Below are 144,179 nucleotides of genomic sequence, written 5' to 3'. Positions count from 1 at the left end.
AGTGTCGTTGTGCGGACTAGACGGGGGTGGGGGGTGGGGGAGGGCGTGGCAGCAAATATATTTGTCTGAACGATGTCTCCAGACATTTTTCATAAAAATTTCTAATTCCTTGCAGTAAGCACTTGTAGCAAAATTATTACCCATATTTAGCCCCCAACCCTTATTATCGTACGCCTGTATTTAGAACAATTCAACTGGTAATGTGCAGCATATGTACATATAATCTGCATGTACGATTATCCATAATTGCTGACAGGCATGTTCTCCAGTATCGGCTCATCCACAGTGGCCGATCAAACCCTCCACATGTTTCAGAAAAGAATAGTCGCAATTTCGCCCGCAAGGCGAAGCAGGGATTGCCAAAGCAAATTAGTAGGCAGGACAGTCGCTTAAGGCGAAGGACAGCAGTTTCATCGGCCGTGTAAACTTGGAGACATTCGCTTACTAACTGTATTAATAAGCATGGTATCAGCGCGCACAAACATGAACACATAACACTCCATGAAGGCGGACACTCGCTGTCGAAACGCTGGTGTGAGCAAGCGTGGCGGCAGCAGCTAGCGAAGTGACTTTCGCGCTGTCTATCGCTCCAATGCAAGAGCGGCGATAACAGAGCGCGCATAGAGGTATGAGCCATCTACAGATCTTTTTCAAGATACGGCGCGCCCAACGGCGCGCGGCGCCGCCAAGTACGCACTTGGCGGAATCGAATCCGCCCCCCTCCCTCCCGCGCTACGTGCCTGCTTTCCTGTCTACCGCGCGCGAGATTGAGCCGGGATTCTCCGTTCCTCTTGCTCCCGGTCGCAAAATACGGTGTAGCTGCCGGAGCCCAACGCGGACCACCCTGCCTCCCTCCCATGCACCCACCGCCCATCGCGCGACAGAAGACGGTGCTTTTGCTCTCCGCCTCCCTCCCTTGTGCGCGCCAGATAGAGCCGCTATCGTCGGCTCGCCTCGCGTGCTTTTTCTCGCACATACAGCATACGGCGTACGGCGGTGGCGTCATCGTCCTTGGACTTTATACGGAACATCACGGTGACGGCGACGGCAAAAAGTCGCCTGTAGTGCCCACATGATTCCGGCTACACCGAAAGTTACCTTCGTCAGGGCGACGACGAAGACGAGCCCACTTGTTGAAGCGTTTCTTTCGAGCCCCGGCCAACAGTTGTTATCACACCGTCCACCTTACAAAACCTGGCCCTTACGGCTGTCTAGCTCAGCGAACCTATGTTTTGCAATGGGCTTCGATCTACTACTGATATTATATACGCTACGCCAGGTTGACATTTCTTGCGCATTTCATACGAAAGTAAACTTTTGTTGCTATGATGACAAGTTTCCGACTCCTGGCTTGTGAAAGAGGCCAATGAATTCGTCAACGTGCTTCTCCAGCTTTTTTTGTCGGCCCTCAACTTGTAATTTTAGGTAAATGAAATTTGAACTATGAATAATTAAGCGCTGGTCCCTCCATAGAGAAACAGTGCACCTGTTATGGGCTTTGGAATGGTAACTTGATCAACTTCTGATGAAAAAAAATTACGCTTTACAATAGCAAGGTGTTCGCGTTAGGACGGACTAAAGTGAGCATGCAGATAGAAATCATAGTGTTATTAGGGTAATTATGTTTAAATATAGCTACCGTTTCTTTTTTGCATTGCAGAGTGTATCCTTTGGTCTTTCGAATTGAAAAAGGACTCTCTGCCGCAAGAGTGCATGGACCAGTTTGCCGATATCTGCGGCGGCGGCATTCAATTATACAGCAACGATTTATGTCCGACTGATGCAACCAACTGATTGAGAATTTCGATGTGCTGGCTAGATAGGAGTGCACAAAATAAAAAGGGGAGATTCGCTGGAATGTTCCCCTGTAATACAGGCAGACTTGAGCATGTTGAGTTTATTGTGCTGATTAACCGGTCTTTCTGCATCGAAGACCAATAAGTGACCTTACGGATGATCACTGTGCTCGTGAAAGGCGAGATTGATTTTACGTGCTTTTGTTTCCAAACATGCCTTTGGATAGAGAAAAAATAAATTTGAAGGAAGAAATATGGCTTTCGCTCAGATCTTCTAATAATTATATTCATCATATTTTCTGTTCATGTATCTCGCATTCGTGGACGTAAATTCTAATCTTTCTGCATGGCGCTGACTTGAGATGCCCCTGCACTACAGCAATTTAGCGGTGGTCGTCAGAAGCAGGACCTATGTACGTGGCATGTGCGCCATTTCAACTGCTGAATTCAGGTGTCGGGTAAAATGTAAAAGCCACTGATGCGCACTTAGTGCTAAGTGTTAGAGAGTTCACGTGTTCTTGAAGTGCTAAATTCTTGGTGTCGTCTATACCATTGTCGTGGAACGGTGCCTTAATGTTTAGGCATCATTTAGCCTAGTCGATAAGTAGCACTCAATTGGAATCCGGAGAGAAACAATAGGCAATTCTTGGCGAGTGTACACCATACTCGCACACAACGTGCTAAAGCATTCCTCCTGTAACTGCTTCCAGAAACAATGAACGAGTGAAGTTTTCTTGTTCACCTAGCGCACGCAACCGGCACTCTTAAAAAAGCTTGCGACCTTTGGGACTTGTTACTCAAGAACAATCGTCATCTGCCTTGCGCGCCTTTCCTTTCTTTAATGCTGCTCGCCCGATACATGCTGGTGATGAACGGCATGCGCGTTATCAGCGTGACACAGCATCCTCGACAGGAATGTAGAGACCGCAGAGTTTTCATGAAAGGAAACCCAATCATGCCAGGTGACGTGTATTGTTGTAGGGCAAAGTAAGGCCTAAAGGGTGCAAACGTTTTTAAGGGCGTATGACAGATATCACGATTTGGCACAACCAGATATTATGTAGTCGGTTGCTAATTCATTTTACAACAGCAGGTCAAATTCAGCTCCTTTAGTGTGCTTGCTCTTGACGGCATAGCTTTTCCTTTTGGGAGTGAGAAAAAGATATCCGCACATACCCGCACAGGTTGGAATAAAGAGTACACTAATGTTCCGAGCCACCTCCTTAGAGTAACGAAGAAACGATGATCACCGGGAGGTGGCGCGCGTTCAGCCATCTTGGCTACCTCTGTAAATAGTCTGCATGTAAATCGTGCCTTGCTTTTCATGTATTTAACGACACCACGCATTGGTGGAGGTCAGCGAACACGCTAGTAGTTTCACTCGTCCAGCTCATTGTGGGAAACGAACTCGCGTATGTCGCTGTTCGCGCTGCTTCCGCCTTGGTAGGCTGCGACATCGTTCCTTCGTTATCAACAGTTCGCTCCCCGATTTCGGAACACCGCTGATTGGATAACTGAAGGCGATTGGCCTATCTGCTTTATTTACCGCCGTGTCGGTCACGTTGCGCACTACTGTAGAAACCGCTCGTCGCTCCCACGACGTCCTCCAGCCTTTGCGCACGCACGCCGCTTGGAGCGCAGCCTGTTAGGGTCACTGTCTGCGACACAACCATACAAACATGGCGCTGCCAGGAGATGGTCCAGCCGCTCGGCGTCATTGAGAAGTCACCAGTGGCGTTCGCAACCTTTCCACCGTCCTTCCTCCCGTTCCTTGCCACCTCGCCGCCCGCCATCCACGAGCAACTGTGGCTAGTTTACGCCAAACAACTACGCGATGCAGGGCCTCTATTATTCTCCAAACTCTCTATTATCTGCCGAATCGACAATTAATGCTGGAGGTTGACGTTGATGGCGGCACCATCTCTGCCCTTGTCAACACCGAGGATCATGTTTTTGTCAAGAGTTCTGGCCTTCGCTGCCACCTAACGAAAGTCGCCGCACTTGTTCAATCCCGAGCTGTAACAGTGGCTAATGAAGGAACTCCTGCTGTCTTTGGAATGCGAACGCCCGCATTACCATCGCCGGTCACCAAAATTCTGTTTTCCTCGTTGTTCTTAAGTAATGTGCGTATGACGGTTTCCTTGGTATTGGCCTTCTAACAACTTAATCTGCCCTAATTGACTGAATGACTGACCTCCTGCAGGTCGAATTACGATGATCTCATCACGTCTCTGTCTCGACTCTGCTCTCTCGACTATGTGCGCATGCGTCCCAAGCCGCCATGTATATCTTCATGACCTCGAGCCCCTGTGGTGGCTGGTGGCAACTACGTGCTTTCCCTGGTAACAGACGTGATCCTTTCCAAAAATATCGCCTTGCCGAACACGCTTGTGACTGTAACCTGCAATCGCGTCTCCATTCGAATTCTACACTGTAGTGGGCCTGCTCTAATAATTCCGCCAAGTATGTCGCTCACTGCCATCGCTGCTTCCTTGGACTGTGAGATATAAAAGAACATTCGATTATGGAGGTTTACGTGCCGAAACGGCTATCTCATAATGAGGCACGCCGTAGGGGGCGGCTCCAAAAGTACTGGCCACGTGGGAATATTTAGCGTGCGCCCGATGCTCAGCAAAAGGCTGTTTTTAATGCTTAAGCATTCCTTGGCGAGTTCCCCAGTAGTGAGTGGGTGAGTAAAGACTTTATTTGAAAACAAGGTATTGACGGATGACCTTGTTGTTAGGCAGCCACGAGCCCCTGGGCCCGGGCGGCTTCTTCAGCTCTCTCGATGACCTTGGCCTGCAGGTCAGGGTCGGAGCTGAGCAACACGGCCTCCCACTGCTCAGTACTACTTATTTCGTGATTTGTGTGATTTTCGGCTGGGCACGACCACATAATATGGAATAGATCCGCTTTTTGCTTACAATGCTTACAGGTATTAGGGTATTGGTCCGGGTAGTAGTAGTGATAGGCTACGGGGTTGGGGTAGGTGTTCGTCTGTAGTCTTCTCCAAGCTACTTCTTGTCGCTTGTTAAGCGATTTGTGTGCTGGCGGGTACACTGCCCTGGCTAACCTGTAGTGCTGAGTTATTTCCTGGTAACTGACCATGCGATTCCTCCCTGATCCTAGCGTGAGCCGTCCGGGTGCTCGGTTGGCGAGTCCTCGAGCGGCGGTGTGGGCGGCATCGTTGCCGGGTAGGGAGGAGTGTGCTGGTGCCCAAATGATCTGGATTGGTCGTGGGTGTTGGTTGGTGTCTATTATGTGTTTTACGGGAGCTGAGACCCGACCTTTCGCAAAATTGCGGACTGCTGCTCTGGAATCGCTAATAATGTAATGACAATTTGTGGAGGCTATTGCCAGAGCGATAGCCGCCTCTTCCGCTGTTTCGGAGCTTCTGGTGCGAATTGAACCACCAGCGCGTATTTGACCTGAGGAGTCCACCACTGCAAGGGACATACAGTTGCGTTTTATGTATTCTGCTGCGTCGACATAGACTACGTCTTTGAAGGCGTGGAATTTCTGATGTAGGGCTTTGGACCGCTCGGCCCTCCTTTCCTTGTGGAATTCGGGGTGCATGTTTTTAGGGAGTGGAATAATTTTGAGATGGCGCCTCTGATCGTGAGAAATGTCTACTTTAATGCTTTGCATCGACTCGTAGTTGATGCCGAGATTCTGGAGGATGTTTCGGCCGGCGGCACTCTGAGCTAGCCTTTCATATTGAGATATAAGGTGCGCTTCTACAAGTTCATCGAGGGTGTTGTGCACACCTAAGGCTAGCAATTTAGCGTTGGCCGTTCTTATAGGTAGCCCAAGAGCCTGTTTATAGGCCCTCCGGATAATCCCCTCTATTTTTTCTCTCTCAGCCGCTTTGAGGCAGAGGTACGGGGTGATGTAGGTGATGCGGCTGAGAACGAAGGCTTGTACCAACCTTATGAGGTTGGCTTCTTTCATGCCAGAGTGTCGGTTGGCAATTCTTGAAATGAGTCGCATCGTCTGCTGAACGCATGCTTCCAGTTTATGAATTGTGTTTCCATTGCGCCCGTGAGCTTGCATGAAGAGGCCTAGTACACGGATGGTGGTCACCACCGGAATCGCGCCTCCTCCCCAGTAAAATCTGTCCATCCGGTGACGCCTCATATCTGCAATAGGAATGTACAATCGGTGAAGTTAATGCATGTAAATAGTTTAATAGTAGATTATCGGTAACGTTGTAAGAAAAAACAATATTTCTGACCGGTATTCAAACCATGGACTTCAGCGTGACAGACAGATGTCTGTGTGAGCCACATTACATTCATGTGAGTGAAAGTTGCTCCAGTAGTTTTTCATTACACCCGTGTCAAGTAAGAAGGACATTAACAGGTTCCTCTCCGTTTCCTTAGTTGCCTACAGCCCTACAGTAATGCATTAGCATTATTTCGCGAGTGCCAAAATCTTTCCATCCCGTGACGCCTTATATCTGCAAGTTGACCCTTTGAGACGCTGTCTACAAAATTGTGCACAGCAGGAGAGTGCATCAATAGCAAAAGCACTGATGAAAGTAATGGTATTTCAAATGTGTTTCATACATCTTGAAACATTTATTATTGGAACTGTGCTGCAACTTCGAATAACGTGCAGAATGTTTTAGCAATATGAGTGGGAAGGTAGACGGCTGGGTGTTTTTACTCTGTGTCAGTATGTTGTATGTAGCGGGTTCACTTCTTTCATTGTTTTTTTACAATATCGTGCACCAGGCATAATTTTCAAGTGGCTGGATAAGTGCTTTTCAAGCTTTTCAAAACACGAAATAGTACATGGTCTCATATTTTGTGTTCCTGCAGTGAGTTTTCGCATGGAGTTGAAATTTAGGAAACTTGACAAAATTCGCTAAACAAATAAAAATTCTTAATATTTTCTGCAGCTGCACACTTTCTACGATTCTGAAAATGCAAGAGATTGGGCGAAAGCAACTTTTCAATCAACGGGATAAAGTGGCATCTGAAAGGGTTAAATGCATAATTGGTCAAGTTGACGCATGTAATCGTTGTATTAGTGCTATTGTAGATAATTGGTAGCGTTAGAAAAACAATAACGCAAATAGCTGGTTATGTCACCGTTGCCGCGTCAACGTCGTAACACAAAGGAAACAATAAAAGCGTTAATACACGTAATCGTTATATTATTGCAATATTACATTATTGCTACATTGTTCGAAAACAAGTGGCAACGTTGCCGTCGCCGCGGCTGGATCGTAACAAAGAAGGAAAATAAAGAAGAAGTGGAGGACGCTTAAGCTTCGCCTTCAAGAGTGGAACGCGACAGCGTTATCGCACGCCGTTCGCACCGCCCACTCATTCGCTCGGCATGCTCATGACGAGACGAAGGGGAGAAGCGGGTGAGTGGCGCGCAACCTGTCGGGGCAGCGCCGTACATTGCGAGGAAGGGGTCGTCTGTGTTTGCCGCAAGATGGCTCTGCGTTTGCGCCAAGCGCAGAATAAATGTAGCGGAAACGTACTTCGCTACTCGTTTAACTGCGACTTCTGTAATTTACATGCTCATAATGACCGATATACACCGCAGTATAACATTCTAGGCCACGTTTCGAAAGCAACACCGCATTCACTAGAGGCGCGTTTTTCGCGCTTTGAACCATTGAAATCATGGCTGAGTAGTAGCGTCTCCGTCTCACTCTCCGGAAACCCTGGTTCGACTCCCACCAAGCCCATCTTGCAAGTTGTTTTTATTTATGAACTGCCTTCCCGGATTTTTCGCTCATGGCCAACGCCGCCGACACCGGCTTTTCTGCGACACGAGCTCCTTAACGCTGTAGCGTTAAAAGGAACATAATAAATCAGCTGTGGTGCGGAAAAAAGGAAACGTGCCGTGACGGCGTTTCTGGTCAGATGTACATGTACATGTGGGCTACAGCAATTCCTTCTTGTGGGCTACAGCAACTCCTTCTGGAAGCAGAAAGTGTGTTTAATAATACTGGTCGCCAGCTCTTGGTGTTTGAGATCCTCAATTTACGCACACCACACTTCCCAACAAAATTATTACAACCGTGAGATCATGCACTACCGTTCTGTTCACAAAATGACGTTAGCATGGTATGCTTTGCTCCTGGTCGTCAAATGCTCTCTTGCATTGATTCAGAAAATCGGATCATGTGTGCAAAAAAAAATTAAAACAGGCAGCATCCTTTGAACACGCACCATAACGCATGATGTAAGCGTTATTTGAACCTCTTATCCATACTTCCTAAAAATCCAATGTACACCTATTATTAAAACCAGGCACAAGAGTGCAGCAAAAAATACTAGAACAAAATGGCACTTAGTACATGACTTCTTAAACAACATTGGTTCACCTGACCTGATTATACCCTCATCTTTAAATGAGGCGCTCATAGCATCACCGGATGAGATAGCTAATGCCTTAAGTGATTGCTTATCGACTGCTACTACTCTCGTTCACAGTCGTAATTTTACCGCTTCGTTCGCCCGTCAATTATAATATTATTCTCCCACGAACCCTGAAGAAGTTGAATCGGTCATTATGTGCTTAAGATCACCTGGCCATGGTCTGGGTAACATCTCCGCAAAACGCACCAAACCGATTGGTGCTGCAGCATTACTCACGTTAATGCACATATTTAATCTTACTTGCAGATCTTGTATTTTTTGTCGCTAAATCAAAATTGCGAAGCTCATACCGGTGTGAAAGAAAGGTGACAAACTTCTCTTGAAAATTACAATTTGCTTTCTGTGCTTTCCTTCCATGACAAACTTCTGGAAAAATTGACAGAAGCAAGACGGCACAAGTACTCCATGCAATTTAGCATACTAACTTTTTAGTTTGAATTCCGCTTAGGGTTGTCTACAGACGCTGCCATCACACGTTTCCCTGACAATTATTGAGTCTCACATTGATCATGGAGATATTGCAGCCTCTGTTTTTATAAATTTCAATAGTGCTTTTGATTCTATTGGACATAATATTTCTCTGGAGGCCGAGCGTTATCGCAATGTTGGGCGAAAACTACCCGTGCTAAAAGCGCCCTATCTAAAACAAAGCAGCTTGTTTTTGTTGATGATTCATTTTCAAACCCCGCATACAGATGTTCCCCGAGCATTCATTTGAGTACGACTTTTGTTTGTAGCATACATTCATGACTTGCATTCGTGCGTTTCTCGTTCGAAGTGTATCTTTGCATGCCGACGGTGCCACAACCTTTGCTCGCAGATCTGATCTTAAGGTTTTAATTTCTCGTATACTAGCACAAGATCGAATATCTGGTGCACTGGTGTGCTGCGAACCGGCTATAAATGTGCTCTTCGAAATCATATTTTATGCTTTTTATTGCAATAGCGATAATACGGACACTCAAGGCACAAGCATGTCAGCCGTCACCATCGGCGTCGGCGTGATGTTCTGTCTAACACTTCGCAAGAAGATTTCACAAATTTTCGTTTTCCATAAGCCGTATTATAATTTTCCACACCTCAGGAGCACTTTCCTACTTCCACCCAACCGCACATCTCACCTTTAGTATAACAACCTGAGTCTACAACGTCTGCATGGTACCTCTAGCCTTAAACGAATCTTCTTTTTACCTACAGCTATTCGACTATGGAACGCGCTACCCAACGATATAGTATATGAAAGTGATTAAGATAAATTCAGACATCTATTGTCATGTTTTTTTTAACCCTTAACCTACAACTACTGCGCTCTTACTATAACGTCTACCTTTATTACTGCTCTTTTATACTGCCGGTGGTGCTATCACTTGTACCTTATTTTTATTACTGCATTTTTTTCTAGCCCATCGTCTTCTAGCATGTATAGTAAATTTACCGTTCTTAAGTAAGTTAACCTATCTATAGTAATTACTATAGTGTTTATTGATGCCTTTGCCTCCCCCATGCCTTATGTAATACCGTGAAAGGGGTCTTTAAGGAACAATAAGTTATTATTATTATTATTATTATTATTATTTTAATTATTATTATTATTATTATTATTATTATTATTATTATTATTATTAACTCCCAGTTCGATTTCACCTTGGCTGCGCGCCGTATGCTGCAGATGCAAATGAAATCGGCGTCTGAGGATGGGCCGTGGAGAGGGGCTTGATCTGGGCGGAAGGTAGGGAGGAAGCACGCCGTCTTCCACCGCGCGCAAGGCCCTGGGGGGCCAGCATTCTACTGCGGCGGTGGCTGCGTACGGCCGGCCTGAGTGCGACCTCGCGGCTCTTGAAAGCGATCAGTGATGAGTACAGCTCGCTGCTGCTAGCGGTCTTGTTCACGCCAACGTTTTCACAGCAAGTGTCCGCGCTCATCCAGTGAGATGTGTTGATGTTTGTGGGTGCGCACGGGACACCAAGCTTGTTATTTTAGTTAGTAGGCGAATATTTACAAGTTTGTGCAGCCAATAAATCTACTATCCTTTCTTGGTATGGCTGTCTACTAATTCGCTATCACAACCGTTGTTCCAGCTTTCGTGCGAAACTGTGACGTCTTTTGATTTACTATGCAGAAGAACTGTATCCTTATCTTTTCATCAACAATCAACCACTAACATTATTCGATGATGTAAGTTTGCTCGGAATCATAGTTACCGCTCAACACACGTCTCATAACCGCATTTTTTCAATCTGCATTAGAATATCTTTTGGCGTACGTGCCCTCTTAAAATTCAGGATCTACTTCTGCCTCCGCATGCTCACATAATATAACGCCGTTATATACCGCCACGTGAACTACTGCATCACATTATGGGGTAATACATAGTCCGTTCATCTTTACGCCTTCATTAAACTCCAGAACGAAGTAGTTCGCAACATCAATTTTGCTACACGCTTGTCCCTTTCTTCAACCATTTTTCTTGATCTAAATATCTTGCCTTTTTCGTTTAAATTTATGTACGGGCACTATGTTAATTAAAATTTATAACCATGTTCTCACTTCAGACAGTTTCCCCATCTGCTCTCTAATGCTAAATGTCTTCACATCGTTGCATAAGGTAACTTGCTCTTGCCTAGTTTTCTTACTAACTATGGCTGATCCACATTATGTAGCTTCGTTGCAAAAGAAACCTGAAACAATTTTTGTTTTCAAACCATCAAGAATTCCATCTCCCTGCGATGGCTATTGAAGACATGTGTCTTATGTATGCTGTCCTTCGTCTGCCTTACATTTTAGTTAGCAGCATTACTCATGTTTCTTATACCAGAGGTCCTGCAAATGATTGAAGATGTGGACCGCGTTTTGTATATTCCCAACAGAGTACTAACTCTAATATACTTAGTAAATTTGATTTAGAAATTGCCAAAATTGAAGAGACGCACGTGGAAAGCCCTTTGAAAGTTCTCAAGTAGAGCATCCGTATCACCGCGTTAGCTTTGGGCACGCCTACAGAAAGTGTTCGTTCTCTTCTGTCTCATTTCACGAAGTGCACAAAGGAGAATTGGTACGTGCGGTCTTAAATAATCACTCAAGGCTATATGCATCCCTTGTCCTGATTCAATGCAGTAGCGGGGCTCCCTCTCAACGAAACCATCTGGTTACACAGGTGGTTTCGTTGAGAAAGCGATAGGAAACCATAGAAAGTGAGGGTGGTTGTAAAATTTCGTGGCTTCATTGCTTTTAGGTAATTTAACTTTAGAGGGATATGAGAGTGCTGCCTACACAAGAGCATTACCTTTGTCCCATCCAGCAATGCCACACTGAGAAGGGATCTACTGAAACTTCACATCGCAGCCTAACGCAAGAGCGTCAGGCTTCAATACCTAACGCGAGAGCATTGACTAGAGCAATGCCACTCTGAGAAGGAACCCACTGAAACTTCAGATTGAAGCCTTTTTTGTTGAGCTCTTTCGCGAATGACAGTGACTTGCGTGGGAACTTTCTTAATGGTAAACCGGGTATAGTTGTTTCAAAGCCGCCTTCGAGTCCGCAAGGAGCACGCCATCTTTTGCAGGCAGAGCTTTTGTAAGGCATCAGCTATTTCCACACCTTCGACAACTGGCGACGCTACATGGTCCAGCCGGCCAAACCATGTAGCTCTCGAAGACAGTACACAAAGCGCAGCTGCGCAGTGATCGGCGTTCGCTTTGGCAAACACATCTCTGTACACTTGTATGTGATTCTGACAGCTAGTCGCCAAGTGCTCCATAATGAGGGAAGGGTTTTCCAGTTGAAACAGCCTTATTTTAATGCAGACTCGGTACGCGTAGGCTAAGTCTTCAAATGCCCAGGACAGGTCTATCTTTAGCCTCTATTTTCATCAACTCAAGCCTTACGCTCGAAGTATGATAGCGCAACACAAAATTGTAAATGTGTCCAGGTGAGGCACCTATGCGTTGGAGAAGGGTTGTGCCAGGCGATGACTCATTTATTCGCCAGCATTTCACTCAAGAAAACACCTGGATCTGGACTGGACATCAGTCAGCTTCGTGCGAAAACGCACGAAGCTGGCGCAGGAAATCTTAGACATAGTCGAAGGCATTTTGCTGTGTAATGCTTCTAGGCGCTTGCAGTGGCAAGCCGATAGTGCCATGAGAAGAAGCTAGCGTAGTACCCTACCTGTAACCAGCACTGAATGTAACCGTAGCATGGACGTCGGGTGATGCTGTCCCATTAGTAATTTTATTCGACCCAGTGTCCCTACGTTGTGGAGGAACTCCGAAAAGTGAAATAGCTTTATTAAAAGATACGCACAAAACATCACCGAATAGTAGTCGTTGCTGGTAGAAAGATAAAGCGGCAAAATTTGTCGCCGTCAGATTTGCCAAATTTGCCTATATTGACAAATTTTCGCCATCTTTCTGACGCCGTGAGCTAATACACGATCTTATGAAGAGCATGGCATATACAAATATAGAGTTCCTCTTTAACCGGACATATGCTGAGTCCCGTAAAACGACAGCTTTAATTCAATTCTAATATTTTGTACTGCTTCCTTTTCGTTCCTATATATGTCTTTGTTCTAATTGATCAATGGTTGTCTCTTCTATGCATTGCTTCACCCCTGATAAACTCAACTTATAACTCTGAAACGCGAGCCGGAATGCCACCAACGTTTTATGCCAATGCTGTGCAGGTTATTTATTTAAGTCTCTCCTTGCCCAGCCCTTAAATGAGTTCTGAAGCTTCATTATCCCGAAAATTTCCGTTTCTTAGGTTAACACTTCTGCAATGGCACGGATTTTATATATTTCAAGAATATCAGCAGCCCTGAAATGAAGACTATGAAGTACATTCTAATGGCTCGCGAACGAGATTGTAATGTCTGAAAATAGTCTCTTAATTATTGCTGTTTTATTTATTTATCATGAATATACTGCACACCATTCACTAAGGTCAAAGCAGAAAAGGGCATTTTGGGGATCCAGTAATCAGAAAAGAGGCGTCAATGGTTATGAAGGTAGTTAACACGCCAAGGCGGCTGACTAACGAGTACAATAACACAAAAAGTCAGCAAAGCACTCATAATATGGATATAGTTAGAAGACGTCTCCAATACAAAGGAACGCAACAGAAGTTAGCAGGACAGGTAACAAAAATCTTCAAAAAATATGAAGGAGTGGATGGCTGTCTTTACAGCGACAGTAACAGAAGAAATGAGTGCCTGAGTAAAGGATGAAAGCGGTGGAACTTTGCCATAACTAGCTAAATGTGAAAAAGGTAGGCAGTTGAATGACATTGAACAGAGCAGTTTTATTTGCAAATGCCGCTATGCGACTGAAGCCCAGCCTCACAGTGGGCCGAAACTCCAGCTTGCTGGGTCAAGTGATGTAACTAAGGACGAATATGAATACGGTGGCCAAATTTGAAATACCTGCGGGACACTGTCGCTATGGTTCATAAGCATGGCAATCTAAGACCGAATTTTTGTTCACGGGAAGGAAAAGAGAGACTAGAAGGCCAGATCATTCAGGGGTATGATCAGATTAGGAAGTTACAGGTACATAATGCACACAAGTGACGAGAGACGGCATCAATTTGAAATCGCGTGGCACAGCTTTCATCTTACAGCACGATTAAAGGCGTTGATGAATATGATTATTATTATTATGTGTAAATTCGCGCGCACTAATGCACTTTCTCGCAAACTCTAACCCACTAAGATCTTGTTGGCCAAATCAAAACTCCATTATCTCACTATGAAACTAACTAAGACTGCTGATAATTTTTTTACATGTGTCGGAAAGAAGTGAGAAAATGCAGCGGCATTATGGCTGCCTAACAGTAAAGTAGTGGAGAAAGAGTCCAACTAAGAGCACCATCAGCCTGCAAAGCATGATTACAGGAAAGTGAATCAACCAATTTTGATGTGTGCGTGCATCTAAAAAGAAGCAAATCATACTTATAGACGCGCGCTATTGTGCTTTAAGCAATTTTTTAGTTGACGCACAAATTAAATAATGCTAAGCGCGTGTGTGCGCCAAGTGGAGAGGCGAGGAGGAAAATGGATGGAGGCGAGGTTCTTATATGCAGCTTATTTTTTCCCGATTTATAATTAATAAAAAATATTGTGGACACATTCCCGCCACACAGGTGCCGGAAAATCCGCTGTAAGGTGTCGCGAAGATGCGTCATGCAAGTAATGAACCTCATGTCACAAATGAGTACTGGCGGCGCCAGAAGAATCGCACCGCATATTAAAAAATGTTACCCTACATTAGCTGTATGCAACTAAAATGACGTGAAATGCGCGGGTTGTCCGACCATTTTTCGTAAAACGCAGTTGATGTGGAACCCACCTGGCTGACAAGAACAACTCAATCAAGGAACGTGCCGTTCTACCAGACAATGCACGCACGTCCATGACGTCATTTTTTAAGCGCAAACGTTTCATGTAATTTGGGTTTAGCTAATTGCGCCAGTTGCATGAGATACTTCATCAGTAAAGTGACCCATGTACAAAACATCTCTGAGGCATATAACTGAATGTCATGATGCCCTTCCGGAAGTCTCCGAAGCAAGGCATATTATGCTCCTCATAATTCGGCATGTCAGTTCTCATGCCTCACTTGTGTGACAATAACCATAAATGAAGCTCTATAATGTTTGCAAGCTGAAGAATATGGAAGTCTTTGTAAATAAAAGACCCTGTTCCAGCCCAGTGTGTTCGCGAATTCCTCGGTGAGCTCGCAAAATGCGGTCCTTCTCCTTTGTGGCATTTTGCTTACTCGTTGCCCAGATTTTTCTACTTTTCTGTGAAACAGAAGCGTCAAGAGGACCAAATAAACTGCAGAGGGAAACTCCCAACAGCTTCAAGGTGAGATTCATATAGCATAGCACTTGCGTATGCCTCCTGGAATTAAGTACTCTTCACCTCCGTGCAGTGAAGAGGCACTAAAACACACACCGTTACACACAAGCACTAAATGTCTTTAGTGTATCTTTATGGTGTTGTCGCAACATCTCGCAAAACTGATGTATCGCTTCTTTACTTGCTCGGAGCTACGAAGTGTCTTGCGTAAGTGTCTGAATTTGTGCCGTATATGTGTATAACACGTGTGTGCATGAGGTTCAGGCTAGCAATGACACAAGAGAAAGCAAGCCTTCAGCGGATGTTTTTGTGTGATCCACCACAGCTCATTCTACCCTGCTCATTCGTTTCGACGTGATGCTTCCCCGATTTGAATGCGATTGGTTTTACACAGTTTTCTTTTTTCGTCCTTTACATTGCGATTCAACCGTGGGAGTATCTAAAGAAGTTAATCAGCTTTAACTCTTTTGCTGGTCTTAACTGAAAGACAAGCTTCACACCATCGCTGATACGTTGATCGACTTAACTCCGTTTTTGTGGTGCTTGATATAGCTCGATCACAGACGTTCTCACTTTGCTCTTATCGCCATAGAGCCAACCACGTGGTGCTCACGATGCTATTTTGCCAACTTGGCTGGCGCATTCTCTTTCTGGTGCTTGCCCCATGATGTGTACATTCGGCATACCATGGGGGATTTTATATATAGGCTTTTGGAAATGTCAAAAACAACAATATGTCCTCCATAAATACTCTCAATCAAGATTGCTACATAAGCATTTCAATAGCGAAAATGTTTCTCAACTTTTGCTCACTCCAATATTTCCGTACCTTCTCCCCATCCATAACTGCGTTTTAAATGTGACAGAAAGCCATCCACTTGGCATGTAACCTGAAGCACAAGTACGGTAACACTTCAAGTGATATAGGAAGAAGCTACAAACATTAAGATGTTTTTACGAAGGATTTAGGTGCCAAACCTTAACGCACAAAGTAGTCACCATAATTGTATACAGGACGCAGAAGTGCAGGAGCGTACCATTTCACTAGAAGAATTTTTATCTCTTCAGATATTCGATATTTACAACAACGCAATTGCCGTCATGGACATTGACGGGGACGCAATCCTGGACTGCTTGTCAGCACGCAGAGAAGACTATGATCCCATAGCCAAGTCCGTCACCTATGTCTGGTCCATCGCTGCGCCAGATGGTAGTGGAAGGTAAGCGCATGATGTCGCATGTCAATAGTGCGTTAGCAGGTATTGAGTTGTCCCTGTGGTAGCAATTGGAACGGTTCGTTCAAAGGACCGACAAATGCCTTCTTTATGGCCACCTAAAGACTAGCATTATGGCAGAGAAACCTAACTGATGAATACACAGAAGCGTCTGTCGAGGCTAGCAAAAATTGACTTCTCCATATAGCTTTGAAGGTCCACTGAGGAAGCCTTTTTTCCGGCGCTGTGGTAAGTTAGAGATTTCTTTGCAGAATGTTTGAGTCTGAATGCTGCCGAACTCTTAAAGCACGTAGTACAATGGTTATAGAAGTTAAATTCCATATGCTCGATAAAGTACAGTTCTTGCGCTTTTTCAATGGCAGTTGTCCATCGTTCAGCAGAGGATAGTGCTATTATTGAAGTAGCTGACTCGTTTATGTTCATTTGGTTACTCGTGCTACCCGCCTTTAGCCTATAATAGCGTTTGAACTTATTTCCTTTATTTCTAAACTTTCCGTTGCTTAAAACAATGCTATGTTTTCGCATACACGCTGGTCGTTGCATTCTTCTCGAATAAGCAAGCGTTGCTTTTTTTTTTTCTTCTGTGCCTGCTTGGTTTCAGTACCATTAAATTTATACGTATGCTTGTTTCGGCGAAATAATGCAGACTATGGTACGGGTGACATAATGCATTGTGCTGCTTGTTTTACTGATCCCATTGTATGTGCATCTTGGCCATAATGAATGCGAACCAACTTGCCAGCTTACAACCTTTCTGCTATGTGAATGTGAAATTTATACTGTGTCTGTTACAAAAACACTGGCTGCACATATACCGGGTGTTTCAGTGAACACTTTCAAAACGTTATAAAATTGCCTGTGGCAGTAGGCAAAATGTTAGTCCATGAGCTGATCTACTAGAAGAAGCGGACATTACTTGCAGAAGAAATTGTTGTGCGTAATAAACGAAATAGCAAGAAATTGGTAATAGACTTTTTAACTAATTACCTTATGGCACATGCTGAAATTTACACATTGTAGCTAAGGCGTTCGCAAGGTGGTCCACTTAAAGCAATTTCTCGGCATGACACCAGTATCGGGATAATAATTCCGGAACTTTCCGCAGAACTGCGTTCCAGCTACTTTCATGTTCCAATGCATAAAACTCCGTTTTATTAGAAAGCAAGTGGAACTACAGTGAATTTTTAGGGCAAGCTTGGCGGCGCATATCTCGTAAGTTGTGTCGTGCACACAATTTCTTCCGTGTGGATATGCATGCCATCTTACCTACTAGAATTTGTGTATTGCCATATGTGCTATAAAGAAACTCGTTAAAACTTAATTAGCGAATTTTTTAAATTAGTGGAATATGTAGTTACATATTTTCTGCAACTAATGTCCGGCTCTTCGAGGAGACCAACCCATGGACTGGAATTAAGCTATCCGTCACAAGCAAGTTTTAAAAATGTTCGAAACTGTTCGCTGAAACCCCCGCCATAAGTACAGCCGGTGTACCAGTTTGCAGTGCCTCCTTGTATGAGCGGTTTCTTCCCGACGTTTCATTGTGGTACTTACGGAAGTTGCGGTGTTCTAGATGTCTGCGTTCAAGACGTGCCTATTCAACTGCACTTCATAATACGCATATACAATATACGTCTGCCTCATTACTTGGAGTTAGCTGTGATAGCGTACGTAGGGACTGTTACACTTTTAAAAGATGTTCGCTGTAATCGGGACCCTTAACTGAATTGAAATAATCAAGCAAACCAAATTCATTTTGTACTCAGTAAGAGTCAACAGCAAGTGCAGAATATGACATGTGATTCAGACGAGACCTCAATTGTAGGTGAACCCGAGTTTACGTCGATATGATGGCGCCATCTATTTAGGGCATCTAGAAACCCGCATCCTCACGCACAGTAGCCTGCAGAGAACTAAATAGCTGTCAGAATTTTCTCAAAAATACAAGGAACAAAATTTACATGCTACCTGTGCGTACGTACTGCGTACACGGGATATTTTAGCATTAATTACCCAATACTGTTAGCACAACCGACAGTTATTTTTAGGCATTATAAAGATAATGACGCTGGTCAAAGTGAAAATTATTAACATAGCGGTGCATTTGCAGTTGCCACTTTTTACTTCCTGATTCCAGATCCAGTATAGTAATTCTATGTACGCTGTACTAAAGGCATTTGATCGGTTTCGTAAGAAGTCCTGTTTTCCCAACTAATTACCTATATAAACGAATACAATAATATTGCAGCTGTCGTAACTAAAGGGGCACAATCCATAGCTTTGCTGTGGGCCTGACGTGTACCTTGTCTCCTTTCATTTATTGTGACTTATTTTTGCTTTCTCTCCACCGGCAAGTACTCTCGTAATCTGAAAAAAAAGGATCAAAGTGCTTCGAATATCATATGTATCTGTAATTGCACCTTTATGGCTCAGCTACTATAATCAGCATCGCCTCACCAGTGTGCTTCTAGTTTTCATCTTGCACTTTTGCGACCGAAGTGATCCATACAGAATGAATCTTCGTGGACCAAGCTCTCCGTTTTTTTTTTTTTTTTTTGCGTTATGAAATCCACTTATGCTCTTCGCTTGTACTGTGCAACCAATCTTTTCTTTTTCTGCTCTCACAGAAAATACGTTCCATTTCACTTCACGGAAGGTGACACTACAGACACCGTAAAATTTACAGTCACCGCAGGTAATCTTTTTCATAATTTACCGGGTTCTATAGTTTCTGCAAGAACTTTGACACCGTCTGTGGAAGCCCACTTAAAGGCTTACTGGCAACGTCGTACTCTTAAGATACAGAAAACTGAACCTATAGAAAGCAGTTTAGTAGAGACCAGTTTAGTAGAGTTTAGTTGTCCTGTCCGTTTCTACTTACTTGTGCTCGCGTCCGTACTTGCAGGAAACCATTATACGTGAACCTATAAGCTTTAGGAACACAGATCTACACAACGGCGCAATTGCGAGTCATACCATTCAAATTCATAACCTGGCAGCTACGACGCTCAGCTTATGACCCAAGAAAACAGTCTGGCATTTATTTTTTGTGCTAGTCACTGTCTTTTTTTTTCTGTTGAAATCAAATAATTTTTGAAAGAATACTTGAATATTGTAAAGTATGGTCACATCTCTATATTCATTCGCTTTAAAAACTGCAGATTTTGGCATTGTTTTAAATTATTACCTTATGAAAACACGCAGTGCACGCGTATTAACATGACCAATTTGAACGCGAGCCGTGATTTCACTATATAACATGGTCACTATTTAAATAAAACGGAATGTGAGGACACGCGACACTCCAGTGAAGAGCCGTCCCCCTTTCATGGTCCGTGTGTTTGTATGTCAGTTTTCATGACGCAATAATACAAACTCGCCCAGTATACTGTGTTGCACCAAGCAAATCTCAAGGGTTATGAATGATGACACTTGTGCATAGCAAAATCTAGAAGGTGGCCGACAGATGTAGCACTCTGTAGTATGAAAGTTACAAACAGGAATAATATGCCTTAAAAAAATTTGCCAACGCTTCGATAGGACGACCTCTATTCGTCAAAGTTGGCCTGGGGATCCTTGGCTGATAATTTTTAACAGTTAAGTAGGGTGGCGTCAAGTGCGGTCTTTGTTGGCGGCAGTTGGCGCGAAAGGAAGAGACTGAAAAGAAAATGAGCGATGTCACTTGCCATTTCTGAGCGTGGTATTTAAGACAAAGGACAAGAGTGTGTGAGTGGGAAGGCAGCACGAGGGAAAAAAAGCAAAGTTAAAAGGTTATACAAGGGTGCTGGGGGAGCAAGAGTCTAGGAAGTCTTTATATAACTGGAGAATAACCGTATAGGTGTTGTAGGCAGCTAGCGATCGTGGTTTTAGAAGAGCCGGCCAGCCAATCAGCACGAGAGTAACAAAAGGACGAGTTGAAAGGCTCAATTGAGTAGCGCAGCATCAGTGCGCCGGACATTTTCGAAGGTGTTAAAATGGCACCTTTAGCGCTAATAAGACTGGACACAACAAGACACGCAGGAGAGACACGCTGCTTTGAGTCTCCATGAGTCCCGTCTTATTTGCGCTAAAACCACAGATCAAGATTCCATACTAACAAGCCCACATTGCTAATCAGGTAAAGATGGCCAAATAGTGCCTGGGAGTAATGGACGAAGGCGGTCGGAAGGGAAGGGCTTCGTCTTCCGAGGGATGTTACCCTCATGAGTACGGCGTAGCTGTCATCGCGGCGCTATACAGAATTGGCGTGGCCCTTTTTTTCTTATGCCTACACTGACACACTCCAAAATTCCAGACGTCATCATTCGTTTTTCAGCCCCTCTTTCACTCAGGGTCAAGCCACCTTTGTGTACCACCGCGACAACACTTACGTCGAACTAATTAGGGTGATATCTCTTGAAAGACCAAGCCGCTCCCGTTAACCCACTCCCATCTAGTGGCCCCAGACTCCATGTTACCATTTAATTACCTTCAAAAATACCCGGTGCTCAGATTATGCGGTACTAAAGTCATTCTTTCAACTTACGAGGTGTGTTTAAAAACAAACCCAACTTTTTCTATAACATGTTTGTTGCTTATTGTGCAAGATTTTAAGCATTCTCCCCCTCAAAGTGGTCCCCTGTACTGGTAATACATTGTTCCCATCGTTTCTACAATTTTTAAGCATGGTTTTCAGTATGAGAAACAGCAACAAGTCTCCTGGAGCTAAGCCTGAAGAATACTGTGGAAGGAGCACAACGAGAGTGCGATGTTTTATTAGAAAGCTGCGAAAAAGGAGTGAAGCGTGGGCCGGTGTATTGTCATGATGCAACATCCAAGTCTGGTTTCCTAATATCTGAGGCTTCTTACTGAACACAACATTCCTCAACCACACCAGAATTCCCTCGAAGACATCCTTGACTACCGTTTGACCACGTGGTACAAATGTCTGAGCGACAATGCCTTTGCATTCAAAAAACACAACCAACATCTCCTTGAGCTTTGAGCCACTCGTGCGTGCTTTTTGTCCTGCGATGACTGCACCTTCGTTTCAATATCATATCCATAAACCCATGTCTCAATGCCCTGTGATGATTTTATTAAGGAAGTTTTCATTGTCATTGGCAGTGCCAGGCAGTGCCTGGCTGATTTCAACAACCATCTGTTTCTGATAATCAGCGAACAAACGCGGCACAAATTTTGCACTCAGGCTACGCACCTCAAGTTTGTCCCTCAACATTTGATGGCAGGATCCGCGGTGATGCCCCCTTTATCAGCAACTTATCGAAACGTTAACGATTTGCACGAATCACAGCAAGAACTTTCTCGACATGGTCATCCCTGTTGATGTGGAAGGTCGTCCAGGCTTGGGATCGTCACTGACCTACATTACACCACGTTAGAAACGCTTTAACCACTCATAGCAGGGTGTGCGAGTCATACAGTCCTCTTCGTACACTTGGCGAAGCAATTGAAATGTGTCTGTGAAAGTTTCGCCATGTTTGTAGCAAAATTTTAAACACACGCACTTTGTTCTTCAAGCTCTTTCATTGTCAAAGCTCAACGCTGCAAATTGCAGTTTGTTGTCAAAACGTGCCACTAGGTGCGCGAAGTAACCGCAGCGCGCTGCCTTCGCCGTTGGCGGGGTATTTGAAAAGTACGGTTTCTTTTTTAACAGAATTCGTAGGTCGTCGCTTTGCTTGCGCGTTGACTGCCTCTTCTAGAACCGCAAACGCAGGCCACCTAAGGCGCTTACGTTTCTGTTTACTTTCCTGTAGGCTTCCTAACCTCTCGCTCCCCCATCACCCTCCTCTGACATGTTTATTTTCTCTCCTACTACACTGCCACTGCCCTGCTCTTGCCCCCTCGTCTTAGAAACCATGCCTAGAGTCTCTTCCTTTACAGCCAGCCACTGCCGATGACGACCGTACTTCACGATGCTCTAATAACCTCTTAAAATCAAAGTGCCGAGGATTGCAATGCTGCCTTTGACGAAAATAGGGCCTCCTGTCGAAACGTTGGCCAGCATTTCTTAGACACCTTATGCCTGTTTGTAACTTTTACAACACTGCAGCATGTCATTCATATATGTCCATTCGACTGTTTCTCAGCCTACTATAGTCTTTAAAAATCTCATGAAAGCAAAAAAAAAGCAACTGAAGCGCAATGGCAGAACTTTTGCTGGTCGAATATATGGCTTGTCTCTACCTACGTTCTCTCCAAACAGTGATATCTTGAAAAGGAGAGATGCAAAGAAAGTGTCGCCTTAAGGTAGCAGCCAGAATTGCGTGAGTCATTATGAGCTGAGGGGTTTCGTATTTCCCACTGGCGCGTTCTCACTGCATGCGGTTGCATCGTTAAGTATGTGAACACATTGAGAAAACAGCGGACGCTTGTTGTCGTTCTGAATTGTACTTGGCGTACATGACCGACCTGCTCCCCTGTTCCGTATGTAGGTCAATCATGGGGTGGATACCTCTCTTGCTAGATTTAGGGAAAATTACCCTTGCGGCAGCATAGCTCCGGTGAAATAACCACAAATAAAATTGGGTCTTTGCCTCCGCTGGCATATGAACGGTTTCACTTTGAGGGATTTGAAAATATGAGAGGCACCGCAGACTCTCATCCCTTGTTCTTCATACCTCATTCAAGGTGACCTGAAGCGCCATAGTTCGTGGCAGTTTACATTACTCAACTGGTTTCTGGCACGACTGCCATAATGCACATGCCGGGAGTGTGAACAAAATTTCTGCAGTGCAGGCTATGACACAGGGTATAAGCTAATTCACGATTGTCGTGTAAATGTTCCATTTCTTTTACCGTCCGTAAAATTAGGGAACAGAATATCGAATATTATATTGTTGGTAAACAATATCTCAAAAGGTATTTCACAAATTTACGTAGCCGCAGAAAGTTTTTTCTCTAACTATGCCGTCGGAGACGAAGAGAAACGAAATTGAGAATAATTAACAAATTAAATTAAATTATGGGGTTTTACTTGCCAAAACCACTTTCTGATTATGAGGCACGCCGTAGTGGAGGACTCCGGAAATTTAGACCACCTGGGGTTCTTTAACGTGCACCTAAATCTAAGTACACGGGTGTTTTCGCATTTCGCCCCCATCGAAATGCGGCCGCCGTGGCCGGGATTCGATCCCGCGACCTCGTGCTCAGCAGCCCAACACCATAGCCATTGAGCAACCACGGCGGGTAAAGAATTAACAAATGGAATTTGCATTAGAGAAATTAGCTACCGCCCGAAAATACAATTTCCTCACAGCTTCTAACAAATTTATGCACCTGTAGTAGGCTCCATTTAGGGCTATGTTCAAATGCGAGAGAGAGAGTAAGAAAGAGAGATACAAATGAGAGAAAGGCAGAGAGGTTAACCATAGTTAAAGCCTCTAGTTTGCTACCCTGCACTAAGGGAAGAGGCAGTCAAAGTAAAGACAGAAAGAAGAGCGGGCACAAAAAGAAAGGCGTGACAAAAAAAAGGACGGGATCATTACAGTCTTTCTAATAGTCCACTGCCACGTAAAAAGGTCAACAAAGCCTTATGTTCAAATAAGCGACAAATATGCTCTATGATAATGTTCTTCTGCGCTTGCTTCATTCATTACTCAATATGTAAATATTTGATGAGCTTAAATCCCCTCTTATGCCTTTTTTGTAATAAATGCCTAATAATTAAACATAGGAAAGAAGTGCCACCGACTCACTGTGTGTGTTTTTTTTTAATTCTCAGCTTTAACACTTATAACCACAATTGAGCACTGACATATTGCTTCCTTAGTACACGCATGTTGCATAATTGAACGACTACTGTCGCAAAATCAAAGACAACATTTTCTCTTTCATTTGATTTCAGACGGCGATGAAGATGCTGGTATTGCTAAATTCGTATACACGGATTACAAGAACTGTGCTATAATGGAGGTGCCGCACTTTGGAGACCGTAAGGCAACCTACATGCATATTTAGAACAGCGGGACTCCAGAGTTACTATATCAATGCCAAATAAGCGTCGTAACTGCAGGACAAATACACAGCAAAATATTTTATCGAAACTACAGAAAACGCTTTTATACAGTGGTACCTGCCGATGATTGTTTGATTTAGGGTCCTCAGATAGTGCGCATCAACCCAATTACTGCGCATGGTGGACAGTAAACCATTGTGCGACGCAGCAGTAAAGGGGCCGGCCCTAATACGTATACACTTCGCAACAGTAAAGTGTGCACTCCAACTTTGGCCAAAATGTTAAATTTGTATTTCTCTTCACGACATCCACCCCCCCCCCCCCCCCCCGAAATAAAAGAAAGTAGAGACGCCACGTCCATGCATTTCTGCGTTGATTAGCTTACTACAGTTAATCAGTATCGGCGGCATCACATCCCTACCCCTGGGCCCTCCTTTAATATGTGTTTGTTCTTCAGATTGCATGCTCTCTGGCAGTTTTTGAACACGTGCTAGCAATGAGCACGCTCTTAAAACTTCCTAACTTACGCAAAGCGTGAGCGATGCCAGAAATGCGGAAATTAACCAGGTCACTGACAATTTCTTTCGTTTTTAATAGGTTGAGATCATATGTTTGGCCATAAGTCAAAACTGGAATCCATGAGCCTGAAGTGTCTTGCCCTACACAAGCAGTTGAATTGTTGCTTCTGATGTGTTTTTTACGTGCTTGCCACAGTAACCCCATCAGAATTTTAAAGTACGCAAAATATATCAATACTCTATGCCAGACAGCGTTCTGTAGGCATAAATTACCTCATCGTCGCAGTCACCTTTCCTTTATTTATTCAGCCGTTCCTTCGTTATATCGTCATAAATTGGTTTTCGAAAGTTTTCATACACTCACACAGTCGTCAATGCTTTTGGTATATTTGACGTAAATTATACACCATTTACTACTTTACTCTTGAGAATGTAGTTGAAAGCCAAGCAAAAGCTTTGAAATAGCCTGGTCGGAATTTGCTACTACTTTATTTAGTGATCGTAGAAGGGGAGAAAATACATCATGTTTCTTTCGGCTGTAAGTTAAAATCTGCCGGCGGACCTCACCGACCTCCACTCATGTGTACGATTGCATATGCATACTAACGCATGCATACTGTCTGTCGCATTCTGCTTTTTAACCCTTGTAGAGCCCAACATAGTTTGACAACCAGAATTCTTATTTGGGCATCGGACATTTAGCGCATTGCTTATGTTAGCGTTTAACGCATTGTGAATAGAAGATTTATTGTGGATAGGGCAGCAGAGAACGCAGCAAGTAATCAGCTTAATTATAGCTCAAATACTTCTTCAAGTTCATGTTTATTCATCAACGATGTCAGTTTTACAAGGAATTGTATACAGAATTAGCACTAGCATTTGTACAAATACACTTCTTTGATGTGACTATAATTAAAGGTGAACCAATTCTAATTTTTCCTCGTGTGAAACTGGACTTGGACATTGCAGGAATAGTTTTCATGCAGTGAACTTCTTCGTCAGATTACCCGGTGTCTCACGCGACCTACAAGCGTTCAATTATTTATTTTCTTGCAGAATGCACACTCTGGGTGACAGAGGATGTGCAGGATTCCATCCCCGAGCACTGCCTCGAACAGTTCGCCGACACATGCGGCAACGGTGCATCCCTCCACGACGCTGACAAGTGTAAGGGCGTGGACACACCAAACAAGTAGACGACACGATTGTTCAAGCTCATGTCCACGTATTTACAGCTTGGAAAACAGCAATAACCCGCTCCTGTTTTAGTAGCGTTAGGGTGCAATATGCACAACATCCTGTTTATTCTGTTATATTTAGGGAAACCAAGAAGAATAAAAAAGCACACCTTAAACCATTACTGGCAGCCTGTCTTATCGTGGCATACGTGTAGGTCCTAAGGTATCGTACTTTTCCAGTACACTGATATAGACAAGAAGCATTTTCCTTCAAGGAAGCAAACATACGAGCGTACTTTTGTCCCTTATAGCCATAGATGCTCATGGCAGAAAATTTAGACAACGAAACATCTTGATAACAAAAAAATAATTTTGTTGTCTTGTTATCTTGAAGTGAAGAGAACGACGACGGCTCCGAAGACGACGAAAAGTCGACACAGCCTTGTTAGGCTCTCCGCCCATCTCTGGGAAAGTTCTCAATTTATAAATGCATCTTGTATATAGTCTTATACGTGTAAGATTTGGTGGAAATGTTGCATACCCCATACTTTTCAACGGTGCTCCGCAGTGGACGTACATCAAGCTTGTGATTATGCTTTCTCAGGACTGCACGTTATCTACGCCTACGCCTGGATTGTTGGCGACGAAGTCATAGTGCGTTGTCCTTCCACATCCCCATGAACCTGGCAGATTCTCCGGCCTCGGCGGTATGGCCGTAGAAGAATGTCTGAGCATGTACGAACGTGTCAGGCAGGGGAATAGGCGAGACCTGGCCATAAACGTGGCCAATATTATTTCATATCTAGACATATCTCCGCGCGTGTGGTTCCAAAGACATGAGGAGGACCTCGCTCGCAGGAAGCTGTTCAAGAAGCTGTCTGACCTTTTCGGCAATCCATCAAGTCATCAGCTAGCCACCGAAAAGCAGCTCGCAGCCCGCACCCAAAGTGCTACCGGGACATACGTCTGCTACGTTCAAGGCATCCTTACGCTTTGTCACAAAATCAGTACATCCATGGCAGAATCCGACAAAGTTAAACATATCCTCAAAGGAACTGCGGATGAATCATTCAATCTACTGGTTTTTAACAGCGTCTGAATTGGCAACTCCGTCATAATGGAAAGTCGCAGCTTCGAGCTATCGAAGAACTGCCGTCTCACCCGCCAGTTTTCCCGTCTTCCGAATACCGCCGCGACAGCCTCCTGAACAAACCAAGGCAGCCCGCCACCCTCATGCGACATCGCGACTTGTGTTGTGCTTCGCGAACTCAAAACTGTCATTTCCCGTCTTGCTCCAGCAGACGCGCTTGGAGAGTTCCGCAATAACGCTCTTTATACCAGTCGGTCGTTCGCCAGGAGGTATCGAATTTGGCGAGAATGTCAGGCTCTTGTCTCGGCGGTTGCGAAATTCCGTATGACTCTTTCATTTGTATTGCCACTGACCATCATGCTCTCTGTTGGCTTTGTTCCTTAAGTGACCCAACAGGGAGGCTTGGGCAATGCTTTGCAGCTTCAGGAGTATTCACGTTTGGTGGACTACAAATCGAGGCGCCAGCACGCCGACGCCTACTGCTTGCCTTGTTGACCCGTAAACACGCCCACCGACGACGACGCGGACGCTTCCGCTTTCATTCTTTCCATCTCCCAACATCTGCATATGGTCAATGAGCAACGCCGTGACATCACCTTGCGTACGCTAATTTAGCGAGTTGAATCTGCGTCTGCTGACCCATAGTGACTGGTTCAGCCTCCTGGTACATCCTTCAGGACGGCGTTTTGTAGCGCCGTAATTTCCAAGTCTGAGGTCTTTGCCTTTTTCGTAATGTCCTTCGACGCCTTCGCTCAATCGTTGTCTATGAATTTCATAGACAACCCACTGCAGGCGAAGTTAGTGTCACTCGCACTTGCCAGCGTGTACGACGTCGCTGGCAAGTGCGAGTCTGTCTTGAGCGGCAGTGTGGTTTTCCTCTTACACTTTCGCGGTACCCAGGCTGACCGCTCGTGGTCGCCTGCCCGTACTCGATGGTTGGAATCCGAAGGAAATCAAAACCGAGAGTGCAATCACTGCCTGATGACGTACATTTTTCAACAGGTTTGCTTGTACTACTATGGTCCCCTTCCAACCGAGTGGGGCCCTCGCAAAAACTCCTTTTGTACAAGGGCCCACGCCGCGTCTCACGTCAAATGATGACCGATGTCATCTATGAAATCATCATCATCAGCCTGTTTTATGTCCACTGGAGGACGAAGGCCTCTCCCTGCGATCTCCAATTACCCCTGTCCTGCGCCAACCGATTCCAACTAGCACCCGCGAATTTCCTAATTTCATCGCTCCACCTAGCCTTTTGTCGTCCTCGATTGTGTTTTCCTTCTCTTGGTACTCATTCTGTAACCCTAATGGTCCAACGGTTATCAGAACGGCGCCTTACATGACCTGCCCAGCTCCATTTTTTCCCTCTTTATGTCAATTAGAATGTCATCTATACGCGTTTCTCTCCAATCCAAACCGCTCTCTTTCTGTCTGTTAATGTTATGCCTAGCAATCTTCGTTCCATCGTTTTTTGCGCCCTCCTAAAACTTGTTCTCAAGCTTCTTTGTGAATCTACAAGTCTCTGCCCCATATGTCAGCACTAATAAAATGCACTGATTGTACAGCTTCCTTTTCAATGATAATGATAAGCTTGCAGTCAGCAGCTGGCAATGTCTGCCGTATGCGATAAAACCCATTTTTATTCTTCTGTGAATTTCCTTCTCATGATCAGGGGTATAAAGTTTGTAAACAGGGATAAGGTGCCTCAGAAAGGCTGGCCAACGTTTCGATATGAGGACATACCTTCGTCAAAGGCGGCCTCGTCATCCTCGGCATGTTAGTTTTAAAGGGTTAGAGCAGTGACGTCATGTGCGTTTGTCGCCGGAGGCGGTTGGTTATAAAGGGAGAGACTTCAGAGGTAATGAGCGCTGTCGTCTGACGTCTGTGAGCGTCGTTCCCAAGACGAGGGGACAAGCGCGGGGTAGTGGGAAGGCGAGGAAAAAAGATAAGAAAGAAAATGAATGGGAAAAGACGGGGAGGGACACCAAGAGGGAAAAAAGGGGGGACAAAGAACAAGAAAAAAAGGAAGGGGGCATGGGAGGGCGTTGGGGAAGCGAAAGGTTAGGGAGTATTGGTCATTGGCGGCATGTTTTTGTGGCATTAGAAGAGCCGGTCAGGCGGTCAGAGCGCGAGTAACACAAAAGACCCCCCCTCCCCCCAAAAAAATCATGAGTTGAAAGCGTGACTTGAGTAGCATAGCAGCAATGCGGCGAGCAATTTTGAAATAGTATTGAATTCTGAATTTTTCAATTTGGAAGTAGACACACCTCATCCCTGTTTACAAACTTTATACTACAGTCTGCTATTCCATCTGTCAGCCCCTTTCTTGATTTTGGACTTCTCATGATCAATGTTCCCTGTGATCAATTGGCCTAGGTAAACGTACTCCTTCACAGACTCTAGAGGCCGACTGGCTATCCTGAACTCTTGTTCCTTTGCCCGGAACTATATTTGCCTTCTGCATATTAATCTTTAAACCCACACTTACGCTCTCTCTGTTAAGGTCCTCAATCATTTGTTGTAACTCGTCTGCCTTGTTGCTGAATAGAACGATGTCATCGGCGAACCCAAGGTTGCTGAGATATTCACCGTTGATCTTTACTCCGAAGTCTTCCCAGCTTGAATAGCTTGAATACTTCTTCTAAGCACATAGTGAATAGCATTGGATAGATTGTGTCTCCCTGTCTGACCCCTTTCTTTATAGGTATCTTCTTACTTTTCTGATGTAGAATTAAGGCAGCTGTAGAATTTCTGTAGATATTTTCCAAGGTCTTTACGTAAGCGTTCTGTACTCCTTGATTACGTAAGGCCTCTATGACTGCGGGTATCTCTACTGAATGAAATACCTTTTCGTAATCTATGAAAGCCAGATAGAGAGGCTCATTGTAATCTGCGGATTACTGAATAACCTGATTGATGACATGGATGTGATCCATTGCAGAATATCTCTTCTTGAAGCCAGCCTGTTCCCTACTTTGACTGAAGTCCAGTGTTGCCCTTATTCTATTGGAGGTTATTTTGGTAAATATTTTATATAATACTGGGAGTGCGCTAATGGGCCTATAATTTTTCAATTCATGAACGTCTCCATTTTTGTGGATTAGTATAATATTTGCATTCTTCAAGTTTTCTGGGACCCTTGCAGTCGATGGGCACTTCGTATAAAGAGCCGCCAATTTTTCAACCATTATGTCTCCTCCATCTTTGATTTAATCGACCGTTATTCCATCTTCTCCTGCCACTCTTCCTCGTTTCATGTCTTGCAAGGCCTTTCAGACCTCATCGCTAGTTATAGGAGGAGTTCCTGTATCCTGTTGATTCATAGATGTACCGGTAAGGTACACCTATGAAATAGTTCCAAGTAAAAAATTATGTTCGTCACCACCACTGTGGGACCCCATTTGTTGCGGCTACTGACCCGCTCATACATGGCCAGCCACCCGTCGACGTCGTCCCCATCGGTGCCGCAGAAGCTTCCTGGATCTCGCGGATGTGTGAGTACGACAATCAACGCGATCGACGCAGTCATCTCCGAACTAGGCACCTTCTCCTGTGACATGGGTGAAGAACCGAAGCGGCGGCCACTGCGAAGCTCCGTTTTTAGTCGTTATCCCGTATGTTCACAAATTGTTAGGAAGAGGAAGCCCGACGCACAAATGTATGTCGAACTATTTACATGGGGAACGTTAGTGGTAAACGCGCAGGCTGATACACATGTCCCAGCTCCAGGAGACAATCTACCTATTCCTCTTCGTCTCCCTCTTGTGCACACGGTCCTGGGCAAATTCATCGTAAGATTATGATTTATACAAGCCTAAAAAATATGTTTAAACATTTGTCTGCAGCTGGGTTCCCGCATACCATTCATGTTTCTGCAGCAGAGCGTTTGCTTAAAAGGTTTCGTAAGAAAAGCAGCATTCAATGTACATTATTTGAATAGGCGTGAAATAAATAAAAGAATGTGGTTGTACCTTAAGTACTCAGGATGGCGCACTGTATGGAATATATTTTTAGTCGCGTTAACCAAAGAGCCATGCAGCCGTTACGAGAAACTACAGAAACGAGTAGACAGCCTTGAGAATAGCCTCGAGGAACGTTTTGCAAAACAGACGGCACATATGAACGAAATATTGAATAATGCTGAAGGTAAGCTCTCTGAGTAAATCACACAAATATTCGCCGGGCACTTGGCGCGCATAGACGACATAGAAGCGAGGCTGCTGTCAGCTGCAGGCGGACTAACCAGAGCGATGAGAAAGCCGCACGCTATACAGAAACAGCACAATCAGCAGCAGCAAAACATGCTCACACACGTAGAGACGCAACCGCAACTGCAACCGCAGCAGTAACGAAGTCGCCTCGATAGCCATGGATTAAATTAAACGCAAGTATCACCATGGCTACACACCGAAGCAACCACACTAAAACTAGAAAACAACAATACACACTGTAGCAATGGAACTGGCGGGGCTACAGGAGAAAGCGCGGTCATCTCCAGCATTTCATACGCAGCCGCGAGACGAAACCGAACATGATCCTTTCACAGGAGACAAACCATCCCGTCAAACTAGCTGGCTAAAAAGCCATAGAAACGACCGCGACGGACAACAGGCAAAGAAGGAAACGGGCTACACCCCGCGTGGCGGGTGGCGCGGGGCCAGGAGTGGTGGTAGCGCGCCAGTCGCCGCCATGCTCGTTCGACTTAACGTCACTGTGGCGCATCGCGAACTTTCCTGCGTAAAGATACCTCACGTATTCGTAGAATTAATTCCTAGGAGCGGCTGAGGACTCTTCATCCTTAACGTGTATATACAGTAAACCCGCGCTGCAGCACCGATTCGGGGAACTGCTCCGGGGGCGCGCGCGGTTCCCGACGGCGTGACTCTACTTGTTGCGTGCGACATTAGACAGTTTTAGTTACACGTACGTAGAGTCTTTGCGTACGTAGAGCTTCTACGTGTCAGCAGTGCGCATGCGTACAACGTAGCGGGCGCGCGCGCGTCTCACGGACGTACGTGAGATTCAATTCTTTGCGTGCGTTTCTTGCGCACGTAGACAGCTTCGCGTGGGAGTTCCCCGAGATCACGAACAAGTGATAGCGGGCCGCGCGCGCGCAGACGGCTTGCATCGAAACGCGGCGACAGGATTGAATTGGCTACCGCCGTGTTCACATTTCCCGATAGATGTAGCTACGGGGTCCCTCTTGGCGTGCGTAGCGTACGTGTAGCTAAAAGCGTTTCAGATGGCGTGCACGTAAGGCACGTAGGCTTTTCACGTTTGCGTACGTGAAGCCTCTACGTACGTGTAACTAAAACTGTCTATTAATGCGCCCCACGGAGCCTGAGGGTACGCCCAAGAAACACCCAAGGGCAAACACCTTTGGGAGACCCACGAGACCAAATTTAGGCTTGAACTGATCGCGAATCCCGCCGATCCTACACGCAGAGGGAACAGCGTGAGTGTCGACACGCTACGAGACCTCGCATTCTTCTCGAATGTAACCACAGCGCACTGGCAAAATACGGAAAAAGATTTGGGGAGGGACCACGCGTTGATTGAGATCGCCATAGCCATGGGCCCGAGCGGCCGTGGGATTAATCCTGAAGGCAAAGGCCGTAAACACAAACTTGTGAAGTGGGACGCGTTCCGCAAGAAACGAGAAGAAGCAGGGTGACCCGATGAGCCGATTACGAACATAGAAAGTGCACCGAGACGCTGAGAAGCGACGTATACGCGGCAACGAGTGACGTTCCGCCTGAGGCAAACCTCGAAATAATTGACAGCAGGCTCCTGCACATGTGGGAAGGAAAGCGAGCACTCCTAAAGAGATGGAAATGGCAAAGACATAATAAGGCATCGCGCAAATGCATAGCACAATTGGACAGAGACATCGAAGAACACGCACTCCAGGTATGCAGGGCACAGTGGGAATACACGTACAACGGCCTCGAGAGGCAGATGACCGGGGCGGGCGCTTGGCGCCTCTTTCGACACCTATCAGATCCGGAGGAGACTCGGGCCGCTAAAGGCCACAAGACTCGCCGACTAGTCAGAGATTATCAAGGCGATAACATCCTCGGCGCAATACGTGACTGTTAGTTTAAGAAGGCCGAAAGCATCCAGCACGCCCGATAGGACGGCATCTCCAAGGAGAAACTGGACACGGAATTTAGCGAAGCAGAAATTCGTATAGTCCTGTTCGAACTAAACACCCGATCGGCGCCCGGCGCGGACCGGGTTACCAACAAGACTCTCCGTAACTTAGACGACCAGTCAATCTCCCGACTCGCCACGTCAACGAGTGCTAGCGAGGCGGCTCCCTTCCCGATGCGTGGAAACGTGCCCGCGTTATCATCATTCCTAAACCTCGCAAGCAAGTTACGCTCGATAATCTAAGACCGATTTCGCTTACGTGTTGCGTCGGCAAAGTCATGGAACACACAGTTTTCACCCGCGTGACCGACTTTCTCGAAGACCGTGACACATTACCACACACCCCCCATCCTAGGATTCCGCCGTAATCTCTCCGCACAGGGCGTGTTGCTTCACCTTAAACACCAGATCGTAGACAACACTACCAGCTCCAGTAACGCAATTCTCGGCTTAGATATTAAAAAGGCCTTTGGCAACGTTAAACACCAAGCGATTTTAAAAACAGTTCGAACATTCGGACTAGGCCAAAGAACGTATATTACGTTAGAGATTTCCTCGCGAGCAGGCGCGCATGACTCGTCATCGGCGACGAGGAATCGCCAGAATTTCAGACGTGTCCGTCCGGCACGCCGCAATGACCGTCATATCACCATTACTCTTTAATTTAGTTCTACTCGGTCTACCCGATAAATTTACAGACGTACAAGGATTGCATCACAGTTTCTACGCGGATGGCATCACCCTCTGGGTTCACGAGGGAGGATGTGACAGTCGCGTCGAGCGAACGCTACAGACAGGAGTAGATGGGGTCCAGAATTACTTGCGTGGAGCGGGCCTCAAGTACTCGGCTACCAAGTCCGAACTCTCAATCTACAAACCCACAAGCAGAGGTCGTAAAACGCTGCGTGACGAGGAACGGGAATACTCCAAAATACGCTATATATTGGCAGATGTAAGTCCCGTACCGCACGTAGAGAAAATTAGAATGCTGCGGTTACACTTGCAGGCTAGTGGTCATAACGGAGAGACGGTGCGAAGACTTCGTCGTTCAGTAGATGACGCGATCCGTCTCCTGCGTCGCATCACGAATAGACGCAATGGTATGCGCGAACACTGCACAATCCGTCTCGTGCAGGCGTACGCGATTCAGGTGGACGCTGCCCACCTGAAGTGGACAGGGCGTGAAAAGAACAAGGTCGAGTGCATGATGCGAAAGGCTTTCAAGAGGGCGGTCGGCACTCCACTCAATGCGAGCACCGACAAGTTTCTAGAACTCGAAGTGCCACGGTGACCACGGTAAACACGGAGGCGGCTGAAGAAACCGCGAAAGGCCTACCACTCGCCGCGATGCCGAACGCTGCGATCGTGATCAGCGACTCGCAGACGGAAATCCGCGGCTTCGCGCGCGGTCGCGTCTCGCACGAAGCGGCCCGCATACTCCAAATTTGTGACGACGCTAACTCGTCATCGCCCTTGCAACCTCAAAATTCTACGGTCTTCCTCCTCTAGACCCCGGCACACACCGATGTCCAACTCGCGGGCAATGAGGCGGCCCACGCCACGGCTCGAGGCATCACACGCCGAGCCGCCGCTGATTATGCGGCCTCCGCCTCCGCCCCCTACAGCGGGGCATCGGATCTGCTGGATCGGGACACCACGACAGAAATGCAGCAACAAGAATCACATTGGAAGTCAGCGCTTGTCTTCGTTGTTCTTTCGGTCCCCTGTTCTTGTGTGCGCTGTAAGTTACGTTTGAATCAATGGAATACCCACTAGCCAGTACCAAAACCTTGATCCCATTGCTTGTCCTGAAGCACCATAGTATAAGCTTCTATCTGTCTTTCCAGCTGCGATATTCTTTTTCTAAGTGGTCTGTCAAGCTTAGTCCTTCTCCGGCGCTTCTGTAGACTCAGATGCGCCTCCAACGTGTACGGTAGTTTGGAGTCGGAGATTTGCCCTTTCTCTTGCATAGACATCTCCACCGTGGTTTTGTTTACGTCCCTTTTCAGTGACTCTACCCATTCTTTCAGGTCGAAAATCTCTGCTTGATCAACGCGCCCCCTTAGATTCCTGAATTTTTCCCAGTCATGGTGCGCGACTTGGTCGGGACTGTCTTGTGTCTGGCCGTTCCGAAGGTGGTAGACAGGATGCAATGGTCACTGCCTAACGTGCTTCCCATTTTGACCCATATGGCATCTTGAATGTTCGTAAGCATGGTCGCAACCTGGGAAGTGTCTACGCTGATACTGTTACCCAGCCTCGTGCATTCCTGTGCATTGAATGAAACGGTTAAGCGCAAATTTTGAACCACCTGCCACGCTTTATTACCCTTCGTGCTGGTTCTGACGTAGCCCTAATCTGTGTGCGGCGCATTAAAATCCCCTACAATGAGCAACTGAGCCATGACCGCTAGCTTCAGGGTCCTGGCCAAGACCTCCAGTATACCCGTATCCTTGTCTTTGGGTGGGCTTTAAGCATCAAGAATAAAGAGGTTTGCATCACCGCTTTTCCCCGACACAATTTCAAGAAGGATTTAGTCCTTCCGTGACCTATTCAATGCTATGTTCTAATGCTGTGCTGCTCGAGAAAGGCGGTGAAGCTCCCCGTGACGGTTCCGGCATCGTACCCTGGCGGTAGATACGCCTTATAGCCCGGTTGTTATACCGCGCCACTGGCTTCCTGTAATACTATGACGTCCGGTGGACCCTGGAGGGTTTGGACCCTGAAGGGGCCATGATGTTGCACAGTTTCTTGTTGCGCTGCGGCTAAGCCAGACACTGGAGGGAGCCGAGCGTCCAACGTATTGGGCTTTTACATCACTTGTTGCAGCAAAATGGCTACCTGACTATGGAATACCGTAAAGTCATTGGTTAAGGCGTCGACTCTTAATGTCAGCGAATCCAGTTTCGCTTCCGTAGCGTCCTTTCAATTCGAGAGCACATTCACGTTGGCTCTCAATTTCCTAGGGGCCTTCGCGGGTTGTGGCGTGTCTGCGCCTGATGCTTCAGCCATGCATTTAGTAACATACGTCCTTGACGAGGAGGTGATCTTTTAATCGTGGTGCGGCACTCTGTTTCCATTTCGCCCTTTCGATCAGAGGGCTGGCAGGCGAGCCTGCGTATCCTTAGGCTGACGCTTCTTGGACGTTCACCTAAATCTAAGTAGACGGGTGTTTTCGCCTTCCGTCCCTATTGGAATGCGGCCGCCGTGGCCGCGATTCGATACCGCGACCTCATGCTTAGCAGCCCAACACCACAGCCACTAAGCAACCACGGCGGGTAGACTTTTGAAGTGTGAGATGCTCAGCCTCCATACGCTTTGTCCATGTCTGTTGCACACCTCATTTCTTCTGTCGATGAAAATATTCTTTAAGAACCGCAGACGCTCCGGAGGTGTCAAGTAGAATGCCATATTGAAAAGCCCGCATGACGACGATATTGTTTGCTTCTGTGATTGGCTGGCGGAGTAACACAACCCCGCGCGGTCCGTGTACCTTGGTTGCGAATTGCTCTTTTTTTTAAGTTGTATGCTACTATAGAAATCTACTACAGGGAGAGGCCTTCGTCCTACATAAAATTGACAGATGATGCTGACAGAAATCTTCATTTTGCTCTTTAGTTTGTTTACTTGTTTTTGACAGTGTTCTTCCTGCGCTTCTTTCCCGCGAAAGTCCATTCGATATGGGTCCTTGTTTGCCAAGAAGAGGTGTATCTCACTGGCGTACTACCTGTGAGATACACCTTATTGAAATTGTCTTCTGCGGGTTTACAGGTCTTAATGACGAATGGCGGGCGTTATTCACATTTGCACAAGTAAAGGTACCCCTCCTCAATTGCATAGAGAAGTTACCTTGGCTGCCTCGCCCCCCCCCCCCCCTGAAAAATAATTCTGGGTACGTGCCTGGTCCTTTCTTTCCGTGTCCATAGTGACCACAGGAATTATGTTTTCTAAAAACATAGTACGTCCCATATATAGAGTACTTTTTCATTTGTATACCGTAGACCAAATATTGAACGGAGTAGCTTTCCATTGAAGGCCTCAACAATGAAGGCTTACTTTCTTCTTCTGGGGTAAATCATTATTGAAGTCCAGTTACGAAAAAGAAATATTCCTAGCATATAAATCTCTCTTATAGAAACATCCATAGACCGACACTGAATCGATATGGGAGAAATCTTTGCAACTGCAGCCGTTTTCTGTAATGATTCTGCATTACAGTGTTTGAAACAAAGAAGCCTTAAATACAAGGACAAAATTTTCTACGACAAACGCTAGAGGCAAATTCTGCCTGCCAGCATCTGCTCATTTGTCACCAATATGGCTTCTATCTTTCCACCAACAGCGCAAGACCAAACTTCTGGCACCTTCGCTTTGAATTTGTGCTTCAGCGTCTTTTCATTGGCTTGTCTGTAGCGTCTCCATGATATGTCTGTTGCCTTTTCACCTCGCTCGAGGGTCAGTCGGAAGTACTTGCCATAACTTTTAACGTAAGCGTTGACTGACACTACATGCCAGAAAGAAAAAAGAAATTTGGGCCTAATAAGAAACCATCAATACTTCCAAGCAAACCTTTATTTGGTAAAGAACCTGACCACCATTATTTAGCAACCGTGGCATCCGTGTTTATATCAGCAGCGGCTTATCCAGTGTGTGCCTTCGGCGCCTAGTCGTCGTCGTCTTCCTCGTCATTCTCGTCATCCTCGCAGAGGTCGCTGTCGTGAAGAGGCACCACGACACCACATACGTCGTGAAACTGCTCGAGACAGTACGCAGGTACAAGGTCCTCCACTTCTTTGGACACCCATAGGGTACATTCTACAGAGCAAGAGAAAAAAAAAAAGATCAAGGTTCTGAGAGCTCAGAGATCCATTCAGTGCTACAAAAGCACGCTGCTCGCACTTTGAATAGAAAAGTTGACCCGAATTTTATGAGTGCAAATATTGTCAACCGCACAAAACATGCCGGCTACACTTCACCGACTCATTAGCACCTCCGAGGTATCATGTTGATTTACAAGCACAATAATTAGTGTTAACACGAAGTATGAGAAAAACAGACGGTGTAGACTTGTGTGATAGTTCTCAGATGGGCTTTAGTACTCATTCTCATCGCTTCAATGGATTTACTCCTCTTGGCAAGAGGGAAGAAAGATGGCACGTTTAGGTGTTGTCTTCTTTCCGTTCTCTAATAAAAAAAAGTGCATGTAAATTTTTTTAGAAAGGGGGGTAGAATTGTTATGAGGGGATTTCGTGTAACATTGTAACATAATAGAATTGTGCATTTAGCATCCACTCTAGAATGGCCCACCACCTTTATTTAGTACACTGTGTGTGAGAACGATGTAGCCGATGTCACGTAATCGTAACATAAAAATTCATCAGTGAGCATGACTTGTTATGTGATATCTTTGATGAGATGGCCCTCGTGAAATCAAAACTTCATCTGTTCATTCAGAAAAAATAGCAGTTGGAAACGACCCTCTTTTACGTTATCTGCTTCTTAGATCGCTTACTCAATGAGCGCGTATGTATTAGTCCATCAAAGTGGCTAAGAAGTATGGAAGACTCTTAACAACGAATATATTGACCACTGGCTAAGTGTGCCTCACTCGCTGTTGTTTGTGACAGTTGACATGCGCGGCTTGTGGGTCGTCATTCTCGTAAATATCTGTTCTACATTAAATTACAGGAAGTAATTACCTCGCTCAGGATTGTGGCTCTAGTATCCGTGCAAGATGCTCTATAAACATCGCCTTCAATACTGGGAAAACAGCGCACGGAAGCAGGGAACATTGAGGCTATATTTTTTTTCTCGAATTTAAACATTCAAAGGTCGTTTTTTTTCATGAGATATTGCTGGTAACAAATGCTTTATAAAATGGCGCATTGCAGCAGCAAGTAGGATGTTGTATTCATAACTGAACAATTTGCACGTTGGGCAAATTGCTCGAGACAGTAATTAATTAAGCTCCTCCGGTTCTATATGCAAAAAATGTATCATTATAAGGAGCGCCACAGATGGGGACGCCGGATAAATCTTAGACACCTGGGTTTTATTAGCATGCACCTGAATCTAAGTAAACAGGCGTTTTTGGATTTCGCCCCCATCGAAATGCAGCCGTGACCAAAGCCGCAATTTAGGGCTCAACCACGCAGCGCCATGGCTACTGTACAACCGACGGACATAGAGAAAAACGCGAAAGCTGAGGCGTCTAAAAGCTTGATGCCATCCCAGTTCTTGGAACAGGGGTTCTTACTATCTGTAAATAATTTAGTGACTCCATATAGGGTACGCCAAATCTGATTACCTACATCCCATATTTTAGGGAGCTTCATATCAGAAAAATCTGCACAAATATGTATGGTGCATTTGTGTTGCTACCTGTAAGCGAGCCTCGTGCTTTGTTGGAAATGTCTAAATCGTGTCCCTTCAAGACAGAGTATCGACGAATTGATCACTTCTGCTCACTTTCCACTCAAAGCTTGAACAAGTTTTGCCAGTCGATGCAAGGGCAGCGGTCAGGAGTCGCTCGCCATCAAAACAGCAAATAGAGCTCTCAACAAATTGCGAAAAAGTAAGGTTTCCTCTTTCGCACTACTTGAGATGCCCACACACATTGTCAATGGTGTATAAATGGCTGCATACGAAAGGATATTCTGTCCCTCTACCTTTCCCTTTATTTCCATGATTACTAAGTTATGGTTATAGAAGGATGGGCCCCGCTGTCACGAAGAATGCTGAAACATTTTTCTGCGTCGTGCCACACGACCTTGCCTGCGAGCATAAGCACTTTTTTTTTGGAAGCGCGCTGCTTTCTAATTCTTCTTTTTTAAGCTACAATGTTTAGTGGCACAGGACTACTAGTATTGCGAATAATTGCCAATCATTGATTTGAAAAGAGGACTACGAAAAACCTGTGTTATGATATATGCATACAGCATCTTCCTTTCTTTTTTTAGCCCATCCCAGCTTCTTCGCTTAGTAGGTAAAGTAGTACTGTCAGAACTGACGACTTCCGGCTTGCTTGCTTGCGGGGAGAACTGTACGATTTTTGTAAAATTTTTGGTAACATATTTCGTCCGCTTCGAGGCTTCGACATGCACTTGCTTTAGGTAGGAAAGCTGTCATGAAATGCTTGTTTCTGATATAAATAAATATTACAGTGCTTGCAAAATCCCAGTAGTGGCAATGTAATAAGTACAGATGGCGCTGTATTGAACTTTCATTATTTCGCGAAATTGTAGGGACCGTCCACCCGCAGATATTACACACAAAAATGCACTTTCGCGTCAATTTTTTTTAACCGTGGCTGAATTTACTTTTTCATTCATATTTGTTATCACATAGGGGGTGCACTAGCCCAGATATACTGTTAAGCTTACAAATTCTTTCACGTTTAAAGCGCAAAGATGGCCGATTTGGTAAGTCCCATGTGTACCTACTTGCTACTATATTTATGGTATGGTGTAGTGGAGGAGGGCTCATTGCTTGTTTTACCGGAAATCACAAACATCCGGCACTTAACTTTAGTTGCGTGAATGCCATTTGAGTAACTGTTCAACACCTTCTGTTTAATTTATTGCTCACTCTTAATGGTGTGTGCGCCACAGAAGCTTAGCTTAAACCGCAAGAAATAATCCCATTCAGCGATGGATTGAGTGCACTTTCACTTAATTCTTACGGTCTCCGAAGTGGGGAACTTCCGTGATGGCGCAGTCTTTGTAGTCGCTCCAGGTTACATACCCCACTTCCACAGTATTGGAATCTGCAAAAGGATTGCGTTATGAGAAACTGAAACCACAAGGAAACTTCTAAAAGCTAGAAAGTTTACAGTGCACGTACTTCTTTACAGAATTAGAAGGTAGTAAGCAGTTATCTAATATTTAAAATGTCCCGGACAACAGCCAACGATTTGACAAAGGAACTCGTTTTCGCAAGGGCAGCAACTCATTTACTTGGCAGTGTTGATATAACTAGCACTATCTTACTCCCGATGGGTAGGAGAATAACAGCGCGCTTTTGAGTTTATTTTTGACAGCGAGGGAAATGATCGGAAAGAGAGCGGGGATGAAAGTTTTGGGGGTTTGTGCAAGAAGTAGGTGTGAGATAAATGCGTAACATTATTCTCGTGTTGGCAGGCCATGCCCATACAGATTGATTTTGTTTTCGCCAAAAATTTGGAATTAAGAAGAGAGAGACTTTTGACAACTGGAAAACAAGCATTAAATAACAAACACGTACCATGATCGTTGCCTGCGTAGGTAAATTCGCAATGTAGAGGCAAAGGTTTTAACGAAGAGAGAGAGAGAGAGAAACAACTTTATTCGGTCCACTATAGACGTAAGCAAGCTCCACGTCACCTGGCTAGGCCTACTCGGGGACCATCAGGTGAAACCTGACGGCCCTCTCGCGAGCCCTCTGGACTGCCAGGATTTGAGAGGTGTGATCCTGGGCTTTAATTAACTTCATCATTTCCTCTTGAGTGAAAGGGGGACCGGATTGGAACACAGGACCTCTAGCATGGACGCCCGATACCGAATTTAAACCACTACGCAACAAACGCATGCACCGACAAGCGACATATAGGGCCCTTCTAAATTTATGGCAGGGAAGCCAGTGCCTTGAGACGCTTGGCGCGTTTTCATTTGGCCACCTAGGCAAGCTGACCCCTTGCAATTAGTAACGATTCTGCGTGTTCCCAGCGTCTTCTGCACTTAGAAAAGTGTAGCTTGCCCTGAAATTTAGGACAATGAACGAATACAAAGAGTAATATTTAAACGAATCCACATCTGAATCCACAAGCACGAAGATCAAGCAAATCTACGTACTTCCCATCATATCCCACAAAGGCATAACGATTGCGGCGCCAGAGTTTCCTTTAGTAATTCTTATAGGAAACTCTATGGGTTGAGCTATGACGTTGAAAAAATTACCGACGATTACGTTACTTCCTAATGCGAAATTTGAGCGCAGCAAATAAGCTGTTTCCCCTTTTCGATAGATTGAGACAAAGAAATCGAGCAACACATGTATGCGCTATCACAGAATTTTTTTTTTATTTTTCACACGTATTCCTTTAACAAAGACTCCACTAACAGTTCTTGACAGTCATGAAGGAAGCTTTGTGGTCGGAGAAATAGATTGATATATGTTCGACTTGGTACACCAATGCTTGATTCTCAAAGACGAGATCTATACAAGTGCCTCGCGAGGTTGTCACAGCCGTGGGACGCGTTACGAGCGAGAGGAACGGGATGTTCTCCCGCATAAGTGTTAGGAAATTGCTGTTTGTCTTTATGTCAACATTAAAGTCCCCCACTACTAACATCGGTGTGGATCGATGGACGGTTAATGCGAGTTGCAGGAAGTGCACGACGTCTTTCGTGAGTGCGGTAGGGGCGAAGTAGGCAGCTACTACCAGCAAGATAATTTCGCAGTGGCGAACGGCAGCGGCAATTTCGGCTCGGGCGGTGCACATATACAGATCCGCCGCCACCGATCTGGCTCTCTGATTGCCACCGCACAGGGCGAACGGCAGCGGCAATTTCGGCTCGGGCGGTGCACATATACAGATCCGCCGCCACCGATCTGGCTCTCTGATTGCCACCGCACAGGGGTTGCATTGGAGGAGGAGCGAAGAAAGGAATTAAGTTCGAGCCGGCGCTTTGACAACCGGAGACTCGCAGGAAGAGGGGGGAGGGGGGCGGCGTGTACACCCAGCGGCAAACGATGGGGGCAGAAGCGCGCGCAGCAAGCGGACAACACGATAAAGGGGGGAGGGAAGAGATAGCAGCGACTGACTGATGCCGCTGACGCCGATAGTGAGTCAACCCCAGCTGCGGAGTTGGTTTCAGGGACAACGCCGCCGATGCCGACACAAACAATATGATACCCTCGCTTCCGCAGCGCTAAGAACCAGGTCTAGCCGTGGGAAGGTGGTCACGTATTCGTCGACGTGCCGGGGCCTACGTGAAATAACCGGCGCGTCGGCAACTGAAGAGCACCCTATCCGCCACACAAGAACAGGGGGGGGGGGGGGGGACCCTTTCCTCCTCTTTCTGCATGGCGGCGACGGTGTTCTATGCAGTCACGTTATCTTGACTCTCTAGCGGCGTCAGCGGCATCCAGCGGTATCAGTCGGTCGCTGCTAGCGCTGGGGGGATGAAAGGGGCGCGGAGCTGGTTACGAGGCCGACGACAACGCCGACGACGACGCGAAACCCAGGAACGGACGCCAAAGAGCTGCGCTCTAAAATATCACATGGAGACTAGCAGAATGCTAGGCCACAATAGCTGCAGTAGTATCGCAATACATCTTGTAGGCTGGGTGTTGTCTCTCCATTTCAAATACAGCGCCGTTAGAATTAATTCTCACCAAACTACACGACACTGGAGTCGACGTGGATAATTTTTGTGTTGCAAGCGGCACAAACGAAGACGACGATATTCAGTTGAGGTAGGACAACCACAAGCTGCACCTGCAAGGTCTCATGACATAAGAAGTCCGACGTTTACACGTCCGGCTACGGCGGTCTAGAGCATACCGACAGCGTTGCGCATATACATTAGCGGACATATCAAGTACGGGAGCTACAACGTAGAATGAAACCTTCAATAGAAAGTACCGACTGAAGATGTATTCGAGGTATAATTTTTACACCTGCATTTTTACACAGGATTAATCAAAACATTTTGCTGTAAAATACGGAGAATTTCTTTCGGCGATCTCAGTTCATGTCTTTATGTTATGGTACGAAAGAAAACATTTCCAGAAGTGTTCACGGCTATTTTTCGGTGAGCACCGGACGACAAATGCAGGCGCGCCTCGTTACGACACAGTCGAGCAGGCGTTGAGTTTGACAAGTACGATTATGAAATGAGAAAATATAAATTTACATACCTTTGCCAACTGTGAAGTTTGTGGCATCTGGCGTTGCCCCAGCGGTGTGATGAAAACCAACATGCTTCCTGAAAGGCAACATTCGGCATTGAGCACCCATCTTGTGCCACGCCTAATACAGTTCATATCCTTTCAATAAAGTTCAGACGCATCAGCATGCCCGTGAACTCCACATGTCATCGCTACAAATGCTAAAAAACAAAGAGACAGAGATTCAAATGAGAGAAAGGCAGGAAGGTTAACCAGAGTTAAAGCATCCGGTTTGCTACCCTGCACTAGAGGAAGGGAAAGGGGAAGTGAAGACTGAAAGAAGAGCGGGGACAAAAAGGAAGGCGTGAAAAATAAAGGGGGGATAATTATAACCAAATGCTAGAAAGTACGATTATAAAGTGAGAAAATTAGATTTATGTACGTTTGCCAAAGTAGTGGTACTCCAAATGCTAAGAAAGTACCCGAACTTTGTGCCGAGCGTATTATGAGAAACAATACTTTGGCTGCTGCAGGTACCTGGGTACATCTTTCGCGCGATGCACCTCGAGACGGAGGATCTAAAAATGGGTCAAGCATGGGCGCCACAACCGCCGTCTGCTGACTTTCCTTATCAGATTTCCCTTCAGTGCGCCTGAGCGTATTGGATAGATAGCTCGATAACACCTGGATAGCTGTCACAACTTTTAACGGAAACTGTTTTTCCCTTTCCCTTTCCCAACATTGGAATTGCTGCTGCTGGTTCAGGTACACCGGACATATAGAATACTTCCCAAGGTAAAGTAGGCGCCTATATAATGAACTCATCGCTATCTCTGTAGCAGATAGAGCTCTTAAAGGCGCCCTCAACCACTTCTTATCGAAGTCGAGAAATACATTTGAATGTAAATTAGGCTATTTCAGAAATACCTTGGCGCATAACTCGGCAACAGAAGCGGGGTTATTGGAGATGACTTCGCGGTGCTTCCGCACCTTCTTCAACGCTTTGCGCAGCGAAGGCTACGGCGGAACGTGGTGTGCTGACAATTATCCACCTACTGAACGTCACCGTGGCGCGCAGTACCGGTTTGATTTTGAATGTTCACGCAGACGCGACTATTTCCGATGTTGGCGCCTACGACGCGCCGAACGCGGTTGTCCTCGGCGAGCTACAATGCACTCAGTCTGTGGGCTGGTCGCGACAACCCAAGGCGGTCACAGTATCTAGGCTACGTAGCAGACCACGGTTGCACGCAACTGCAGCGTTTGCTTTGTGCATGACAGGCCTAGGGCGTGCGCTCGCGCTCATATGCTCCTTCCTCGCAGCTGTGCTACGTGGTGCGGAGCGGCTTTGTCGTGCTTAAACTTGACCGACCGAACAGCAGCAATTTCGAACTTGCCAATTTTGAATATCATTGCGAAGCGAGCTCTGCCAAAGCGTCTCACCTGGAGCAGACAGCACTGAGCGCGCGCTGACCAGCGTGCGTGTATACTGACCTTAACATTGGCGTGGTTGGAAGCTAGTTGATTGTTCAAAACTACTCAATAAGAGAGACCCGAAGGCTAGAACAAAACTAGTCAAAATTAGGGAGACACGAAGGCTGCAACACCAATAAGCAGGGTGTCCAAAGTGTAATTCCTGCGCGGTAGGCCGCAGGCGAACATGAGCAGACGACAATCGGCTTTTTCCGGGAGGACGTAAGTATTACCGAAATTCAAAAGCAGATTTTCACTTGCGTCAGCCTGTTTAGTAAACTGTGTCAATAAAGATACAAAGCAACAGTAGGAAGAAGCGTTGCGACATAAACACCCTTCTTGACTGATGTCAGCTATTGGCCAATAGCAGCCGCATGTGGGTAACCGCTATATTACGAAATAAAGCATCCAGAAAAGAGTAAGGAACAGACTTCTGTTGAAAAGAGAGCATTTGAGAGAAAGGTGACTTCGCGCTCCATTTGTGAGATCCACAGGCCGCGTGCTAATGCAAAACTTGTCTCATGTTTACAGCCGCGCATGCTATCCGCTGACGGTGTTTTTTCACCGAACCCAAGCGATGGTTCGGAGTTCATTAAAGTAATGTGATAGCACCGACAATTATTGTAGACCACCTTCGTTCTTGTGACGCCGCTGCGCTAGCGTCTGGAAATCTCTGTAGACTTTATTTGGTGTTTGCATTGCGGTAAAGCTTGCCAACGCTCTAGTAAATTAACTGAAATGGCGCTTAAACTCGCAGTTGTGACTTGCCCCATGAAAAAACAAACTTAACATCACATAACGTTGCATTTGCCTTGGCTGAAAATAAACTAATTATACGCTTCGGAATTATTTGTATTGCACTTACTGATTTACCAATTCCTACGGTTCAGATGCACTGTAAAACATGGGTTAGGTCTACAATATTATATTGATCTTGTACCGCAAATTGGTGCTTTGAAACTGCGCTTATGTCAATGCTTTGTACCTGCAGACAGTGCCGTATAGTTAGGCTCTAGCTCGTGCGCGCCCTTCTACTTGATCTTCTCTCAGAATGAGTATTTCATTAATTATTAAAGGCAACCTGCAGTGACATTTAACTTGCGTGTAATACGTCGAACTCAATGAACATCGCGAGCGCGCGACGGGATTGACACAGCGCACGCAGCAATCAGCAAAGTATAGGTGGTGGTGGTGTAGCAAGAGGCGAGTTTAGCCCGGCGATCAAAGCTGGCAATCGCTCCGCCCGAGCGTCTCCTATTACGTCACTGTGGTGTTTCACCACAACAGTATCGCTTAAGAATCCGATAAGGAGACGTGAAATTTCTTTGCGGTCTATAACTGGCCCTTCGGGGAACACAAGGTGTTGCAGGCACGTATGTGGAAGGTCCTTTTGTTGCAGATTTTTTTTAGGAGAGCGTCCCTTTCGGCTCAGAATTTCGGCACGATGACAGAAAGTGTTCAACATCTCCTGTCTCGTGGCATGTCACACAGTTCGGAGAATTCATACGCCCCGTCTTACATAAGCATGCTCGTGTACTAGCAGATCATGTCCTTATTCGATGTAGGAGTGAGGCTTCCTCTCGACGAAATCTCTTAGCTACGCCTGGCACATGTGGTGCAACCCAAAGAGACCGAAAGTGATTTCGAATGTCGTATTTCTTAACTTGATTGCCCTTGGGGCCCTTGACTTCGGGAGGATGATGGAGCGCTCCTTATGCAAGAGCATCAGCTTTGATTTGCGGGAGAGGTTAATGGACGGTAGGCCACGGTAGAGGTGTTGCAACGCAAGTGCGTAGGGCAGACCACATTTTCTGGAGGCAGTGTCTGTAGTTTGTGCAGAGCGGCAGCTATTGCCACGCCTTCAACGGCTGTCGACGAAGCTATACAGCTCCAGGCGGCTACACCACGCGTACCTCAGTGAGGGAATATAGAATACAGCCGCGCATTGGGATCTTCGCTACATTTGACAGAGCCATCTGCGTATATTTGAAGGTGATTCGAGTAAGTCGTATACAGCATAGTGTACTAGCTCTGTGACCAGCAGACATACGGGACATGTTCGCTGATACACGGTAACGGAATACCAACTAGGGAAGCAGACGCCCCGGGCACTGGTTCACTACAATCTGCATAGTGTGTCACTTCTTGCCACTGGTAATGGCGGCGTTTTTTTGCAGTTTCGGTATGAAAAACATCGAGTTTTGCGAGCGTTTTGGGAAGTGCCCACTCATATTTCAAGCGTAAAAGGTTTCACGGAGGCTACTCTATATCTATATTATTTCAAACTGGCTTTTTACGCGGTCATTGTAGTTGGCCAATAAATACATCCGAAATTACCTTCAGCTTGACCCCCAGGTCAATTCCAAGTCGCAGCTTTAAATACACAAAAACACAGAAATTGTCTCATTTTACGACTGTTAATCTGAGTTTAATAAGGTTTCTTCCATTTCATAGAACTAGGCTAAATCTAGAGAGAGGAGAAAGCCGATGTTATAATGGGTCTCAAACGTTTTTTTTTTTTAAATTTTCAATATTTTAGAGTAAACTTTACATATCGAGAACTCAGTGCCAAGAAAAGATACCGCAATAAAGTGGCCGCGTAATTGAGATGTCATAACTAATTTTGTGTTGTAGTGTTGTAATCGTGATGCCAGAGATGTCTTTCGCAATATTCAAGAATCCTTGTGAAATGTTCATTGGCCTAACTTCTAACCTCCTTTCAGTCGGTATATTTGATATTTCACTTTAAAATGCCGTACATATAAAATGTAAGGCATGGAGGGTGAGCAAAACGATGCGCTTAGATAGAAGCCTCTCAGAGAAAGTTTTCTTATAACATCGCTTTTTCAAGCAAATTTATATGAACTTTAAGTATTCTTCCTCCACTGGCATTTATTTTACTGCCTTTCGTTGGGACGGAGAAAAAATGTGTAGGGAGGCCACTCAAATTTGTATCACAGGAAATTTGCACCCTATAATGTACGTGATATAATTTTACTGCGCCGCACACCACTGCGTTTTTCTGTATGAGCGTAAAGTTCTTGCTTCATTTATTAAGATGCCGGAATAAAGTTCCAGCAAAAAGAAGCAAACACAAACATTTATTTGACCCAATAAATTGACATAGATATTTCATCATATTTACATAGGGGGCCCCTAAGAGTGCTCTGGCGCTAAAAGTATAAGCTTGTGTAAATGAACAGTTTGGCAAAAATAGAAAACGTGGGAAAATAATTTCGATTTCTACCTCGTTTTCCCGTGTTACCGTTTCATTCCAATGTAACATTGCGTAACATTGTCCGTGAGTGCGAGAAAATAACTAGTGCTGCTAGAGATGAGGGATGTAAATCATACGTAGCTCACCATATGCAAGCAACTATAGATGACACGTTAGGTATTAAGAAGCGGATCTTTGTTTTAATCACTGTTAGATAAGTGTGAACTATTCATTACCTATTACCGGGTACTTCGCGGTAGTAATCTTTCCATTCTGCCGCATAAGCCGGAATCTTTCAACGAAAATAAAGCGCGGCTGGTGTTGGGAATGTGACCTGAGCCGCCATTGCCATGGCCATGGCCATGGTCATAGAGGCAGGCATAGAAGGCGTGACTGAACCGTGCTACACGCAACACTCGTTCCAGTTAGCGCTTGGAAAAAAATGGCGCGCATGCTTCGCCATGTATTCGCAATTTGGACCACGTTTTCAGAACATCTCCGAAGCGAGAGGCTATAGTGCTGCTTAAAAGCGGGCCGAGTCATTGCCGTTGTCGGCATCGTGTCGTCGTCGTCGCCATCGTGCCCCTGGCGTCGTCGTGCAGGAATTGTCACGCACAAGCTCGCGTTACACACATAATTGCTCGCCCTTCGCGCATATGTGCCACCTCGTAATATTTCGCGCAACCCTGAAAGAGGTTAGACAACCAGCTTTCCACAAAATGCTTCGTGTGAGATTTATTGCCTCCTCAAAAAAGGCGCGGGATGTGCGGTTTTAGTTTAATGTAACACTTTTGATTACTTGCTGAAGATGGCGAAACTGAGTCTACAACGTTCGGTTTATTGTTCTCTTTTTCACTTTATACCTGCTACTTTTTGGAATATACAGGACGCAGAGAATTTTGTACGGACACTGAAAAACCCTCAAATGACCAGGGTATTTTTATAAGGCTACTGTATTGTTAAAACGTAGCATGAAATCTTACGCATCTCTACAGCAAGGATGAAGCTAACGATTTTTTCACAGGCAATGTTCTGCCGAGCTATGGCACCTTTGTAGCGCTGAAGAGCGCAAGCGCGTTTTTTATTTCATTTTTCCGAAACGAATGTTACCCAATTCTTACCTCTTTCCAGGACCCTCATTTATTGACCACACATAGGTTACTGTCTTCGCCTCTGGGTCAAAGTCCTTGCGCGTAGTAGTCAGGCACTCAAAGATGGTATCATTGTCAGCGTCGGAAATGGCGACAGCGTAAGGGAACGCAGCGAAGACCTAAGAATAAAGAAACGAGAGTTCAGGTATCGTAATATAATAATATATGGGGTTTTACGTGCCAAAACGACTTTCTGATTATGAGGCACGGCGTAGTGGAGGACTCCGGAAATTTCGACCACCTGGGGTTCTTTAACGTACTTCAGGTATCGTGCCTGCTGATAAATATCGGTGGTAGGCTTTGAGTTTAGGAAATGACGCGTCTCTCAGAAGATCTAGGGATGTCACACAGCAGACTCTACGCTCAAGTTAAGTCAACTCAAGTTTATTGCAACAGTCATGTTGGAGTTACGTGGTAATAGTATTACAGCAGGAGGTCCCAGAGTTTTCAACAAAAAAATTGCCAGGAGGACCTCCTATGATTGCATAGATACGGTTATTATCTAAAATCACCAAAGAATTACGGGCATGCCAACGATAGAAATAATAATTTGGTAAGTTGGTCATTTATAACAGGAAATTGGACACATAAGTTACTGGTAATGCTAATTATTTAAAAAACATGAAAAATCATCGAAAGCGTGTGAGCAAGCAGTATAACAACGAATAATCATCCCGACATGAGAGCCCGCAAGCTCGTTTCATTATGAATAATATGAATTAGTTATAGAAAAGCAAAATGTAAAAAGCAAAATGAGATAAACATTGATAGTTACTTAAGAAATTGAAATGAGTCTGTTGATTCCTGAATTAAATATTTCTTAATGCATGCGGACAATTTATGGGCGCTGTGTGATGAGTTTATTAAGAAAGGTAATGAATTCCATATTGCTATGCCAATGAAGAAGGATGTGAACTTGCCGTAATTCCTTCTTATGGCAACTAAAAGATAATTGCTACTATTATTGTTGGTAATGTGTTCAGCGTCAATACATTCGACGAAGATGTCGTGTGCGATGAGCCTATATGCAATTACGGATAGTTTCTGACGGAATAATTGTCGTAACGGGAGAATGTGATGTTTAGAAAACAGTGACCTGCAGGACAAATCAAATGGGCTGAAAGTCATTAGTCTCATAGCTTGGTTCTGAAGTCGCGGCAGACATTCAATATGCGTAGAGTACGTATTGGCCCATGACGATACACAATACGAAAGATGGCTATGGGTATAAGCAAAATACAAAGACGGCACGTTAGCGATCGTAAATATTCATGGTGAAATCTTCGTAGAAACCGTATTTCACATTTGTTGAACCTGTAGATCTGCGTTAACTTTGATGACAAAACGTCTGTGCAATGATGACAGTACTCATAAGATAAAGAGAAAAAAAAACCTAAATAAGGTATCGCCGTCAGGAATTGTCGCGCTTACAGATTCACGCTCATTTCCACCGGCACTCTTCATCTTCATGGAAACAATAGACTCCGTGACCAACCTAGGAATTCATTGCAAGTTCCGCCCACAGTACCAGACTGCGCCAGGTATCGCGGAACCTGCGCTTAAATGCGCAGAGAGGAGCATTTTGCCCTTAATGTTGCAAAAAAAAAAGTACACAAAATATTGCGCTTACGAATACTCTGGGACGTGTTCACGGACGATCACTCTCGGCGACACTATCGCTTTCGCGTGACGTAATGGTCAACCAGCGAATCAGCTTATCTGCTTTTGACCAACCACCCAAGAAGCGGGCAGTTAAAGTGCTATAACAGAAAGTTATAGAGAGAGAGAGATGCAAATGAGAGGAAAGAAAGTTATGATTCTGAAATGAGTCCCCTGCTCTTCCTCTTATTTTGCTGCAAGATTGTATCTTACGATCCGCATTGTCGGGTATGACATTTCGCTTGGTTACTTCCCTAGTTTCTCAAAAATTGCAAATATACTGTCATTTGCACTCTTGTTAATGTCTACAATGCGCGCCCCAGCGGCTAGTAAAGACATATGTCCAATGCTCCGTTTCACGGTACAGCAAATGACGGAACGGCAATGCGACATCATAGCCGCCATGTTCTGGATATAACTTTATGTCGAGACCTGGGCAACACTAGGAAAACGTTTTCCCGGAAAGCGGAGCGGTAACAGTACCAACTGCTATATCTTCCGATCTCTGCCATATAGTGGAACTATCTTGTGAAATTAAAGTATGAAGAGAGCAGCCGATACCGTGAAATGATAACTTTATTAGCATGCACAGGAAACCGTACGCCTTGGTATTCCCCGAGAGGCGTCGATAATGCAAGAAATTCGTCTCCACCGGCCCGCCACAGAAACGGCCAAACTCAATTGGCTGTCATTTTTGTGCAATGGTAAGGGGTCCAGTAGCATGCTTGGCAATGTTTTCCCAATGTGTCACCGCCGGGAGCCCTATTAAGTGTTACTTTTTTAAAGATGTTTGCTATGTGCTTTCATTTTGCCAAGGCAATCGTCTTTTTTTTTCTTTTTTGCGTGCCTTCAACGTTATCCATCAAACGACTGAAGAAAAGAACATTCCGTAACAAGTAGAAATATACAAGATGCCGACTGAGTGGTTTGCTAGAACGCTTTACAACTTTCTCATTGAAAGTTGCCAAAAGGTTAATGTTTGTGAAGGTGGTTAAATAATGGTAAATAATTATGCGATTAAGCTGCATACAAAAAATTATAGTTTTCTTGCTTCATATAATAGAGAACAACCTCCGTCTTGGAGGCTTCGGCAAATTTTGAACCTTCACCAATGTTGGCTGAGACACTCTATATATCTAGACAGTCGTCTCTGAATGTATATTCAGAAACGCGGGCGCATTGTGGTGAAGCCACTAGATCCACGGTGTCCACGGTGTACCGAGACAGAGCAGCGGGGCTGCAGTACAAGCCTCATTCGTAAGGTGTTCCGGAGGTGGCAAAACCGTGTGTCAATAAGCTGCATTGCTGTAATCGAATTAAGGCCGTCAACAATCCTGAAATCGTTTGTGTCGGAATATATTTTACCTTAACGTAGGAAATGGCAGAGTTATATCTCCCGGATGGTAACAGTCACTGCATGTGCCAAGACAAGTGGTCGACCATATAAAACAAGGTACGGCTTGGTTGAGCTCATAAACCAAGGGACAGGCCTGTTTTAGAGCAGTCAGCAAATCATGTGCTCGTGCACGTATCCCACTGCCACCCATGGGCACACATTCTTCCAGTAGAATGTTTTTTTTGCGAAACCGTTCGTCAGCACCTGCTAAAAAGAGGCTCCGACAAAAATAAAAAAAAACATTGGAAGACGCTTAAGCTTCACCTTTAAGACTGTAACGCGACAGCATTCAAAGATTCTTGACTGCTTTTACGCTTCCCGGCATCTGGAGCCTATGTAACCGTAATGTTTACTGAGAAACGCTTCCGGCGAACGCTATGCACGAAGGCGGGCTTTCTGGTAGAAACGCGGCCTTTTGCCAGGGCGGTGATGTGGCGGAGGCGAGCGCCATCTGGAAGCGTTTCAAGGAAGCGGGCGCGCCGCTACGTGGACTCCGAGATATTCACGCGCCGGCACGCGGAAATGGCGGACGCCGTCGGCGGTCTATGAATTGTTAAAACGCTAGAAAAGGGGCTTGTTTAAGTTTTCGCCTAACAGAATTATGTTTTCTCGTATGTTGAAATTACAGTCCGAGAGCTATTATGTCTGTAGGTTATGTTCAAATCGTAGCTCACTATTTTTCTACGTTTTTTAGCTTGAGAAACACATTTGGTTCAGTAAGTTCATCGCCACATGGAGAGCCTGGTTAGGTTGGGTGGTCCGGAAATCTTTTTGCCGAAGCGACCTCTGACGCCGACAGCGTATTTTCTCCGACACGGGAACCTTGACGCTATCGCGTTAAAACATATATCTCAAAGGCGTCCGACCTACTTTACGTACAATACGACATTGTTCTGTCTGCGGCCTGAAACATTTTCTTAAAGTTTAGTCAGCATAAGATTAGCTTAATAGAGAAAGGAATTCAAGAAAAGGTGACACTGGGCGAAAACTGGCAACAGAAAACACATCACGCCTAGCGGTAATCCCATCCGTTAGTTCACGCGAGCATCAGAAAAAATAATGTGAAATTAACTTACAGACAACGTTTTATTATTATTATTATCCTTTCGCGCTAAAACTAAAACTTTTTGCGCATAAATGAACTTATACTTTGCGACCTATATGTTTTGCCTTACCTAGCAACACGCTAACGGCACGCCAGGCGCGACAGATGGTTGCATCATGCGCCAGACAGGCCACCGAAGCTAGCGAGGCCGGTTGCGTGTGTGAAGTCTGCCTGTTCGGCAACCCGTCTATTGGATGTAGCCTGTGTGTTGGGTTCCCGGCGTATTCTTGCGTTCCTTCTGCACTTCGACGTGGCGCTACTGCACTATTGTACTACGGTAAGGTGAGAAATTTTCTTAAACACTCTGCGACGCATTTCAAGCGATTTTGGCTTTTACGGCTCGGAATACTTGTGACGCAATTGACTAAAAACACCTCATTGGTCCTGCGGAAGTTAATTTGAGTTAATGACTCGTACTGGGAGAATTTTCGATGCTCTGTTATGAGCCCCAACATTATTATAACTTATTTCGGTAGTTTTTAGGCACGCTCGTCACACCCGTCTTTATGATGCTGTTAGCGAGAAGCACCTCGGCCGTGTGACGCAGTTTCGCGTGAGCTGATTCTTACTGGGCCATGTTTTGGAACTTTATCTGAACCACAACGTTATTGTAACTAATTTAGTTACTTTTTGGGCTAGTTTTCATGCACCGTGGCCGCGCGCGGTGTTGTGATGCAGTTAGCGAAAAACAGCTCGGCCGTGTGAGGCAGTTAGTTTCGCGTCTACTCAATCTTACTGTGACAAGTTGGTGACGCATTCTCTGACCCCCAAAATTATTGTAACTAATTTCGTTGCATTTTTGTATAATTTTGAGGCACGCTTGCCGGACCTGGGGTTGTGACGCAGTTAGCAAACGTGCAAGCAGGCCGTGACGACAGTTAATTTGACGTGTACTGAATCTTAGTGAGACAGGTTTGTGATGCTTTCTATGGCCCCGCAAAATATACCATCTTTCGGTACTCACGCTTGTTGTAGACGCGACGAGCGATTGCTAATTGTAATAACACTGGAATTAGTTGCTTGCGCTTGATGAACGCGCAAAAGATAACGCACAGGAGCTCAAAAACCAAGAACTCGAAAATTCTGTCTTCGAAACGGCTGAAACCACTGTTTGCACCGATTTCTCTTGGGTGGGGGTAGAATGCATTCGTCGAGCGTCTAGCATGGTCTAGCTGAGAGCCTGTGTTGTGGCCACCTTTGGTTAGGTAGTCTCCTATTACCATATATTTAAGAGCGAATTGGTTTTGTTTCTATTGTTACCTACTCACCACTTTCCACGTTTCCCCTTTACACGCAGTATTCCTATAAGGTCTGAATACAAAAATGAGACGTATTAGTAATTTACTCCTTTAGCTGATACCATTCGCTGCAGCTCCGTATGGGAACTACTGCTGCTTACCTGGGGCCACCAGCGTTGGATCAACACACAAAAAGCCCGGAGCGAGCATTTATATAGAACGAAATAAACATTTCCTCATTTACAAGGCGTTTTGCGTCTACCTTAGGAAATTGCACGTGGTACAGATTCGATGGAGGCTAGTAAAGATCCTTCGTATTCATTTTAATTAAACGATCTCACACTAATACCACGCGCGATTGACCAGCATAAACAAAAAGAAAGCGCCGAGTAGCGCATCCGGCGCCGCGCGTGGCAGCTAGCATTCAAACCAAACCGAAACCGGAAGGAGTTAATGCCATCCTCTTAGTGCGTTACAGTCAATTCGGCCACTGGGCTCCATAGCAGTGTCCGCTCTTGTTGAATGTCTTTGTCTATGTCAGCTTCGTAGACCGCATGTAACAAAACATGATATAACGTTGGCTGTGGCTAAAATTGAGTCTGACATCTCTCTACAACTTTCTTTAGCGGTGTCCTTGCGGTAGTCGTCTGACGTTTCGCATCGATTTTGCAATGGCTCACGTTTGCATATGTAGGTCACAAGCACGCTCAACCGCTGAATGCATGTTTCCCTTGTGTTGGTGTTCATTTGGTGCGTTCTGTGGGGACGAGTGCCTGCTGCTGTGCAGCCAGCACTGGTCAGCGTGCTTATCATTACTGCAACTACAGCCGCATCTGCTTCTCTAGGGGTGATGATCACTTTGGCACCACGAGAAACCCATTCCATTCGATGCCCTTCTACACGATACTACTTAAAAATTATTTCGGGGGTCTTGTGTGTCAAAGCTACGATCTGATTATGAGGAACGCAGTAGTGACGGACTTCAGATTAATTTTTACCCCCTCGGGATCTTTAACGTGCCCCACGGTACACGGGCGTTTCTGCATTTCGCCCCCATCGAAATGCGGCCGCCACGGCTGGGATTTCATCCCGCGACCTCGTGCTTACCAGCGCCACACCATAGGTACTTAGCAACCACGGGAGTCTCTAAGCAAATGCCTGTTTTAATTTAGGCAGCAAAGGCAACAATAAAACGTATTCTATCTGTACCGAGAATATTTTCGAGATTGTCGCCCACTGCGCGATAATCGCGTACCTCAGGACTCACAGTAAAGTTTTTCCATCTATTCATCAGCACGCCAGCGCGCAGCATTCATTCAGGCTGCATCTAAGCTGCCCACATTTTCGAACAATTGAAACTGTTGCTCTATATTGGAGTCAAATTTGGAACACAATCCGCTTCTGAACGACAGTTTTTTAGCTTCTCTATTCACACCATGCGTACGGATATGCTTTTTGCGAGAAACAGAAACCAACAGAACTCATGTAAACAATAGCGCTATTCATAATTTAACTCTCGCATATAAGCAACTCCAACAAGAAACTGGTATAATCAAATTTTCGCTGATCTTATAAGGCGCCAGTATTGCCAAAGAGAGTAAGCATTCGTATTAATCCCTTCAGAAGAGCTAATCGCACTCTTTTATATACCGTTCCTTCTTACCTTGAAAGCGTCTGCAACGTCGCGCTGCAGGACATTGGGTCCCTTGCCAGCGTCCGATCTGGACAGCAGCACCACGGCCAGAGCAGCCAAAAACACAATCAGCGACTGCTTCATTCTGTTAGCAGACTGTTCCCACAGCGCTTCGCGGCGGGTCCTTTATACCCTTTCCGATTAGTTTGCCGCTGGCCAATGACTTCCTGGTGGCTGACTTCCAGTCGTTACATTTCGCGCTGATGAAGCTGCCGTTTAAAACTGTCACCCTCGGTTCACAATGAATGCAACTTTTCTTTTTTTTTTTTTTCTTGTTCTTGCCAGCCCGTCGTTCCTATGTCCGCTGCGCATGTTTCGCTCGTGGGTCTCCGGGACTGACGCCGCTTATTATTAATTTGGCAACCTTTTGGCGAACAAACTGTACAAAGGTAAATGAGGTCGGCCGCAACTGGGGTCATGTTTCCGAAAAAAAAAAGCACTTTCGTTTTTCTTTGTGGTGTTGCTATGCGTGTCAGATTACCTCGACATTTCTGTAAGGAGAGCAACATCACTCCTGTTTCCGGTCACGCGTTATTTTTTTTTTTTTATGCTTTAATGTCCACGTGTATGCTAGCCCGATGTTTTTCCACTTAAAAAGACCCTCTTGTCGTTGATGGAAATACCTGAGACCTTGATAAGCCCACACCGTGAACTGGAGAAACAGAACCGCAAAATTAAATTATGGGGTTTTAGCCCAAAAGCATTTTCTCATTATTAGGCACGTCATAGTGGAAGACTCCGGAAATTTCGACCACCTGGGGTTCTTTAACGCACACTTAAATCTATGTACACGGGTGTTATCGCATTTCGCCCCCATCTGAGTGCGCCCTCCGTGGCCGGGACTCGATTCCGAGACCTCGTGCTTAGCAGCCTACCACCATAGCCACTATGCAACCACGGCGGGTAAAGAGAACAGAAGCTATAGACAGTGGGTTCATAATGAATTTTTCAGCCATAGACCTACGCGAATAAAACACGCGTGATTGTTCCTGGAATGGAATTATTCTCCTCTGACAGTGGCTTGTGTTCTAAAAAAAGACGACGGATCGCCTTTAGCCAGAAAGTGACAGGACATGCGCGTATTCATTTTGAAATCCCGCAATTTCAAATTCCGCGTTTCAAGCACGTGCCGCGGAGGTTGAAGTGTTTTGGCGGGGTCTGCACGTGGAAGAACACAGGATGACTACGCGTGTTCGGTAAAGCTGCTCGCTAATTACCGATGGTGACCCTGAGGCATCATATACTCTTTCCAGCGACAATTCTCTCAGAATAATATAATCAGTAAGTCGCAGACAAAATGTCAATTTTCAACAGCCACATCGTCATATCAAAGGCGGAAACAAGTATTTGCGTGATAAATTGCCCATATGATTAGCGAGGCTTTGCTAAATAGTTTTTCTTCATAGCTTTAGCCGGCATGCTGCAATTGTAAAATTTAAGTCATGTCATACTGAAAGAATAACATCTCTATTTTTCCAAGGAACAATGTACTCTGCACCATTTCTACAACGGGTACCCAACATTTCCCGCGAAAGGCATTGCTTTTCCAGTAAATATAATTTCACACTATAAAAGAGCAATACCGCAGATACTTAACTGGTACAGCCATGCGTTCCCTTGCAAACTATCGCTCCGTATTCCTCAAAACCGGTGCGGCACACGAAGTATTTAGCTAGAGGTTTTTGTTCTGACAACTTACTGACTGCAGTTCAGCAAATGCAATATGCCTTCTACAGGCACTAATCAAAGGTTAAGCAGCGCATTTTTCCTCATGTTTGCTCTCTTCGCGATTATGACGCCAATTCTTTTGTCGACCACTACAATGCGGCTTCGTGGCGGAAAGATGCTACATTGCTTTCCGTACAGCACCACATCCAGGACAATGCCACGCACTCTGCTGAAACTATCTGAAATCTTTGAGTATGCGCAGTGAAACAATCAGGAATTTCTGATTACTTTTCGTTAACTTAAATACCACATTTGCATGGCATTCTTATGTTGACATTTTGTGTGATAGCGACAAAATTATAAATTATAAATAAAAAATTTCCCACTCTCCTTGCGACTGAGACACCTGAGCAATTCCGTTCTGTAGAGCAGGTGCCCTCTTCCATGTAGTTCGAACTTTATGGGCGTGGTAACGGCTCCTTCAACGCATGCCTGTAGCTGCGATCTCTGCTCTATCGCTTAAGGATTCATGGCAGAGTGTGCGTTGCTCTCGAAATTATAGTGTCACTGAAAATGGGGCAGAGCAAATTTTCACTTGCTAAGATTCGCCTTGTCCTTGTCGAGTCGGGCGCCTTCTCTGCCCTCACGTCGTTCTGCAGACTCGTTATGTTCAAGAGACGGCACAACAATGTTCTGTGATACGTGAAACTCGAGATAACGTGGACCCGACTTAAGGGTAATTATGCGAAGCTGTCTTTGCCTACCCCTCGTGTTCAGCATGGGTGCTGCTGCTGGGCCTTTCGGGATTCCAAATAATTTGAATATATGCAAATGCAATACGTGCGCGGGATTTAGGCTCCAGGAAGAGGGCTTATATTAGCACTGTGTGCCTACCGACAAAGTAGTTTCAGTAGTGCATGGCATAAAACATGTCATACTATGTCAGCTCAAGGGTATCCCTAAGCCACACAGACTTCATTGATGTACGTAATTTGATTTTCTTCGATTTTGCCACTGGGAATGCAAGCATTTCCGACCATTCCTATGGAATGAGTCTAGAATTAGTGCGCCATACTGCTCCTATGTACAGGCCTCTCATTACCATTTTTCTCCCCACAAGCCCTATAGATCATCTTCGTCCTGGTGACATCTCTGCTTCATCTCACAGTGGGCATTCGCGTCATTTCGTGCTTCCATTAGGAATAGCTTGCGAACTGTGTATTGCGTAAACACAAATATTTCTTGGAAATTAATGTTCTATACGAATAAAAAAATGACGATGATACGCATGGGTTTAGGTTGCACCGGCATTTACTGAAGTTCCATTAAGTTTTGCTCCAAATAGGTCACACCATCCATGTTCTTGAGGACTAGGTGACGTACCTTACTGTTATGACATTACATAGTATGCCCGGCGCTATGAAAAATACCATATGACGTTTCTTTACGTATGGCAAACAAGCTTGGTGACTCTTAAGTAACATACGGTTATTGTACAAGGCGCAAGCTTAGCTAATTATATTATTTTACACCATGCGGAAGCGCCTGATACTTCCGAGTTGACGATAATTTTCTTTTTCGTTAAAATCCTTCACCTTAATATATTTTTTTGTCTCACTAGCCTAGCCTAACCTCGCACGAGCTTACTCGTCTAAGAACTAAGCAACGTACAAAATCTGCTGAATTTTGCTTGACAGCTTATTCTGAACGAAAAATTATGCGGATCCCAGTCACTGTGGTAACCGATGTAAACGAAGTTTATTGTGGTGTTTGCGTCGATTGACAATAACTAGAGGCGATCTCTAGGGCGACTGTTTATGAGCCTTTAGTGGAACACTACAGTGCTTAGTTGATATTAAACGATACTTGCGTGTTCCCCTTGCGCCAAATTATTGCTCTGAACACACAGCGAGCCGTGTTTTCTTAGGGCGTTGTTGTGCGCAATTGTTCATAGCCTGCAGTAAGGGGAGTACGACCATTGCCTCACATAGCGCAACGCATTGTGGAAGGAGTGTTGAACAATAATTTAAATTTTGTGCTCTTCTTGCCAAGGGCGAAATCTCAATTTGAGGCACGTGGCAATAAGGGCATCATTTCGTTTTGATCACCGCAATTATTTAATGTCCACATTCACTTCACTTTTATTTCCTTAAAGACCCCTCACTGGGGGTATTACATAAGGGGTGGGGTTCGCAAATGTCAATTCTTCTAATCGGTGGCCACATGGGTTCAAACAACTATGTTTGTATTAAGGGTACTCCGTTGATGTGACGAGGCAGGCCGTTCAAGTCGGTCGATGATTGGCAAAAGAAGGATGCAGAGAAGGTTGTAGTATGGCTGCGTGTAGGGCTTACTTGCAACGGGTGCCCTGTGCAAAGGGAACGGCATGGGTGTGAGGCCAGCACAAATGGTGCGTGACAAAGCGAGCTCTAAGAAAACTTATGAAAAAAAGATTAACTAATCAATGCGACGTAGGGATGATAGCGCGTTTAAGGCGGACTGTGCTTTTAGTAGTGTTACTGAACTGGTACTCGTACTGATAGTTATTTCGAGTTGCAGAGAAGTGGGAACGATGCCGCAACCGTTCTGGTACGGCGGCTTTCGCAGCTGCCGATAGGTGGAGAAACAAGTGCAGACTATAACTGGCTTGGCAGCAGCTTTATCCGCGATTTTTTTTATTATAGACGAGACAAGTAACTGTGCCGACTTTTATATTGAACAAATCGGAACATATTAATAAACGTTTATGCAAAATTTCAATTACAGGAGAGCAGCGGTAACAAAATAATTTTTTCTACGATTGTAGGAGAAAAACGCATGTCCCTCTATGAACAGATCACCTTCGGCTAACCGTTCACGCCACTAAAAAGTACCATGAAAACCTGAGAGTTTGTTTCCGACAACAGCCACAAAATAAAGCGTATTTCGTTGTAGAACAGCAACCATTTCATCACCCACGACGCTCACGACTGCCGACCACTGTACATCCTCCGCACTACCATGACTCGCTATGGCCATACTGAAGATACATTCACTTCAGTCGTTGCGCTCAGAGGCGGATAGCCAGTGTCCTTAAATCTGCGGTTTGAAGCTGTACTCCAACTTGTTACTGTCAGATATGTTGTTTGGGAGGGCACAACAGAAGTGCACCTTCATGACTGGAGCGACCGAAACGTGGTTTACGAGCTGCGCGGCGTCGTCTGCTCATGCTGTGCGCGCACAGAAAAATAAGTGCTGGCTACCGTTGCTTGCGCGAAGGTTCATTTCAATGCGATTCAATCCTGGTTATGTGCACAATGCGTGAAAACGTGATCACAGCCGAGTGGAACATTGGTGGAACGAATGTCTAGCTTCGTTTGCTTCGACGAACGTACCGCTTAGTTCAGCTGTGTATGCTGCCTTTGTCGCTGGACTGTCGCCTCTGTCCTACTTGCTGTTGTATTACGCTCTCACAATTTAAATTCGTGTGACATTCCTGTTCGCTGTTGTGTCAGCATTACTTGAGTTGGATTTCGAACATTTTAGTCGTGAGCCCTTAGTCCTAGTGTTAGGAAAGTTTGAGTCTGGATATGTCACTGTATTGTTAGCTTTTGAGTATAGTATTTTTGTTTGACGGAATAGGAACAATGTTTTATGTTAAGTAAAAAGACCTTTTATATCGATCGTGCAACAATAATACGTTGTAGAGAAAATTATGCAATGTTACCGTTTTGGTCTCTGTAGACCAGCACACCAATCAGCATTGGAAATTGGTGGCTAGTGGCTTGAATGTGTTGGCCATTAACTGCTCTTTACTTGACAGCAACCCGCCGTGGTTGCTCAGTGGCTATGGTGTTAGGCTGCTGAGCACGAGGTCGCGGGATGGAATCCCGGCCACGGCGGCCGCATTTCCATGGGTGCGAAATGCGAAAACACCCGTGTACTTAGATTTAGGAGCACGGTAAAGAACCCCAGGTGGCCGAAATTTCCGGAGTCCTCCACTACGGCGTGCCTCATAATCAGAAAGTGGTTTTGGCACGTAAAACCCCACAATAAAAAATATACTAACTCTTACGCGAATGTTGGTTGGAGATGAGTAGCTGGGTACAAGACAAAGCTATAGATATGAGACTGTCGACTCGACCATAAGCGCGTGTATCACCCGCCTTGGTAGCTTAGAGGCTTTGGTGTTGCACTGTAAAGCACGAGGTCGCGGGTTCAAATCCCGGCCACGGCTGCCGCATTTCGAAGGGGGCGAAATGCAAGAACGCCCCAGTACTTGAATTTAGGTGCACGTTCACGAACTCTAGGCGGTCAAAATTTATCCGGAGTCCCCCATTATGGCGTGCCTAATACTGACATCGTGGTACCATGAAATACAACCCCATAATTAAAGCTACCGTGTATTATTTACAGATCCTGGGACCCCACTTTGGCTAAAACATTGACCTCCTGCCTATTCACAACAATCCAGGCTTACCCAGAATAACTGTGCTGTCAGCAGACCGCCAACTCTTGGAAGCTGAGTCTTCATTATCTGAAGTAGCTAACATACGTACTTTTGCTGGGGGCTATGGTTTCCACATGAGCTTTGATATCCTACCTGTCCTTTCTTTCTATTCCATCTGGAGCGGCTGTAATTTTAGGACACGTCAGGCCAGCGCGCTGCGACAGCGAGGAGCACAAAGCCGAAAGTGCGCCTACCCATTGTTGGGTGACATTAGTAGTAAGTCGCCTCCAGGGGCACCTCTTTGCGCTCGCTGCAGCTTCCCAGTTTCAGTTTCGCGTGTTCTGATAGCCAAATTTTATTGTGCAACAGTTGCGTGGGTAATCAAATTTTTCACAAATCCAAAAGGTAGTATAGCTTTAAAGAGAGGTCGATTAACTTTTCCAATTACGTGACCCCACTGATAGTAAAGCTCCAAAAGTATACCCATTGATCTTTCTTTTTTTAATTGGCAACCACTTACCTTATACGACTCGCCACACCATGGTCGGCAATGCGGACAACTTATCTCCGAAGGAACCGTCTTTTTATTTCAGAACTGCTACATACAACGAAGCAGTTAGCCTCTACTGAGCACGAATTTTTCGTGGGCTCGTTCTGTGCTCACAGAAAAACAGCATCTCCACCTAGCGGCCGCGGCTACAAAGACAAACGTCAAACGGCAGGTGGAAAAGTTGTTTGTCTCTCAGTTTCCACGTAAAAGAATTATGTTTTATATCGGAACTACAATAGGAAGCTATCATGCCTACAGCTTGAGGCGTACTTTGCGAATTTTATGACGCTTTTGAGGAATTTAATTAGTTCAATAACGAACTTGGGCTTGGTGGAGGTCTGCGAGATTGGGTGTATGCTACACTACCGCACGCATGCGTACGCATGTGACGTACGTGTACACACGACGTGGCCGTCCTTGATGCATGGGTGATCTGCCCGTTGCATCCTTCGCACAGCGTCTGCTGCGACCATAATCGAGATTATGGCAAATACTGCAACAAAAAAAAAAAAAACGCAAAAAACGGTGGTGCCACCTATAGGTCGTCGCCATCCAGACAGACCTCAAGCGGCTGCTGGTAAAGGAAGGTATTTTTAAGTTTCCGCTCAACAGAATTGTGTTTTCTCCTATATTCGAACTACATTCAGAAGCTATCATGTCTGCAACGTGTGTGTAAGTCGTACTTTATTAATTCTCTGGCGCAATTTGAAAAATTTATCATTTCAGTAAGGCACTTGGGCTTGGCGGAAGGCGGAATTCTAGAGAATGAGGAGAATGTTGCCCTTCCGCAAACGCTCACGGGACGTACATCACTCGTGGTGGTTGTGCTTGTGTAATCTCGTAGAACGCCGGTTGTGCTTGTTTAACGTCACCAATAGCTTGGTTGTACATCCACTTTCACAGGGTGGAACGGAGGCGGATTTCTTAAATGTCACCTGCATCTTCGTAGGAACGCCCGGTGTAGAGTAATGCGCTTGTACTGCTGCTCCTGAACAAAGTGTATTGTGAGTTCAATCTGATTCTACATGTTAAAAAGATGACATAGTGGATATATGAACACGGCTCGACTAAAGAGAGACAGGGATAAAATATTGTACCGAGCCCACTCACTGTGATAATCGATGTAAGCGAAACTCTCTATGCTGTTTGGTTTGACTGTCGATAATTTAGCGGTGTTGTTGCCCGCGAATGTTGAATGTCATCAGCGTTTAGTCTAATACCAGAGTGGTGAGTTGATGTTAAACGTTCTTTGCGTGCACCACTTCTGATTGTCTGCATAGTACAGACTACAGACAGTGATACGTGTTTGCTTGAGGCATTGTTGCGCGCCAGTGTTCGTAACCTCTGACAGGGTTGAGCATTATCATTTCTTCACGTGGCACATCACATCGTAACAGAAGTGTTAAACTTTAATTGAATTATGGGGCTGTAGGCGCCAGAACTACGACCGGATGATGAGGCAGACGGTAGTGGCGGCCTCCGGATTAATTTTGACTCCAGGGTGTTCTCTAACCTGCGCCAGAATCTAACTGCACTAGCGTTTTTGTATTTTGTTACAATCTGTCGAGATGCGGCTGCCACAGTGAGGATTGAACCGGCGACCTTGAGGAATGTCAACACTGCAAAGCTACCGCTGCGGGCACAGAAGTGTTGATTTGACGTGAGACCGCTCCAGTAGTGTCGCCTAAGCCATACGGTGTTTTAATGCGGCTTTGCGTCTGCGCGCCCTGCGTCAGTAGTCCACTTGATAAATTTACATGGTATTCATTTTCCAGAAATAACAGATAGGTACTGTACTATGCATCCAGTTTGCCCACAACCACTGTTTTGTCTATAGCAGAAGCATTTCCTTACCTTCTCAAGTCATACTTTTCTTTGCAGCGTTCTCCCTCTGCATGGGAACTGCGGCAGTGGCAACCCTGTGGTTCATTCGTTTGCTCACTGCGCCGTTCTACCTATTCTCTCCTTCCTCCCCTCCTGCCTCTCAACCATTCTACCTGCCTTCCCTTTCGAGTTGCTCGTTAATAGAAAGGTAAGGGCTGCAGTTTCTGTAATGCTTTTGCGCGGGGTCACAGATTATTATAACTGTGAAGACGCTAATGTGACGACGCCCAGGGAGCTCCATGGGGCATTGTGGACATGCGACGCGTTGGAGAGGTCCGATGGAGACATCGTTTGCGTCGATGTTCCTCTTCCGCTCCTCTTCATCTTCCGCTCTGTCCATGCATATTTGCACTCTGAACCTCCTCCCGATGCGGCGTGCAAGAAGGCGTACAGCAAGAGTAGCAGCGGAAAAGTCGATGGAAGAGGCAAAGAAAGCTTCGCTTTAAATGTGTCAGTATTATTCGCTCTATCTTCACTATTGTCATAGTTCTATGCTGTGTTCGTTGTAAAGGTGTAGTCAAAAGCCGGGACTATTGAATGGAAAGTGCTTGGTTTTTTTTTTACGCGGTTATTCATAATTCGTGTTTTGATACTCCACCATAAGTGCGTGTATCAGCCGCTGCTGTAGCTTAGCGGCTTTGGTGCTGCGCTGCAAAGCACGAGGTCGCGGGATCAAATCCCGGCCACGGCTGACAAGTGCATAGGTAACAATGGTGTAATTTTATTTGAAACTGATTAAGGTATTTCATCCAGCGGATTTCTATAGCTTCTAGCGTTTTATCTAAAGTATACCTATGTTGAATGACGGACTCATCTATCTTCAGGAGGAAGGAGTGTGTATCGGGTCATGGTTGACTCCTGCCCTGAGCGACCTGTTTTCGCCCATCCCGACAGACGTCTAAAAGAAAAACTCGCAACTCTAAAGATATTAAACACGTTTAGATACGTGGACGACTACCTCGTGATATATGATTTCGATGCAAATAACAATGAAAAAGCAAATGACGTGGTTGCCCTGCTCAATGAATGTCTTGACAATCCGGTTATTACACATGAGCTACATAACAATAACGCTACCCAGTTTATAGACGTAAAACTAAATTTGAGCGCCAATCGCTGCTGTTGGGAATATCACCCTAGGGAAACAAAGATGCTGCTTCCGCGTGCCTCGTCACATTCAAAGTTCGTGAAGTGAGCAATCGCAAACCTATGTTTTGTGAATGCGCTCCGCAAATCATGCCCCCACCGGATGCCGGAAAGTTTTATGGACAAAAAGAGTAGCTACTGGAAGCGGGCTACACGTACTTTTATCAGTGGCAGAAAATGCGCGAAAAGAACTAGCTGAACTGGGTGATAAGCGCGAGCGCAGCCATGAAAGGACAAAGAAGGTGGTTTTACCGTACAGGCATGGGATGTCAAAAAGTTGAGGCGGACGTCGCATTTTGAGCTCCACAAAAGCTATCAAGCATATGTAAGGCCACCGATCCATTGAGAAACACGCACCGAGGCTGCGCGAAGAACCATCGGCCGCCGTTGGTGCACAGCACGTAAGGTGTCGTATATCGCTTCCCTTTCTCGTGCGGCATATAGGGCAGACAGGCAGATGCCTCAAACGCAGGCTAAGGGAACACAAGCAAAAATTTAACTGTTATCGAGATGGACGTTTTCAGTGAAACGTATTTTCACATAAGCTGTATCATGTTTACTGTACGCGTAGAATTAGGTTGCAAGTAGTCATCAGCGGCACCCTACCACAGCGCAGGTGTCCTCAACAATTGTCACACAAGCGAAACCTGTCGAATGACTCGCGACCGGGTAAAACGCCTGATGCAACACACACAGCAGCGCCATGTTCAAACCGTACTTATCCTTCCCTCATGCCGACACGAACTACATCTGCGCTCCTCTTTAATAACCTGTATAACCAACGAATTAACCATATCCCTGTTCTTTTGTGAGCTGTGCGCCGCGCGACGTTTACAATGAAGTTGCCTGTATAAAGAAGGATTTGGGACGCCCCAAGCAATACATCATAAAGCCGTTCGAGCGTATTAGATTTCTTTGACATGACTGGCACTTTACGCCGCGTCCGGCAAAGCACGAGCTAGAACACTTGCATGCGCTGTAGCTTGCGCCAGAGCACTGCGCAAATCTGCTATTCCGCACTGACGGTCGCAAACCGAACAAACGAAACTGAACGGCTCGGAGGTAAATCGCTTCGCGACCGTCTTACAGGTTTGTTTGGTGCCGGGCGCCCTGTTGGCGAGCGGCGTCCTGCTGCTCAGTCGCTTCGCTGAAGGTACGACCATTTTGGTCAGGCTCCGTAGTGTCTAGAGCAGCCAGTAGATTTGCAACGCACTCGACTTGAGAAATGCGAGTGGCAGAGTTCACAGCGTGCGCCACGAACGTGCTAAGGCGTCTTGCTTCAAGCTGGCGTGTTTCTTGCCGAACCAAAGCGTGATTCGCCCGCCGACGTCGTTTGCATTCTGCACCGTTTGGTGCAGAATTTTTCTTACTGTCATAGCAAGTGCAGCAGCAGGCGACGTGTAAACACTGGGGATTGCGTGTTGCATCTCCACTCCACAGGCGACGAGGCGTCACAGGCTAATCGGGCGCGAAAGACAAACCATGTGCCAAAATTGCGCCATCACGTCAGCAGGACTACGCCGCCTACGCCAGGCTACACTGCGTTGTGGCCTCCACTACGCGGAGACAACCGAAGCGCTCACTGTCTGCTTTGTTTAGTGTCATGATGTGGCACTTTGCTTCACCGCTTCAAGGGGCTGTGTCATCCCAGTCAAGAGCATATTTTACGCGTTCGCGCCAACGTCACATTCGTCAAGGCCCGTCCCCGTTACCAGCACGGCAACTCACCGCATTCCATTTGCCGTTCGCGCGCCGCTGTTCGACGGTGGTTTTGCTCGCGAACGGCGAGATTTGCAGTAGACAGGATGGGTCCGTGACCCATTTGTGCGGCAGCCGCACAGCGAAGTGCCAATCAGCAGCCGAGGAGTGATCACTCTGGCACCGACAGCAACCTCACCGCCGCTGATCGATGGGCGGCGCCCTTACCCGGTTCACTTCAAAGCTAAAGCTGATGGCGCTTTCGAATAAATCACTGACACTCACAAGCCGCAATATTTTCTTACCTTTATTTTCAGACCTCGCAATAATTATACACAAAGAAGAAAATGCGCTAATATTAGCGGCGCCATCGGCTACGATGCGAGCTCAGTCGAGCCGGTCGTCTGCCGTCGGTGACCGTGCTCTGCAGCTGAGCTCGACAAGTATCGGAGCTCTCGTTCATGTTTAACGTTTGACAGTGGGTATCTTGCCTTCAGAAAATCTACAATTTGCCCATCACTTTATCTATCGAAAATTATTTTGCTTGGAACAGAAGCTGCAGCTTATGTTTGCGTCGGCGGTGGGGAGGCGCGAATCTTCGTGGTCGTCGAGTGGCCCGTCGGTCGTGCGGCGGGCGGTGCACCGGCCGCGCCTTGGACATTGCACTTTGTACACCTCTCGCGCGGCAGACGGTCTACACCACTGGAGGCCCGATGGCCGTTACTGCATGTTCTCCGCTAGCGCGGACGCACCTTTATGGGAAGTTGATTTGGGCGTAATAACATATCATCAATATTTCCAAGTAAAGCTTTATTAGGTAAAGAACTCGGCCGCGTTCAGTGCGCAACCGTGACCGCCGTGTGGATATAAACAGCGGCTTTTCAAATGTGTGCTTTCAGCGCTTATTCGTCGTCGTCCTCCTCGTCATTCTCGTCATCCTGGCAGAGGTCGCTGTCGTGAAGGGGTACCATGACACCACATATGTCGTGGAACTGCTCCAGACAGTACAGAGGTACAAGGTTCTCCACTTCTTTCGACACCCATAGGGTGCATTCTACAGAGAAAGAAAACGAAAAAAGAACCTTCTGAGAGCTTTGGCATCCACGGAATACTAGGAAAGTACGCTGCTGGTGCTTTGAATAGAAAAGTTGGCCCGAATTTAATGAGTGCAAATCATGTTGTCAAATGAGTTGTCAACCCCACAGACGATGCCGACTACACTTTATCCACTCGCCATCGCGAGCAAAATATCAAGTTGATAGACAGGCACAATAATTACTTTTAGTGTGGAGGGTCAGAAAAAGTCGGAGCAGGTTTCTACGCTAGTTCTCAGATGAACTTTCATACTTTCTAGGGATTCAGTCTTTATGGCAAGAGAAAAAGATGAAGACACATTTCAGTGTTGTCTTCGTTCCGTTGTCAAAAATAAGAGTACCTGCGAATATCTCAGAGGAGGGAGCAGTTTTGTTATGCCGTGATTTCGTGCAGCCATGGTTGTAGCTTGTGCATCCTCTGTAGAATAGCTCACCAGCTTTAGTGCACCATGCGTCAGAACAATGTAGCCGAGGCCAAGTTATTGTAACGTAAAAATTTATCAATACGGGCTAGTTGGTATGTGATATCTTCAATGAGACAGCCATATCGATATCAATGCTTCGGCTGTTGATTCTGAAAGAATAGCTCTTGGGTCGTCATTCTCGCAAATGCCCATGCCGCGTTAAATCTGGTTATTCATGATCACTACGCCCTGCTGGCGCATATCCTTCCAGAATGACCAACTAATACTCCAGCAAGACGTATGCAAACGAGTAAATTGGCCCTCTCTTTGGCTCATGCCCCTCAACGTTTCCGAATTCAAGTACATGTGTGTAACCTGCAAGCGGCAAATCATTAACCACAAGTACTCTCTAATTTCTACAGCCCTCACTCAAGTTTATTCTTACCGTTATCTCGGCGTTACAATTGCTAATCAACTTCGTGTGCACACATAACGAATGTTATAAACGACTGCTCTAAATCACTTGACCTGCTTAAAAGATCAATTTTTCTATTTCCTCTTCCCGTATACCAACTCACCTATGAAACGTCCATTCCGACTGAACTTGAGTATGACTCAGCAATTTGGAATCCTCGTCAGACTTACGTTATTAACTCGCATGAAGCAGTACAAAACCGCGCGGCATGTTTCATCGCTTCCAAACTATGACTGGCGTATAAGTGGCATTAAAAAATCCCTCAGCAACCCTAGTCGAACATTTCGTGGGAAGATTTCAAAATTTTTTTTTTATTTCACAACATAATTCCCCATACCTCAGGAACGCTATTATACTTCGACTCAACCGCACTTCTCACCGTCTGTTCCACAACCTGAATCTACAACGTCTGCACGGCACTTCTAATGCCTTCAACAAAGCTTTCTTACCTACTGCTATTGGACTATGGAACGCGCTACCCAACGATATAGTAAATGAAAGTGATTCAGATAAATTTAGGCACCTATTGCCATGTTCTTAAAACCCTTAACCTGTCACCACTGCGCTGTTACTCTAACGTCTGCCTTTTGAACTGCTCTGTTATACGGTCGGTTGTGCTCCCAGTTCTACTGCCAGTGTTGCCATCACTTGTACAGTTTGTGTGTGTGTGTGTGTGTGTGTGTTTTTTCGCCTATCGCGTAACATGCATACTAATTTTGTTTGCCGTTGTATAAGTATGTTAGCCATTGTATAATAATGACCATAGTGTTTATTGATGCATTTGCCACTTCTGTTGCGTAATACCCTGGGTGTTTAAGGGATACAAAATGATGATGATGATGAAACATGGCTCGTTTTCGCTATGACCTCACCTCTAGCTTTGGTTATATGCCGGGGCATAAAGATGTTCATCTGCTCTAAAATGGCGGACCCTATGAAAGCGTAAGCTTTAGTCTATAGCGTGGCTAGAAAATATGGAAAATCCTTTACAATGAATTTATTGACCAATTCCTAAAATCGAGTCACTCGCTGTGGTTTGTAAGTAACACTGGGCGTGGCTTGTCGGTCGTCATTCTCGCAAATGCCCGATCTACGTTAAATTGCAGAAAGTAATTACGGCCCTCAGGGTTCGAGTCCAAATGCCCGTGCTACAGGTCTATTTACTTCATCGCCTTCTGTACTATGACAACAGTACAATGAACGCACTGTTTGGGCTATCTTTTCCGATGTAAACTTTCAAACGTCGTTTCTTTCCCTTGAGGCATTGATAGCAGCTAACGCTTTAAAAAAGTGGGGGTTGCACCAGCAAGTTCGATGCTATAATATTAACCCAAAATTTGCACGTTGCTAAAATTCAGGTTCTGGTGTTCTACTTGCTATACCTATTGTCATCTTATGAGGCATGCCGCTGCGGGGCTCACTATAAATTTTAGCCACCTGCGGTTCTTTAACTGCACCTAAATCTAAGTAGACGAGCGTTTTTGCATTTCGCCCCCCCCCCCTCGAAATGTAGCCACTGCGACCAATGCTGCAATTAATAGCTGAGTCGTGCAGTGCCTGTGACACTAAACAGCCGAAGGATATAGAGAAAAACACACAAGCTGAGACGTCTAAATGCTTGCCCCCATCCGATTTCTTGGCAAAACGATTGTTACTCTCTGTAAATGATTGATAGACTTGATCCAGGTGACACCAAATCTGATAACCTTCAACTGAGGTTTTCAACGGCTTCAGGTTTTAAAAAATGCACAAGTTTACATCGTCAATTTGTGCTCTTTCATGTGAATAAGTCTCATGCTTTGCTACAAATATCTGAGTCAGTTCCACAGAGCAGTCCATGCATGCCTTCAGCGCAGTGTCAGATGAATTGAGAACTACTGCTTACTTCCCTCTTACGCTTGAAGAAATTTCGCTGATCGTTGCAAGGGCAGCGAACAGGTCTCTCTCGCCACCACAACAGAAAATAAAGCTCTCAATAAATTTCGAAAAGTAAAGTATATTATTTAATACATGCGATATCCGCGCACATCGGGAATGCTATATAAATTGTTCCAAATGAAAGCACATTGCGTCCCTCTATCTTTGTCTCTCTCCATGGTTACTAACTTATGATGATACAATAACGTGTCACGCTGTCATGGATGATATCCAAACCTTTCTCTTGGTCGTGCTACTAACCCCTGCGTCCAATCTTATGTGTTTTTTTTTTTACTTTAAAGTGGACTGCTTGAAAATACCTTGTTTTTCTTTCTCCTACAATGTTTCGTGGCACAACGCTATTATGAGTGGAAGTAATAGCCAATCGTTGATTTAAAAAAAGGGCTACACTAACCGCGGCTTATGCTATATGCATACAGTGCCTGCCTTTATTTTTAGCCTATCCCGCCAATTTTGTTAGTGGATTATATACCACTGTCATAACTGAGACCTTCCGTCCCGGTTTTCTAGCTAAGACAAATGCCCAATTCTCGACGAATTGCCCGCAACACCTTTCGTTCGCTTCGAGGCTTCGCCATGCGGCCTATTTCAGGTAAAGAAAATCGGCATGCAGTGCTTATTTCTGATCAAAATTACATTTCCAGTGCTGACCAAATCCACTATGTTGGCAATTTCATAAATACAGATGACTTTATATTCATGTTTCTTTCTTTCATTATATTGTAGAGCACGTCCGCATGTAGATATTACACGCACAAGAACTCGCTTTGGCATCGCTTTCATTTTTAAGCTAAATTTATTCTTATTTAATTCTTTTTAGACAGCGGCGCTACGAGCCCAGATTTACTGATAAGCTTGCAATCTCTTTCGCGTTGAAAGCACAAAGATGGACGCTTTGGCAAGTTTAACATGTACCTCGTTAAAACAGACGTTTGGGCGAGTTGGTAAGATATATTTGAAACAGAACAGAAACTTCAGTTGCAAGTCAGCGCTCGTCCGTGTCGTTTCTCCCTGCTTGTCCCCATGAAAACCGCGCTGTTCTGTTTCAAATTAATATGTACCCACTTCATTTAATATTTATGCTTCGATGTAGTTAAGCAGAAACGTTCGGCACCTAATTTTAGGAGCGTGAACGTCATTTCAGAAACTGTTCAAACTGCTTTTGTTATATGTTTGGTCAGTAATAACGGCATATCCATTACGTAAGTTTAGGCCGAACCGCAAAAAGTAATTTCACTGGGCGATTGATTGAGTGCCCTTTAACTGAATTCTTACGCTCTGTGTAATATGGAACTTCCGTAATGGCGCAGTCTTTGTAGTCGCTCCAAGTTATATACGCCACTTGCACATTATTGGAATCTGCAAAAAGGTAGCAATTCGAAGTCAATCAGTCAATCAATGCGATAATCAAAACACAAAGAAACTTCTACAAACTAAAATAAGGTTACACTTATAAGTTATAAGTTTAACTAGCAAGTTTACAAACGAAATAAGTTTACAGTATGTGTATTCTTACAGCCTTATTAAGTCATCGCCAGTGATCGAACGTGGGAGCGTCCCAGACAGGAGCCAACGTTTCTACAAAGAAATTTCCTATCTCAAGAGCAACAAGTAATTTACTATACAATGTTTATATAACTAACACTATTCTGCCTCGTCGCCATGGGTAGTAGAATAACAGCGCGCTTTGAGGAGGGTCAGAGAAGTTGAAATAATAAAAACGAAGATGTTTATTTGTGAAAGCGAGGGGAACGATCGGAAGGAGAGCGGGAAAAGAGGCGTTGGATGTTCCTTCAAGAAGTACGTGTAAGTTAAAGATGAAAGAATTTTTCGTGTAAGCAGGCGTTGTCCATCCAGATTGGTTTAATTTTCGCCGAAAATTTGGAGTTCAGAAGAGAGAGGTTTTGGACAACTGGAAAGGAAGCATTAAATATCATGACCAGATACCGTGGTCATTACAGTTGTAGACGAATTTGAACTATAGAGATATACGTTTTAATAAAGAAAAAAACATGAACTAGAGATTGCCACAATCCTTAACTGCAATTACTGCAGTAGAATGTCCTCTGACCGAGTAGGCCATGTGTTGTCTTCCCACTTTAAAGGCAGTGCCATTAGAACTAATTGTCACCAAACTTCAGGACACTGCAGTTGACTTGGAACGTGGATGAGTTTCGTGATGCACTTGCCATGAACAAAGACAATCATCCTCGCCTGATGTAGAACCGCCACAAGGGACTAGCTGTACTTGAAAGCTCTCATGCCATAAGACACCTGACGTTTACACGTTCAGCTCCCGCCGCAAGTACGTGAGCTATAACGCAGGAAGGAACCTTGAATGCAACGGGCCTGCTGGAAATTTTCAGCTATGTTCGAGCGTTTAGCGCTTACACTTGCACCTTCACACAGGAGTGACTGGCACCTTTTGCTGTAAAATTCGCAGAATTTCTTGCGGCGATATAAATTGAAGTGATTGTGTTATGACACGAAAGAAAACATTTTCGCAAGTTTTTATGGAACATTTCCTCGTGGCTTTGTGCGTTGAGCATTGGATGACAAAAGCAGGCACTGTGGAATCGTTACGACACAGTCGAAGAAGAGTTGAGTTTGACAAGTACAATCATGAAGTGAGAATGTTAAATTTCTGTACCTTTGCCAACTGTAAAGTTTGTGGCATCCGGCGTTGCCCCAGCGGTGTGGTGGAAACCAACACGCTTCCTGAAAGGCAATATTCAACAATAAGCACCCACCTTGCTCAACACCATTACATTTTTTTTCCTTTCTAGAAAGTTCATACGAGTAAGCATGACCGTGAACTCACACCACATCTCTTCAAATAATACAAACTGCCACTACACTGTTGAACGACACGATATTTTAGCGCAAGAGCAAGGAAAAGAAATATTCCAATTAAGTTACAGACAGAAGAGCAAGAAAGAGGGTGCTCTCACAGCTGTTTATTAGGAACAAAGCTTGCTGCATATATACCGCGCACTCTCTCGACACCATGGGGCCGCTAAGAGCAAGCGACAACTCATGTTGTTTGCGACAAACCAAGCAATTTCATTTCCTCATCATATAACTAAACAGATGTTTCGTTAACACGTGCATGACAACTGATATGAATGTGATATGCCTCTAGTTTTTACCTCTACTCCTACCTAAGATTCTCACATCAGAAATACAGCGGCAAGTCACATTGTTTGGGCCAAACCTAACAATTTCGTTTCTGCATAATATAACGAAACAGATGTTTGACTAACACATGCTTGACCACTGATATGAACGTGATATGCCTCTAGCAGTTCCCACGCGATTTTATCTCTGCTCCTACTTATGATTCTCGCATCTCGAAAACAGTGACAAGACGTTTTGTTTGAGACAAACCTAGCAATTCCAGTTCCGCATGATATTACGAAACAGATGTTTGACTAACACATGCTTGACCACTGATATGAATGTGATGTGCCTCTAGCAGTTCCCGCGCGATTTTATCTCTAATCCTACATAGGATTCTCACATCAGAAATGCGAGGCTTACAGCAGCACGATATGCAGTACGCGAAGAGACGGGTACTCACATCTTTTTTTTCTTTTAAGTTGCTAACGTGTTCTCTAATGCTGTCGTTCACACAACGACCGGTAAGCTCGAAGTAGGTTTTTCCGCAACTTAACGGTATCTGGTAAACCATAGCAGTGGCACACAGTTTTGGACGTAGCGTGTTGCGTGCTTGACTTCGCATGTTTGCAGAGCACATCCCATGATTCGGTGGCATAGGCGAGCAAATTTGTTCGGGGTGAAAACACGACAGGTGCCGCATACCTGTTCGCCGCGTTTTTGATGTTGTGGCTCACATTGTGGAAATAAGGTACCACCTGAGCCTTTGTTCGGGGATACTGCTTACTTCCCTCGCCAACCTTGGGATTACTGCTGCGTTTGAGCTTCTGCAGCAAGTTTTCTGCCACTGATGTGATGACGGAACGAGTAAATCAGACATTTACAAGCCGCTGTACCTGCTGTTCGAAACTAGACTGCAGCTGGTGAACACACGTCCTTCCAAGCGCGGACCATAGGCAGAGCGTCGTTGCACCGCTTTTAACAATCTTCGAGTGAGCAGAGTCGTGGGGCCGCCTTTCTTGATCTTATGTCTGTCCCTTAGAATCTTTCTTTTGCAGTATTTTGCGCTACAATATAATGTTGTTCAGCAAACACCGACTCGCCCAAGAAAAAGCTATTGTGCCACCAAATTGTTCCGAGCTCGCTATGGTAAATCATACTTTACCTTCTACGTTGCCTGAGTTCATCTTTTGGACAATACACTACAAGAGAATGGATCTAAACATGAGTCAAGCATGGGCGATGGAGGCCCGGTTTGTTGACTAATCAGATTTCGTTTCAATGCGCTTGGGCATAAAGCAAAAAGATTACTACATGGAGGATGATCGCTTAGACTGCTGTCATGGGGTTAAAACGAAACTTTTTTGTTCATTCCCACATTCCCAGCATTGGCGTAGCTGCTGCTGCTCCAGGTTCGGTCACTTTCTCAGATGATGTATAGAATACCTCACGACATAAGATATACACCTACGTTTTGAACAAAAATGTTATCTCTAAAGCACGAAGAACTCTTAGTGGTATGTAATAGTATCGACAATTATTATAGACAATCTTCGTCATTGCTAAATCACTGCGCTAGTTCTCACAACGTGTATCGACATGATTTGGTGTTTGTATTTCGGCAACGCTTGTCAACGCTGTAGCGCACAAACTAAAACGGTGCATAAAGGGAGTTATTACTTGTCCGGGGCAAAGGCAAAGTTAGCATGGCATAAAGTTGCATTTGCGTATGGTGAAAATAAACGATTTATACGCTTCACAGTAATTGTTTTGCACTTACTAACTTAACTAAACATTCAGTTCACATGTATTGTAAAATGTGCTTTAGTTCTCCAATAATGTTTTAATGTGCCGTAAATTGGTGTCCTGAAATTACACTTCTGCTAATGTATTTTTTTTCTACGAGGTAGTGCCCTATAATCAGACTCTCGTTGCAGTCTATTCTTCTAGTTTATCTTTCCTCTGATGTCAGCTGATAAGTATTTCCCTAATTATCAAGTATTATCTTAAAATCATCTTAAGTTTGACCACCGGGTGAATTTCAATTTGCCCAAGGGCGTGGCAGTTTGGGCGAGTTGGTATGTCATGACTGTTTTAGGCTTGTAGCGCAGCTCAGAAAGAGCAAAAAAGGAAGGAGGTAGAGGTAATCAAAGGGAACGGACAGAGCGGACAGAGGGAAAACAGAGCGCTCACTCTGTTTTCCGTTCCCTTTGATTAACTCTACCTAATTCCCTTTTTGCTCTTTCCAATTTGCCCGTTTAAGTACACGTAAAACACATAAATTGTCTAGTTGGGCAACCAGTGATCTCATTTTAATAAGGTTTCTTCCATTTCATAGCACTAAACAAATTCTTGGGGCAGCAGCAAACAGATTTTATCATGGGACCCAAATTATTTCGCACAAATTGGCTAACATATAAAACTTAAAAATTCTCAGCGACAGCTTTACAAATCGAGAACTCCGTGCCGAGAAGAGATATCACAATAACAGACGTCTTGTAATTGTGATATGTTATGTAATGTTGTGCAGCAATCTTGTAGTTATGATGTTAGATATTTTTTTCGCAATATTCAATTATTTTTGGTAAATATTATCTTATTCTTATACTCAAAACTTCTCCTTTCCGTAGGCATCTTTCATATTTTTCTCTAAAATGCACTAATCTTCATAGAATGTGGGGCACAATAGCAGGGAACACAAGTTCTCGGATTCGATGTGCATAGATACAAGCCTTTCGGGAAACGTTTTCCAATAACATTGCATTTTTAAAGCAACTTTACGTCGATTTTAGCGTTCTTTCATCGTTTACATTTTTTTTTACTTCCTCTCGTTCGCACAGAAAAATGAGTGTGTCGGGAGGTCGCTGTAATTCGTTTCAAAGGACTTTTGCGTGCGCTTTAATGTGCATTATTTAATTTCACTGTGCCATACCCCACTTTATCTCTCTCTGTAAGCATAAAATTCTTCCTTTATTTACTATCATGGCAAAATAATATGCCAGAAGAAAAGAAATAAACACGAACATTTCTTTGACGCAGTAAATTGAAATCGATATCTCGTGATCTTGGCGTAGGGAGCCCGTAAGAGTGATCTAGCGTTGAAAGTAAGCGTGTGTAAAGGCACAGTTTAGCAAAAACAGAAAACATTGCAAAAGCACTTCGGTTTCTAGTTTGTTCTCCCGTGCTAGCGTTTCCTTCCCGCTTGCCTATGCGTAACGTTATCCGTGAGTGCGAGAAAACAAGTACTGCTGCTAGAGATGAGGCAGGTAAATGATACGTAGGCCACTATATGCAAGCTACAATAGTTGAGACATTAGGTATTGAAAAGTTGATCTTTGTTTTACTCAAGCTTAAGTTACTATGCACCTATTGCCTTACTACTACCTGGTAATTCGTGGTAGTAATGTTTCTGTCCTGCCTCATGAGGCGGAATTTTTTCAACGAAGGTCAAGCCTGAGTGGTGTTGGGATTTGAACCGGAGCCCTCATCGCCACGCCCACACGCTCCACCAATAAGGTCACAGAGGCAGGCATAGAAGGCGTGACTGAACCATGCTACACGAGACACTCGTTCCAGTTAGCGATTCGGAAAATTTGCCGCGCTTGCTTCGCCATGTATTCACAATTTGCACCACTTTCGCAGCGCATCTCCGAAGTGGGAGGCTATAGTGCTGCTTAAAAGGAGGCTGAGTCATTGTCGTTGTCATCATCATGCCGTTGTCGTTGGCCCCGTGCTACTGGCGATGTCGTGCAGGAATCGCCACACGGAAGCTCACGTCACACGCATAATTTCTCGCCTTTCGTGCACATGTGCCACCTCGCAATAGTTCCTGAAGCCTGAAAATGTTTCCCGTGAGATTCATTTAAAAAAAAATAAGAAAAGCGTGAGATCTACAATTTTTGTTTAAGGCTTTCTGTTACTTACCCAAAAAAGGGGAAACTAAGGCTGCAAAATCCGGTTTCTTGTTCCTTTCTTTTTTACTTGATAGCAGATACTTGTTGGAGAATATAGGAAGCGGAGCACCTTGTACGGACACTGCAGAGCCCTCGAATGATCAGGATATGTTTAGTCGACCATATATTCTTAGAATGTACCGTATTATATATAGCAAGGGTAAGGCTAACAAATTTTCCACTAGCATTATTATGTACTGAATACGGCGCCCTTGTAGCATTGAATACTGCTAGAGCGTTTTTTATTTAATTTTCTGAAACCGAGTGTTTCGAAAGATTTACCTCTTGCCAGGACTGTCATTTAATGACCACACGTAGGTTACTGTCTTCGCCTCGGGGTTGAAGTCCTTGCGTTTAGCTGTCAGGCATTCAAAGATGGTGTCATTGTCCACGTCCGAAATTCCGACAGCGTAAGGAAACGCTGCGAAAACCTAGGAGTAAAGAAAATGGAGTTTAGGTATCGTGTCTGCTGATACATATTGGCGGTAGGTCGTGCGTTTGCGAAATGGCGCGCTCCTCAGAAGTTCTAAGGATGTGACAGAGTACAATCTACGTTCACGTTTTATTATTAAAAGTGACTCCTTCGTGGCATGTGTATGTTACGTTTGTTGAACCGGTAAAACTTCATGCATCTTGACGCACACTGCCTGTAAACGCCGGCGCGATGATGAGAGCGCTCATAAAATGAAAAAAAAAATTAGAGATCTACCTACACGAAGTGTCACGCTTACAGATTCACCCTCATTTCCATAAGCACTTTTCGCCTCCTTGGCAATGAGTTTCTCTCTGACCAACAACAGAATTCAATCAATCAATCGTTTATTTTTGCATTTTCACACAAGTCAAAATGCGGGGAGTGGAGACAAAAAGCTGCTCTGAGGAGAGCTTGACTAGTTCCCCACCCACATTGCAAGGCCGTTTTTCAACAGCTCTACATAAATTGCCCAACTAATCTACGAACAATTCAGAGCAGATGCCATTTTCACAAAGGAGAGCAACAGTGTTTCAGAAAACTCTATTACTAATACAACAAAGAAACACTCGCGTGGCAATACAATTTTTGATCTAAAGGATGAGAGTGATGGGAAACATATTGGCTAGATGGGACGGATAAAAGAAAATTAACATACAAGACGAAACGCAACTACTTCACCGTGTGGTGAAACGAAGTATTTGACATATCTAATTAAACGAAGAAGATGACTGATAGGGTTATTCAATTCCAAAACACTGGTTGATGAAATGAAGTTTAATATTAGCCTTAGTTGCTGTTGGTGGGTGCATTTCGTTTTGCATTAATTCGTTTATTATTCTTGGAAGACGATTTTCGAGGCTGTCGAGAACACGGCCGATTCTGCAGAATGGCACATACCATGATCCCTTCTTCCTAAATGCATATCCCCTCTCAGTGGGGAGTGGGGGGCTTGCAATTTGCATAGGGTCAGAAATGCATCGTTATTCGTTTTGAAGCTATGTTTACCTTATTAGCGGGTTGAAGTCACATAATTTTGGAAAGGGTATTATGTTTTATGAATAATAGGAATCCTGCAATGGACTGTCATTAGGTAGATTGCCTACATAACAGAAGGCTTCCTTTGGATGTTGCAAGTTCCTTTTCGATTTCAAGTTCCGCCCCCAATACCATACTTCGCCAGGTGTCTATGCATTTGCGCTTAAAAACGCAAAGACGTGCGTGTTTCCCTGCACTTCACAAAAAAAGAACACATGAAATATTGCGTTTACCACTACACTGGGAACGTCTTCTCGGACGAACACTTTCACCGAAACTATCGCTTTCGCGTGACGTAATGCTCAACCAGCGAATCAGCTTACCTGCATTTTCTCAACCACACAATAAGCGCGCACTGAAAACTATATAGTGGAAAGTGACTATCCGAGAATACCTCCCCAGCTCTTGGTCAAATTTCGCAGAAATATTGCATTTTATCGTCCGGCCTGCTCCCTATGATACTTTCCTTATTTAACTGCTTAGTTTTCAACAAAATCGCGAACCATACTTTCATTTTTACCCCTCATAATGTGTACTATTCAGGCCCCAGCGGCTAGTCAAAACCTATATCCAGTGCTATACTTCGCGGTACAAGAAATGACTGAAGCTGTGAAGTGACGCCATAGCAGCCATGTTTTGAATATCAGTTAATGGCAAGAGACTTCGGCAACTTTAAAAAACTTCGCTTTCGTACTTCGGTTATTTAACTGCTTAGTTGTATACAAAATCGCAAATTATACTTTCATTTGTGCCCCTCATAATGTGTACTATCCAGGCGCCAGCGGCTAGTCAAAACCTATATCTAAAGCTATACTTCGCGGTACAACAAATGGCGAAGCGGCGAAGTGACGTAATAGCCGCCATGTTTTGAATATCGTTTAATAGCAATAGACTTCGGCAACTTTAAAAAAAAAATATTTTCTGAAAGAGTGACCTGTAACGGTACCAATTATTACATATCCTACCATGTTCACCATAAAATTCTACTTTACTGTAAAATTAGAGTATGGAAGAGAGCAACCGTAGGCGTTAAATTGATAATTTTATTTATAAGCACAGGAAACTGTACGTCTCCACATTCCCCAGAGGCCTCAATAATACAAAAAATTCGGCTGCGCAGCCAGCGCTAATCAGCGTGCTCATTTCTGACACGGCCACATCGCTTCTGTAGCGTTGGTGCGCGCTTTCGCAGCACGAAAAAGGCATTCCATTCTGTGGCCCTCGATGCGATACTATTAAAACAATTCGCAGTTCCGCCCGAAAGGCGAAGCACCGATTGCGACAGCAAATTAGTACATAGCTGTACGAAGTAAGGATAGTAGTTTTATCCGCCGTATAGACTTGTAAACATTCGATTACTAACTAAATTAACGATAATAGAATCTGTAAGCGTGGCTGAACCAGGACTTCGAAAGCACCAGACACACAGAGACAGCGCCAGCTTTGTGTGCCTGCTTCTTTGTAGGTCCTTGTTCAGCCGCGCTCACACAATCTATAATGGATTCAAACTAACTAGCCGGTCAACGTGTTTTAACTAAATTAACTAGCACGTTGTCACGCGTGCACAGGTAAACATGAACACACATCGCTCGTTGACAGCAGAAACTGTCTGTGAAAACGCTGCAGTTAAAAATCGCGGCAGTGGCCGTGAGCAATTGACCTCCTTGCATCTGTCGCTTCAACGCGTGCGAAACCTCGAAAGCACAGCGCATACGAAGCGAACGGCACTACGCGCACACTGCAAACATCGCAGGTCGCTTTGAAGTTGGGGCCCGCGCGGGCGCCCTATTTAGCCATCTCGCAGACCACTTTTAAGACACACGACCGCCGGCAACGCGACCCCACGGCGTTCGCCGTGTGTGTGTGAAGTGATTTTAGGAAAGGAAACGGAAGAGATGAGTGCAGCGCCGTAACTGTCTCTCACAGGAGGACACCTCAACAGCACTGCCGAAAGCGTCTACTATACATACGGCGTCCACGATTCGCGTGGCAAACGCCGTAGTAGACGGGGCGCAGTGTCCACTCTTTACGGAGCGGCGGGCGAAGAGGACATCGAGGTGCGCCCCTCCTCCCTCGCCTCGCCCCCATGCCTCGCGCGCCATAGGAGAGGGAACGCATCCGGGCCGCGTGCCACACTCGCGCACACGAGAGTGAACCGCGTTCGCCGCCTCACCCTCACACCGTTTCACTCATACGGCACCTCACGGCGACGGCGACGACGACGGCAGAAATGCGCCTGGGGTGTCCATATAATTGCCATCGCTGTAAATGCATTTCTGGTGTTTCTATGTGTCAAAGTTCCGAATTTATTATGAGGGACGCTGTAGTGGGCGACTTCGGATTAATTTTGACCAACCGGGGAGCTTTAACGTGCACCCAATGCACTGTAAACTGGGTTTTTGCAATTCACCCATCGAAATGAAGCCTCCGCGGCCGCGCTTTGCTCCCGCGGCCTCATTCTTAGCAGCGCAAGGATAAAGCTGCTAAGCAACCACGGCGGGTGCGTGATACTACCCGATACTACGACAAGGTGTGCTTATCGCAAATAGCGTAATGCTAGGAACATGCTTTGCCACCACCCCACTAGAATGACTGATGAAAATCCGTTCAAATTGCAGCATTACACAATTGCGAAGACCTGGAAGTCGAAACTGCATTGCCCAACCTAACCGAATCGATAGCTAAAGAAATCAGAGAAGCGCAGCTCTTTTTTCCGCAGAGTTAACTCCGCTGAGCGCTCTTGAATTCGCCCAGTTTCCTTTCCCGAACAGACTTGAGGGACCATTGTCATTCAGTGTGTTTTGTCGCACAAATGCGTTTTTTTATGCTTCTTCGGGAGATTGCGTCTATCATAACTCTAGCCAAACTTATAAGAACTTAAATATTGTAAACCCTAATTACAGCGTCACATATGACGCAGTCTTTCTGCATGAGTTTATTAACCTTGTTATCACAATACACGCACTTCTACTTCATGGCTCCTTCGCGTACTTAAACTGGTAAATGCTGTATAGTTTGAGTTCTGCGTAAACATGATAGAAAATGCATTTTCGTTGGTCACTTCTGCGGTATTCAGTTCGAAGGCGAATGAGGGTTCGCTTTTCTAAAGAAACTCGTGTGGTTAATTATTTTCACTATGTTATAAATTAAACGTCAGAATGGACCATACGCAAAGCGCTAAATAATTGGTTTTACAGCGAAGCTGTGTATGGCTGGCCGATTTGTCCATCCGTCCGTCTGTAGCCTGTACGCCGAAATCTCCCCCGACGCGACCCCATGCGCATGCGCGAAAAAAGAACTCGGTGCCTTTCCACTCGGTCAAGAAGGATGACCAGTGATGCTGTGTATCTGGGTCCCTTAATGGCGAAGTGAACCTCCGCCACGGGTCGGCCCGGCATTTCCCTTTCTTCGGGATCGGCGTACGTTTGGGTAATGCTTAAGGCCTGCACCACCTCCGGCGCGTGTCCGCCTGGTATTAGGCTATCTTTGGGATCGGCCCACGTATGGGGTGTGCTTATCGCCTGCTTCACTTCACAACCCCGTATCGGCTCAAATTCACGGAGAATGTCACAGAGAATCTTTAGGAGAAACCGAAGTACCTTCCTGCTAAATATCCAATGTCCTCGCGGGAACAAAATGTAGGAAGAGAAGGCCCACAAAGAATTGCTGTTTATTGAACAAATGACTGTGCTGTTGTCGCGGCTACCATCGTCAAGTCTGATGGCGCTATTCCATTCTCTTCTTCCACCGCAGGGCGCTATGAGTACTGTCCACTACAAGGCTCCCCCCTTGCGATGCAAGCACAGCCATTGAGTGGATTAAGTTGTGGAGATGGCACTGTCAAAGCCTAGATAAGCTGACTTCGAGCGGTCGATAGAAATTCTCGTCTCGTCCGCTGATAAGCAGTGTGAAAAACTTGGCGTCACGCTTCAGGACTTTGAAAGGACCGTCGTAAGAAGCTTGTAAAAGACCGCGAGTAGCGTCGTGACGGATAAATACGTGACTGCTATGAAGCAAAGATGAGCTCATGTAAACATTTCTGCGGTCGTTACGAAGCGGCGGAGGTATAACAGCGGCCATTGTAGGGCGAAGGCGGTCGGCCTGAGATTGTAGGTCAGCAGATGACGGTTCCGAGGCGAAGAACTCACCGGGTACGCGAAGTGTCGTACAGAAGACGAGTTCTACTGAGGAACACTGTGCATCTGCTTTTAGAGCGATTCGATCTACCCTCGCCAGATCGCCCAATAGTGCATAACGTAACGCACGACATTGTGCCTAAAGACCATCAGTATACGCCCGACCTCGCCGTTTAACACCAAACCGTTTGAATATTGCAAAGCAAGAATTCGAACACATGTTCGAGTTGGGCTTCGTTCTTTCCTTCCGCCAGCCCTTGGTCATCTGCTTTACACATGGTGCCCAAGAAGACGGGTGATTGGCGACTGTGTGGCTATTACCGCGCATTAAACAAAGTGACGATTCCCGATAGGTACCCTATACCTCACATCCATGATTTCACCGCATCGTGTCATAGTTGCTGCCTAATTAGCCATTGCCATTTAATAAGCAGATGACTGCGTTGATGTCGCGGCTACCATAGTAGAGCCTATATGCCTGATGGCGCTAGTCCAGTCTCTTCTTCTTCCACCGCGGGGCTCTATGAGTACTGTCCACTACAAAAATATCACTTGGATTTCAGTGTTTCTTGCGCTTGGTGAGTAGTAGGGTTATCGTGGTTCAGAAGACGCGCAGCGTATTTGTCTCCACGTCAACTTGTTTTCTACGTGTTGTTACTTGTACTGCGAAGAGTTCCAGACCGTATCCCCGTTGATAATTGGCATTGAACCGGAGTAGTTGCCTGCAGATTTAAGGCTAGTACTGCTGCCAACAAGGAACACACTCGTCCACCTCGTCTTCACCGCGTCAATGACGAAGCAACTTTGAACACAGCTCAAGGAGGTAAAACCAGTCAAGAAATTCACTACGACGCTCGTATATCCCCGCCTGTTTGAATTATTTCTTCCTGGAAGATCTTAATCGCAGCTCGGAGTGATTCCGCATGTGTATCATTTTTTATCTTTGTGGTTTATGCAATTCATCAGAAAAAATTGATCTTGTGGTCCTCTCTTTCGTCACATGAAGTTCTATGATGGGCGTAGAACATTCCCAAAATTAGTACTGTGTAACAACAATAAATCAAGGGATGATCACTGGTTTCTAGGTTTAACAGAATCCACATTTTGTGTCCCAGGCACCGAAAAAATCCATTCCTTTCAGCCACGCGTTCACAGGATAGTTCAGCGATAGAGTTTCATACAATAATTACTGGAGGTAGCTCTGGAGATAGTGTCTACGGGAGCCGCAGTGTCAGCAGCTGAACCTGCCTGGAAATTGTGGGAAGTACTATCAGCGTCAAATGAAAGTTCAACAGCGGAGCGCGTGGCCCAAGTTTAAGTTAAGATATAGTGCGCGCTGTCCAGTCATTGACAGGCGCATACATCCGGTTTGGTCGCACTGCCCGATCCCCCTCTAGTGAGATAATTTCGCTTCGGTTCTGGTTCTTACATTTGAAAGGGAGAAAATAAAAATGAAGCTAAGATATTGCAGTTTACGGCGAGTCTTGCCGCACAGATCGCCGAAACCACAAGTGCTGTCGGCGCGAACAGCGGTGCGCGTGGTGCACTTTGCACTGTCAACACCCGCGCCGCGCGGGCGAATCTACCTTGCGATGACGGTGCAAACTGCACCTCGCGCACCGCTGTTCGCGCCATACAAACAGTTTACACGGCTAACAAATACTGCAGCGACCTCTTCCTGTACCGAACCCACCGACCAGTCTAGCTCGCCACCACCAAGCAAGTACGTTTCCCGAATCGTACGCCGCGAAGTCGAAGCAGCGTTTCCTGCCTCGCTTCAACACACGCTTTGGAACAACAATGCTGAGACGATATCGCTGATCCAGTCCGTGATTCGCCAGGAAATCGCTAATATGAGTCTTCCCAGCGCCTGCTCCTTGAGTCACCCTGACACCCACCCTGTTCCTATGCCTTCGTCCTATCGCAGTCCATCTCACAGTGTCCCTTAACCCTACGCTACCAGGAATCCATCGGACTGGCGTACACCTGACGACAGGCCGATCTGTTTCTGCTGCGGCCGAATCGGTCACGTTTCCCATCACCGCCGGAGCCGTTGGCTGTCCCCTCCTCGAGACACCTTCCGGAATTCAAGTTCGCCCCGAAGTTCATCACCCCGTCGTTTCTACGACGCTTCCGACGCCACTACCTCGACTCGCCGCTATGCTCGCTCACCCTCGCCTCAACGTCGCCAGCCACGTCCGCCCCAGCTTCACCACTCGCCGGCGCCGACCTATCCCTAGATCGTCATAGCAGGAAAATTAGGCAATGCGGCACCTCGAAGTGGTGCTGCATTGTCGGATTGCTGTTGCTGTCGGATTGCCGTCGGATGGCTGTGGATTGTTGGATTGCTGCATTGTCGTTACGCTGTTTATGGGACATAACCGACTTGACGTCCAAGTTGATGGCACACCCGCCACAGCACTCATAGGTACCGGAGTACGCATATCGATTATGACCAGCTGCCTACGCCACCATTTAAAGAAAATTGTTACGCCTGCCGTTGCTCGGTTCGTACTAATTGCCGACGGTAGCACGGTGACTGGGATCGGAATGTGTACTGCACATTTCCGGCCGCCATATTGTCGTCCTTTTCACTGTGCTTGACCAATGCCCCCACGACCTCATACTAGGCCTAGAGTTCATCTCTGCCCATTGAGCGCTCATTGGTTGTGCCTCAACTACTGTGCCTCTTGACCTGCCTCTACTGTACATTCCTCCGACACCACACGAAATTCGCCTAAGACCGACTGATTTTGTTCACGTTCCGAAATATCGCCTTCTACATCAGTTCCCGATGGTGATTACATCCCCGCTCCCATAACTGCCATCGTTCTCACCCACAGCGTTACTGTCCCGCATACAACACTGTGGGTCACAGACAATCGCACGTATCTCCCTGTGGTGACTTTCGGGCTCGCTAAGCAAATTCTGCCTAAAGATATCACCCTGGCTACAATCACTGCTTTAGAAGTTAGTTGCGTTGAGACTTTTGCCGTCAAAACTTCCTGTGAGCCTTTCAGGTCTGCCAAATGTACTGACAACGACATTAGGAAAATGATCGCCCCGAATCTCGCTCCTGCGGAGACTGAACAGCTCTGTAGTCTAATGCTTCCCTACAAGGTAAGCGAACAAACGCTGTAGTGCACGTGTTCGGTTGTTCGGTGGGAACGTCTGAAAGAAGAGGAAGCTCGAGGCACGGCGTACCGGTGGAACAGTCGATGTGGGCACATTGCGTCATCAGAAAGTCGAGCCCGAAGATTAGGTCATGAGGGCAACTGATCAGCACGGTGAATAGGACTGGAACTTGGCGGCCAGCAGTTCCTATGCGAATAGTGCACATACCACTGACGGCAACAGTGGCGCCATTGGCGACGCGTTTGGCTCGGGTGACGGCAGGCGTAAGAACTTTTTTGAGGCGACGACATAGGTTAGCACTCATTATAGACATTTGGGCTCTAATATCAATTATTGCCGTCAACGAAACACCATCTACGTCTACTTCAATTAGGTTCGTGTTGGTGAGGAGCGTCAACGGAGGATTTGGTCAGGACGAACGTGATGCAGCACTACCTCCAAGAGCTGCATGGCCTAGTTTTCCGTCCGTCGGTTTGGCGAGGAAAAGCGGCGAGGTTGGGGGCGACGGGGAACGACGGCGTTCAGGCAACGGCGGTCGCACAGAGGAGCGGCTGTCAGGGGCATCAGAAGTAGGGTACAGATGGCGAAGTGAATAACAGCGAGCCTCCGCGTATGTGCGAGGAGCAGGGAATGAGCTCCAGTACGGCGGGATCCAGGTGGTGCGGCAGTGGTAGGATATATGACCAACGCGGTGGCAGCGGAAGCAGATCGGTTTGTCGTATGGGGTTCGCCATTCAGCAGGATTACGTGGTCTGTGAGCGAAATAATGGCCACAACAGGTTGTGGACATGGGAATGGGTGCCGAATCAGGTCACGAGACAGAGCAGGCGGTAGGGATGCCAAGGTTTGTAAATTCTAGCCGCACAACTGCTTCAATTACGGAAACAATGGGGGCCGCTTGGTCGAAGGTACCGTCAAGGGGTTGTGGATGAAGGGGGGCCGGACTCGCTGCTTCAATCTCATGGCGAACGACACCTGTGACGTTTTCTTGAAATGGTCAGGTGGCGGTAAGAGCGGAACAAGAGGCCGGAGCAGGGTTGTTTGGGAGCCGGGAAAACTGTGGGACGACGCGGCGGCTTTTGGCTACCTCGAAGCGGCGGCATTCTTTGACGATGGCGTCGATGGTAGAAACATCGTTATAGACCAGAAAATTGAAGACGTCGTCCGCGATGCCTTTTAGGATATGGCCCACCTTGTCAACCTCAGTCATATGCTCGTCAAATTTCCGGCAAAGCGCGATCACTTCCTGTATGTAGGAGACATACGATTCGGTCGATGACTGGACACGGGTGGCAAGCTCTTTTCGCGCAGCCTCTTGGTGACCCGACGGGTTGCCAAATAGGCCGGGAAGCCTCGCTTTGAACATGTCCCAGGTGTAGAGCTAGACCTCACGGGTGTGAAACCAGACACGCGGTGTCCCGTCCAGATAAAAAATTACATTGGCAAGCATGATGGTAGGGTCCCAGTGTTGTCTTTGGCTAACATGCTCATACATGCTAAGCCAGTCGCCGACGTCAACGCCGTTTTGGGTGGAGAATGCCCCAGGATCACGGAGACTAGGAACCGTAACGTACGTTATGGTTGGCGCCCAAGGTGTAGGTGGCAACGGGATGGTTCCATCGGAAGCCATGGCTGAGAAGACGACAGTACGGTCGCTTCGGAGCTCCATGGCGAGGACGGGGAACGTTCCACCTCCACCACAATGTTACGCGAAGAACGAGTCAGTAAGACGAGCAACTATTTACAGGTTATATTTACAAAAGCGGTTACAGCGCTGACATTTTAGTCACCGCGCGAGCCAAGTTCGCTCTTCCTTCTTTTTTCTCGAGTGATGGCGCCCACGCGCCTCGTTCAAACAATCAAATACCACACGAGTGTAGCAATATATTCTACCTCAAGAACCAACCCTTAGGCCAGACGTAACTTGTCAAACATCGTATACATACAGGCGATAATTTGCCCATCTATCGGCGACCCTACCGACTTTATGCTTCGGAGCGTCAGGTCATCAAAACGGCAGTAGACAACATGCCAGCGAAAGACATCATTGAGCCATCGTAGAGTCCTTGGGCGTCGCCTGTCATGATGGCCAAAAAAAGGACGGCTCATGGCGATTCTGCGTCGATTACCACCCCCTCAACCGCATCGCTAGGGAGGACGTCTACCCACTATCTCGTATCGATGATGCCCTCGATTGCCTATACGGGGCACAGTATTTTTCGTCCATCGACCTGCGGTCCGGATATTGGCAAATCGCTGTCGATGATCTATATCGTGAAAAGACCGCCTTTATAACGCCTGATGATGTTTACCACTTCAAAGTTAAGCCTTTTGGGCTATGCAACGCTCCGGCTACCTTTGAGCGTATGATCAATCAGTCAATCAATCAATCAATTTTATTTACCAGAAACAAAAGGAACTGGAGGGACACCTGGGCAAAAAGCTGTCGCAGCAGCTTGACGGAGGCCCAGGGTCCCTTACATGGCAGTAGCACTCACATGATATATACACTGAAATCTTTATACACAACAAACATTACGCATCGCACGTATGCATAAAAATGACATTTTACACTTGAATGCAAATATACTAAAGTGCCACTATAAAGAAAGAAAGTAGTCACGCAAACCATTTTTATTTAGCGTAGCTGTGTGCTTATATTTGTATAGTACAGTCGGTATGTTATGTGTTAAGGACTGTAGGCTGTAATTGTTTCGGAACCATGGTACCTTCCACACCTCGGGATTTCGTGTAGTATGTTTCGTGTGAGTGCAGAGTTCTAGCTGAGCAAGGGATGCAAAATAATTCTTAACATATTCGGATGAGAAGTAAATAGTTTCTAGTAATCTGCGCTCGTATAATTTATCAACGCGGTTTAGTCTGTATTTGAGAAATATATTATCTGTTGGTGAAAGCCGATTAACGTTCTCTATATACCGAACGATTTTCTTTTGAAGTATTACCAGCTTTTGCAAGTTAGATTTAGATGTTGTAGCCCAGACAAGGTAAGAGTAATTTATATACGATAAGAAGAGACCATAGTATATTTGAAGTTTTGCTCTCGTAGGTAGAAATGTGCGGCAACGTGCCATAGCACCGGTAACCGCAGAGAGTTTTCCGCAGAGATGTTTAATATGGGCATCCCAACGTAAATTAGAAGAAAAGTATACTCCAAGAATTTTAAGTTCTTCAACCAGTTCAATGCGTTGGCTCTGAAAATAAATAGCATGATTAATGTTAAGTGGTTTATTTTTTGCGCGAAATATTAGAACTTTTGTTTTCTTTGAATTTACTTTAAGCTTATTTGTCTGTGTCCAATCGGACAAACTTGCCATAATTTTATTACATTTTTGTACAAGTTCATTCGCATCAGGACCTGAGACACACAGTGTGCAATCATCCGCGTACATAATGAATTGAACCTCACTGTTTATGGTTACGATATCATTTATAAAAACGTTAAACAAAAGTGGCCCAAGAATACTTCCTTGAGGCACACCACATACAATACTTAAGAGGGACGAGTTATGTTTATTAATGGAAACGTACTGACGTCGATGTTTCAGATATGATTGGAGTAATTCTAGCGGTTTCCCACGAATTCCATATAAACAAAGCTTCCGAATAAGAATCTCGTGATTGAGGCTGTCAAAAGCTTTACTGAAGTCTATAAAATGCCGACAGCGTAGTAGTTATTTTCGAAGCTCTGCAAAACGTATTCTTTCAGCGCAAGAAGAGCCATTTCTGTGGATCTGTTTTTCCGAAATCCATATTGTGAATCAGTAAGCACACTCTGTTTATTGAAAAATTTCGTCATTCTAGCAAAAATAAGCTTTTCCATTCCTTTTGAAAAAATTGGGAGCACCGATATCGGTCGATAGACGCAGTATTTCGATCACCACCTTTATAAATAACCGAAACTTTCACGTGTTTCATTGCATCTGGAAAAACTGCAGTCTCTAAAATTAGGTTGTAAATGTGCACAAGCGGAGGTACAATAAATTGCAAAACATATTCTATAGGTTTAATCTGCAAATTATTTACATCTAGAGCTTTACTGCTTTTCAGCCCCATGTACACACTGTATACTTCATATTCATCAGTAGGCGCAAAGAATGCGCTTTCGCGAACAGCGTCGCTATGACAAGCCACCCCTATGCTATCATTTCCTTCAGCCATATCGCTTTGTGCAGTTACGAAGTGGTGGTTAAAGTAATCGGAAAGCGCTGTGCCTGTTATCTGACGTGAGCCCAGCTTCATCGATGTCAGGTGCGTATCGTCCATGCGGCGGCCTAGAACAAGATTAATCGTTTGCCACGCAACCTCTGGGCGTTGTCTAGAAACATTTGCAAATAAGTCCTCATAGTACGCCGCCTTTGCTTTTCTTAGTTCAGCATTTAGCCTGTTTGTAAATTTTTTGAATGATTGTAACGCTAATTCACACCGCGTGCGCAAGAAGGAATGATAGAGATTATTTTTTGTTTTGATCATTTTTGCAAGCTCATGAGTAAACCAAGGCTTTCTAACTTTTTTGGAATATTTAGCTGTCCTCATTGGAAAATTGCTGACGTACACATGGGTAAAAGTTATAATAAATTCGTTATATGCCTCATTTGCATCTGTTTTGTTCTAAACATGTAACCAATCGTGGTTCATAACGTCATTCCTGAACTGCTCTAAACCTGCTTGCGTTATACACTGATAAGTGAATGGTTGACAGGCGTCAGCTGCTTTCTTAGAGTCATCGATGTAGATTAAAAATATAGGGCAGTGGTCGCTTATGTCAGACACCAATGTGCCTGTGTTGCATACAGTAGTAGAAATATCAACGATGAGTAAGTCAAGTAAAGAAGATGTATGACTTGTAATGCGTGTTGGTGTGGTGATTGTATTTACAAAACCTGCAGACTGGAGGCACGTGTTCAGTTGGAAGGATGAGTTACTCTGTTTAAGTACATCTATATTAAGATCGCCGCCACACACAAGCTTCAAATTGTTCATGCTTACATAATCTAGGAATGGTTTAAAAAAATCTAGAAAAGTCTAGAATGGACTCATTAGTCCAAGGATTCAAGTGGTCGACTTGTCTTTGCTACCTAGATAATGTTATTGTCTTCTCGTCCTCATTCAGCACACACATTGAGCACCTTTCAGCTGTACTTGCCGTTTTTCGCGAGGCCGGTCTACAGTGCCTCATAATCAAAACTGGTTTTGGCACATAAAACCCCATAATTTAGGCCGGTCTACAGCTCAACTCCAAGATATGTAACTTCGGACACCGTGATAGCACTGTTCTTGGACATGTTGTCAATGTGACTAGCATCCGACTGGACCCAGAGAAAAATCGCGCCGTGAAAGAGTTCCCTGTTCCACGGTCCGCAAAAGATGTCCGAAGTTTTGTGGGTCTTTGCTCTTACTTCCGCCGCTTTGGTAAGATTTTGCCATCATAGCACGGCCTCTCGCAGATCTCCCGAAGAAAAGCGGGCCGTTATCATGGGGATCCTCTCAGGCCACCGGCTTTTCTCGCCTTAGCACCATGCTCACCACCCCACCGATTCTGGGACACTTCGCTACTTCAGCCCCTACAGAGGTGCGCACCGATGCCAGCGGCTACGGAATTGGTGCCGTCTTGGCACAAGTTCAACACGGCCATGAACGTGTCATCGCGTACGCTAGTCGTCTTTTGTCAACTGCGGAGCGGAACTACTCTATTACCGAGTGCCAATGTTTGGCCGTTGTGTGGGCAGTGACGAAATTCCGCCCCTATGTATACGGCAGACCCTTTTCTATTGCTACGGACCACCACACCCTCTGTTGGCTTTCCTCCTTACAATATCCCACAGGGAGGCTTGGACGATGGTCTTTGCGGCTGCAAGAGTTTTCGTATTCAGTGGTGTGTAGGTCTGGTCGCCTACAAAAGGCACTGACTGCTTGTCCCGTTACCCTGTACACACGCCCGCTATCGCCGACATGGACGTTTCCTCAGGTGCTCTTTCCGTTTCCCAGCTTTTCCACATGGCCAACTAGCAACGCCATGACGCTACTTTGAGTACCCTCATTAACCGAATGAAATCTGCTCCTACTGATCCATCGCTACGGTGGTTCGTCCTCAACCACGGGATATTGTAGGCAGTTCTCATCTTGACGGTCCTCGCCTTCTCCTTGTCGTTCCTCAACACCTCCGCTCGACTGTGCTTCAGGAGCTTCATGACGCCACAACTACCGGCAGCTTGGGTTCGCTCGCACTTACGACCGCGTGCGCCGCCGCTTCTACTGGCCCGGCCTCGCACGCTACGTACGGCGCTATGTAGCTGCCTATAAGCCCTGTGAACATCGCAAAAAGCCAGAAACGCTTCCTGCCGGGTACTTACATGCGATCGATATTCCACCTGAGCCATTCTTCCGCGTGGGTTTGAATCTCCTTGGCCCTTTCCCTGAGTCCAGCTCCGGCAACAGATGGATCGCGCTCGCTACTGATTACGCGACGCGCTAAACCATCACTCGGGCACTTCCCACAAGCTGCGCAACCGACGTCGCAGATTTCCTACTTCGGGATATCATTTTAGTACATGGCGCCCCGCGACAGCTCCTTACTGACCGCGGCCGCAGTTTGCTTCCCCAAGTAATCGCCGATACCTTATGCTCAAGTTCTACCAAGCACAAACTGGCTACCTCATATCCTCCCCAGACTAACGGCCTTACTGATCGATTCAATCGGACCATGACTGACATGCTATCGACATACGTTTAATCCGACCACAAAGAATGGGATGTGGCTTTCCCTTTTGTCACGTTCGCCTATAGTTCACCACGCCACGATACTGCTAGGTATTCCCCCTTTTACTTACTCTTCGGTCCTGACTGGTATTACCATTGGGCACTTCACTCTTCTTGATACAGGATTCGAGTACCGAGTATGCCCGAGACGCCATCGCGCAGGCTCACCATGCGCGCCAGCTTGCCCGTACTCGTCTGTTGGCATCTCAGGACTCTCAACGGCATGCTTATCCTACCCCCCCCCCCCCCCCCAATCGTCGCCATCGTGACACATATTTTTCACCAGGTTCTTCCGTGCTACTTTGGTCCTCTTGCCGCCAAGTGGGGGGGGGGGGGGGGCTCTCTGGGAAACACCTTCCGTGCTACAAAGACCCTTACCATGTTCTACGTCAAGTGAACAATGTCACTTACGAGATAATCCCTGTGACCTCCGTCATGCCACCCAGTTCCACATCACCTGACGTCGTACACGTCTCTCGGCTTAAGTCTTGCTATGCCTTTGCCGACGGCCCCTTCTGAAGCACAGGGACGGTGCTTTTTCTACCGGCGGTTGTGTTAAGGTGGAAAGGGGGGACAAGGTCGTCGACGGTGAAGACTACGAAGTGGCAACCTCTCGGGATTCTCGGCTGCTCTTTATATACGCCTTTTAAATACATCGTGTAAATAGTTTTATACCCGTGGCAATATTCTTGCAGTCTGAGGCTCCACCGCGCCAGACAACCTGAAGGGCCCTTTAAATTCGCTAGCCAACACAATGCGTGATGGTCGCTGACGACTTTGAATGGCCTGCCATAAAGGTAACGGCGGAATTTCACTGTAGACCAAACGATGGCGAGGCATTCCATTTCGGTCGTAGAATAATTGCCTTTCGCTTTTGACAGCGACCGGCTAGCGTCAGCTATCACTCGTTCAAGGCCGTCTTTCCTCTGTACTAGGAGCGCACCGAATGCTTGGCTGCTGGCGTCAGTGTGGACTTTGGTATCGGCGTACTCATAGGAGTGCGCAAGTACCGGTGGAAACTGCGTGCGTCGTTTGAGTTCTTGAAATGCGTCGGCCTGCGGCGTTTCCCATTTGAAGTGCACATCACATTTAGTTAGATGTCTCAGCGGTCAGCGATGTGTGAAAAGTTTTTGACAAAGGGCCTGTTGTAGGCGTTATGGAAACTATGGACTGCCTTCTTGTCGAGGGGCTGCGGGAACTTTGCAATGGCAGCTGTCTTCTGTGGGTCGGGCCAGACTCCAGTTTTGCTGATGACGTTGACGTTCACGTGATGACGGAGTGGTCTAGCGCACTCTTCCGTTATTATGCGATGCTTTGTAGCTGATGTTTGTCCCATCCTGGATGACGTCGAAAAGCAGCCTTTGTTTCGCCGAATACTTCTGAGCTGTTGCTGTTTACTGAAGAGGAGACTTGGATGTATGTCGAAGTCTGGTTTGAGAGCTTTCGTCGTCGGTGTAAATGCAGCAGAATAAGAGAGGACAAGCGCGTTGTTGGTTTCAACTCTTTCCTCGCTTTATGAGATCGTCGTGCCCTTGTTGATGTGCTTGAACTCATAGTTGAAGTTTGTGGGCATCACTTTCGCTTTCCCACCCTGCGGTCAAGCGATCCTTCTTGCGGCGCAAATTTCACGATCGAGCAGCAGACATTGGTCGCCCTTGATGACACCTTCTACGTCTGCGGGTGTTTCGCAGCCGACGGAAATGACAATGCTGGGGCGAGGGGGATGTGGACTTGGTTCTCAAGTACGCTGAAGGCACTCTGACAAGAAGCCCTCTCCGTCGGTATCGCTTGGTCTATGGACCGCATCATTAACTTAAACCTCAGGTCGATGATGGCGCCGTGTCTGGTTCACGAAGTCCATGCCGAGAAATACGTCTCGTGAACATTGTTGGAGGATAACGAAGGTGGCAGGGTAAGTCCAGTCATTAACTGTAATTTTTGCCGTGCGGATTCTAGTCGGCATTATGACGTGTCCTTCAGCTGTGCGAATTTGAGGGCCGTTCCTTGCAGTCTTGAATTTCTTCAACTTGGTGAGGAGCAGTCCACTAATGAAGCAATAGTCAGCTCTTCTGTCCACTAAGGCGTTGACTGGGTGGCCATCGAGAATCACGTCGATGTCGGTCGTTTTTTGCCGTGCGTTAAAGTTAGGTGTTGGCGTCGGATCGAGGCTCCATCGCGTTAATGTGTGGCTGGTACGTCTCGTCGTCAGGTCTTTGGTCGGTCCAGTCTTTGCTTCTAACCTCAGTTGTGCCGTTGTTATGTCGTGGAGATAGTCTCTTTGGCGTCTTCGTCGGCGGCGGAGGATCTTTGTTAGTTTGACGACCAGTAACCGCAGGTCCATCGGTTGCTGCTCTTAGTTTTCCAGATATGGGCTGATGGAGCGGCCCCGGGCTGGGCCAGTGTACGGTGGGCGCAGCGGAGACAGGTAGTGGCCTGGTGACGGTGAACAGTATGGACATGGAGGGCTCGACTGAGTGGCGGCGAGGTAGTCGGCGATGTCGTGTGGGCGTTCACCTTGCTGTGGGCGCAGTGCGTTGACGGCTTAACCTTGCAATCCCATCTCGCGGTAAGGTCATCGGTGGTCGATGTGGCCGACCTCTCCGCAGCAATAGAAGAGCGGACGGCAGTCGGGGCTCGCCAAGCATCAGTATTCCTTCAGTGCTCTGCGGGGCGATGGGTTGGCGTGCTGGCGACGGTGATGGTGAACGGCGGAACTGCGGCGTTACCGGGCCCTGGCACAGGCGCGGATGGGGAACGTGACGGCTGGCTACGGCGGCGTTCGTCATCGCTTCCGGCTGAAGTTGCGGCGATTGAGGTACTCCGAGTGATGGAGCTCCTAGCGTAGGAGGTCGGTAATTGAAGACACTTGAGGCTGTGATGACGGGCAAAGCTTCTAAAGCTCCTCCCCCACGACAGCTCTGATAGCCTCGCGCAGGTCATCGGTGGCCAGTAATTGAACACCGGTGCAGTTTGTTGAGTTAGTGCAGCGGTTCAATTGTCGGTTTTGGATTTCCGGTGTCTTCTGGATACTGATGACCTCGCGAAGAAGCTCGTCCATAGTCTTTCATGGGCTTCGTATCATTACGGCGAAAAGTTTCTCTTTCACACCCCACATGTTGTTCTATAGCCTACCCGCGTCGGTGGGCAACGAATTCCACAATGTGATATTGCTTGCAACACAATATTCCCGCAAGATTTCCAGCATGTAGTGTTGCGTGCAAAAAAAATATATCGCTTGAAAAGGTGGTCGTGACATTTTAAAAAGTTGGCGGCTGCAGATATTTATCTTTATTGAGGACTCTGCCATAAAGAAAAGTTGTTCTAAACATGTGACATAAGAACGTTTTGGACGTGTGAAGAGCTTCAGCCAATGCAGGCGCCGTTTAATCTCACTAATGCTCTGGCCTGCTCTAACCTCTTGTCCTATAATGGGGTTAACGCCTAGAGCTGCTTCTAAACACCTCTTTTGTTAGTAAAGCGAGTAGTCCAACACGCTAGCGCTGATTCCGTCGAAATGCGTGAGTGCGCGTGCTTGTGCAGGTTTCTAGCTCGCACATCAGATGAGGGGGAATTATGCGTGTATGATAAGCAGCTCTGTGCGCATTTTTACCGATGTACTTAGAACGCACTGTGAAGCTTCACGGAATGCGGCTGACGAACAACGTTCTCCTTATGGATCCGTCATTGTACAGTATCTTTAAGGCGAAACGCTGGATTGCACGTGCGTACGTCTCATGTAGTTTAAGGCACTATGTGTAATATTATCGCTTATACCTTTGCAACTGTACTGTCCATGCACCTTACTTTGGTATCGTTGTGTAGAAAAAAGGAGCCATTCCTCAATGTGTTCAAACATGAATGTCTCCACGTGCGAAAATGGCGCCACTTTCACGTCACGTACAATGCAATCTGCGTTAAATATAGACTCTCGCTCAGCATTCAGGAAGACATAGTTCGCCAGCACGTTTGACGATTCCAGAGGTAGTGGTCGCCTTTGAGAGAGCTCATTCCGCCATACTAGGCACAATTCTTCAAACTCAAAGCTCTGCTCACGAGCACCTATAAGCCCTGCAAGCGCGAGATATGTAACAGAATTTTCAGGGCTGCTCAGATATAGCAGCTTCGCGTTACACGCGTAGGCTCCATATATGACGTCGAGAAACTTGGGGCAGCAACACGCAGAGTTGCTCATTGGCACCCAGCGCCTTTGGCCGCAGCTCGCATACCGCGAATAGGTGCAGAGCACAAATGGAACATTGCATCGTGGAACCCAACTAGTTGTATGAGAAGTTAAGGTTGTAAACTTTGTAATGTGTGAATGTCCTTTTTGTTCTTGGCCGCGTCATTTCTTGACTCTAGTGCCGATATAGCATCAGCAGCTCGCACAGGACTTTTCACGTACCCCGCTACGGCTGCGCCTACACTGCCGCCAACCAAATTTATTTCTTTTCGGCTTGGTCAGTATTTTTTTATCACGTGGAGTACATACGGCAGATTGTTCCTTTCAAGGGGATAAAATGACGCGGACGTTACTCAAGTGACATCGTGGTTACGCCATGCCCTCCTGGCGAAATAGAAATATTAACTTTTTTAATTACTCCTATTATAGTTAGATGTGGCAGTTACGGAAATAAAACTGTACAGCAGTGATGTCACGCTTGCGTAACGCAAATTGAAAGACTAGCACTAATTTAGAGAAGGGTAAAATTAATTTATGTGTGCCGCTTGGGCTACAGGGTATTTCTGCGATCTTGCCCAAACAGCAAGAATGGGTAGTACGTGCCAGAACGGTCAAGCAGAACAAGCCGTAAGTACTTAAAAAAATAACCGCCCTTCCACTACAGCGAAGAGGGGTGCAAGCGAAGCTCGGGATGCACGGCTCTTCGTTACCGTAACGGCTCGCCTTTCTTCTCCCTTAAGGCGAGGTCGGCACATCGACGAACAAACCCTTTCTCGAGCGAGTTCCCGGTGGCGTTCACCAAACGCCGCCTGTTCTTTGGCCGAACGCATGATGCGCGGCCCGCTCCGCTGCCGTTCCATCAACGCAGCCTGCTCTTCGGTAGAACGAACCAAACGCGGCATCAACGTCTGACTGCTGGGCCTGAAGTGTCGGGAAACGGCGGGTGCGAGGCGAGCGAACACGCGATCACACACTTTCCCTTCTGTGGAGGGAAGGGACGCCTGTGATTGGCTCACGCCCAGCGCTGCGTCTACTTCTCCATGCATAAAAAATCACTTTAAAGAATGCGTATGATGAACCGGCAGTGGATGAATCGGTTAGCTTGGTGGTTTCGCAACCCGACAAACAATTTTTGTTTTCGCGTGAATTGAGGTTTTTCGTACGGTAACACAGACTCTGACACGAGTGAGGCAATATAATGCCATCTTCGGCTGGTTGTTTCTGAGCGCTCTGGAGCGCTCTCGCGAGCGGCGTTGTCTTCGGCTGGTTGAAAGAGGGTGCGCGCCCTGCGTTCGGCTGGTTCCTCTCGATTGCTCTCCTCCATCATCGAGCGCTCTGACGTGCTCCGAGCCCTGTCGTCGGAGCAGTCGTCGAGACTGAAACGCCATTGCAGCGCTGCGTCGCTGCTGCTGGCGACGGCCCACCGTAACCTAGGCAACCTAGGCCGCTGCATGCTGGCGTCTCGACGAACGCTCGTCCCGCCGGCGCGTCCGCCGGTCTTCCCGGCAGCGCCGGGAGCTTTGGATACACGAAACGTTGGACGTTCGCAGTAGTCACGTGGTTCTACATCTGCCATTTCCTCCTCCGAGAGCAAGTCGTACGTTCGGCTTGCGCGCTTGTCCTCTACCTCTGAGCTCGGGGAACGCCGGATCTGCCCGACTCTGCTTCGGGGGATGGAGGCAACCAGTCGAAGATACCATAAGCTTCACTTGAAAAAGCAGGCAACAAAAAAAAAATTGGAGGACGCTTAAGCTTCGCCTTCAAGAGTGGAACGCGACAGCGTTCCCGTCGACCCGCCAAGGAGTGTAAGACGCGCTACGGCGCAGCGACTACGCGCCCCGCATCGGACGCGGTGAGCGTCGAGCAACGCAGCGTTCGGCGCGACAACGAAATGTGCGCCTGAGCAAGCGACGCACGCCTGAGCCTTAGAAAGAGCTCGTTTCTAAGGCAACACCGCGTTCACTAGAGGCGCTTTTGTACCGCTTTGAAGCATAGAACTCGTGGCTCAGTGGTAACGTCTCCGTCTCACACTCCGGACACCCTGGTTCGATTCCCACCCAGCCCATCTTGCAAGTCGTTTTTTATTCATGAAGTGCCTGCTGGGATTTATCGCTCACGGCCAACGCCGACGACGCCGACGCCGACAACACCGGCTTTTCAGCGACACGAGCTCCTTAACGCTGTCGCGTTAAAAAGTGGCTGGGGTTCATCGTGAGTTAACCTAGTTATACGAGTGAACGCTCAGAGCTCTTCAGTGCTCATCCGCGACCTATATAGGCTGGGTCCTCAGACTGAGTGAGCCTCGTGCCTGCGGTGAAGGGATGACGCGTTCGCACCGGCGCTTCCGTCATCCAAGGCGAGAATGAGCTACCAAGCGCCGCCGAAGCAGCTTATTAAGACGCGGTTGTAACCCGACGTTATCGGCTCGCGTCGGAACACGTTGGTAGCGTCCGGTTACGTTGGGTGTGCCAGTGCGTCGAAGCATTGGTCGAGTCATAGACCCTGTTGTTCTCGCTAACGTGACGTAACGTGTGCGCGCGCTCACGCTACGTCTTAGTATATTTAGCCATTAAGATCTCACCTAGTCACGTGGTACACAGCGGCGAGGCTCCAGCGAGTGCAGCTGTGACGCGTCTCCGCAGCGTATCACGTGGTGTGACATCACATCGTCACACTTGCGCACCGGCGGAATGTCAAACGCGCACCGAGATTCACCTTTGGAGTTCTACCTCGAGGAGTAGAGCTTTCGCTCTAAAATTGTATTCCTCTGCAGCGGTGAAATAAAAAAAAGGTCATAAAAGAGGTGAGTGAGGTTAAGAAATTGGCGTTCTTCATGAAAATTTGCTGACATATGTAATACTTCCTCATGCGAAATTTGAGCGCAGCCCTATACGTGTTTTCATTTTGCGATATATTGGCAGGCCTGGCGCGAACAATCTGCCTCGTGCGGCGAGTTGCAAATGGACCGAAGTGCGGCACGACTGCTTCGCATATCTGTACACCGCGAGAGCCAGCTCGTTGGTAACGCGTGGGCACGATACACAGCAGCCCGCGCCGACAAACCTCCCAAACTAGGTGCGCTACTCTGAGCCCTCTCGTAGCCATCGTCGCCGCACTAAACTTTTCTTCTCCCGCTTTCTCCATATCCTCCTCCGCTTTCCGCCTCATGCTTCTGCTGCAGCCTCCTCTCAACTTCCCTCCTCGCTTGTTTAATGCCCGGTTGCGCCACGCGTTAGCTTTTCCTGTGCGCGTTCGCTTGCTTACGCGTGGTAGGGCGAAGGACCCCGATGTCGACGCTCGCCTCAGGAACGGGCGCCTAAAGCTGCGCTCTAAAAAAGAAGCATCAAGCGGAACAAGAACGTCTTCGTTATACTGCAAGCCGTGGTGGAGAACGTTAACATTTGGTGGCTCATTAAGTTATACAACGACGTCAGCGCACGCTAAACTACGAGCCGTAGACCCACCTAGAATGTGCCCCCAAAGCAGATCGCGTTCAATATAAAAGTCCGCGCGACCGCACAGTGGGAAAGTACGGTGGCACCTCTGGCTGGGTAGCAGGGTAGTACCGTTCAGTACCGCGTGGTAGCATGGTGGTAAGCGGAGCGTTCTTCTTGCCTTGGGACAACTACCGCTCTGAGACGCTGTCGTTGAGACGCCGACCCTCTGGTCGAAGCGTCTGCGAGGAGAGGTGGTGGCAGGTGCTGCACGGGGTTTTGAACGCGTTGCTTGAGGAAATGGCGCTCGAAGCACCGGTTGGCTTCCGCGTATGGGTAAGGCACCTTGGTAAGCGGGAACACCCCTGCCCCCCCCCCCCCCCCCCCATAACAGAGTGATATATAGTGCCGCAAATAACCACCCCCCTTTGTGTTGTCACAAACCACTCTCTTTGTGTTATCGCACTGCCCTTTGTGTTATCGTACAAGCGACAGCGACGCCTGGCTGTCATCCAGTCAAGAACGTGACGATAATAGTTGTCTGAAGAGCGCGGATTCGGGACGTTCAACATTCTTTGTCACATGTCGTATTTCTCCACGTATCTACCGTTTCTAAGCGTTGCGCAAAGCAAAGCACCATCAACAAGTACAAACTTGATGGGATGCAACGCACGAGTTTGTTCCGCGCGTCGTCGGCCGTCATGACAAGACACCTGGGTAGGCATATGAAAGGGCCCTACTTAAAGAGACGTTACCAATTATGAACGCTGGCATTACTGATGACACGTAACGTGAGCTCTCTCATCAGTCGCGGATTTGGTGTGAAGGCAAAACAAGCCAGACACACCTTAGTGTCCATCGAACAAGTTTGTTGTACATTACTTAAGTGTTGATAAGGACACCGGCCCTGCATTGAGATATTTGCGTCACCGTGTTACTTTTGCGTCATCTACATGCACTCGGAGTGCGGTTGCGTCATTAGTGTTACATTTGCCTAAACATTTCTTGCATTTGCCTCATTTCACGCACAAGTTTGCCTCAGTAGAATCACGTTTGCTTACGTTAGTTTTACCTATTTCCTTAAACGTTGAAGAAAGCGTCACGTATCACGGATTTCCATGTATATTGGGATACGTCGATAGTTTGTTTGCCATATCCCAACTTGGTGACAGACGCTTTAGAAAAGAAATGGTCTGTCTTAAGGGGTACCAGCTGAGGAAAACCACATGGAGAGCAGATTAGGATGTTACACTTCATGAATGCACAAAGGCAGGAATACATTTTTTTTTCTAAATGGGATAAGCCTGAGCAATATAGGTTTCAATAAATAGTTGGTTGCAGTAAAACAACGTTCATTAGCTTTTGGCTGTCATTTCCCACATTATAATTACATGTCCTGCAAGTCATTCATGCCCACCGAGCTGGATGGTGAGAATTAAAGTCAAATACCGTAATTGTTCACCACAGTAGTATTCGGTTTAAACCTATGGAGAGAGCTGAGCAATGCTTCTATCTCTGTACTTTTAGTTCAGTCCCTTCCACAGTAGCTTTTTCATTAACCTTTCTTTAATAAAATTAAATATATAACATGTTTATCGCCTTTGTGTGTCTCCAAAACAGAAATAATTGCTTACGAGCTATAGCCCATTGTGGTTTTCCAGTACAAGCCTTCTTGAAGAGCTTGTTACTTTATCCTGGATGTGACCCGCCGTGGTTATTCAGTGGATATGGTGTTGGGCTACTGAGCACGAGGTCGCGGGATCGAATCCCGCCCACGGCGGCCACATTTCGATGGGGGCGAAATGCGAAAACGCCCGTGCACGTTAAAGAACCCCAGGTGGTCGAAATTTCCGGAGCCCTCCACTACGGCTTGCCTCATAATTAGAAAGTGGTTTTGGCGCGTAATACGCCATAAATTGTTTACCCTTGATGTAACTGCGCTATCATAATATCTGCATTATGATCAACAACAACATCCAAACTATATCTCCATCACCACTGAGCATTTTCCTTTTCCCAAACCCCAACAATACGCAAAATGCTAACTGCAATTTAAAATAATATGTCGCAACCTTCACGGTGAACGGTGTAATTCAGTTTTCCGGCTCGAACGTTTGGAATGGGCTATGAATAGAAGGAAATGTAGCCAGAGACTTGAAGTTGAGTGCCAAATTATAATACTTCACTGACCAAACAGCATACTGAAATTTCTTTTACTGCCAGTGTTTCGTGCTTTCAGAATGTTCTACGTTCTTATGCAAAAACTATGAACTCGTGTCTCTTGGAATTTGTTCTAGCGGGCTTTCAAGTAGTGCATCACACTTACATGCCATGTTGCTAATGTTTTCTCGTTTACACATAACTTATATTCATAGTCGATGTCTAACCAGCTATATGCTTGGAACCTATCGGTCCAGGTAACATTTTGTGCATTTCTTTGGTGTTCTTAAATAAAGTGTGCCTACTCCTTAACTCCTCAAAGATGTGTAGCATGATAATCAGTGTATGGGCTGCCTCAATCCCTTTTCTCCTTTAACGATGTCTATTCTTTAATCGTAGTGTCTTACGTGCGAAAACCACAATCTCAACATAAGACACGGCGTAGTAGAGGACTCCGGATGAATTTTGATCACCTGGGGATCTTTAACCTGCCAACAATGCACGCGACACGAACGTTTTTGCATTTCGCCCCCATCGAGATGCGGCCACCGCTGCAGGCATTTGATCCCACGACCTCGTGCTTAGCAGCAATAGGCCATAGTTACTAAGCCACTATGGTGGCTCTCCAACAAAATATCTGATGGAATTTAGGGAGCAAAAACAACAACAAAATTTTGTCTGGCTGTAGCGGGACTTATATGAAGATCAGCATGCAAGCGCATGGCATTGAGTGAGGCTGCACCAGAGCTGCTCATATTTACCAATTGAAAAAAAGAAAGATTTATTTTTTTTTCTTCTGTATCTTTACAGGGAGGGTGGCCACAGCAAAAGGCACCGAGCCTGACAGAAGCTCCTGCTCCGTTAAAATTTTGGCCACAGCGAATAGCTTACACGTAGCACAAAAGTAAATACAGCATCGTCATTTTAAAATTTTATAACAGGAAGAAATAGCATTGTCAACTTGCACATTACAATGATAAATTACTGCTAGAATTCAAATTATTCGTTCTTTTAGGACAAGTGATATGCAGTTACTATATTACATGCACTCAATACAAATATATCAAAATAAATTACAAATGGTTAGCATAACATCCAGCACGAAATTAATACTTAGTAACATTATACAGATATCAGATTCTTAAACAGCGTGAAGAACTTAAAATATAAAGATCAAGGAACAGCAATTAACAATATAATAATCTCAGCACACTTTAAATATATAATAGGAAGTAAAAAACAGTCAGTTGTATTCGATTTCATTTTCAATAAACAAGAACTTGAAACATTTCATTGTAAGCACATTGCATTCCGTGGTGCCTAGAAGATTTAACAATGCAGAGATTTGATAACTAACACGTCTGCCATAATTTGTTCTCGTCCACTTAACACGCATTGCTTTCCAACGTAGTGGATATTCATTTTGCGACTGCGACCCGTATACATCAAGACGTTCATTAGGTTTTATGTATTGTGATAACTTTAATAATAAACTTGGGGGGGGGGGGGGGGCTTTAGTACTTCATATTTGATAAACAGAGGCCCTCTGCTCAAGTGTTGCGGCCTTCCTCGATAATTTTTTAAGACTCTCAGCACTCTCTTCTCTAATTTAATAAGTTTCTTGTAATTATGCGTATATGTACTGACCTATACTAATACACAGTAGGAAAGACTAGAGTAAACTAATGAATAATAAAGGACAGTTTTTAAACAAACAAGTTTAATGTCACTTCTTTTAAAAAAAGAACCTGTAATTTGGTAACCTCACCTTAAAGGTTATTAACGTGCGTATTCCATGATAGGTCCTCTCTGAACCACACACCAAGAAACTTGTCAGCTGGTACGGGTTCCAGTTCAGCCCCACGGAATTTAACCGTAATTTCATGATCACGCGGTTTGTTAATTGGCGCAAATATTATGTATTTCGTTTCGTTAACGTTTAGCTGTAGCTTACTAATGTGTACTCAATTCGCTAGCCGATTTAAATATGTATTAATTGAACTTTGCAACTCAGTCATCGATCTATCCGCAAAAAAAAGCACATTGATATCATCGGCGTAATTAGTAATCTTTTGGAAAATGGAATTGAAGAAAGATCATTATCATAAAGGTTAAACAATAGTGAACCTAGCATAGACCCTTGGCGTACACCATTCGGAACTTTTAATTAGGGTGACTTTACAATATTGACTGAAACATATTGGTATCTATTTGTAAGGTAGCTTTGTAATAATTTTAGTGCGATACCGCGTATACCGTTATGATGTAAGTTATCTAAAAGCACTTCATGATTCACCTAATCAAAAGTTTTCCTTAGATCTACGAATAATAGGCCGATAGTGTATAGCCTTTCTTGAAGGTTTTCTATGATTACATGTTTAGCATTCAGTAGTGCCTGTTCACAAGATCTTCTTTTCCTAAAACCGTACTGCGCTTCTCACATGATATTCTACTTAGCTATGAATCCTTCAATGTGGATATTAATGACTATTTCAAAAACTTTCGGAACCTAAACTAGCAGTGAGATTGGTGGAAAATTATTGGCACTGTGATGTGTTCCCTCTTTATGAAATGGACATACTCTAGCTATTTTAAGCGCATCAGAAAATATACCAAATTGAAACATTGAGCTAGCAATGTGACATATCGGAATAGAAATTACATCTGCTCCATGTTTGACTGGAACTGAGAGGATATCGTCAATACCATATACGCCATCATTTTTTAGATTTCCGATTATTTTTACCACTTCATGCATTATTTTAGGCAACAAAACAAGTGAATTCAGAAGTGTCTTTCTTTCCGCGCTTTCAGTGTTTGTGAGATTAACAGGTAGTATGTGTTCTCCACTACGTATAAATTGAGCATTTAATACTCTAGCAGCTTTCTTCGTCACTAACATTCCTCACTAACATCACTAACATGCAATTCGAATTTGGAACTTAAGCTGTGTCTCAACAATCGGTTTTCCTGTTTCTCGGTTCACACCATGCGCACAGGCGTATTTCTTTTGAGATAAATAGAAACAAACTCAACTCAGCTAAAAACACAGTGTTGATCATATTCTTCTGGTAATGAACTCTCAGATATAAACAACTTCAACAGCAAACTCTGATAACAAAGCTTTCGGTAAGCTTAGCCTGTGCTGCCAGAAATGGTACGTATTGCTATAATTGGGTTCAGAAAAGCCAACTCTATTTCTTCTGAAGCAGGCTGCTTACCTTGAAAGCGTCAGTTGGCTGACGCTGCAAAAGATTGGGTCCTTTGCCAGCGTCTGATCTCGATAGAAGCACGACGGCCACACCAACCAAAAGCACAGTCAGAGAATGCTTCATTCTGTTGGCTGATTATGTCCATAGCGCTCTGCTGCGGGTAATTTATACCCTCTCCGGTTAATTTGTTGCTGGCTAATAACTTCCGATTGGTTTTCAGGGGAATGGGCACAGCAGTTGTATTTTTCATTGGAGAAATTGCCGTTTGAAATTAATTCGCTTGTCACTCTCACATCATATCTCACCCTTTTTTCTTGTTCTTGCTAGCCCGTCGTTCATGCGTCGGCTGCGCATGCTTCGCTCATTGGCCTTCTGGAGCGGCGCAGTTTATCATTCAGTCGACAACATAAGAGGAAACTAATTGTACAAGGTGAACGAAGGCACCCGGAAGTTTGCGAAAAATATTTTTTTTTTCGTGTGTGTGGTGCTGTCATGCGTGTCAGATTGCCTCGACATTTCTGTGAAATGAACAACATCATTCCTATCGCAGGTCAGGCTTTTCTTTGATACTTTAATGTCTGCGTGGGCGGTACTCTAAAGCTTTTCCACTTAAAAAGACCATTGCGCCGCTGATGGAAAAGCCTGAGACCTTCAAAAACTCGCACTGGCAACTGGTGATGGATAACCGAAGCTGGACAGTGGGGGCATAGTGTATTCTTCAGCCACAGGCTCTAGTAAATAACGGCATGCGAGATTCCTGGCATGAAATTATTCCTATTCTCCCCTGACATTGACTTGTGCAATCAAAAGAAATTTTAGCGGGAAAGTGCCAGGAAATGAACTTATTCATTTTGAATGTCGGCGGCTTCAAATGCCGGTTTTCAAACCCGTGGCTCAAAATTCTGAAGTGTTTTGACAGGAACTGCACGTGAAGAACTCAGGATGCCCACACGTGTTCGGTGAAGCTGCTCGCTGATTATCAATCACTCGGTAACTTTATTGAGAAAAGAAGTACACTGTGGCATCATGAGCTATACACCTGCAATATCTTCACACATAGTCGCCCCCGACATTGAGACATTTGTCGTAGCGTGCAATCAGTTTGGAGAAACCACTATGTTAAAACTCGGTGCCCTGCGATGCAAGGCCTCAGATATGTATGACCTCTTCACCATACACTATCTGTAAGCGTTCATGAATGACGGACACACTAGTCCCACATGCCCATATTCATACCGGATAACAGCACGCACTTCCACTGGCGACCACGTTGTCAGCACGCATTTGTCTGCCATTGTGATTTGTACTCGAATAACCTCGGGCATGCCGGTCGGTTGCTACACTCTCAGCTTCGGTGCCCTATGCATTCGCCGTTCCTCCTCCGCTGGCGCTTCTTCCGCCGTTCACCCAGCAAGAGGCGTGGATTCTTATGGCGATTGTTTGTTTCACCTGGTGTACCACCTTCTCATTAAAAAAAAATCACCAAACTTACTTTCGAAGCGTCCCTCGTATATTGCACCACTTCGTGCGACCATTTTTTCAGAACAATAAAATCAGGGGGCGACATAGAAAATGTCAATTTTGCGCGATCCCGTCATCATAGCAATAGCGGACACCACAGTTTCCGCGACAAAGTGCCCATGTAATTATCAAAACCTGGATAAATTGCTTTGCTTCATAGTTTTAGCGGGCATGCTGTAATTATCGAATTAAGACAGCCGATAATAAAAGCATAAGCTTTTCTTACTAGAAGCTATGTGCCCCGCACTATTTCCACAATAAGTACGCAACGCTTTCAGCGAAATACATTGCTTTCCCAGATAATGTAATTAGACACTGGAAAGAGCAATACCGCAAACACTTAACTGTTGTAGCAATGGATACTACCGCAAACATTCACTCCGTATTCCTAAAAATTGGTGCTGGGCAGAAAGTATTTACCAAAAGGCTTTTATCTTAAGAGCTGACTGACTGCAGTTTATCAAATACACTGTGCCGTTTAAACACATTAATAAAAATGTAACCAATAAAATTTTCATAATGTTTGGCCTGTTGGCGATCGTCGCGCCCAGAACGTGGAGCGTAGAGTGACACGTTCAGAACAGTGCCACGCACTCCTCTGAAGCTATCTGAAATCTCTAGGTATGTGCCGTCAAACAAGGAGCAATTCTTTGTTTCCTTCATTGAATTAAGTGGCATATTGGCATGACATTTGTCTCGTAACATATCTTTATTAATGGTTGCAGATTAGAAATTTCCCGCTCTCTCTGCAGTGGGAGCATATCTGCAATCCCCTTTTATGTTGCGGGTGACAACTTCCATGTATTTCGAACCTGGAGGGCGTGACATGGGTTTCTTCAACGCATGCCTGTATTTGCGATCTTTGCTCTATTGCTTCAGAATACGTGGCAGAGTGTGCGTTGCTCTCGACGTGGTAGTGTAAGCAGAAATGTGGCAGAACAAATCATCACGGTTTAACATTCACCTTGTCCTTGTGGAGTCTGGCACCTTCTCTGCCTTCACGTCATTCTGCGTGCTCGTTGTTTTCCAGAGCCGGGAACAAAAAAGTTCCGTGATATGTTAAGCTTGAGAACATGTCGACCGAGCATAATTGTGACAACGCGAAGCCTCCTTTGCCTACCCCTCGGTGTTTGGCATGACTGTTGCGGTTGGGTCGCTTGGTATTTCAACTGATGTGCATATAAGCAAGCGCAATACGTGCGCCGGATGTAAGCTCCGGGAAGCGGGCTTATATAAGCCCTGTGTGCTGACCGACAGAGTATTTTCAGTAGCGCTTGGCATAAAGTCTGCCATACCATGTCAGCTGAAGGCATTCCTTGGCCACACAGACTTCAGTGGTGTATGTGATTTGATTTTCTTGGATTTTGCCGCTGGTAATGCGAGCATTCCCGGCCATTCCTACAGAATGAGTCTACAATTAGCGCGTCATATTGCTCCTATGTATAGACCTCTCATTACCATTTTTTTCCTACAAGCACTATACATCATCTTCGTCCTGCTAAAATCACTGCTTCATCTCACAGTGGGCATTCGCCTCATTTGGGTCTTCCATTTGGAATAGCTTGTGAACTGTGCATTGCGGAAACATAAGCATTCCTTGACTATGAATGTTCTATATGAAGAAAGAAAAGCGATTGTATGGATTAGGTTACATCGCATAGCGGTTAAACAAAGTATCACGAAACTTTACTTCGAATGGGTAACAAGATGATTGATCTTCAGGACTACACTGATATTACTTACGACATTACAGAGCGTAAGATGCCCCGACGCTACGAAAGAATACGAGATGACGTTCCTTTACATTTAGCAATGAATATTCTGGTACCTAAAGTAACCTATGGGTGTCGTACAACACACAAGTTTAGCTAATTATATTATTTTGCGCAATGCGGAAGCGTCTGATACTTCCGAGTCGGTGAATATTTTCAATTTTTTGAAACTTCTTCACCTTGGTATTTATCGTACCGCTCAGCCTAACCTAACCTCGCACGAGCTTCCTCGTTGAAGAACTAGGCTTCTAAGCAATGTAGAAAAATGTACTGACATTTGCTCCACCAGCCATTAAGAACAAAAAAAAAAAAAGATTACGCCTTCCCCATGCACTGTGATAACCTAAGTAAGCGAATCTTTCTGTGCTGTTTGCGTTGGTTGACTCTAATTGGAAGTGATGTTTACAGCCGCTGTTTATCAGCCTTTACTGCAACGCTACAATGGTGAGTTGATGGTAAACGTTACTTGCGTGCTCCACTTGTATCTATGTATTACACTCAACACACAACGAGTCGTTTCTTGAGGCTTTGTTGTGCGTCATTGTTCAAGGCTAGCGAGAAGGTTAGCACTGTCGTTGTTTTACGCGGCGCAACGCATTGTGACAAAAGTGTTAAACATTATTTAAAATATGGAATTTTACGAGCCAAGCCCACAATCTCATCATGAGGCATGCGGCTGTGGGGGACTTCAATTTATTTTTCATCCCGTGTGGTCCTTTACTGTGCAGCGAAATCTGAGTGCACGAGCGTTCTTGAATTTCGCCCCTGTCGAAATGCGGCGGCTGCGGTTGAGTTCGAACACATGACCTCCAGTAACGCCATGGCCACAATAATTACCACGGCGGGTGCAGAATTGGTTAAGGTCGTCTAGCGAGTACACTGTCATCTAGATACTGTGCTGCTTTTAAGGCGCCTTTGCGTTCTCACATCCTACGTCAATCGTCCGCTTAACAAACTTTCGCGGGATTTATTCTTTGGAAAAGTACAAACGTACTGTAGCGTGCTTTCAATTACAATTTATTCAGCTTGTGTGCGACTGCGAATGTGTCTGGTGGTAGCATTTGATTTCCTTCCTACATAGCTTTTTCTACCTCCAGCTCTTACCCCGTGAGCGGAAACAGCGAGAGAAGACTGACAATGCTGTCATTCGCTCGTTTAGTGACTGCATTGGCTCTATCCATTCTCTGCGTTCTCTCTCTGCCATTCTACTAGCTCCCCTCTGGGCTGTTTCACTTGACTACAGTCGGATACAACTCAAGTCTGCTGTGAAGCCCCGCCCACGCCCTCATAACCGCCAGCCACTCTTCCTCCGCAAGGCTGTCAGTAGTTCGTACTTCAATCTTTCCCTCTTACCTAAACAAGGCGGTAACATCAAAAATAAGATTTTAAGCAAGTGATTTTACGTTTTCACTCGTCTATCTTAGTTGAACGGTGAAAGTTTATTGCACTGAAATAAAACGCATGCTTAGCTGCAACTATTTATTGTCAAGTTTCACTTCAGTTGACTGTGAAGTTTCATGAGTACAATGTGGTGAGCAGTGAAATGAACTGTGCGTACTGTACGTACTGTACGAACTGTACGTAATCAATTGTAAAAGTGAAATACTCAGATTCCATACACTTTGTTCCTGTCTGTTGCATACCTCATCACTTCCACCGATGAAAATACTTTTTAAGAACAGCAGACACTCCGGAGCTATCAAGTTCGACGCCATTTTGATATGGTCGTATGACGACGATTTTGTTTGCGTCTTTGATTCTGTGAAAGTCTGGCTGAATCGCTGGCATATTGAAGATCTGAAAGCATTTGGCACGTATGGCCTGACGCAAGGTTTGATGTACCCGGCCTCGATGGACTCGGGCAGAACACTTGATCCGAGATTGAGCACAAGGCGCTAAGTCTGGATTTCTTTGTCGTCGCGCCTCGTTTTAATTGTTTTTACGTTGATGACATTCTGTTCACGGAAGCCCTCCAAGAGATCAGCCTCAGTACGCTCCAGTACATTATCATCTGCGACGGTGTTCCTAGTATGGTGTGGAGTTACTCTACCTGGGACGTCCCTGAATGACACTAGTTTGGGCAGTTTTTCGTAGTATTTTTGATCGCACAGCTCCAGAAGGAGATCACCACTTGCCATTTTCGATGCTTTGTAACTTGGGTCGAAAACTTACGTCAGCTTTCGAGACGAGGAAGGGTGAGATCTGTTTCACTGTCTCTTCAGGCTTATAAAAGTGTATGACGCGACACCGTGAAAAGTTTTGTGTTTCCTTGCCAAAAATTGAAAAACATCTTCGGTGCCCCCTCGTTGCTGAGGGCAGTCAGGGAAGAGCGGCCCATAAGCAGACCGGAGGTTTTCGGCAGCGATGCCAGCCGCCCACCAACGAGCCCAGCAAGGGGACGCGACATGAGTTCCCAGTAAAGAGGCACTGCCAACGCCAAGTGTATATCGCTGCTACAACCACATACAGCATAACCAAGACTGGTTAGCCTCACAAGGTCAACTCTTGCAACCCATCACATCAGAAGTAAAAGGAAGTGACTAGAAGACAGGAGAGATTTAAAATGAGAGAGCAAGACAAAGGTTGGAGAGAAACACAATAAAAGGGTTCTGCCGATTTCTTCCGGGTGATCGGCCTGGAGGTGCCATCTATGTGAAGCAGAGGCCAAAGAACTGTGTTGCCTCCGCCACGTGCCTTCAAGGCCGAACATCGGGAATCGGCTCAACCCCCAAGATCTCTCTTTCCCCAGACATGGTAAGCCGGGCACGACTGCACGCAGGAGGAGCCAACCCCCATGTGCTCGGGTCTGCGGTGTCGCAACACACCCTGCTGACGCAGACTCCCCTGCGGGAACGTATGCAGTGGAACAAAACTAAATACCATTTCTAAAAAGCGGTTCGCGACAAAACCCGGTACGTTGACGCGAGTAGTTGTCATCTGGGATAAAGAGCGGTAGCCTGTCATCGAAAAGTAACTCGAATGCGGCTAAACCATAGAAGGATAATGCCGACCTTGGCGTGCCTCTTGAGGCATATCGGTGGCCAGCCGAGCGCGTTATTCATATATATTTGTGGCGCATGGCATCAAAAGGCTTAAAACTTTAACCAGCGGAAGACCTTCACAATAACTTCGGTGGCTACACAAAAAGCGCGGACTGCCTGTCCGCTTTCGGCACAAACGCTCTGAAACAAGAAACATATTTACGAGGGAGGGTCTCCTGTACTACTCATGGTGAAAAATTGGTCCACAAATCACCCCCCTATTATCCCGATGTGTTGATGGACGGCACTCTAAGTCCTTTGTTCCGTATTATGCCAAAAAATGCTTAGGACAGTGTTTATTAATTATTTTCCTATAGGTAAAATCAGGAAACTTAAGTCATAGCCACAACCACTATCATATATCATAAATTGAAAGAAAGAAACGTGAAACTGTACTTTATAATACTAGTGTGGCAAACTTTGATGCATGCGAATCATTTCAAGTTCTTCTCTGTTCTGGGGTACTATATGCTGTTTAGATAAAAACACACAGTTTCATCCACTGTGGTGGTGCAGTTGCTTCGCCCTTGCGCTGCTAAGCCCGAGGATGTGCGATCTAATTCCAGCCATGGCGCCGGCATTTCAAAAGTGGCGACATGCAAAAAAGCCCGTAAACACCCAACGAAAGCAAAATTTATCCGGAGTACTACACTACAGCGTGCCCCATAATCGTTGCTTTTAGCACGTAAAACGTATGAATTTATTTCATTTTCTTAACACGCTGTTGAATTCTACAAACAAAGATAAGAATATTGTCCTCCAACATATGTTCCCATTAGTCAAACATATTTTTTTTCTGTCAAATATATGGTGAAAACAAAACAAAAAGTTGAACGATGAATTATTCGAAATTGCGTTCAAGAAAGTAAGTATAGCACTTCTAAATGAGTCGAATTGGCAACCATTTTCAATAATTCTAAATCGTAATCAATCGAGCCTGCATAAAAAATAAATAAATAAATACATCTGATTTCAGTGTGCTGCTGGAGGATTTCAGCTGATTTCAGCTGCTGCCTGGAGGACATGTTAGAATAGGTCTCCTTCGGCAGCTATGCTGCACTGAGTTAAGTTTATCACATCTTCAGTGGCTTTCTCGATGACAGACGCTCTAATTCGACGGCAGACATCCGTTATCCTTGCCTTGAACTAATCTGATGTCCGTCTCGATCATGTAAGCACCATCTTTCACATAACCTAAAAGAAAGAAATCGAATGGAGAGAGGTCAGGAGACCTGGCTCACCAATTTACAGGCCCGTGCCTTCCAATCTGTTGCGCCTGAAAAGTCACATCCAGCCAGTTCCATGCTTCGCTGCTGCTGTGTTCTGGTGCCCCACCTTTCTGATAGCACGGAAGTGGAAGACGTGATAGCGGAACTTCGCTGAGAAGCTCTTTCACCACTCCTTCAATGATTTCGTCCACCTAATGCTGTCCGGTCAGCGTATGATCGAAGAAGATGAGACCGATCATAGCACCGGTGTAAATTTAGAGAAAGACATGGCGAATGGGACAAAACAAAACGCTCCTTTAAAGATCTACATTGCCTATGTCAATTCGCTTTTGCGGTGAAAGGTTTTGTGGCAAAAAAAAAGGACCTATCCATGCATTTTATCCGCGCTAAGACAACAGCTATCCCCACTTGTTTCTAAATACCACCAAACGCGGCGTGTTACTTCGGCTGAGGCGCAGCAGATAAGGCACCAGTTCGATCACGATGTTTTACAGCTAAGCTGTATGTGGCTGCCCGATTCGTCTGTCTGTCCGTCTGTCGCCTGTACGCCGAAAACGCCTCCGGCGCAACCCTATGCGAAAGCGCGAAAACAATCGAGAGAGGCACGCAATTGGCTGCGCTAGTAGTGCCGTCGTTGCTCTCCGTGAAAGCCGAGAGTTTCCGGCGCCGACACGGGTAGCGGACGAGTCATACGTACTCCAGAGCAGCAGGCAGCTTTCGATCAGCAACGCTGTGAGCAGAACCGGGTACGAGCTCGTCTACGCCGTCCCGATGCTGCAGCCCGGACTCAAGAACAGGCTCGTGCAGCCGAGCGCAAGCAGCAACTGCGCACCGCGGATCCTGCCGCCTACCAAGCCGTCGTTAATTTAACCATTGGCAATAACCCAGTGATAAACACCGGGGTCGCACGTTTCAGATTTGCTGGTTAACCATATGTACGATGTTTCCAGTGACGATGTTTCCATCCCTAATAAATGTTGTAAATTATTTGAAGTCTGCTTTAATGGCTCGTTAGCTTTGCTTACTGGAAACAGAAGTGATACTGAGACACATATCATGCACGTGCACTTCACACGCCGTTGATAAAAGATTCTACCAAAGGTCACACTAAAGTCTACAGGTTTTTTTAGGGCCAAAAAACATGCAAAGCATCTTGAAGCGAGGTGAACATACAGCAACATATTTATTCTCTAGGCATAAGCTATCAATTCCCTTAGAGATAATGTTAATTCGCTACCTTATTTTCTTTGAAAGCATAATAAACTTTTTCCTGTGTATGTATTTAAATATATTGTGTAAGTGCATGGTGTTTACAGTGGAAATTTAAAGCAATGTTGAAGTGAGAAAACACGGACGAGGCAGCCGCCGCTGGAAGCTATAATGTGCTTGTTCTCCCATTGTCAGGATTTGCAGAAATAAAGCAAAGTATGAATTAAAATGCGCGCACGTCCGCGCCAGCAACATGAAAATGTTAAGTGAGAAGGTCGAGGCAAGTTACAAGAAACTTCAATTGGTCTGGGTGACAAAACTATCACAAAGACACGTTAGGTGGGGCGAGGGAGGTAGGCTTTGGCATAGCAGGGGGGGGGGGGGGGGGGGGGTGCTCAGACTCCTCCGGATAATTCCGGAGGGTGCTCGAGCCCCGGAGCGCCCCCGTAGTTGGCGCCTATGCGGTGGACCATTAGGGTTGTTACAGGATGGGTATTACGAGAAGGGAAGTGCAGTCGATCACGGCAGAAGACTAGGCGAGATGTTAAAATTAAGAAATTCGCAAGCGCTAGCTGGAATCGGCTGGCGCAGGACAGGCTATCTGGAGATCGCAGGGAGAGGCATTCGTCTTGCAGTGGAAATAAAATATGATGATGACGACGACGACGACTACGATGATCATGATGATGATATTGATCTGTGACTGTTACACGCTTCGACAAATGAATAAATGCTGCGTGCACATTGCCGGCTGTAAGGACAATGACACGTAACATAATATAATCCGAGACCGTCACAAAGTAGCCTAATTTCACGTAGAAGTACGAATAGAGTTTCTCCAGCTACGCAATAGTATACTAGATGAATTCTTTTTCAAGACTGGAGCTTGTAGCGATCTACCCTTACAAAAACGAGTTACACTGTCTATAGAAAGTCTATAGGCATTTTATAGACGACCATGTATCTCTATAGAGTTGGTCCTTTGTTGATACAATGTCTATAGACTGTCTATAGACGAAGGTCCATACTATTTCTATTTCTTTTTGTCTACTCGACTTCTATAGATGATGTGTAGAAAAAAGGGATAAAGTGTTTGTCCCACTTGCCTACTTCCCCTCTATAGACGACCTGTAGACGAAAGTCGATATAGTCTCTATTTACTTTTGTCTCTTCTTTCTCTATAGACTGTCATAGACGAGAGTCGATACAGTTTCCATTTCTTTTTGTCTATTCCGGCTTATAGATTGTCTACAGAGAAAAGTTTAAAAGGTTTCTATTTCTTTTTGTCTACTCCCATTCTATAGTCGGTCCATAGAAAAAAGTCGATATGATGCTTGTTTCTTTTTGTCTACTTCCGCCCTGTAGGTTACCTGTAGACAAAAGCTGATAAGGTGTACATTTCTTCTTCTCTCATCATCATCATCGTCATCATGATCAGCCTGGTTACGCCCACTACAGGGCGAAGGCCTCTCCAATACTTCTCCAACTACCCCGGTCATGTACTAATTGTGGCCATGTTGTCCCTGCAAACTTCTTAATCTCATCCGCCCACCTAACTTTCTGCCGCTCCCTGCTACACTTCCCTTACTTTGGAATCCAGTCCGTAACCCTTAAGGACCATCGGTTATCTTCCCTCCTCATTACATGTCCTGCCCATGCCCATTTCTTTTTCTTGATTTCAACAAAGATGCCATTAACTCGCGTTTGTTCCCTCACCCAATCTGCTCCTCTCTTATTGCTTAACGTTACACCCATCATTCTTCTTTCCATAGCTCGTTACGTCGTCCTCAATTTAGGTAGAGCCCTTTTCGTAAGCCTCCACGCATCTGCCCCGTACGTGAGTACTGGTAAGACACAGCTGTTATACACTTTTCTCTTGAGGAATAATCGCAAACTGCTGTTCATTATCTGAGAATGCCTGCCAAACGCAGTCCAGCTCATTCTTATTCTTCTGATTATTTGAGTCTCATGGTCCGGATCCGCGGTCACTACCTGCTCTAAGGAGGTGTATTCCTTTACCACTTCCAGTGCCTCGCTACCTATCTTAATATACTGCTCTTTTCCCGAGACTGTTAAACATTACTTTAGTTTTCTGCAGATTAATTTTTAGACTCACCCTTCTGCTTTGCCTCTCCAGGTCAGTGAGCATGCATTGCTCACTGACTGCTCACTGCAATTGGTCCCCTGAGTTAATAAGCAAGACAATATCATCAGCGAATCGCAAGTTGCTAACGTATTCTCCATTAACTCTTATCCCTAATTCTTCCCAATCCTGGTCTCTGAATACCTCCTGTAAACACGCTGTGAATAGCATTGGAGAGATCGTATCTCCCTGCCTGACGCCTCTTTATTGGGATTTTGTTGCTTTCTTTATGGAGGACTACGGTGCGTATTTATATACATTTCCAATAGACTGCTTATTAGCAATCCCAGCAGCGAGTGCTTATATATAATCGAAACGTATTGGGCTAAATGTATGGTTTATATAGCTATTATATAGGGTGTCGATCCCGTCTATTCGAGCCAATCTAGGCAATGAAAATACAAGACTTAAAAAGAACACGGTGCAAGATATACTATTATAAAAAGACCTACAGGTCAGATCTCTGACGGCTGAACACCATAAGTCTTAAATTCGGATCTTACTGAACCGTCTTTTTTACATTATGCTTCGTTTAACAGCGTCACTGAATTTATGTTAGCTCGCACACCCTGTATTGACAATAATCGACAAATAGTGTAAGGCTAAAATCTATGGATTAGCTATAGACTGATCTGCAGGAATTGTCTACAGACAGTCTACGGACTTATGACCTTACACTTTTTGTAGACCAGTAAAGAAAATGTGTCAGTTTATAGACACTGTATAAAATGTCCATAGATTAATGAAAGTTCATGTTTGTAGGAAAATGTATCTAGAAGTTCTATAGAGAAAAGTGTATAGGGAACATACAGTTCTACTTTTGCAGACTGAAGTCTATGAAATGTCTATAGACAACTGTCTATAGTCTAAAGACATTTGTTTATAGACATCTTATAGACACATCTACAAAATCCAACTCTATAGAGTTCTATTTTTGTAGACTATCTATAGACTATCTATAGATATTCTGCAGACATTTGTCTACAAACGTGAATTTTCATTAATCTATAGACAGTCTATAGGACGTCTGTAGACTCAGACATCTTATAGACAACTCTATAGAATGTGTATGATCATACGTCTATAGACTAGTCTAAAGAAACATCTATAGGCAGTCTATAGACATTTCACCATAAACAGTCTATAGATATTTATCTATATACGTTCTACAAAAGTAGAACTGTATAAGCCTATATAGTTTGTCTATAGACATTCTGCAGACATTTTCTGCAAACTATTTTCGTTATTCTACAAAACGTTTATAGACAGTCTATAGACCGAGACTTTTTATAGGCTAGTCTACAAAAAAGTGTATGGCCATAAGTCAATAGCCTGTCTATAGACTTTCTATAGACAGTCTATAGACCCAGACTTTCTGTAGACTAGTCTATATCCCGCCGTGGTTGCTCAGTGGTTATGTTGTTGGGCTGCTGAGCACGAGGTCACGGGATGATATCCCGGCCACGGCGGCCGCATTTCGATGGGGGCGAGATGCCAAAACACCCGTGTACTTAGATTTAGGTGCACGTTAACGAACCCCAGGAGGCCGAAATTTCCGGCGTCCTCCACCACGGCATGCCTCATAATCAGAAAGTGGTTTTGGCACGTAAAACCCTATAATTTTCAAAAAAGACTAGTCTATAAAAAGTGTATGGCCATAAGTCTATGGACTGTCTATAAACTAGTCTAAAAAATGTATATAGACAGTCTATGGACTTTATAGACAATTATCGATAGAAATTCTAAATAAATTTGTAAGGATAGGATGTTACACTACGAGTACCAAACCGAACGCAATCTACTGATGGACGCCACGCGCATAGTATTCTCGTATTCTTGGCATTGAATAATGAGAGGTGTAACAATTAGATATTTATGCTGCGTACGTTGGGTTTCTTTTATTAATGAAGAATGAAACTATAACGAAGAACAAACGAACAAGAATTCTTGGCGGGCTGAGGCAACAACTCGCTTCTAATATGTTTGAAAACACCGCACGTAATTGCAAGTGTGGTTGCATGGCATACATCTCGTGCTTTGCGGAGGCACGACGTGCTGTGAAGCGGTCACCAATGTAGCATCATAAGGGAAGCAGTCACCTGAATTGTTCTGCAGTTCTTTCTTAACGAGGATGGCGTGGCAAAAGCATAGCCTGCCAAAGTGTCATACTACTGATGGAGTTACTATAATAGCGTGCACTAAGGAATGAAAAAATAAAAAAATGTGCCAGGGAAAGGAGGTTACTCGAGAGCGGCGTGATTTAGGTGAACTCATGAAAGAAACACACAGCAAAGATGAAATTGGCCCAGAATGGAGTCGATGACCCAACCGATTTGGAGGTAGCTGAAAGTATTGCAATGGCGAAAAATCAGGCGGCTGCTACATATGTTATCATTAAAACTTGACATGGTGTCTGTGTTCTTTCTTTTTCTATAAAGCTGAATTTTTGTAGACAAGAACCTTTATTACTTTGTCACAGTGCCGGCGTTCATTTCTTTTTGCTGCGTGACAAAACTACGTCGCGCATGGTCAATGTTTAATGGAATATTATTTTTATTGCAGCTATCGCACAGTTCACTGTTCCGTTCATTTGCGACAGATCTCGGAGTCAGTGCACCGGCAGATATTAGGAACAAAAACTATGCACCGTTTTGGGGTTAGTACAGCCTCACTGCCACACGTTCGCGGTCTTTCAGGCTCACTTGTCACCCCTAACTCATGTGGTATGTTCTAATCTCGTAAGTAGCATTCGACATGACCCTCAGCTGATTCAGTTCTTTTCTTTAAAGAGGAAACACATCATGGCGATCGCGCTCATTATTTTCTTCAGGAAAACGTTTAATGTATGCCAGCGAAGATATTCTTTTTTCTTTAATACGGTCAACGCATACGATATGAATCACAAGCACCTTACAATTCAGTTCCCCCATTTCTCTTGGTGTCGTTTTACTGCGACCGCAGTTGAACGCCCTAAACTAGGTTCACCTTGATCCTCCGCCCGTCTATTCTGTCACGCTGACGACGACGTTATCGCCATTGTGTTAAATGATCGTCATTAGCCAGCCTCGACATTCCCAGCTTCAACATCACTGTTGGTTGGAGAAACAGAAAACGTTGCGAACTGGGTTTTAAAAACATGTCTGCCCCGCGATATGCACTTGTGAGGCAGGCAAGATGACCACCGCGCTAGGGTACAATTGTGCGAGGTATAGTGCAAGTAATGGGGCTGGTGCTGAGTGCAAGCAATACAAGGCTGACGGTATTGGTGAGGACAGTACAAGTAATACGGTAGCGGACGAGGATGACATGATGTGCATCGCAAGCGAAGTTCTTTTTGACAAAATGGCCTTGTGTTAACGTGCACTTATTCATCATCATGCTCATCAAAACAGAATCGACAGCGTCAAACAGAGCTGGACAATAATAATGATGATGAACCTCAAACGTGGAATATACCTGTCATGGAGTTGGTGGTGCACAATGTCGAAAATATCGGCGGAGTCAATGCAAACAAAGACGTCAGAACGATAATGCCACATATTTTTCCATAGTACATCACATTATTCAAAATCGCTAAGTGCGCAATTTATCAGCATTGAAAATTGGTAGAAAAATTTCACTCATGATTAGGGCGCTCCCTAATGCGGTATTTGAGCGCAGCTGCATACGTGATTTCATTTCGCGATATAATGCCGGGTTCGGACAATCTTTCTCGTGCGGCACAATACAAACGGAGCGAATGGTGGCGCGATCTGCCTCACTGATCCGGAGATCGACATAGGCAGCGTGTGGGTGACGCGTGGGCGTGATACACTGCAGCCGCCGTGCAGCTCATGCGCCGCCTTGTTTCGTTACAGGCCCCGCGCTCTCCTTTGGCACCCTGTCGTAGCCACCGTCGCCGCACAGCCCGTCTTGCGTGGCACTACGCTTTGCTTCGCACGCTTTGGTTCCACCAATGATGAGAATGGCCCTTCGTCGTGGCGAGGTCGTGCCACTAGGGCAAGCGATGACAATACCTAAGGGAGCTCCGTCACACCGAGCCTTGCGAGTAGGCGCTCGCCATTGCCCCTTGCATGAGTAGTGATTCCCCTCACACACGCTGGTGCCGTGAACTAGAGATGGGTCGCTCAGGAGCGAGCCGGGTCTTTTAAGCCGCTCTTTTAAAAGAGCGAGCGACGCATGTTTGAGAAAAACAGTGCTGCGGGTATCTTACAGAGGAAGCCGTGTCGAGCCGTTCTGTCCGAACTGGCTATTCTGGGTGCGGCTTTGGAATTTCTCGGTCTTTCTCCGCCTTCCAACCGTTCGACCACATACGCCTGAATTCCAGTCAGCTTGGTCCGGACTGGGCTGCCGTTCTGTTTCTACCATCGCCCTCACCCACCTCTGCTCCGCTATAGTGTAGCTACATTGAGAACATTGGCTCACGGCTCACAGGGGCGAGATCGCGCAAGCAGCTCGCTTTTTTGCCAATATCGGAGAACGACGCTTAAGTAATATTAAAACTTTGCGATTTTAAAAAAAGAAATTTTTAGTCTCCAAGCATAGTCAAAATACCTATAAGAAGCGTATTCTACTCACGCATATATCATTTTTAAAAGCCAAATAACGAAAATATGCGTGCCACAGGTTACAGATTTAAGTAAACCAGTGGGCCGTTAAATGAACCGGTGCATTTCAGTGAGCAGAGTTCACCAGAGCCGCGCACTGAAGTGAGCCTCTTTGCTTATCGCTACCGTGCGGTGACATTAGCAGCTGACGCCGTGGACAAGCGTGGCCCTCCTCACCTCACGCCACCCGCCACCCCCCCTTCGGAAGCGCAGATGAGATTGCTCATGCGGCTGCAGATGCCGTGGCCCCGGGCGATTCAGCGCATGCGTGGGCCGTCTCCTCTCCGCTCCTCCTTGCTTTCCACCTGATGCTTTCACTGTAGCCTCCTCCTCCACCTTCCTTCTCGCACGCTGATCTTTCATCTACCCCTGCGCTCGGCGTTCGGTTTCATCTTTCGCCCTGCTCGTTCACTCTGTTACCAGGTAGAACAACACGAACGCACGCCGACGCTCAATTGAAAAACGGGCGCCTAAGGGGTGCGCTCTCGCAATCTTTTCTCAAAACCCGCAAAAGGCGCAGCACCTGTTCACTCGGAACATCAATTTTAGTGGAAGTTCTCGTCTCAGTGTGCACTAATTCCTAGCGGGGATATTTAATTCTAATCATCGAGCCTGAAAAGCCCGGACACGTTATACTTAAACGTGATCTGAAACCCCTTGCCGCTGGTACATTGGGCAAGTAGATGCTTGGACATAATATTACTGAATTATTGAAACTGTAAATGGCGTAGTTTTGTACACTCTATAAACTTATTACAGTGACAGCAATGTAATGATACCGTGATGGCCCGTAAGAGAAACCATAATAGACATGATGGAATTTCATTATCGAATAATAATTGCTAACTTATAGTAAAATTTCAGACTGCCTGAGAAGAAATAGCATAACCATTTAACTCAGAAGTTTCCAAGATAGGGCGATCACGAGCAGCAAACAAGGCGCATACCCTGAATGAAGCGCGCAGCTGTTACTGGAATACAACGTTGAAAATACTGATGGAGCCAGTGCAAACAACGATGCCATTACAATAACAATAAATGTTTTTTTGTTTGTTTTACATAGTAAAACGCACAATCCACAGTTGCCAAGTCCTTCAGATAGCAGCACTGAAAATAGACAAGGAAGAAAACTCGCTCAAATATTTTAGGTAAAACTACGTCGTTTCACTGCTGACATCGGTTACAGAGGTTTCGGCCTCATACTTCTTACGCAGGGCTATTTACGACGGCTCATACAGCCGGAAAATCCATAAAGTTAATACTTAAGGCAATCTCTATTGCCTTAAATATGATGGAACTTGCCTATGATGTTTTTTTGTGTGTCATGATGGTGAATGTCTTGTGGTCACTGCGATAATTGCCTACATAAAGGTCCAAAACAACCATGTTTACTGTTTCGATCATGATTACCTGTGGCCAATATTTTGAAATAGAAAAATTTGGAGCACACAAAGAAACCGTGAAGTGCGTTCCAACAATATTAACGTAGGCCTTTAGCCAAATACCTGCGATCATAAGGTTCCATATAGCAATAAATTTCCTCTCAATAAATATAAGCCGCTTGGACTTAGGGAGTGTGAGAATGCTGAAGCGTGTCCCCGTATTTCTAGTTCCACAACACGCATCACCATACCATACAGGAAGTCGCACCCATCAAAATAAGGTTACATGACAGCTTCGTTAGCCAAATAATTTGAATGATGTTTCAAATAGTTTTTTTAGTAAAATTTCTGCTTAATATGCATTTATTACCGGACGCCGCAACCAATACCTTCAATCGATAACTTATTTGAACTTCTCCTGTAGCCGGGGGTGGCACACAAGTCTTTGTGAATATTATAAGTTATTCGGAACATGTGGGAGTCTAGCGGCCAGTTACCGATATCAGGCATGCGGACCCATAGCGGCCATGAACCTTGTATCTATTTCCATGAAAAACCTTTCACTGTAATATTGCGTGTTCTCATACGACTTACGCTGGCGATGTCTTTCTAAAGAATTACGAAGACGATGAAAGTAGTTTGGGAAAACCTGAGAAACGAGCATTTGTAGTATAATGCTTTGTTCTACGTTATTATATACAAAAACACTCTCTGTACTGTTCTGACCCCTACTACCCGCTGACAGAACAAAAAGCAGGTCCCGCTATCATGTATAGACAGGATTAGCGGCGGAAGACGTCAGGTCATGGCACTAACAATTGCTCCCTAAAAGGCTTGCGCCAAAGACCCGTGGCTAGGTATGCGCTTGCGTTCCTGATATAATCCTTGTCGACATTTCCAAGGCCACCTGTTAAGTGTAGATGGCGTTTAGAAATAAGCTAGTGGGTATCGGTGCACAAATGAGTAAAGAGGAGTGCAGAAAGGCCTTCAGACAACGAGAAAGATTTCGTTTTTATGACTGCACCAGGGAACAACAAAAACTATCGTGCCACGCGTGCACCTCATCACTGTTTTTTGTATTTTGTGACAATATAGTTTGTACTCCCAAGTACACATTGTTCAAGCAAGGAATTAGCGCCAATCCCATGATTCATCATGGTGTCAACCTGTACTGTGGCTTGGGTCCGTAGGGAGACAAACAACTGACTACTAATGCCGGATACAGAACTCTACTTAAAAGCACTTCTTGTTGGGCTAGTTGGTAGCTGTTCATTATAAAATATGAAGACGCCAAATAAACAGACACACACAAGAGAAGAGAACGGGACAGGGCGCCACTCGCAACTGTTTTATTTACAGAACGCAGGCACATATATACTGTCAGTCAACACATGCGCACAGAGCAAACATTCATTCACGCATCTAATCAAACATTCATGACGCAACACGCTCAAGAAACCTCGTCTCGGCCTTATATAATGTTATCGAAGTATCACTAACGCACAAGCCAAGGTCGATTCAAATAGGTCGCGAAGCTTCGGGCGAAAAGCGGTTCAGTACAGATTGTCACCGACATCAGCATGGGGGGTTATGGGAGCAGCGATTGAAGCGCGACTAGGTTTGGAGGGAACAAACATTGGGAAAGAAAAACGCGTTTTTTAATTCAAACGAGACACAGTTAGATTCATTCACCGAAAATTAATTTCCTAGTCAATTTTATATATTCGTGACGAGTTAGGAAAATACAAGTTTAATTTTATTATTATTAATAAATGCATTTCTTTTGAGCGCCCATCGCTACAGGGGGCGTTGACGCCACTATCACTCGCAATGGAATGCACGTCTTCAAATGGGCAGAAAGGCGCACTCGTATCACCTGTTGAAATACGCCCCCCTCTCAGTTTGTGCTTGCTTGCTTGTCGAAGTTTGTCTGAATTTGGTGACGCGGGTAGCTTCATTGCTTCTTAATCTGTTCAGTCAAAAGTAGTGAGTTACGACCGCCAGATAATTGTGTAGCTGTTTTCGTGCGACTGCGATGGCCGATGGGCTTGGCATCCAACAATAGGATCAGCACTCTACACCTAAAGCTTTCGTCGGCCTCCAAAGAAAGTATGTTCTGTGCAGGGATGCGATTTCGACAACCGTACGGCTGGCCTTTTCCTGCATCGCTTTCCACGCTGAAAGCTCGAAACGCCCATCAAGTCGAATGGCGGGGCATTTGAATATGTAGCTCCAAAGAAGGAACAACAAAACAAATTTCGCGCCTTCGAAAACAAAATGACGTCACTTCTGCTTTTAACGGATATGGCGTCACATTATTTTTTCTTCCGCCGGAAGTGTTCCCACCACATACAGATGGCGCTAAGCCCCATGGACCGCCGATGGACCGCCATGTTTTGAACGTATGGGCTCTTATGGAAGCTTCGCTACCAGGTATATTTACCTTGCACAAGCTGCCTTTCTTGCCTATGTGATAGGCTTCAACCTGTTCCCTTGCTCTAGTATCATTACTTCGGGCAAGAATCCGCACGTCTGAAAAACGTGGTTCACAAGAGCGTGAGGGACAGGTCCCGATGTGCTTAGGCGAATTTGGGCCCTCTTTCATTTGCTCAACATTTCTTTCATGCTCCCTGACACGCTCATTAACACAGCGCCCGGTCTGACCTATATAGGAACGACCGCACGAAAGGGGGATCTCGTAGACAACACCTTCGGCGCACTTCATGAAAGGTCGCCCATGTTTGGTTCCACAGCCTTTTTCACTTCTTTTTTCATTTCTTTTGGCGATTTGGGAGCAAAGGCTTCCGAGCTTCCATGGGGCTGAAAACACTAGCGGGACGCCATGTCTGCTCGCTACCTTCTTCAGATTGTGGGCCACCTTGTGCACATACGGCACAGCCACCGGTCTCACCTCTTCCCGAGGGGCCTCTGCTCCAGCTCTCATCGCCTTTCTCTTCATTTTCTGTAAGAGGCTTTCGGCTACTCCTGTTAGGAGCGAACCAGGGAACCCAGCTGAAGCCAGCCTAGCCAATTGATTGTCGAAACGCAATGCCATCTTGTGAACACACGACTTCCTGAGCGCGGACTCAAGGCAGAGCGACGCAATTCCTCTCTTCACCAATTTCGGTTGCGCTGAGTCAAATGGCAGAAGCCCTTTCTTTGCACGTGGTGCATAGCACGAACAAGCATGATCCTTACCGAACTCAATGCTAAGATCTAAAAACTGTAAAACGTTTGCTTGCGGCAGTTCATGTGTAAAATCCAAGCCTTTTCCATGTTGTCTAAAAACGGATAAAACATTAGCCACAACCTCTGCGGAGTTTAGACTCCCGTCCTTAGTTAAAATAACAAAAAAAATCATCTACATACCTAAACACTTTTGAAACTTTCTTAGCTGGTAACACATGGTGCAATACTTGGTCCGTTTGTGAAAGAAAAATGTTACACAACACAGGGGCGACACAAGATCCTAAGCATATACCAGCCTTCTGCAGAAAAAACCGCAGGTCAAACATTATAAAGGTAGACTCCAGGTAAAAGCTTAAAAGGCTTAAAAAGTCGTCAATAGAAACACCGGCAGAGTTCTGAAAAGAAATAGGATCATTCCTTTCAATGCACTCCCTAACCGCAAAGAACAGAACACCTTGGGGAACAGAATAAAATAAATCAACAATATCCACAGAAAAGGCAAAGCCCACGCTAGCTTCAGTTCTCAGGAATTCAAATACTTCATCCGATCTTTTCGTTAAAAACGGATCTTGTACATCTAGTTCACGCAAATTTTTTAACAGTTCACGCAATTTTTTTTAATTTTAACCAGCATCGCCACAGATGCTGGTTGAGTCAGTAGTTTTCAAAGCGAAAAGCCGGAGCTTCAAAAACAGCTGAAATGGCTTTTTTTTCCCTATCTCTGTAGCTGATAACGACGCACGCAGTGACTGTGACGTCGAGTAAACGTTCGAGCACATTGTTTGCGAATGTTTTCTTTGTGCTTTCGCACGTGGCTGATTTGCGCAATGAAAATGGTTATAGCGACTGCAGACCTGAAATTCAATTTTTTTAGGAGTTGAGATCGCACGTGTGATACGACAAGAAAAGTAAAGATAGAAAAATACCGCACGCGATAATCTGCAATATATTCGCCTACTCATTTGATGAGGGGCGCAATTGCTGCCGAACATTTACTTAACCTTAAAGAAAATTGTGCAGTTTCTTTCTTCTAATTTATTTCCTTCTATTGTTTTCCTGTAGCCAAGGACGCGATAAACTTTTGCAGACATGATTAAAGAATCATCATTATAGCTCGTATCACCGGTGACGCACACCAGCAGTTCACTGATTGTAGCCGATTCTTTCCCATGCCCCGAGGATCGTACGGTAGTCTCTCGCTTACGTTACGCAGGTTTAGAACTTTCAATGTCACAACATTATGCCATTCCGTGGCCGTCACTTGGGAAAGCTACATCACGTAGTCATCAATCGGGATACAGATGTCAAGAGCAAATTTTCACTGTAGATAAAAGGTTGTCCAGATAAAGATACGTGATCCGGAAAAATTGCGATCCAGGGTTGGATATACGTTACGCAGGTGCAGGAGAACTGGCAGCTTTTTACCCAAATAGGCGATAGCTGCGTAATGAAGCTGGACATAGTACCATCAGAAATAGAAAGACTAACTAGTTACATTCACTGCGCGAGCGTTGATGCAATCTTAGCGAGAATCGCAACTCACGTTCACTGATACTCTGTCTCGTCACCTCGGCATTTGCCTCTGACAAGGTAATCGCATTTTGCGAAGAATTTCCAGGTGCTATCGAAGTAGGTACAGAGCTCGTTCTTCTAATGTGCGACTTCATAGTTATGGCGAAAACAGTTTTTTAAAAATTGTGTTAGTCCAGAGATTTGTGCATGGCCAAGTCACTTGTTGTTCAGGTAAGTTATTTATTATTTTTTCTGATATTTACAGTGAATAATTTTGCGAAATACTTGGTAAGAGTGGCCGTTTTCATAATATCTGCAAGACCTCGGCTGTGGGATACCGAGTTTGGCAAAGCATTGTGATTATTGTTACCGGACACTAAGGTTGAACCATTGTCACAAGTTGTTTGTGAAAGCACCGATGGGTGTTTGTTGTGGAGAAGTAAAGTACTCGAGAACCCGGAAAGCCTGCTTTGGTAAAAGAGGAAACGTTCGTGTTCTAATGGCTACAATTGTGCTGCAATTTCCATTAGGACCAGCTTATGGTGGTGCCTTGCATAAATCGACCGCAGACACTTATAAGCCGGACTATGGGAAAGGTATCGGATCAAGTGCATTCGCGAAGCCTTAACTTGCGAAGAAGCTTTTTCGGACAGTGTCTTAATTCGTTATTGTCCAAAATACAATGCCATTGCTTAAACTCGTTGTGAAGAACTAGGCCAACCTAGCAACAGTCAGAGGTAAAACAGAGAATTTCAAGCTGGAACTTCTAAACAAAGCTGAGGTTTAAGAAAAAGAGGAGGAGCGATTGCATAGTGGCTATGACTGAGGCTTTCTCAAGTATAATTTCAAAGGTGAAGTCGGAGGTCAAGTGCCGAGGAAACAGGGAATCCTGAACAAACAGCAAAGGGAATCATCCAGAAAGGGAGAACAATAAAGTCTCTAACTACAGAAACGAGGTCTCATTTTATAAATTCTAAACACTGACAGAAAGATGTAAAGAAGAGCAAAACAAGCGTTCTTTAAAAATAAACATTTCTAAGCTTCATGTAGCAATAAACAACAGGTAAGCAGAAAACCAAAAGGAAGACCCGACATTGGCAAAAGTAGGACATTTTTTGTCCCTGGCAAACGCGCTGACGCCAACGCTTGCCATAGCATAAAAAGAACTAATAAGTAATTTTATATCCACCTCTATAGTATCCGAAAACGCCACCTAATACCAATTAGACGAAGGCAGTTCCGAAGAAATTTTTCTTAGTTCTGTATACTAGGAAGTGAAACGTTTAGAAGGGCTTTCGCATGCAATGTCGGGCGAAAATGCGGGACAAGAACATTGGCCCCTGAGGGTTTTTCCGATAAAAGTTGGCACGGGCGGTTTGCTAGAAACGCCTGCATCCTTTATACGACATTTTGGCGGGTGTCATATGTACGAGGGATTGGAATAATTGCCAATGTTACCACATAAAAAAGGGGCCGTTCAATATATGAACATTTCTGCGCCAATTAGCTTGCTTTCAGTATCGTAAAAGTTAGACATAAGCGAATTACGAATGAAATCCGGCCAGGCCACTTGACTTCGACTGGCCCAAAGAAGAGACTGCTTTATACTCCTGTCAAATGGACAGCCTTAAGTGTGGTTAAACTAAGTACGGTTATGGCTAACCATGGTTGCTGCTAGCTACTCGGCAGACATGAGCGCATAATGGACTAATGCCTACAAGCACAACTTGCTAGTATTTTTTCACTTGCTGCACCCAAGTCTGTTTGTACTGTCTTTCAAAACCGAGACAGTAACAGTCCTACCATTCATCTATGAATTTCGCATTACCTCAATATTTTCTTCAAACAAAAGATCATCATTGCCTGGCAGTAGTCCTAGACGAATGTATAGCAGCCAGTAATACGGCCATTTTCAGGCGCCAGCTCCTGTACCTGTGCAGAATAGCCTTTCCTTGCCGGAGAAAGCTATACTTAGCACTGCATTCAATTTTAAATTATTGCAATGGAGTTTGTCTTTTCGGATACCTAAGATATTCTCACGATACAACCTGCTCATAAGTTGTCATTTTTTTTTTACAAATAGTTCACAATAGGAAGAATAATGTTTCCACTCATAGCCATAGCAGTAACGTCCTCAATTGCAGTCTAATCAACAACAAAATAGCTTATTCCTTTATTCCCTTGCATTACTGCGCTGTTACAACTGTCTTAAGAAGTGACATTCTTTATTTGCCGCTCGCTACACTAACAAGTCATTCTAAAGTGCCAAACATGTGGGGTGTCGAGCTTCGTTGAGAGCCCAAATGGTTAGCGGCCAGCAAAAGTGTCTTAGAATGGTATGTCCAACACTTCGGTGAATAAAAATTGAGTACAGCTCCTTCCAAGGCGACTGGTGCGGGTAAAGGGTTGTCGGCATGAAATGTAAAAAGAAGTACCTCGCCAATTCTCGAATGCCGAAGCCAATGGTGTGCGTCGGCCAGTTAAGTGCGAGAATCGGCTTACGTTTACATGAAATGTGGTCACGGCAGCAGCGGAAGTTCTGAACATTCAGCAAAAGTAAAGATACTTTGCAAATTCAGTGAAATACAGCACCCCATGCAGACATGCAAGGAAAGATGCTGCTGTTGACGCAGCATTGTCATTGACGAGAGACGGAGGCCTAGCCCACATGGTCCTAAATGAACACATGCATCTAACTGCGCGAAGAGGCTTACGTTTAGATGACACGTGGTCACGGCAACAGCAGAAGTTATAAACATTCAGCAAAACATTCTTGCGAATTCAGAAAAATGCGGCATACCATGCCTACACGCTACGAGAGATTCTCCTGGCGACGAAGCGCTGTCATTTCCGAGAATCGGAGGCTTAGCGCACGTCGCCTGTTTTCTCTACAATTTACGCACTGAAACTATAGGTCCATACGTCGCCAGAAGGGCTTCATCACCATCCGATAGCGCTTGTGCAGATTCAACATTTTCAGCCGCAGCTGCTCCATATTATAAGGTCATTACCTTGTGGCAGTCCAGCGTTAACTCCATCCAGAATTCTGGCGCATGTGCGAACATTGTGCCTGTTGAAGTGCAATGCACCGAGGTAGCCTTGCCAAACGCATTTTAGTGGCGGCGTTGTCGCGTCTGGGCAATTTTTGGCTAGACGTTTCCGGCTACACTGCGCTCACAGCCATTGAAAATGTTCGTACAATGATGGAGGCGCACTGCATGTGGTCTTGTTTAGCTTCAGAAGTGCAGAATAGTTCGTGTATTAGGTGTAAGGTAGTGAAATACATACGACAATTATCAAGACTATAGAGCATATGAGAACTTAATTTGCAACTTGCTAACTTGCAACCTTCGCTTTGTCAAACAATCGCATGCGTACATCAAGCCTTTCCGCAAATTCTAAAGATCAGTATGGCAGCGACATACTTTTTCTAGTTACCTGCTTCGTCTGATTCACGACAGTAAATGCATACGATCTTCAAATAAACAGAGAGCATAAATTGTTTTTCACTGTGCTAATATCTGGCTGACAGCTCATCAAACACACTTAAGTCATGCCACAGCTACAAACCACACATAGCATGCACGACAGTTTCACAAGCGCGGTTTTCCGAGTGTGTGTTCAATTGCGAGGTAGCACTTGTATTCTTTAGCCTTGCTCTTTTCCCTGTGTATTGGGCTATTTTAACCTCAACAAAACTGCCTTCTTCCGTCACCTTATCCCTCGTTGCAACATGTCAATCCAAAGATTAATCAAGAGGAAACAAGGAGGAGTTTCAAGGATCATATTTATTTTTGCCTATTCATGCACTATGAAATCTTTGAATTACTCCGTGGGCTTACTCTTCATACCACACTAAGCGCTCTATACTACATAAATATGGAGAAATATTGTAAATGGCAACATAATGAATAATGATGACCGCCTTTTGTTTCGAAAAGCCATAAGTTTGCATTGGGGCAGCCTTGTTCATGTAACACTGAACGTTAGCATGCAAACATTTGATGGTGTTAGTGACCTGCTTTTCATTTTTACAGTTCTGACAATCTATTAAACCTTTCCGGATTCGCAAAGCGTGTAGAAATATACAAATGTGGTTATTGTGAGAACAATAAAAAAGAAACGTGTGCTCCAGTCCAATAATATATTTTCATGGTTTCTCAGCTCCTTGTGTCAGGTACCAGGAGTTTAGCGAGATTTCAGAGGATAGCATTGTTGTTGCGTCATGGGAAGCGGTAATAATGAAGGTGCTGCAGAAGACGGGCCTCTGCAAATGCCTGTTCAGAGGCCACAGAGACCAATGGCGACGGCTGTACACGTGGTGGCTGTAGTGGAACAACCAACACTGCGAGAAACCGCAAACATCCTGCAACAGCAGTGCAGCTCCTTCTCGCCAAGCGCGAAGAGGAAGCTAAACACACGCGGACTGATGGAAAGCGTCGGAAAATAATGAAGCTCGCGCAGCTGCAAGCCGAGGCCAATGACTTGTACGAAAGCTTGTCACGCGTGATGGATAAGTACTTTGAATAAAAAATCAACCACAAATAAATGCGGAAATTACATTCCTTGCGAGTCCGCTTCTCACTTTACCAGTCCATCTGCTAATTAATATGTCAGCTTTGTGTCTCACATGTGTACACTCATAGACATGCTCTTGTTTTTTCAGCTGTGGGGTCTGTTAACAGCATCAGGTACTGTATGGTGTTTATTTGTAACTGAAGAACAGCTGAGTTATCTATATTGGAAATAAATGCTGAGCAATTATTGAGGACAGATAAAATCACATGCACATATTGTACAATATAAAAATGTACATACAACATAAGATACAAACAGAGCACTACACAATAAATACTAGAAGTCCTATTACGCAAGAAAAAGCAGATACAGACCATAAAGCAAACAAAAGAAAAGTACTAACATGAAGAGAGCACAAGCATGAAGTCAGGTGTGCCACAAAACAGCATACCAAAATCATATTAAAAGATGTGCCATTTGCGCTTCTGTGCTGAAATATAACCTTGTGAGCTTGCGGATATTATCTAGCTTTGTTTAGAAGATGGCTCAGTAGGACATAGCGTTCAATAACCGCGCGGTACGAGGAAGTGCCGGTCAACTGAATGTGTAGCGTTCTCATTGATGTATGTGAATCTGAGATTTAACCTGCACGATGAGCGACGCGACACTTCAAACCCAACATGGGGTTCTCAGGTGGCATGAACATATATGTCACGTAATGAAAAGACTGAAGTATCACAATGAACAAGAACTTAAGGGCAGGAGTGAAATGGTGAGTTATTTTTAAGATGCTTAAGTTGCAATTAGTTACACGAGACAAATCCTGCGGCCCTATATTGAGTTCGCTTCAACAAAGTGATTTGGTTGTTATTATAAGCTAACCAAGAAGAGGCAAACTTGAGCTTCAGACAAACGAACATCTGAAAAACTAGCTTGTGTATGTTACAGCGCACATTATATTGATTGTAAGTACTGAAATCTTTTGATTATTCAAGCATTCTACGAATGCATTTTCACGAAATGGGAAATGTGTATGCAAATCTGCAGCATCACAATGAGTGTCTTGTGCTCATTGCAGCCGAAGGAGTATCTAGTAAATCCTGAAAGCCCGTACCATATTTACAGAAGGTTATTGGACAGTTGGTAGCTGAGCTGCCTAAACATTACAACCATTTTCTAATGAACCGGAAATTCCCTCATTTCTCAGCATCAGCATTATTAGTTCATATGTTGCAATGCAAGTGCTTGGCAAGGGATTTCCTTATTACAACACCTGACGGTTCGACCCGTTTGATTGCGCAAGTCGGCTGAGGTCACCTTCTGTCCACAGTTCGGATTCAATCAACCTATGTGGCATCGCAGCAGTCAATAAGCTGCTCACAAATGTTGTGCAGCACACAATGCGAACTAATTACGCAGTTTACGATGTAAGTGTCGCACCCAAGTCTATGCAGTATGCGAGAACGCGTCTTCAGCCGGCCAAATGCATTATCAACCATGCGCCTCGCGCTCGGCAGGCGGTAGTTGAAAATCTGTGTAGGTGGCCCGATCGGGCCAGGGTGCGCAAACAGCTTCAATACTGTCGGCTGTCATGTGAACGCCTCGTCGGGCAGCAACACAGGACCAATGTCAACCCCATGAAAAAATTGGGAGGAGGCCTAAGCTTCACCTTTGAGAGTGGAACGCCATAGCATTCAAGATTACCTGATTGCTTCCCACGATTCCCGGCAACTGGAGCGTATGTAACCGTAATGTTTACCGGTAAACGCTGGCTGCGAGCGCTACGCACGAAGGCGGGCTTTCTGGGAGAAACCTGTGCTCTTGTGTGGACCGCGTTGCGACGGAGGCGAGCGCCAGCTGGAGGTATTGCAAGGAACCGGGCGCGCCGCTCCGTATCCTCCGAGGCCCCCGCGTCCCGACGAGCGCGTATGGCGGATGCCGCGGCTGGTTTGTGAATGGTAGAAACGCTGGAAAGTGGGTTTCTTTGAGTTTTCGTGTAACAGAATTAGGCTTTCTCGTATAGTTGAATTACAATCCGAGAGCCATCATGTCTCTAGGTTGTAAGTCATACTTTACGGGTTTTTCATGTATCTTAGCTTGAGAAATTCAATTAGTTCAGTAAATTCTTTGCGTCACATGGAGGGCCCAGGTGTAGCTGGTTGCAAATTGTTTTACGTCGAAACGCGGTGCGGCGCCGACGCCACACTTTCTGCGACAGGGGCGCCTTAACGCTCTCGCGTTAACACTCTTGTTTCACTCGGGAAGAGGCTCCCAGCCAACACTTTTGGAAGGCGTGACCGGTGACAAACGCTTACATCCTGGTTCCTTCCAGGCCATCCTACATTCGTGTGGATAACTTGCAGGTGTGGTCAACAATATCAAACTGTACCACCTTTAGTATTTAATGCAATAAGAGGCGTGTTCGTTTAAGGGATGCACTTCAATGTGGCATAAGTCCAGCGCGGCCATGCCCTCAGGGAACCCAGAAGCAACCGCGAACCAGTGCGAGTGTTCAGCAACTTTGTGGGCTTTGAGAAACCTTACGTAACGCGGCTCCAGTTGCGCACAATTATTGTGCAGAACTCGCGAATGGCAATGTGTACTGTCGAACGCCCAACGCCAAGGATGTTAGCCAAACTTCTGACTTCAGCAGAGGTAGCGAAATGGTAGAGGCCTATCGCTACACGTTTATCTAGGGGTAGCCTTTCGCATGTTAATCTGTCTACCAGTCTCACAGACACTCACAATGCATTCAAAGTTGGTGCGGTTCATTGGAACGTTCTCTCTTAATCCACTATCAGGAAGGCGCGGAAGCGATGCCTCGCACCACGAAACTTCCCGCGGGTATTACGAAATCAAACGTTCGCCGGAAATGCTGCAGCTGACAATAAAAGCTCCTGGCTCATGCTTCGACTACGGTTACGGTCAGCATCCAGTTCTTCAAGTTCCGCAATGAGGCACAGTTGCTGCATACGCTGCTGCTAAACTGATGCTTGAAAAGTTGCTAATGCTACCCCTATTTCACGATCGGCGTCGTCAATGTCAATGTTGGGCGCAGCCTCAACCAGACTCATCGCACCTCGCCGCACCGGTAATCTCCGAAATCACACACACTGTTCCGCGCTGTCACACGCGCACGCGCGCGCGCAAACACACACACACACACGCGCGCGCACGCACACACACACACACGCACGCACGCACACACACACACACATACACACGCACGCACGCACGCACACACACACAAACACAAGCTACTTGAGCAAACGAAAAGAAAGAAAATATGTGAAGAATTCAGAGCAGAGCCTAAGGTACAACGCTTGTGGGTGACGTGAAGCAGCAGAAACAATGCGCACCGACAGGTAACACGCCGTAACAACGCCGCCCCACAAACTAGAGTCTACAAACAGAGTAGATAGTTGTGGCTCTCCTACTGGCTAAGACAAACAGCGTAGAGAGACCTGTTCTCAAGATCACCAAGTAAGTTGCTGAATATTACTGAGTTATTAAAATTTTTTTCGGTATTTATACAGTGAACGTGAATTTTGTTGCATTATATAATGGTATAGTCGTAATTAATTTTTGTTATAAACCGAGACACAGCGAGAGAAGTTTAGCTGGCACGATGACCACTTGATCGCGTTGGTCCGCTTAACTCAGCCCGTATAGCAATAGCAAACCGCGTTAGGAAACCACGGTTAAGCAATAGCAAACCACGGTTACGCGTAACCGTGGTTACACCTGCTCGCGTGAATGGGGTATTAGAAAGGACAATTCCAAAATAAATACATTTATGCCATCAGTGAGCTACCCTACCCAATCTTCATACAGGGCCTCCATAGTTACAGAAAAGCGTTCGGTTTATTGATTTCGCCTGTAGTCATGGTGGCATTGGATAGTCAAAGAGCACCTAAAGCATTAGTAAATATCTTAGAAAATATCTGCAGATATTTAATATCTGTCGTATTTCATCAAAAGAAAATTAGCAAATAATTTATGAAGAAGGGGGTCAGGCAGGGTACACAAGCTCTCCAGTGCCATTCACGGCATGCTTCGGCGTAGCATGCAAAATTTTATACTAGAAAGCATTAGAGCTGAGAACTGGTGGCGAACATAAGAACGCCCTGTGGTTTGAAGATGGCAGTGCTTTGTTCGCTAACACTAAAGATGACTCTTAAGAAAACTGGCTCGCCATTGAAGGCCCTGCCTTGCGCAGCTGTGAGTCATTACACTTTTTATTGCTTAAGCGCTGTGAGCCACTGATGAGTAACTGCTTGTAGTCTTTGCCTCAAGGGGATATCAGCCATTTCTGTACCCTGCACTGCCACCTCGATCGGCCCATCATTGTTCTCTGCCGACGTTACGTAACCCATGAAGAAATCTCGATATCCTAGCCATAGACAGCTTCGCTGTAAAAAGTGGGGATAAAATGCAAGAACTCCCGTATGCCTTACATTAGGTGCAGATTAAACTACTCCAGGTGGTCAAGGTTGTCCGCGTTCCCCCGCTGCACCGTATTTCATAAGGACATCGTGGTTTTGGCACGCAGAACCGCCGAATTTAATTTATCTTTAATGAAATTATTGACAGGAAAGAAAGGAAAAAAGAACGAAAAGAGTCTCACAGAATGGTTTCAAAATAATTGCGCAAGAAAACTAAGGTGACCTTCTCTACCCCTCTAAGGCAACTCATAATTAGTATTCGAAGTATCTAAAGTGATCCACTGTGAACTTAACTTGTACAAGTAATTGTATGAAATTTAATCTTGAAAAAAAAATGTGGCTTGAAAGGAAATAAGCGATAGCAATACTTAGAGCTGTGCTCAACCCCAGGCCCCCGGTTTTGTTGTAACAATATTTGGGGGCATCATTCTGGCGCCAGGAGAAGCAACATAAACAGCGTTCTGGCCGCTATTCGCGATTTTTACGAAACGAACTTCAGACCACGGTCGCGCCGGGAAGCTCTCTATTGAGAATCCACGGGAGCGAATTTGGGGACCTCCTTCGATGTCGCCAGAGCAGCAATGCACGAAGACATTTTCAGAGTATTGTTCCATGAAGTCAATCCACATAAGGGAAGACTCGCGAGGTATCATTTCCTGGTTTCTTTACGTCTGCAGTCTACTTTTTTATGAAAGGGGCATTTGTACTCCGATGAAGAAACGTTAAACTATAATCATCTTGGGCTCATCATGAACAATATCGCACAACTTCTAAAAGGCTTTAACTGCTAAAAGAAAGGACTGGGCAACGTGGGCCGATCCCGGGGGTGGTGCAATCTAGCAATGCGTCGCATAGCATTAGCGGACGCGAGGTAAAATGGCGGTAACTGGCACCTAGTGCACGTGCCAAACGTTTCAAAGAGCTCGTTGGCTTTGCCACGTCAGCGGTATACGTGCGATGGTGGCCTAACACAATAAAGAAAAGCTATTCGTCACACATTACTGTTTAATGAAGTGGCCCGAAGTGAGGTGAGACAGAAAACTGTACCTCGCTAAAAGTGCCTGGAATTATTCGCACTTTCCTTGATGTTAACATGTCTGACAATTATGAAAAACATATGTCATACAGTATGCCCGGCGGAACTTCTAAAGGAAATTACAAAGATTTTGTATTTTCACAGAACACATCCGATTACCCCACGCGTTTGCAACATTTTCATTACATGACGCCCTCAAGGAGTCATCGAATGTCATCGCGCTACTTCCAATAATGCTATCGCACAAATGTTGTTAGCGCTATCAATAAGAATTGTCCACCATTTGCAGTAAGTAAATCTCTGTGTGTATAGCACAAGGACATCGTGGGAAAATTGTTCCTGCCTGCATAGTATGCATGCCAGTTATAGTAAGGCGTGGTTCCCTGTGCAGTTGGTCCAGGCCTTTGCTTAATCCGTAGCCGTCAAAGACGTGAATCCCAAACCCCAGTGCCTCACGACGATGCTCACGGAATTCCACCCTGAGGTGCCATTGACAGCATACGTGTTGCCTGTGAACGCTGAGAAAGGAAGAGAGAAGTAATTTTAACCAGGTCGAAGAAAATCCAAGAATACCTAAGCATTTATGAGTTGTGAATGCGAAAGCACTAATGTACAACTGGACGCCGCTAAGCAATCCTTCAAGTTATGAATTTTGCTCGCGCGCAAGTGAGCGCTTTGCGACACTTGGCCAACGCCTCCTAGATAGCAGGAGACCGGTGCACTTCGAAATGTGACGTCATGGTACTTTGCCCTTCTGCCATATAATTAAATGAGGACACTCCCGAGTAAGAGGTAGTGATTTTGACGTCAGTGCTTTCGTCACGTCTGTTTCAGTAATGGAAATTTCGGCCCAACTAGCATGCTATCCCAAAGCAAAGTACACAATCCTACTATTTTGTAGGCACTGGTTTAGCCCAGTCGGTAAGATACTCAGCTTCTAAGCGTAGATCTTTACCGCCAACGTTTTCCCTTTTGTATTTCTTCTGTATTTTATACATCCATTTGTTTATACCGTGAACCGACGCGTCGTGAGAACGTAGGCGAGAGCTTGCACGGAAAGTTACCCGAGGATGCTACAGGCTTCCGAGAGGGAGTGTTATGTGGTGTCGTGGTGATGCCCTCTTTCCGTAGGCAACACCTGGCGATTGTCCTCGTTTTTCTGTGTCCCTCGTCGTGCTTCGCGCTGCACCACACAGCCTCATGAAAAAGCAACTAGGACAAATTATCACCCATCTAATCGCGAATGCGGCAAGCGGTAACAACAACATATCCTAGACGAAAGTGGAAACATACTTGAAGGGAACGCGGCATTAAATTACATTCGAGAAATGACAGCCGAATCATTTCAGGGCAAGGGTGAGATTGTTTCTGAGAAACAAAACAGCGTGAACCGGAACCAGATGGGAAAGGAGCTGGTGGTGGGAAATTTCAAAAGGACGAAACCTTGAAGGAAACTTTTTAAATGCACAGCCAGAGGTTTAGACGATGTTTCCGTTAGGCTGATTAAGAGCTAGGATCAAAAAGTAAGGAAGCTCTGTTGAAAGCAGTAGAACAAAGCTTATAAGATGAACGAGTACCGGCAGTTGACGACAAAGTAGAATGTATTTAGTTTGTAAAAGTAAGCTAGAAAAAGAATTCGCTCTTATAGACCATTGACCATTACATCCCTAATATACACGTTAGTAATGGAGGCGAATCAATTAAAACTGCATGCGTCAGAAAATAGCATATTGGGAGACGTTCAGAATGGCTACAGAATCGGTAAGCGTCTGGATGATAACTTATTTGTCCTCACTCAGTGTATAAATATATCCAAAGAATAAATACGACCATTACATGTGGTTTTTTATTAGATATAACCGTAGCGTATGAAACTTAGTCCATATATTAAGGCGGCGGTTAGGTGGCGAAGCTTAGCTCACCGTGCACCGAACGTACCTTCTCTTGTGGTGGCCAGCAGGTCAGGGAACATTGCGCACGCTCACAGACTACAGCGCTCCACTGGTCCAGGCCGAGCCGAAAGCCTGGGCCCGGCCATCCGAAGCGTTTTTTCGGCGGGCCGGGGCCGGGCTGGGCATGAGGCCGCCGGCCCGCGCTGCACTCTGGCCCGTTCATTAAAGGGCCTAAGTAGTGCCTTAGAGCACATGTAAATATTATGTGTTGCATGGTCCAAGGCAATTAGTGCCAAGCTGAAGTAGCAGGTGCAAGAACCTGGCTCTTAGTATGCCTTAGCAAAGGAAATAGAAAAACGATGATGTTCTCTCTTTTCTTTCTTTTCCACGAGAGCGCGCTTTTGTTCCTGTTTTAGAGAATTGAGTACCGCCCTGTTTGTTTGTGGCTCCAAATGCCATATGTTACAATGGTGGCTTGGCGCCTTGCGCTAGGCGTAATGAAATTTAGCTGCTTGCCCGATATTCGGCTAAACATGGTAGCCATGCTAAAGTGTTGCTCGTGTACCACATCCTAATACACAATAATTATTTATTGACTTATGTCCTCGATGTGTTGTGCTCATTTGTAATAAATAATGATGTTACCCTTCTGCAAAGAGTAACTCTGGCTTTACTGTACTCCTCATTTGCCTACGACCTAGTGCCCAGCCTTACTGCATATTCTGTGACCTTAGTTCTGCTGCTAATTGTGTTGAATTGCACACGTGTATGGACAGTCAACAAGCTGCTAACTTAGCGTTAATGGTGTGCCTGTAGCCACCTCGTAGGAAATTAGAATTAAGGAGAGTTTTGGTTTCAGTACTATCTAGCCCAAGGAACTGTTCCGAGTTTAATTCAAGAAAAATTCTTTTTTTATTATTTTTAGTTTTTGTGCTGGGCCATGCAGAACACAAATCATGCATCACTATAAAATGCAGAATTATGTATATAGAATTATGTAGAATTATATAGAATAATTAGGTAGTAGAATTATGTATATATATAGGAGTCCGTGCTTGCAATTTAGCAAAAGTGCCAAGAATGGAGCGCAATCTATGTGCAATCACTAGACCAAATTAATTAGCATGTTTGTGTATAAGTCACAATTTCGTTATTTAGTGCTTCGGCATTTATCATCATATTTTCGACCTAGTATATGAAAATTCGCCCCTGATTGACTTCATTATACAATACACTGTAAATTGGGGTGGCTTAATCTTGCAAGCTCAAGAAATAATCTGTTAAGAAGTGTGGGATGTAAGTAAAGACCAACAGTTCAAGCACCTGGTTCTATATGTGCAGTTCAATATAGGACGAGATAATGTTTCTTAAATAAGCATTTCTTTCCATTACTACTTTTATTGTGTTAGGATATGTCGAATAATAATGACTGGCCTCGTTTACAATGTTCTTTTTTTCTATCCAAAGACAGTTTGCAATGGTGCAAAAGTGCACCTTGCAAGAAAATGAACATGAAGATTTTATTATATTTCTTACATTTGGCGTATATAATAAATGTCCTCCGTCATTGTGTGTGCCTTGCGTGTTGTCAATTTTTTCTTTCGGCGAGCAGCACTATTCTCGAAGGCGCTTGCAGGCCTTGGAGGCACTTCCAATCGCTTGCATTTTCGCGGGGAAGACTGCATGGCAGCACAATGTTTGCAAGGAGTGACTTAGTGGTCAGTGAAAGGCAACGATGAAGAAGTGTGGCGGCGGGTTCATTCGCCAATAGACCATGGGTGCGCATGACTTCGTCAAATCAGCGATGGCCGTGTGCCATCGCGTAAATGAGTTGTTCCACGCATGGGCCACGTGTGGCAAGCACGCGGCAAAATGCTTCGTCGCGGGTCGCCGCGCTTACACATTGGCAGACATAACACAGCAGGTAAAGGTATCGAACGCTGACGATCGCTCCGAGCTGCGGTATTCGTGTTGGCGAAGCGCCTGCTCGAGAGGCAGCTCCACGGACTTGATCGCCTTGATCGCCGGCGTCCGACATTTGTTTCTGTGGTGTTCCGTCTGGGGCAGGCGCGTAGTCAAAATTTTTAAAGCGAAAGCTTTACTGGCCGCGAACTTGCGATTTCGCTGTGGCGGTGCTCCGAGGAGGCACATGACGTCAAAACTCGCGCCTCGCCGCGGATATTTCTCTCTCCCTCTCGCTCCCTAGTATCTACTGCGCATGCGCCACTAGTAGCACTGAGCGACAGGTGTTCCTCGGCTGCGCAGCGCCGGGCCTTTCCCCTGCCACCGTTTTTTATGACGTCACATCGCGTTCCTCGTCCTTGCGCTCGCCTCCGCCGGCTCCGCCAGCTACGTCGCATGCCTAATAACATGTCGGAGGATTGAAAAGGAGAGCTCCCGTGCCGCGCAACCACAGTGAGGCGGCAGTATGGACGGCGACAATTCTGATAAGCAGGAGGAGGCCTGAAACAGACATCGGAACGAGATGAAGAGGGAACGAATCGCCCAGGAAACAGACGAACAGCGTGCCGAACGACTGACTAAACGCCGCAACATATCTAGAGAACCAGACTAACCTGGACTTGCAATCAAGATTAACCAAGGCTAACTATGCTATGCTTTAGCTTTCGCTACGTATATCCTGACATAGCCGAGCTAAGCCACCGCCAATTTTTTAGAAGGGCGAGGGGGGTGTTGTGTTCTAGTGTTCTTTGGTATGTTTTACATGAGTGGGGCATAATTACCTTGAGTAGGCCCTTGGTCTGCCTCAAGACGTCTACCATCCTGTACGT

The 144,179-nt window shown here is 45.5% G+C and overlaps 2 protein-coding genes across 2 annotated transcripts; both read right to left on the bottom strand.

Annotated features, from left to right (window-relative positions):
* Positions 1-37,733: 37,733 nt before the first annotated feature.
* LOC126523625 (uncharacterized) lies at positions 37,734-57,865 on the bottom strand. The gene is made up of 5 exons (XM_050172225.2): positions 56,962-57,865; positions 49,871-50,019; positions 44,090-44,157; positions 40,872-40,955; positions 37,734-38,005 (listed from the first exon to the last, which is right to left on the bottom strand). Exons 1-5 carry the CDS (start codon positions 57,073-57,075, stop codon positions 37,854-37,856), a joined length of 567 nt encoding a protein of 188 aa, XP_050028182.1. The 5' UTR covers positions 57,076-57,865; the 3' UTR covers positions 37,734-37,853.
* An 11,294-nt stretch (positions 57,866-69,159) lies between these two features.
* LOC129380180 (uncharacterized) lies at positions 69,160-108,014 on the bottom strand. The gene is made up of 5 exons (XM_055066944.2): positions 107,901-108,014; positions 79,630-79,778; positions 74,928-74,995; positions 73,553-73,636; positions 69,160-69,420 (listed from the first exon to the last, which is right to left on the bottom strand). Exons 1-5 carry the CDS (start codon positions 108,012-108,014, stop codon positions 69,269-69,271), a joined length of 567 nt encoding a protein of 188 aa, XP_054922919.1. The 3' UTR covers positions 69,160-69,268.
* Positions 108,015-144,179: the final 36,165 nt, after the last annotated feature.

The sequence above is a fragment of the Dermacentor andersoni genome, chromosome 6, assembly GCF_023375885.2.
Source record: "Dermacentor andersoni chromosome 6, qqDerAnde1_hic_scaffold, whole genome shotgun sequence".
Classification (NCBI taxonomy): Eukaryota; Metazoa; Arthropoda; class Arachnida; order Ixodida; family Ixodidae; genus Dermacentor; species Dermacentor andersoni.
Note: the sequence above shows the minus strand (reverse complement) of the source record. Positions and strands in the feature narration are given on the sequence as shown.

Excerpts from the sequence above, each read along its gene's own strand:
- LOC126523625 (XM_050172225.2), bottom strand. The coding sequence starts at position 57,075 with ATGAAGCAGTCGCTGATTGTGTTTTTGGCTGCTCTGGCCGTGGTGCTG. Across the intron at positions 44,158-49,870 it reads AATGAGGGTCCTGGAAAGAG|GAAGCATGTTGGTTTTCATC; the intron begins GTAAGAATTGGG and ends GTTGCCTTTCAG. Across the intron at positions 38,006-40,871 it reads AGTTCCCCACTTCGGAGACC|AATGTACCCTATGGGTGTCC; the intron begins GTAAGAATTAAG and ends CTTGCTCTGTAG.
- LOC129380180 (XM_055066944.2), bottom strand. The coding sequence starts at position 108,014 with ATGAAGCATTCTCTGACTGTGCTTTTGGTTGGTGTGGCCGTCGTGCTT. Across the intron at positions 74,996-79,629 it reads AATGACAGTCCTGGCAAGAG|GAAGCGTGTTGGTTTCCACC; the intron begins GTAAATCTTTCG and ends ATTGCCTTTCAG. Across the intron at positions 73,637-74,927 it reads AAACTTTACAGTTGGCAAAG|ATTCCAATAATGTGCAAGTG; the intron begins GTACAGAAATTT and ends ACCTTTTTGCAG.